At 35.2% G+C, this 144,179-nt stretch overlaps 6 protein-coding genes across 16 annotated transcripts in view; 3 read left to right on the plus strand and 3 right to left on the minus strand.

Annotated features, from left to right (window-relative positions):
• Positions 1-1,998: 1,998 nt before the first annotated feature.
• On the plus strand, positions 1,999-16,215 carry emilin2b (elastin microfibril interfacer 2b). Its single transcript, XM_019074351.2, has 9 exons — positions 1,999-2,577; positions 4,715-4,840; positions 6,065-6,255; positions 6,566-7,996; positions 12,269-12,436; positions 12,540-12,587; positions 14,217-14,252; positions 14,407-14,529; positions 15,783-16,215. The coding sequence occupies exons 1-9, from the start codon at positions 2,426-2,428 to the stop codon at positions 16,097-16,099; spliced, it is 2,592 nt and encodes an 863-aa protein (XP_018929896.2). The 5' UTR covers positions 1,999-2,425; the 3' UTR covers positions 16,100-16,215.
• Positions 16,216-19,880: 3,665 nt separating this feature from the next.
• Positions 19,881-22,813, minus strand: LOC122145698 (glycoprotein gp100-like). The gene is made up of 2 exons (XM_042761183.1): positions 20,286-22,813; positions 19,881-20,179 (listed from the first exon to the last, which is right to left on the minus strand). Exons 1-2 carry the CDS (start codon positions 20,662-20,664, stop codon positions 20,040-20,042), a joined length of 519 nt encoding a protein of 172 aa, XP_042617117.1. The 5' UTR covers positions 20,665-22,813; the 3' UTR covers positions 19,881-20,039.
• A 309-nt stretch (positions 22,814-23,122) lies between these two features.
• Positions 23,123-64,943, minus strand: LOC109048401 (M-protein, striated muscle-like). 7 transcript variants are annotated; one of them, XM_042761176.1, is made up of 39 exons: positions 64,754-64,943; positions 63,565-63,749; positions 59,933-60,067; positions 58,015-58,189; positions 54,878-55,035; positions 53,835-53,927; positions 53,660-53,748; positions 52,360-52,404; positions 52,189-52,212; positions 50,632-50,790; positions 49,259-49,420; positions 47,888-48,029; positions 46,245-46,441; positions 46,111-46,164; positions 44,786-44,910; positions 44,485-44,668; positions 42,337-42,511; positions 39,090-39,211; positions 37,515-37,532; positions 35,193-35,389; positions 34,975-35,101; positions 34,092-34,276; positions 33,130-33,244; positions 32,344-32,500; positions 31,938-32,044; positions 31,799-31,843; positions 30,497-30,633; positions 30,240-30,384; positions 30,094-30,153; positions 29,504-29,571; positions 29,318-29,431; positions 28,280-28,367; positions 27,349-27,387; positions 27,089-27,194; positions 25,822-25,985; positions 24,781-24,817; positions 24,655-24,677; positions 23,606-23,661; positions 23,123-23,517 (listed from the first exon to the last, which is right to left on the minus strand). In XM_042761176.1, the coding sequence occupies exons 2-39, from the start codon at positions 63,705-63,707 to the stop codon at positions 23,257-23,259; spliced, it is 4,431 nt and encodes a 1,476-aa protein (XP_042617110.1). In that variant the 5' UTR covers positions 63,708-63,749; positions 64,754-64,943; the 3' UTR covers positions 23,123-23,256. The 7 variants fall into 7 exon arrangements, with proteins under 7 accessions (XP_042617110.1, XP_042617109.1, XP_042617112.1 ...); XM_042761175.1 differs by having other exon boundaries at positions 63,565-63,775; XM_042761178.1 differs by lacking the exon at positions 52,189-52,212 and having other exon boundaries at positions 63,565-63,775; positions 64,754-64,942.
• Positions 64,944-69,134: 4,191 nt separating this feature from the next.
• myl12.1 (myosin, light chain 12, genome duplicate 1) lies at positions 69,135-72,848 on the plus strand. The gene is made up of 4 exons (XM_042761184.1): positions 69,135-69,293; positions 70,601-70,815; positions 71,283-71,444; positions 72,104-72,848. The coding sequence occupies exons 2-4, from the start codon at positions 70,629-70,631 to the stop codon at positions 72,274-72,276; spliced, it is 522 nt and encodes a 173-aa protein (XP_042617118.1). The 5' UTR covers positions 69,135-69,293; positions 70,601-70,628; the 3' UTR covers positions 72,277-72,848.
• Positions 72,849-77,535: 4,687 nt separating this feature from the next.
• Positions 77,536-112,283, minus strand: cacnb2a (calcium channel, voltage-dependent, beta 2a). Of its 3 annotated transcripts, none has more exons than XM_042761186.1 (13): positions 112,124-112,283; positions 96,481-96,600; positions 93,596-93,718; positions 93,053-93,189; positions 92,522-92,598; positions 91,641-91,774; positions 89,332-89,412; positions 88,246-88,304; positions 84,422-84,531; positions 82,670-82,821; positions 81,194-81,289; positions 80,895-81,089; positions 77,536-78,276 (listed from the first exon to the last, which is right to left on the minus strand). In XM_042761186.1, exons 1-13 carry the CDS (start codon positions 112,166-112,168, stop codon positions 77,782-77,784), a joined length of 1,824 nt encoding a protein of 607 aa, XP_042617120.1. In that variant the 5' UTR covers positions 112,169-112,283; the 3' UTR covers positions 77,536-77,781. The 3 variants fall into 3 exon arrangements, with proteins under 3 accessions (XP_042617120.1, XP_042617119.1, XP_042617121.1); XM_042761185.1 differs by lacking the exon at positions 112,124-112,283 and adding an exon at positions 98,935-99,847; XM_042761187.1 differs by lacking the exons at positions 91,641-91,774; positions 112,124-112,283 and adding exons at positions 91,409-91,428; positions 98,935-99,845.
• An 11,463-nt stretch (positions 112,284-123,746) lies between these two features.
• LOC109085877 (low-density lipoprotein receptor-related protein 4-like) overlaps positions 123,747-144,179 on the plus strand; it is a 93,001-nt gene continuing 72,568 nt past the window's right edge. For all 3 annotated transcript variants that reach the window (XM_042761188.1, XM_042761189.1, XM_042761190.1), the window contains exon 1: positions 123,747-124,316. In XM_042761188.1, coding sequence (XP_042617122.1) covers positions 124,259-124,316 — 58 coding nt within the window. In that variant the 5' untranslated portion in view covers positions 123,747-124,258. The remainder of the gene's footprint in view (positions 124,317-144,179) is intronic.

Genomic DNA, 144,179 nt, shown 5'->3' on the forward strand with positions numbered 1-144,179 from the left:
ATTATAGTTCTTATTTTGGTATTTTTAATGTATTCCTTATTTTGTATAAATAAAACTTGTTTATGTTGTGTGGTTATAGAAGTGTTAAGATGCTGTCGCTGGTTCTGGGTTTTGGTCTGCAAAAATACATCATCCCATTGTTTTGTCTGAAATCATCTTCTATAACTTAATGCAGTGCACTGTTTGAGGGAACTGACACCATAGTGCACATCACTGAGTGCTCTTTCACACACTCGCTGTCTGGATTAATTCAATATTTACTGTTTTAGTGGGAAATAATGTATGATGGTATCCAACTTATTTTTCAGTCTTAAGTCTCTGGGGTATATTTGTAGCAATAGCCAAAAATACATTGATTGGGTCAAAATTATCAATTTTTCTTTTATGCCAAAAATCATTAGGATATTAAGTAAAGATCATGTTCCATGAAGATATTTAGTACATTTCCTACCGTAAATATATCAAAACTTAATTTTTAACAGTAATATGCATTGCTAAGAACATAATTTGGACAACTTTAAAGGTGATTTTCTCAGTATTTTATTTTTTTTCCACCCTCAGATTCCAGATTTTTAAATAGTTGCATCTTAGATATTTATTGTTTTTTTTTAATAGTTGATTGATCAATGAAAAGATTATTTATTCAAAAATTGACACTTAAGACATGGTTTTGTGGTCCAGGGTCACATACAGTATGTCCTTTTGTGTTCATTCTTGCAGTTTTTCACTGTAATAAACTACTTTTTGTAGTTAAAAAAAAATGTTCCCACAGTTTTGGCATACAGAGTGCCATATGGAAAAATTGTAAAATGTATTTATTTTTTTGGTTCACTGAAGTCACAGGAAAGCTCAACTTTGGCATATTTTTGTACTTCTTAATGTGTTGTATTAGACTAGTTTCCTATGTGTCCTTATACCTTTTAAGGGTGTTGTTTGATATGCATTACTAATACGTAAAATTAAAAGTTAGCCTATATATTTATACATAGTTTTCTATTACTTTATGACGTAAATGTCCTGTGTTGTATATCAGATGATCTTTGAAGATTGAATCTTTCATGATTTGAAACCAGTCAAAATCTCTTTCTACTGTAATAGTGTCAAGTTTTTGTTTTTAATTGAAATGCTTCAAGAAAATCCCCATTTGGATCATTTAGGATTGGGGTCACACTTTAGTTTGGCGAAACTACTTAACTAACTCTTACCTATGACTTTTGCCTCAATAAACTGTTTATTAATAGTTAGTAAGGTAGATGTTAAGTTTGGATATGTATGGGGGATCTAAAATATGATCATGCAGATTGAGGCATTGCGTGTGCTTTATAAGTACTAATAAACAGCAGTATGCTATAGCAATAATATGCATTCTAATAAGCAGCTAGTTAACCCTCAGGGGTCTGAGGGGGTTTTGGGGCCCTGGAGAAGTTTTGACATGCCCTGATATTTGTGCTTTTTTCAGTAAAACATATTAATGGCTGATTGCACTGTATTCAGCACAAACTGCTACAGTGATAGCTATGTCAGCAACATGAATGTACATGTTTGTGTTTCTGAGAAAAAAAAAAAAACCGTTTGTGCGTGGTTGCTGAAAAAGGACACATTTTAAGTCACTGAAATAAGGCCATAAAACACACAGAATATTTGAAGGGGTCATTTGCAAAAACAGATAACTTGTTTTTTTAACAATTTTCAGAAATCATGTTTTTTTCATTGTGCATTCCAGTAAATCTCAGTTGGGTTATTTTAACTAGGTTAAAAAATAACTTAAAAAAACCCCCAGCTAACTAACACAATAAAACACAATAAAAACATGATAACATTATAAAAAAAAAGAACATGATTTTTGAAAATGTAAAAAAAGAAAGAAAATAAAAGAAAACGGATTTATCTGTTTTTGAAAATAAACTCTTCATTTGTCCGCAAGACGTTAGAGAACTGGATTTGGTAAAGTTTTTGCTAAAAAAAAGAAAGAAAAAAAAAAAAACTTATTCACAAAAAAATTCATAAAAGAAATATTGATTTAACTTTGAAAGACATGTTTTGTGTTAGAAAGGCCAAATGCGAGGGAGTAAGAGCATGCAATTAGTGAGAACTGAGTAGTTAGTGATAATTATTCCCTAAACTAAAGCGTTCCCAGGTCTGCTTCTTTAGACAGACACTGAGATCTTTGGATTTTCTGACCAGGAGTTCTTGACTGTAGTAGCTCGTCTAAAGCTGAGTTTGATCAGTGTTCTTTGGTAATTGGAGAGCACTAATGAAGTCAGGAACCTGATCCCAGCAGAGAGGAGGGGCGGGAGCTCGTGCAAACTCTCGACACTGTCCCATCTCACTGCCGTCACCACCACTCTGTCAAGAACCTGAAAAAAAAACACACTCTAATTGAGCTTTTTTATAAACGCTTGGATAAGGTGCGCGCTGATTGGAAATGAAGCGCGTCCTCGCAGGTTACGCGCACTTCTGTGCAGCGCTCGCGTGTGTTAGTCTCGTTACCTTTCCTCTGACTGATGGCACTCCGTCGAGCTACAGTCTGTTCCAGGGCAGTGCTTATTCCGGCTCTGCTTCGAGACAACGAAACAAGTAAGTAGCCTTCTGGCGTTAGGAAACCCGTGGGATATCAGCAGTCTCCGGGTAAAATGTGATTATATTATTAACAGTGTTGTGATTCAGACTGGACAGAGCTCATTGGTTGTAACAGTACAGCTAATTATTTTTCATGCCTCCTGGAGAGCTACTAAGTAACTCTTTAAAGTGTCCTTGTTACATGTACTTACTAGACTGGGCTAATAACAGTCAATAATGCATCATTACATGCAATAAACCTAACCATATAGTAAGAACATGCTGTTAATTAATGTTACTCAGCACTTTAGACACTGTAACAAGGCTGTTGTAAAATAAAGTGTAACCAAACCTGGTTACACTTTATTTGAAGGTGTCCTTGTTCCAGTGTAATTATAAATTTAAGTACTGAATAATATTAATTAACAGCATGTACTTACTATATGGTTAGGTTTAGGGTTACTTGCATGTAATTTTGCATAATTAATTGTTATTATAATAGTAAATACATGTAACGTGTAACAAGGACACCTTAAAATAAAGTGTTACTGAAGTTTTACTGTCTATATGAATAATTCTGAAGAAATTATTTTCTAGACCTATTATCCAGTATTGAACTTCACCCTTTTTTTTTGTTGGCCTATTCATTTTTTTTTTTTATTTTATTTATTTTTTTACGTTATTAGGTTATTAATTAAAGAGAAGACAGATTAGGACATTTTCTCACTTAATCACTATAGAGTCATGAAGACTACAGGAATATTAAGAGTACAAACCTCTCAGAAATATATGGTTTCTCAGTGTTTCTCTACACCATTATGAATGGTTAGAAGATTCGTACACTGTAGGATTATATCTTTTCATTTACTCTTGTAAGAATCATGATGGCAGCGCACTAGTAATGACACAAGTGTTAGTTACTACATCCTTCTAAAGGAACTGCTAGACATTTGGAACTGTATTCTACACTGTAAGAAAAGAAAACCGAACTGTAATTTTCTACCAGGACATTATCAGTTAAGTTTACAGACATTCCTTTAAACATAAAGCAACAATGCAATGTACAATTCAAAATGCAGATAAAACACCAGTAAAAAATCAAAATGAAAGTTTCATGTTAATATTCATATTGACATGGTATACAGTACATATTTGCCCAGTTTTACAAACTTCTCTTAAAGTGAAGAGCATAGTAACCAACTAATAACGACTCAAGTGCTACTAAATCTGTCAGGAATTACCACCCAAAACCTCAAAAGCTTTCAGTGACTTCAGCCTGACTTCAGCAAGTTAGCGTTCTCTTCACTTTGCTACCGATCCAAACAATTAGTCATATTAGTATATTGTCCAGCTAACAAAGAAAAAGAAAAAAAACTCTATAAGAACATTTTGCTAACGTTCAGCTGAAGTTTAGATGTTATTTCTGAACGTTCAAAATCTTTTTTTTTTTTTTTTTTAAGTTTTAAAAACATTTCTTCTTGTTTATACAAATGTTTTTAACGTATCATTATGCAAACATTTTGGGAATGTTACTTTTAAATGTTCTTTGAACATTCTGAAACAAGTATTAACCTTTAAAAAATGTTACATTAACAATGTTTAAATATTTTTTTTTTTCTGCATTATTAAACATTAGTAAAGACCAGATAACTCTGAACAAAGCTGCCAGAACGTTCTGAGAACATTTCATGTTAGCTGGGTTTTGGGTGTACAGTAATAAATCAATGTGTTTTTTCCATTACTTTAACAATTCAAACTAATTTAAACAATTTCAACTTCATTTTTTAAGTTATATGAGATTCAACTCATTTTGTCAGTTTAATATAATTTTTAATTGAAATTATGGTAACACTTTAGATTAGACAGCACACGTTCACTATTAAGAGTAAGTAAGGTAATTATTGTAGTAGTTACGTTTAGATAATGGTAGAGTTAAAGGGATGTAAAATATGGTCATGCATAAATACGTGCTTTATAAGTACTAATAAACAGCCAGTATACTAGTAATATGCATGCTAATTAGCAACTAGTTAATAGTGATTAGTGCTTACTAATTTAAAGTGTTACTGCAAATTATTTGTACAGCAAATTTCAGTTGCTGCCTTAAAGTAGATTTTATTTTCAGTGTTTTTCACTGTTCTTCACTCTTTTGCAGAAACTGGTGTGCTTTTGTAGTGCATAAGAACGTGACATGCGCTGTGCTGGCGGCGAACGAAAACGTCATGGAGCCGCAGCTCCTGCCCTGTCCTCCGCATCAGCCAGACTGCACACAGCGGCTGATGTAAGTGTCTCTGGAGAGCGCATGCAGTGGGCGGGGGTTGCATGGACATTTTTATTGGTGGAAGTGACCAGAGATCAGATTAGATGAGATCAGAACTGTATTGAAGTGGAATTGCTCCTAGAAGCATAAGCAGTGCAGTTAAATTGGACCCATTAAGTGGCGGGTCATTGCTTTATCAGACTCTAATTATTTATGACCTCTAAAGGGCCAGGGGCCACACTGAACAGTCTGTTTTAGCCTATGTAAATTGTCCAGAATCCATGAGAACTTTTCAGAAATGGTGCTATTAGAAAGTCACATGTTCATGCACATCGTCTGCTTTTAAAGCTGCACTCCAGATGTGTGTCACTGCTGGAGTAAATCCTAATAAATTGTGTATGCAATTCTGCACTTTGTTGTTTATGTTTGCGTGGCTCATTAAAACAGGAATGCATCCTTTTTTGGACATAGTGCAGATTAGTAGCATTTTTCAAATCTCGCAGGACTAATGCTGTCACTTTGCATCTTCTGAAACACACAGCAAACAACCGGGACATGTGCTGTTTAGTGGTCTGTCACTACAATGTGGTAGTTAAAGCTTAAGTGCTTTTTTTTTTTTATAAATTATCTCCTTTCCCAGTTTAATGTGCAGAGACAACTATAGAGAGACAAGACATATAGTTATAATAATATGAACTTTTTATGAACTAAGGCAAGGTTAGTTCTGGTTGAATGATGTTGTCTGAACTTTTGATGGGTTAGTTCTGGTTGAATGATGTTGTCCGAAAAAATAATGACAATTGTATTTTTGTATGTTTACACCATGTGCCATGAGTCATTAAATTTAAGCATTTCTATTCAAAACAATATGAAACCAAAATTACACTTGTGAAAAAGAAGCATACTTTAAAAATATGGAGCCCCCCACGTGACATGCAGAAAAAAAAAATCTAATTGTGCGCACAATTTACTAACAAATATCATGCATGGGCTAAAATAATATAAAAAGCAAAAGGTTCCCAGTTGGTATACTTTTAAAGTGTGTATCTGTGTATTTTTTTTTTTTATTTCTTGCTAATATTCCCCTCAACCCTTTGCACAGAGGGAGATTTGTGACAGTTTTCACAAGGAATCCAAAACAGCATATTGTATCACATTGTGCATACTTTTAGTTCCTAGTTCAAATTGAACTGGTTTATTGTTTATATCAGCTTTTGACATCATAATCCATAACTGTCTTTCTAGGTATCATTCTCACATGAGGCCCATGTACAAAATAGGCTACAAACAAGTGACTGAACTGGAATGGAGGTGCTGTCCAGGATATCAAGGCCATGACTGTACCGAGCTAAAAAATACCCCACAGAACATCAATGTTGTTGAGGAACCACGTCGAGATGTTATTTCAACCGTCAACCAACAACAGAGCATCTTGGGTAAGTGTTTTAATTACTTTGGATTTGGAAAGAGTGAAGTAAGCAATATTTGATTTAGATTAGTACACTCTAAAAATTAATTCTAAATATTAAATGAACATGTTTTTTTTTGTTTGTTTGTTTTTGAGTAATCAACTTAAACAATTGTCTTTATGCAACAAGTTCTGTTCCTCTAACTTAATGTAGTTCATTGGTTGAACATCATTTCATTAGAAGTTGTCATAAAATGAAAGAAGATTAATGCAAACTGTTATATGATTTTTTTATTTTGTTGAGCCAAAACAAGTACAAGTGATTTTGGTTGTTCTAGGACCAGAAGTGTTGTCCGAGACACATCCATGGTCTCAACCCGGGCAGAAAGGACATCATAGCCGTCAACTGGGAGATTATGAAGAGCGTCAGCGTGAGAGTCAACGAGTTCAGGCATTAGAAGAAGAAATGGAGCGTCTTTCTCAGACTGTACTCGGCCTGCAAGCCATGACTTCTGCCAATGCGAACCTACGGCTAGATTTACAGGAAGATATGACCAAATTCGTTCTAAACATGTTGGGGAATTTGCAACAGCCACAGGATGTCAAAGCGGGTGGAATCGAGAGCATTACGCTCCCATATGACATCCGTTCATCACCAGGCACTGATGAACTCCAGAACCACATTACCCAGCTCTCCAACACCATCAGTACCAATACTAATAGCATCCAAGATCTGCAGATGAGGATCCAGAACATTGATGGACAGATGCATCGATTAACAGAAGCAAGCAGCACTGAACCGCTTCAGCCTTCCTCAACAGCTGCAACCAGTGAGTGTTCATGTCAGGCATACATCGATGAGAAGCTTTCAGCCCTACGTGAGGAGCTTCTTCAAGGAATGGACATCAAAATAGCAGACATGAAGAATGCATGTGACTACAAAGTGCTGTCTGTTCAAGAACAGTGTGAGGAACAAGAAACCTCTTACTTGAGTCTAGCCGAGCTCCTTGACTCCAAAGAGACTGAACTCCGCAAAGAGATCCAAGACTTGCGCCTCCAGCTTCCCATTGGAAAAACCCAAGAGTTGGACAATGCTGAGGTCCAGAAGCTCAAGGACACCCAACAGATACTCCAAGGCGCCATTAGGGAGCACAATGCCACCCTTGCCCAGATAAGTGCACAAGGGCATGTTCTGGAGGCAAGGGTTAGTCTTGCGGAAAGGAGTGCAGAGGTACATTGCCTCTATCTTGAGGAGAAACTGAGAAGGGAAAGACTTAAGGAAGAGGAAGACCAAAGAATAGCGTTAGAAGAGAAGTTCAATGGTGTTCAACGTGATAACAGCACTATCCAGCTACTCTTGGGTCATGATCAGCGCCTGGAAGTCTTGGAGAAACATGCACAGCTCCTGGTTGGCTCTCTTAAGGAAGATCTCAATCAGACCATGAGTTTTGAAACCCTCCTGCAACGGGTGCAAAATCTAGAGGTGGATTCTGGGCGAAGCCAAGAGCAAGTGAGGACAATGAATGGCTTGCTTGATGGGCTTGATGGACGCGTGGCCAGCATTGAAGGCGTTTGTGGTCGATTTGATCCAATGTCAGAGAGTCTCAAACGAATTAAAGATGGACTGAACAAACACGTCAATGGCTTGTGGACTTGCGTCCGTCAGCTGAACAGTACAGTACTCGCACATACAAGAGACATTAACACGTTTAAAGCAAATTCACACCTCTCAAAAGACGGCCAGGATGGGATCACTGATGCACCTACAGGTACGCAATGCTCATCTTGGGCACAACAAAATTGTGGTTTTGCAGTCAGCTTTATTTAAAGCCTATTTCTTAGAAAATTGATGGGTGTTCATTTAAAATGACACAAAGACTTCTTCAGTAGGGAGCAATTTATCCCTAAACCCACAGGGCGGAAGTGAACAACTAGATTTCAATAAAATTTACTGAAAAGGGGGCAGGTGAAAGAAAGTTTTTAAGAAAGTTCTTAATATATCCGAAAAGGGCCAATACAGACGGCCACATAAAAGCACATTATTGCACATTATAGGACTCCCGACTAATGAAAGATAAAGATCCAGAAACAATCTAGGTTCTAGAATTGTCAGAAATCTCATTAGTTTCTCTCTCTGTCCAGTTTGACAATGTTACTATAAATATTGTGGAGTAATTGCGACGTTTTCATCAGATCTTTATGATTGGCCTGAAGCAGACTACTTACACCAACACATCCTGACTTTGTATGTGCTCACACCAGTAATTTTGTGTATGTGTTCATGAATGGCATCAAAACGGTCATATTTACCAGTGAGGTTGCCACTTCTCATCCCTGGAATTTGGCAGAACTAAATTAACTAGTATTTTTCAAAATGCCTTGTTGATACATGATCTCCAAACTGCAATTTTCAAAGAAAAGGTTGTGTACGTTAAAGTCCCAATAGACTCCCTAGTAATTTCTTGATCCTACTATCCAACAAAGAGGGGAAAAAAGTCTGAAAGTCTGATGTAAATCACTATCAAATATGTGTTTTTTTTTTTTTTTTTTTTTTTTTTAAAAAGGGCTCAAAACTGACTGAGGACCTCGACAAGATTTGTTCTCTGATTCTTGAGAGGAGAAAATCAGGGATAAATCAGACTAAAACTCCCGTAGTGTGAGCCCGGCCTTAGCTGGAAGAACATTTTACATTTCCAAAGAACTTTTACCACTCTAAAGAACCTTTTGCTCAAAGTTCCATGAATATTGAAGGATCTTAAAGATCGTTGTCAATGAAGAACCTATTTTTTTGTCATTGTTCGAGTTTTTTGTTTTTTTTGGTTTTTGTGGTCAAAATTGCAAATGTAGGCTATGGTGTGCATGAGGTTGTGTTTTTAGAGGGATTTCCTTTAAAAACACAAGAACTTTTATGTGTTGTAAGCAGGTATCTCCCAGGGTAAGTAGTATTTCCCCTTTACATACTAATTGTACACACATGTTACAACTGGACAGGCTCCAGAGTTGTGCAACGTTTGGACTTTTATGGGATTATAGTTTTTTTTTTTTTTTTTTTGTGTGTGTGTGTGTGTGTGTGTACATGTGGGCATCTGCTTCTCATTTGGTGATTTTGTGTTCGTAATTTACAAGATGTTCTGGACACACGAGTCAGCTTGGCGTTTCACCTAGCAGCATTCAGAATAATGCAGTTGATACTGTTGCAACACACTCAGGGACAAAATGTACAGTAAGTAAAATAGCAAAAGGATGTAGCCACAAAGTGATTTGTAATCACAGCTTTGTTTGCAGTAAGTCCAAAGGATATACTCAAGGACTCTTGAAGAATTTTGTGTACATGTGGTTGCAATTATTTTACAGTAAGTGCACTTACTTGTAATTACAATGTAAGTACTGGGTAATATAAGGCAACTAGGTTGAGATGGTTTAGGGGTAGGTTCAGGATTAGTACCCAGTAATTACCTAGTTGTTGCACTTATGTTAATAAATATTTGCAGTAGAATGTACATGCAGAACAGGACTACCAAGAAAGCCAGTGCATCATGAGCATGAATATAAGAAAACGGTAACTCTTTACCGTAAGGTCCCATTAGTTAATGTCAATGCATTAACTAACATTAATTAGCAACGATGGTCACATTTGTTACAGTATTTGTTAATATTTGTTAACATTAGTTAATAAAAAACATTGTTAATTCATTCCAGCTCAGGATCATTAAATATAAACAGATACAACTTTTGATTTAGTGTATTAGGAAATCTTGACATGAACATTAAGTAAGATAAAAAATGCTGAAGAAGATTTTTTTCTATTAACTATAACTAATGTTAACAAATGGAAACTTATTGTAAAGTGTTACTGAAAACGTATAGTACACTCTTGATAAATATCAAAATAAGAAATATTTTAAGTGGATCAAATTGATTTAGTTCATGCATAAAAAAAACAACACTTGTTGAACGATGTTCACTAACTGAGTGAAGTTTTTCGACTGCATTGATGTTTATTCTCTTTAGCATGCAGTGTGAAGTATTTTACTTGTTTTCCTGATCAGTCTGATTTCAGCGAGTAAAGAACAAATTTCTTCTCCCGTGCGCTATGTATTATGCACATTATCGTCTTTGACAGACAGCATGTTGAAGCCACCCAGTTCATCATTTTCTCCTTCTTCCTGGAAAGCGATGGCGTAGTCTAATCATCTGGTAGTGTACGTATTCCAGGAAATGCATTTATTCCCTGGACCTCAACTTATTGTGAATACTACTATGTATTGTGCTCTGTGATAGTAATGCACTCTTTCTTTTCAGTCACATTTGACCCATGAGATGATCTTTTTTTTTTTTTTTTAAGCGTGTCTCACTGTTCACATGTGTATTTTTATATATTTTATCTGGAGGTCTAATTGTGCGACTCCATTCTGGGAGAGTGGCCATTAGTTTATCAGAAAGACATTGATATCACCACTGCATAACCTAAATATTTCTAGACTTTGTTTTAATGGTTAAATTAAATTTCAGCAATCAAAAATCATGTCTAATTAACTGAAATCATGAAACTTATATATAATTATGCGGTCCACTAGTTTGGCCCATTCGGGGTGACTTGTGAGCATGACAAGAAGACATTATCACATAATCAGCCTAAAATAGTGATGTAGAGGTACCGCCTGTGTTTCATAGTTACATACTCACATTCACACCATGAATAAGGGCTTGTGCATCATTGTATTAATTGTATATGCACACTTGTCCTTGTAATTTAAAGGGGCGGTTTAGGGAACAGAAAATATCCTTAGCTCAGCTTAAAAAACATTACGGCTATGGAAAGTTTTCATAATAATAGGTGTGCCAGCATATGTGTGTGTTTTAGTAGATGAGATCATGTGAGCAACGGGTGTGACATGTAAAGCTGCGCCATCTCTCTTTCTCTCATTGTGTACTAATCACTGTTCATTGAGCATAAAGCATTTCGTGAGAAATATACAAGTATTCCTACAAGCACCTGGACTCGGGGCAGTTAAACCAATGTACCTTTAGGGCAGATCAGTTTACTTGGCAGCTATCTTAAATACTTAGTAAATACTTCAGAGCAGCTGTTTTCAGTGTAAGTAACAGACATATAAGGCATGCAGCACCTATATACTTGAATGGGGAAATAGATAAATCTCCAAAACTATTCGTCAGGATTACATTTTAATTGCATACAGTATTTACAACATCAAGCTTTTTTATATGAGTAGAAGCATTTTCTGATTTGCTGATTTGCTTTTGTGGCTTTTTTGAGATTTAGTGGTCTTTTAAAGCAATGAGACAACAGGACGGATTCTCTTGAATCAGTTTTATGTGGCAGTGCCACGTCTGGTAATTGTTATCCTGTCCTCCCATCAGCATTCTTCTACCTTTCTCCAGGTGTTCTTAAGAAGATTTTTTTTCAACCCCCCAAAGTCCAGAATTTTACCAAATTTGGTGTGCATCTTCAAGTTTTAAGTTTTTTAACTTTGAGTTAATTTAAGTTTTCGTCAAAGTCTATTGTTTTTTTAATAGATTGTGTATGTGTTTTTTTAGTTTCAAGTTTTTTTTGAATTTAGTGTTTCTCACTTTAAATCATTTTCATGCACAGCCAGAGAAAACAAGATGACTGCATAGTTACCCTGATGCAGCAATTCATTTGCACAGAAAAAATCCACAGAGTTGCCTCTGATACTAAATTATTATCGCTGCTTATTATTTTTCTGTTGGCTGAAATACACATTTAATTGTGACTTTTATGCAAAATCTTTACACAGATTTGTTTAAACAGTGCACCAACAGAGTTGCTACAAATTGAGATGCACCCAGAATTTTTGGGAATTGGATCATGACTCTCTGAATTAAAATGGAATTGAATGAGAATTCTAAAGATTTTCCAGCTTTACATAATGCTTTTAATCTTTCGAACCAGATTTATTGAACCTTTTGTATATAGCAATGCCACACCTGTTAACTGTCAGGCAGTCTTTATTTCTTCTTCTCTCAGTTTCAGCCATCACTCTTCTGCCTCTTTCCAGGTGTTCTTGAAGGTAAAGCAGCTGTAAAAGTTTCCATGGAGGGAGGTCAACCACTCCCATCGCTGGCGTCTGAGGAAGCAGCACCTCGAGTAACCAAAGTCTCGTCTCACACCCCTCAGGGGATCAATGGGAGCATGCCGTCCATTACAGGCTATGCAGGAGCACCAGGTGAGTGTATTCAGATACATGTGTGTGCATTTTCTGATTAAAAAAGGTGTTTTCACAGGAAATCAGGGTTACCTCACAGATTTTGTTGTGCTGTTCTTGACAGGTTACCCAGGGATTCCTGCTGCCGCTCTCAGTCCTGATTCCGTTTCTGGTATTGAACACTTTATTGTTGCTGAACAGTGTTGGGGAATTACTAAAGAAACTAAATAGCCACAATTATCAGGGTTCAAGCTTTTTTGATGTAGCTGATACAGGATGCAAAATAAATTTTGTGGAAATCAGACATATAGCCTTGGAGTTTGAAAGTAGTTTTTAAAAGCAATTGCAAAAAGATTTTCTTACAGAAATTGATACAGAAATAAATTAGCTTATTATAATGCCATTTTGTATCTAATTCTTACATAATTTGGTACACTGCCTAATGATAACACCCTGTTACTATTTATCAAATTTCATAGCAATCAGCCATTCACAATTTAACCAGGGTAAAAAACACTTTTCTCCATATTTTTAGGTATGGCCTGCAATCAGCAATAAAAGCTGGATTATCTAATTGATCTTGCTGGAATAAATGTAGTAAACATATATTTAGAAGACATTTATAAACTAATGTATCTTGACATCAATTCTGAAGAACATGAGTAGCCACAGGAGACAACAAAATGCGCACACAAAAATTAGCTTTTACATTTCACATACACACATACTGTAACACTCAGATAATTCACCTGTCATAGCAATTAAATTATACAATGATATAACTACAACATATTTAAAGTATGTTGTTCTATTGAATCTTACATGTCATCATGCATTTTCACACTGTCTTCACTGGACCAATCAGCTTTGAGCTCAAGACTTGAATAACTTTGCAGATCGGGACAGCCCTCCATTGTGTTGCATTTTGGTGCATTGGATGTTTCATGCAAAGAAAAATTCATGATTGATTGATGTATATAGAGATGCATTCAATACGCATACTGATGAAATGAACTATTATACTGATGAATTATGATAAAGGAAGAATTTATAAGTTAGCTAATAGAGGACCCAGGATTGAGCCTTGAGGGACACCACAAGATATCACATGACTTCTGAACATATGAGAATCCTGCACAACAAAGTTTTCCCTGTTGCTTAAGTAGGATATAAATCAGTCTAAGACTGGGCCTGAAAGACAGATAAACAGATGATCCAAATAATTGTCAGAGTCCATAATAACTTTTAAAAGCATGTCTCTCAGGTTCTTTTTAATTTTACAATGGCAGCAATGTTTATCCATGGGTCCTAGGGGGGCAACAAAGTTAAAAGCCCTGGACAGGAGAGATTAATGGACTGCGCCAGAGTGTCTAAGGAGGGAGATGTAAGAGGAGGAAGGAATGATATGAACTCCATGAAAGTCACTGTAGTATCAGCAGTAAGAAATATGTGACAGTCCTCTGTCCTCTGTTGAGTTATGTTGGTGTATACATACTGATTCTACCCAGGGTTGTACTGATAACAGTAGTGCTCAGAAATCAACAAAAAAGCTTTTTTGTTAACAACTTGCAGTGTAGCTCACTAGTAGTGAAGCTAGTTACATTTCAATAGCTTTTCAGTAGTTTGAATTTCAGTAGCTTGGCTATAGTTTAAACTGTAAGTTTAGACTGTAGATTGCCAGACTATCAGCTATAAATCATTTGAAGCTGCTCCCCCAACACTGGCAGGACATTACAAATATGTATTAAAAATGACAGTTTTATACAAGATATTTATATATGTCTCTTTCCCATATCCACAGCACAGATTCCACTACAGACAGTTCAAATGGCCACAGGTACAACTAAACCTCCTGTATATTTTACAGAGCTGAGTTGTCAATGAGTGACAGTAAAGTGAGTGTGTGTGTGTGTGTGTGTGTGTGTGTGTGTGTGTGTGTGTGTGTGTGTGTGTGTGTGTGTGTGTGTGTGTGTGTGTGTGTGTTTATACAGGAGTAATGACCTATGTGTCGTTTTCGGCTGGTCTGACACTTGTGCCATTCCCTGGAGAAATCGGTATCATACGATTTAACAGTGTTCTGTTAAATGATGGAAGACACTATGATCCACAAACAGGTACATTCATTTATGACAAGAGAAATCATACATTTTCCTTTTTCTATAGTGTTTGCAAAAGCTACTCTTGTGAAAAAGAAGTGCACTTAATTTTATTGAATGTGCAATTGTAGTGAATTTCAAATCTTAAAGGAATATAGAAAAATTTTCCTTGCAGATAATATAATGTGACCCTGGACCACAAAACCAGTCTTAAGTGTAATTTTTTCTTTAAATTGAGATTTATACAACATATGGAAGCTGAATAAATAAGCTTTCCACTGATGTATGGTCTGTTAGGATAGGACAATATTTGTTAGAGATACAACTATTTGAAAATCAGGAATCTGAGGGTGCAAAAAAATCTAAATACTGAGAAAATTGCTTTTAAAGTTTTCCAATGAAGTTCTTAGCCATGCATATTACTAATCAAAAAGTTTAAATATATTTACAGTAGGACATTTACAAAATATCTTCATGGAACATGATCTTTACTTCATATCCTAATGATTTTTGACAAAAGAAAAATCAATAATTTTGACCCATACAATGTATTTTTGGCTATTTCTACAAATATACCCCAGTGACTTAAGACTGCTTTTGTGCTCCAGAGTCACATATATATAATGTTATATAAATAAAATTAAATACAAGTGTTTTTTAAATAAATAAAAGGTCACTTAAGTGTACTTTGAGACACATTTATGACTATGTTTCTTAACACACTTAAGTACACTTTTAAAAACCAGACGTAATAATGTCAAATTAAAAGTTTTACTTGAAAGTACATTTTAAATCAGTATCTTTTAATCATTTGTCATGCTTTAAAGAAGTACATTTATTTTGATTTGTTGACAAACATATAAGAGCACATGTAAAAATTGTAATTTTAACTAGTGTGTTATTCTATTTTACATTTAAGGCTAATATAACTAAATTGCAACTTCATCATTACAAATGTGTATATTTCAGTTTAGTGTAAATGCTTGTCAGTACATTCAGCAATACTTTAACCATATTTTAAAGACATTAGAATTTTGAAATTACATATAAATATATATTTAAGTCCTTAAGCGGCTCATAAAAATTCAGCTAGCTGCATTTAATATAAATTTAAACTATAATACAGTTTAATTTAATTGCATTTGACAACCATTTAGAACAGAATATCATACACCTTTTCCATTTTGGCCAGTGAATTTTCTGTAGAAAAAAGTGCTACACAATAGCAATAGCATTCTACGTTAGTTGTAATCTTAATCTTTATTTTCTAGGTGTGTTCACTGTGCCCATTGACGGACGGTACCTGCTCAGTGCTGTATTAACCGCTCAAGCAGGAGAAACAATCGAGGCCTTTCTCTCAGTATCCAATCGCAACATCCAGAAGCTTTCTACTGCTGCAACGGGCGGCAGAGACACTCAGGACTGTGTCTGTGGAGGGACCGTCTCTGTAAGTCTTGCTCTTCATCTGAAGAGGGGCCAGAGGACGGGACTGGTGCTCACATCAGGGACACTGGCTATTTCAGCATCCAGTGAAATCCTGTCCTCATTCAGCGGAGTTCTGCTCTACCCAACAGTAGGCAAGCAATAACCCACAGTCAATGGCAAACATTACAGGGATAGTTTATCATAAAATGACAATTCTGTCATCATTTACTCACCCTCAAGTTGTTCCAAACCTGCATGAGTTTCTTTCTTCTGCTGAACACAAACTGCATGAGTTTCTTTCTTCTGCTGATTACATAGGGATTTTTGGTATTGTGGTTAGAGAGTTTGACTCCTAACCCTAAGGTTGTGGGTTCGAGTCTCGGGCCGGCAATACCACGACTGAGGTGCCCTTGAGCAAAGGCACCCAACCCCCAACTGCTCTCTTTTTGCTGCAGCATAAATGGCTGCCCACTGCTCCGGGTGTGTGTTCACAGCTGCTGTGTGTTCACTGCTGTGTGTGTGCACTTTGGATGAGTTAAATGCAGAGCACCAATTCTGAGTATGGGTCACCATACTTGTACAAAGCTGTTTTGTTTACCAATGAATTTTAAAAAAAAAAAAAAATAAAAAATATATATATATATATATATATATATATATATAGTATAGAAAAGAATTACTATGGAAATTATTATGGAAGCCAATGGCTACCGTCAGCTGTTTGGTTTGCAACATTCTTCAAAACAGCAATTCTTCAAAAACTCACACAGGTTTGGATGGAACAACCTGAGGATAAGTGATTTTCAAAATTTTCATTTTTGGATTAACTATCCCTTTAAAGTTACACTCTCCGAAAAAAGCTTTCACTGGAGTTTTGTACCTTATTTACCTGAGAAGGTGCATAATAGTACCTTAAAGGTACATATTATTACCTAAAGAGCACATATTAGTACCTTTTATAAGTGTACCATCCCACTGACAGATTATATACCTTTTTTTCCTGAGATTTTATTGACTTAGAACAAACTGCTCAAAGTGCTTTAAAGATAATTAACACTTTATTTGAAGCCTTTATGTATAATGCATCGTAATGCATTTTATCTTTTCATAAATAATCATAAACAAAGTTCAAATCCGTTGTATTTTGACCAAATATTGCACAAAAATGCTTAATATTTGCAGGTTCCTTGTTACACATGAAATTGGTGGTTTATCATGTTTTAATCCATTATTTTAACGCTGGTTGCAATTATTAATAAATGCATGCAGTGCATTGTAAAGTGCATTACAAGACAATCAATGCATTAAAGGGATACTCCATCCCAAAATGAAAATTCTGTCATTAATCACTTACCCCCATGTTGTTCCAAACCCGTAAAAGCTTTGTTCGTCTTCAGAACACAATTTAAGATATTTTGGATGAAAACCGGTAGGCTTGAGACTGTCCCATAGACTATATATATAGATGTATGTATGTATGTATGTATGTATGTATATATATATATATATATATATATATATATATATATATATATATATATATATATATATATATACACACACACACACACACAGGCTTCAAGTAGAGTGCTGACAATTGTTTGACACATGAATAAAAGCAGAGAAACATAATGAGAATCAATTTTTTTAAAAGCTGACTTGAGCATTTAGAAACTTTGCATTAATTGTGAATTGGAAAAACAAACATAATGATTTTGCAAATCCATCTGGTAGTATTCTAGAAAAGCTACTGATCTGATTGTATCACAAAGGTCACCAGTTAGTGAACAAGATTGCTTCCACCTGGACCGTGAGTCATTTCTTAGAAGTTAGTTCCACGCAGAGCAGTCACATTTATATGTGGGTAATATAATGATGAAGCTGTGAGTTTTATAAAATGATTCACACTCTGGGTGGAACCAATCTTGGATTCAAATGTGAACTCCGTCCATTTATTGGCAGAATTTTTTTTTCCAGAACATTAAATCTTTTTGCACATCTCAGGAAAACTGCACAAAGATGCACACAGATTTCAGTAAGTTGTTGCCACCTCAACCCTACAACAGATCTAAAGTTCAATTTACTGTTCAGAATTTTTCATGCAAATCACTAAAACCTTCAACAGTAACACTTTTCACCAATTTTCACTTCACTGAGCTTAAAATAGAGTTCATCTGACCCAATGACTGAATGAAAACTTCCTCATCACTCACTGTTGTTGGCTTTTGCCCAAACTCAGACATTATTACTCCCAGTTTTTGACAGTTAAATCAACATTTATTTGTGAGATTATATTTTAAATATATACATATTTTTAAAGATGCATATGGAACACTATGTTCGAACATGCTGGATATTGTCAACAGAACAATCATTTGATTGAAATTTGTGCAAAAAAACATATCAACAATCTCTGCTCCCAGAATGTTATTTTTATTTAGATCAACAGTAACTTCCTGAATCTGTGTATTTTTCTGAATAAAGAAGTTTTATCATCTTAAACATCACGTTCACTATTGTTACATCATTATTGCTACCATTGTCTTACTTTCATACAGAATTTCTAGAAAAACAGATAAAAAAGTAAAAATCAATCAAACTGCTTTGAAGGAGTGTGTCAGAACGATTAATGGATCTCATCTGCAAATAAATGTCCTGTTATAAATAATTGTATTTCATAGTCTTGTTTTTGTGTTTGAGTTTCCATCGGATGAGTGACTCGAATCTCTTCAGTAGCTTGACTTTCTGTATCTCTTATATTAACCAGGTTGCAAATGTGATTGTTCAGCTGAAGTATTCTGAACAAGGTATTTACATGACTCGGTATTCTGATTAATATAGAAAGTGTGCAACAAGTGGATAATATGATCATAATTCTTGGTTCTTGTAAGAACTACTGTAGCTGCTGCATTTTATGTGCATGTGAGCATTATGCATTATGCAATATATAAATAAAAGGCTAATTCATGCATTCATGTTCTACCAGCCCTGTTTTGAGAAGAGAAAATCTGGAACAGTATAAAAAGATGAAAAACATGGTGCAACAATAACTGAGGTGTTGCTGTATTGACGATTGCATTTAATAATTCACTTATTGCTCAAGTGTTCTGTTCTATATTTTATTTAATCAAACATATAAACATGCATACATATTCAAGGCATTTTCCTGTATTAAATTAGTTTTCTAGTACTCAGTGAAATGTTATGATAGCACTAGTATTAGATTGATGGATTTAATAAATTAATATATTTTCGATGAATAGATTCTGCTTGTATTGTTTTTTGCAAGCTACTTTACACACAGCAGAACATGTGCTAAGTGAATGAATGTCAGTGAATATATACTGCCAGCTAAAACTAAAAAATCTTTCCAAGATTTCCATTAACAGAGCTGATTGTGAAAAGTGGGTGTATTAAATTACATCCCAGAGAAAGCAAAAGCACTGCTGTATTATTCCTTCCACCTCATATTATTTCCAAAACAAATGTTTTGCAATCAAACACAAGTTTTCAGATTCAATACAAAGGCCTTGAAATATAATTTTACCTCCCATCTAATTTTCATAAAGCACAGATGAACAGGCATTTGAGACGACACTCATCGAATAAATCTCTAAAACCATAACTAGCATGTCCTATACCTAGTTCTAAAACATAATGACCCTGTAGCACAAAAGCAGTCTTAAGTCTCTGGGGTATATTTGTAGCAATAGCCAAAAAAACATTGTATGGGTCAAAATTATAGATTTTTCTTTTATGCCCAAAATCATTAGGATAATAAGTAAAGATCATGTTCCATGAAGATATTTAGTACTGTACATTTCCTACTGTAAATATATCAAAACTTGATTTTTGATTAGTTATATTCATTGCTAAGAATTAATTTGGACAACTTCAAAGGCGATTTTCTCTGTATGTTTTTTTTTTTTTTCAAATAGTTGTATCTCGGCCAAATGTTGTCTTATCATAACAAACCATACATCAATGGAAAGCTTATTTATTCAGCTTTCAGAAGATGTATAAATCTCAATTTCGAAAAAATTAACACTTAAGACTGGTTTTGTGGTCTATGGTCACAAATACAAACTGTGTCCGCAAGCATTTTAGTCATCTTTTTTTTCACACACATTTTCATGGTTTTCGCTTTTGAGAGCTGCTGTGCATTCGTCTGGTTCTGATGGAGATGTGGTCTCTGGTCCAGAAACATTTTCTGTGAGATGAATGACTTCAACCAGCTCTGTCCCTAAATCAGATAATCCCAGATTTACAGTCTGTATGAAACAAAACCTCTAACTCACATTCAGGGTCTGAACTTTGCAGGTTTATGTGTATTTTGCACCCTTTCTCACCTTTCAGCATAATCTGCTCATCATCCGTTGACATATTCATTGATTTCTCACCTGCGGTGGGAGTGGAGGGTTGAGGAGTGGATGTGTTTGAGAGGATCGGGGAACCTGGGGACTGATATTCGGGGATCTGAGCAGGTGGGGCTGAGGGGCGTGGTGTACCTGGGGTTTGATTTTGGTGGGTCGGGGTAGCTGTAGTTTTATTTTGAGGGTTTGTATTAGCCGGGGTTGATGTTGGAGTTGGGGTAACTGGGCTGGCTGGTGTGGGAATTGATCTGTTTGAAGGTGTTGTTGAACGACACGTGGGCACAGGAGCTGTAGGTCCAACAATCACGTTTCCGTCGGCATCGGCCAGATATGACACCACACCAAAATCACCCATGTTTTCGATCACATTCAACTGGTAAGAGCAAGAGGCACAAGTTACGTGGGCGTACAAATGCAGTTTTCATGTTAATCCTGATTTTCTTTGTTGAATACTATTTGACAGCCTTAAATTGTCAAATATAGCAAGATAGAGAAGACCTGTTATATTTAAAACTTTTGAGGTGATGTGAGTTGATCATGTATTCTTTTGTCTCTGACCAAAAGTGCATGCATGCAGTAAGTTGCTAAAATGTACTGCATAATGCAAATCTATTCTTACTTCTGTTTATTTTTAATTTTTTGACAGTTGTGTGAATAATATGCAGCTGCAGAAATAATTAACTATAGTGTTAGGTGCTAATGTTTTATATTTTTACACTAGTAAACTATAACTTTTTTATGACTTGAATTTAGGGATGCATATACATGAATGTTTTTCAATGTAGCACAAATGTATAATTTAATTTGATTCGTAAAAAAATGAAATGAAATCCCTCTTAGTTGTTTTTCAAGATAAGCAGCATTAAATAAATAAATAAATACATTTTTTGCTTTTCAACATGTTAGAATTTCTACAGTTTGTTAATGTACTAAAAGAGTTTGTTGCACTCCAATTGAGTAGAACTCAATCTGCTTCAGGTGTGCAAAGCCAAAAACAATAACAATAAAAATTCAAAGAAAGATTGCTGCTCACACACTGAATTAAATCCAGGGTGAAGAATGTCTAGCAAAAATATAATAAACTACATAGCACAATGCAAATGAATCGTTGTTGCAGTTTTAACTCACTGTGCACTTTTTGCACTATGTAGTTTAAATAAAATAATAAATATATAAATAAAATATATTTTTGCTAGATCTTCTCCAGTCTGGACCCAATTCAGTGTGCAGCCAGCAATCTCTTTCTTTGCACGTATTGTTAATGAAATATAATGTAACATTTTATTTTACAGTGTCCTTGTTACATGTTACTCGTACTTACTTTATTATTAACAGTAATTATGCACAATTGCATGCAACTATAAACCAAACCCTAACCATATAGAAAATACATGATAACTAATATTACTGAGTACTTATATAATCACACTGTAATAAGGACACCTTAAATAAAGCATGTTCCAATACTGTATTAAAATGGTGCATATTAACCCTTTATTCAGAACATTTTAAATAGGTTGTGAAAAAACAGTACTTCTGAACTCTTTCTGTGAGAGTGTGCAGGTTAAATCTGCAGTAGAGGGTGGAGTTAGTGACGGTGTTCAGACGACGGGACATCAGCCGTCTCAGGTGCTGAATTCAGATGGGATGGGATGTGCATGAGGAGGAACGGGTGGAGACGAAAACAAGGGACACACAGAGAGGGACTCAAGAGAATATGTGCTCCGTTTATTGGAAATAACAGAGGAAGTCATCATTATCTGTGAGGTCAAACAGGAAGTCATAACTGCTGTCATAATGGGATCATACATGCAGTGATTTATTAGAAATGTGAAACATTAAAGAGAATCCACAGAAACCTCACAGCAGGGGCATGGATTCATTCAAACAACGGTTAAAGATTCCATTACAGCACTGATATGGACTAACTGATGTTTTTTTGTGAATCTAAGCCCCTGCTTTTCAGACAGAATAATGATAAACTATACAGAAATGGAGTGTCCATTTGTCCCTCAGTTCAATTCTTTCAGGAAAACCACTCACAACACAACCTGGAGGCAAACTGCATTAATTCTCTTATCTGGGCTTTAAACTATTTTACTAACACCACGATGGAGAAAATGGTCAAGTAATGCAAGCTCTAAAACTAGATCTATACAGAAAAAGATTTGTTTTTAATTATAGCACTATTTTGACTTTGTGGGTAGCGATGAATTAAAAGTTGGACCAACACTTTTCAGTCTGCAACCAAGATATTAGCACCATGTTCTTACTCTCCACTGAGTATATGCACTGTTGGTCAAACTTTTGGAATAATTATGAATTTTTTATTTTTTATTTATGTTTTTGAAATGTTCTTGTGCTCACCAAGCCTGCATTTATTTTTATTTTTGTTTTTTATTTTATATTTAAAAAATTAAATTAATTAAATGTATGCATTTAGCAGACGCTTTTATCCAAAGCGATTTACAGTGCATTCAGACTATTAATTTTTACTTATCATGTGTTCCATGGGAATATATATATATACATATATATACATATACACACACACACACATGTATTTTTAAATACAGTAAAATTATTGTATTAGAATGATTTCTAATGGATCATTTCACACTGAAGACTGGAGTAATGCTGAAAATTCAGCTCTGCATCACAGGAATAAATTACATTTTAAAATGTATTTAAATAGAAAATAGTTATTTTAAATAGCAAAAATACTTAAATAAATGCAGCATTGGTGAGCATGAGATACTTCTATCAAATAAAAAATAAAAATCTTAATTATTCCAAATTTTTGAGCAGTGGTGTAGCTTCAAACTGTCAATGTAAATAGGGCATTACTGTCAACATGTCATCTAAAACTTTCTAAATCTTTTCAAATCTTTGAAATCTTTTAGCTTTGCATAATCATATTGTTTCTTTCTCTTTTTTTTGGTTTGTTTTATTTTTTCTTGCCGGGTTCCTCGTCTGGGAGGAAGACACTTACGGTGAAGTCGCCGCTCTCCGTACCGTACTTGTTCTTTACCAGGATGCTGTACTTGCCGGAGTCAGACGTATTGACGCAGGTGATGGTGAAACTGGCAAACTTGCCCGAGTCAAACTTCAGAATGTAGTGATCGTTGGAAACCATCTCACGCTCGTTCTTTAGCCAGGTGACCTCGGGTACGGGTTCGCCCCAGATATCGCAGGTCAGATTCAAAGACTACGAGAGACGAGACAAAAAGATACTGAAAATGTGAAGTTTTGTCATTCTTGTCTTTTCAAGCCATACTGAGAACCATATACACTACCTTGCCCTCTTGGATGGTCACAACATCAGGCAGACCACCTGCCACACGCGCACGATCTGTGAAAAACAAATTCCAATGAACTCATACCACTTACAAAAGATACAGTTTAAGTGAAGCCTTAAAGGGATACTCCACCCTAAAATGAAAATTTTGTCGTTCCAAACACGTAAAAGCTCCGTTCGTCTTCGGAACACAATTTAAGATATTTTGGATTAAAACCTGGAGGTTTGAGACTGTCCCATAGACTGCCAAATAAATAACAGCCACAAGGATGCGCTGTTTCTACGTGTATTTAGCTTTGATTTGAAATAAAGCGCATCCTTGTGGTGTGGATGACACAGAAGAGCATACACAGCATACGGTGATGTGGAGAGACACAGAGGAGACTGTTGACAAAGGAATTATTGAATAAAGTCATTATTTTTGTTTTCTTCGCTTACAAAAAGTGTTCCCATCGCTTCATATAACCCAGACTGCATGTTTGATGGCAGATGGAGTATTCTGACGACGACTTTCATACCTTTTATGGACCTTGACACTGTTTAAGATTCAAGAGATTCAAGATTTAAGATTTTTGTCACATACATGGTTATATGGAGAGCATATGACCAGCAGTGAAACATCAGTCAGGTCTGCTCCACGGACAGTGCAATTATTAAAGAACACAAACACAAGAAAATCATACAAAAAAATATGATATGGAAAAAGTAAGGTAAAAAAAGAATAAAATAAGATGCTTATTAAAAAAATGTGCAGGATAGTATACTGTAGACTTAATAAATATTAAGAAGAGGGTGGAGTGACGGTTATATGGAGAGCATATGACCAGCAGTGAAACATTAAGGTTGGTAGGTAGGTTATTTACTTGGCAGTCTATGGGACAGTCACAGGCCTCCCGGTTTTCATCCAAAATATCTTAAATTGTTTTCCGAAGACGAACGGAGCTTTTACAGGTTTGGAACGACATGGGTGTAAGTGAGTAATGACAACATTTTAATTTTGGGATGAAGTAACCCTTTAAGCATGGATTTCTGCCCTTATCTACTCACTTCTCTCTGCAATCGCTGCAGCCCTGAGGAAAAAATGAAGACAGGATGAGAAAATATCTTTAGTTATTCAACCCACTCAAGCTGAATAGTATCTGTTACAAATTGGAAATCATTTTTGACACTTACTTGAGTCTTTGAAATTCAGCAAATGCATCGTCAAATGCTAAAAAAAATAAAAATAATAATTATTATTTAAATGCATGATTACAATAAACACTCTGTTTCAAAGCCTCCTGAGCTTCCTAATTAAACCGCATTTAAAGATGCACTTAAAAAAATTTTATTTTAAATACATACAATTTATTTTAAATAAATACAAAAAGAAGTGCACTTTATCATACTTTTAAAAAAAAGAGTACTTATTATGAAAATAATAATTTAAAAGAATATACTTAAGTAATAACTGAATGTAATGTTTTCAGACACTTAACTGCATGTTAATGACAATTAAATGAAAATGTAGTTTAGTTTAATTTTATATTAAATGCAATTAGCTTTAGAGTGGGACTTAAGTAGGACAAGTACATCTTTATAATTAATTGTATTATCTTTGAAATTTGGTTAAAGTACTGCTGAATATACTGACAAGCATTTATAATAAACTAAGATATTCTTTAATGTAATTTCTATTGAAACTTGTATCTTATGAATTTAAATACATCAGTCAAGTATCAATCAATCAAGTGCTTTACATGTGCTTTAGTCACACATCAAAATAAGTGTACTAACTTTAAAACATTACAAACAATTATTAAAACATGATTTAAAATGTACTTTGAAATAAAACTTTTGTAATAATTTGACATTTTTACAAAGTGCACTTTTAAAAGTGGCCTTTTATTTAATTATTATTATATTATTTCCAAATACAGTTTAAAAAATATATATTCTTTTAAGATTTGAAGTACTCCACATGAACTTTCCATACAGATGTGCACACTTATTTTTCACAAACAGAGATCCCATCACAACTAAAGTGAACCACAGTGTGATTTTTGCCAGCTTTGGCCATGGACAGTGTTTTTTCATTTTGGTCCAAGTACTCTCATTTTCAGAGGAGACAGAATCTGACTGTTGCAATGTGATGCTTAGTCGCAGTCATAATATAATGAAGGCAGCAGACAGCAAGGTTTGGAGCATGGCGTATGTGATCATGTGTTTCCTCACCTTGTCCAGCCAGTTCCACAGTTCTGCGTAAGCCTCCTTTCCCGTCGAAGAACTCAATGGCGTATTTGCCTTTATCTTTCTCTGTGGGTTCAGAGATCTGCAGCCACAGCTGCTCTCCCACCACACCACTCTTAATGCGCTCGGTGAATGCAATCGCAGCGTCCCTTTAATGAAACACACACACTTTTTTACTTGTCATGAAATAAACTCAATAAAAAGGTGGATTACTCTGCATGGGAGCATTGAGAGTGGCTACTTTTCTAATAGTATATGCTTTATCAATATTGTGACCACATTTAATTTTTGTCACAAATACAGACATTTGAAATTGACATTTAATAATTAGAAAAAAAAATATTTAAAGCAAACCCGAAACTAGATAAACTTGGGCTCACGTACCTCTCTTATTCAGCACAAACACAAATGTGCACACTTTGCACATACTTTGTATGTTTGACGTTAACTATACTATAACTTAACTATAAAACATTAGTTAAACATTAACTATAAAAGTCGCTTTGAAATACAAGCTGCATATTTTTGATTTTTTTTTTTTTTGCTGTTGTTTTTTTGCATTGAACTTATTATTTATTTATTTTTGCTGTTGTTATTATTATTATTATTATTATTATTATTATTATTATTATTATTTTCATTCTCTATTTTGATCCTGGTCTGTAATGTGACTTGGCTGGTTGTTGAATAAAAAAAAAAAAAAAATTAAAAAGTGACAATACAGTAAACAACTAAAACAAAGGAACAAAAGAATAAAATGTGCATTTTCTTTTTTTTCCGCATGTCATGTGTGGGGAACCATAATTTAACCAAAATTTTCAAGGTTTACATAAAATCTTCTTCTGAGATTAAACTTTCAAACATGAACTAAATCCCACTTATGGCTGTACATTGAACTTCAAATTATTTTCATTTAAATCATTGTCAGAAAATTTCTTAATGCTAGAAAAAATGTCATGCATTCTTAAGTTTAAGAGAAACACTTCTTAAAAGGACAGTTCACCCAAAAACTACAATTAAATTCTGTCATCATTTACTCATCCTCAAGTTGTTCCAAACCTGTATGAGTTTCTTCCTTCTGTTGAACACAAAAGAAGAAGAAACCAGAGGGGAAACCGAAGGGTAGAAGGGAAACCGAACAGTTGACGGTAGCCATTGACTTCCACAGTGTTTTCTTTTGTACTATGGAAGTCAATGGCTACCGCCAACTGTTGGGTGAACTGTCCCTTTAAACACAGTCACATGTTCTTACTTGTGATGCCAGGTGACATGCAGCTCGTCGTTGTAGTAGCTGACGAAGGTGTAAAGCCTGATTCCCTCCTCTGTGCTCTGGATCTTCAGCGGAGTGGAGGAGTTCGCTGGACAGAAAGAACGTCAACATCGCTCATACACATCTAAAACTATATGGTTAAATGGAAATATGTGCTCTGAAGATTTTTATGAGGACATATGAATTTGTTTACTATGTCCTGATAAAACATTTACGTTTGAAAACAACGTTGTAAATCTTACCAATAACACTGAAAACCTGGTTCATCAGGTCTTTGAATCCTGGAAAACAGATGACAGAAAATCAGTTCTAAAAGCTCAATTGTGATAAGACAGATAATATCAGGAAGAATTTTTTTTTTTTTGCAGTGATTATTGGAGAAAATCTGCAGAACTGATTTAAATATTATCTAATGTACAAGTGTTAAAGGGATACTCCACCCCAAAATGAAAATTTTGTCATTAATCACTTACCCCCATGTCGTTCCAAACCCGTAAAAGCTCAGGTTGTCTTTGGAACACAATTTAAGATATTTTGGATGAAAACCGGGAGGCCTGTGACTGTCCCATAGACTGCCAAATAAATAACAGTGTCAAGGTCAATAAAAGGTATGAAAGTCGTCATCAGAATACTCCACCTACCATCAGACGTGCAATCTGGGTTATATGAAGCGAAGGGAACACTTTTCGTAAGCGAAGAAAACAAAAATAACGACTTTAATTCCTTTGTCAACAGTCCCCTCTGTGTCTCTCCATATCACCGTATGCTGTGTATGCTCTCTGTATCATCCGTGCCACAAGGATGCGCCGTTTTCTTTCGAATCAAAGCTAAATACACGTAGAAACAGTGCATCCTTGTGGGGTGGTTTTTTTTCATTTTTTTGTGGATTTTGACTGTTTTTTTTTTTTGGGTGTATGTGGGAGTGTCTAGAGTTTTTTTATAAAATATCTTAAATCGTGTTCCCAGGACGAACGGAGCTTTTACGGGTTTGGAATGACATGGGGGTAAGTGATTAATAACAAAATTTTGATTTTGGGATGGAGTATCCCTTTAAGGGACAATTTAGATGAAAAATATACACACAGCACAAATTAGTGCATGTTACAATAAGAAAGTAATTTTAGAGTGTTTTATAATAGTAGTAGTAGTTTTGAATCAGTTTTCTGCTGATACCTTGGTCTGTGAGGTTGAGGGTGGAGGTGTCTTTGCCTCGATCATCTTTCAGAACTACTTCATATATACCAGCATCCTTTTTGGAGATCTGCCATTGACATAAACAAACAGAAAATTCCTAGTTAAGTATGTTTGTGTGATCTCCAACCTCACACTACAAGATCGATTGTATGTAAGAAAGGCTTTTTTTTGTTGGGTGTGTTTGTTTTGAGTATTTTTTTTTAAAAAAAGAGGAGGGAGTTGTTGATGATGGTACCAATAAAGTAGAGAAAGACTGGAAACCCAAATGGATTGCTGAATTCAAGCAGCATAGCAAATGTCGAGACTGTAAGACTTGCTTATTTTTTTTTTTTACTGTATTAATTCACAATATTTTATATTTTAAACTGGTGTTTATATGTCATTGTATGTTATATTCTACTTTGCATAAAATAAGACTGATGGAATACTGACCACATTATTTAATTTTTGTCACCAATCCAAGCATTTGACATTTACATTTAATAATTAGAAACACTATGTATTTCAACAGGCTGCATCCTTTGTTGTTCATTTTCTGTCCTTTTTAAATACATTTATTCCTGAAGAAGAAAAAAACTGTGGCCAATTAAGAAATCATTGAGCACATTTTATTAATTAATTCCCATGATTTAACTAAAACAATACAATGATTTAAATACAACAAGAATGTAGGAATAAAATGTGCTTGTAACTCATGGGATTTACATCTTTATTTTTCACGTCATGTGTGGAGCTTTGTAGTTTTGACAGTTTCAAGGTTTACATGAAGTCTGGGGACCGTTATTGCAGGTTTGCATGTTCATTTTTGAGTTTGAAATGCCTGTACAATTTGATAAAAATTGAGGAATTATAGGAAAGTTGTTTATAATAGCAATACTAATTAGCTAGTTAGTTAATCATCAACTAAATATCTCTACTTAATATTTAAATGCTTGTGGAGGCCATATGTGTCACCTGACTATATTTTTAATATATGAGGAGTAATATCTGGGTAATAACGTGTGTAACGCTGCTCACCTGAGCGATCTCCAAAGTTAACACTCCTTCAGAGAAATCCAGTTTCTCATTGACCTTGATCTCTCGTCCATCCTTATACCACAGCGCCACAGAGTCTTTCTTCATATTAGCAACCTGCATCACAGGTTAATATGTCACTAATTAAGAAACAGGCAGCACTGCAGATTAATCAGAGAGACGGCTCACCTTACACTTCAGTCTCACACAGCACTCAGGCGTGACTTCATAACCGAGATACTCCACGAAGTGTGGACCTTACAGTGCGTGAACAGCATGATTAATGTACAAACAGGACGTGGAATAAAATACTACAGTACTACTTTATTTTACACCATAATATTCACACTATGCACAGTCTGTCTACCTTATTTTAAAATGCAGATGCAAGCTTTTTTGTGAATGTGCAAAACTTCTGAATCGTTAGTCGGTAGGTGAATAACTAGAAGAATAAGATGTGTTGCAGCAGCTGTATAAATTAAAACTAAGCTTAAGTCACAATTCACGCTAAATATATGACTGTTGCACCATTAAGTTTAGTATAATCTAAATATTTCAATGAGTGATGCCTCCAACCAGACAGCTGGAATAAAATGGCAGGTTTCCTGAATTGCATCATTCTAAAATGATCAATGGACATCGGAAGTTGCATTTAACATATAACTTAATGAAGTCATGTGATAAAGATGTATTGTATTGCTGTTTGAAACATTACTGCATACTTGTTTACATGCACTTTAAATAATACTGCAGCGCATTTACTGCGCATATAATTATACCTTGTTTCCTAATCCATTCCTTTTTCTGGAACTCCGATTCCTTCTGTAACTGCTTAAACACTGAAGGAAATGAGATGGCGTTATCGGTACACACTCCATACATGAGATGCATATATATGTATGTGTATATGGACTTTCAGATGTACCATCTCCGATCAGCACTAGACTGGACTGGTTGGTGGCTTTTCCGTCTTGAAGCTGGAAAGTGAATGTTCCCTCGTCCTCTTTGCCCAGAGACTCCATGAACATCTCAATGACGCCAGTATTTTTATCAAAGTTCATCTTGTATTTCTACAACACAGAGAAATTGTTAATGCAGAAGCAAGCCAAAGGACTATTTCCAGCCAATAGCATGTGTTTCAATGCTTCATCTGCTGCGTGTTTGTTTCTGTGCTCCTCTAACCTCTCCCTGGTGGATCATATTGTCATTGAACACATATTCAACTTTTCCATTGGCAGAGATTTTTTCAGCCTGCAACCAGAAGCGAACTCTGCCCTTCTCCAGCAGCTCCACGGCCAGCTCTGTCTTCAGTGGGATGACTGGAGAGGGGGGGTGAAAATGCATTGTTTTAATAGGTTTAACAGGACTTTAAGAACAATAGAACAAAACATGAATTCAGTCCTGAATGATGTTCATTGCACTGGAGACTTATGAAGGAATGGAAGTTGTACTTAACCTTGATACTTACGCTCTGTTTTTGTATTGAAACACAATGTCGTAACCAGGCATGATGCAATCGATAAACTGGCAAGCACTACATCTTTCATGCTAAACAAGTTTTTGTCTTAACCAAAGGACAAGTGTCATGTGACACAAGATTTTGCCACTCCATCGAGCTTGTTTGTAAAATCTTACTTTACAAAGCTGTATTTTAAACGTTAAAAATTAGTTCAGTTCACACGTTAATTTTTTTTTGTTTATAGGACAAAACAATAGCTGGTTAGTACATTATTTTAAATACATTTAATAGAACTACTCTTGTAAAGAAATAAGTGTTTAATTGTGCAAATAAATTAAGAAGTATAAACTGCACTTTCAGATTGCATAATTTTAAAGAAATAAAAGACCACTTAAGTGTACTTAAAGAGAGACACTTTCATGACCGTTACAAGTACACTTTTAAAAAGTGCACTTTGTAATAATTTCAAATTAACAATTTATTTTAAAGTATTATTAATACTTTAATGTAATAAAGGATTATTTTAAATCATTATGGCTTAATGGTCTTTTCTTGTGCTTTTAGAAGTACACTTATTTTGACGTGTTGACTAACATACTATAGCAGATATGAAATACTTGATTATTATTTTATCTGTAGTGTGGTACTTGATATTACATTTAAAGTTAATATTTTTTAAATATACTAAATTGCAACTTCATTATTACAAATGTGTAATTACATTAAAGTGTATTTCGTTTTACACAATGTAAATATATACTTTAATCCTACTTAAGTGGCTCTAAAACACTCAACGTTCAAGTCATTTCATTTAATATAAATTTAATCTATAATACATTTTTATTTAATTGCAATTAACATGCATTTAAGTGTCTGAAAAGATTACATTCAGTTTACACTTAAGTATATTATTTTGAAGTATTATTGGCAAAGTGAACAGGATAGAGCAAGTGCTCTCACATTCAGAATAAAAAGTTAAGAAGATGAAAGGTTTTGAGAGTGCATGTGATGTGATGTTTACTCACTGGGGAATTTGTGGTCATGGCTGACCTTCAGAAGTTCTTTTAGAGCTGTGAGGAACAGGACAGAGAAGCAGTCAGAATCAATAACCAGTGCTGACTTGGTAAATTCAAACATAAAAATGAAAAAGGTCAATTAACTCACTTTCCTCAGAAAGTGTGTAGCTGGCAGAGGCTCCATCAGTGTGTGTCACGAAACAAGAGTAGATGCCCAGATCTTCTTCTGAAGGTGTTTTAAAGATGGCTTTGGATCTACAGACACATATTGAAGAGTTAGAATATGATACCACTCTAATCTGTATTTTGTTTTTAGTAGTTATAGCTCAGGAAATGTGATGAAATTGTTTGCTACATTAATAAATAATATATATTTTTAAATGTTCTACCGAAGACTGATTGATCAGAAGGTACACAAGTTGGTTTGAAGGGACATTTGAGCCAAAAACAAAACGTTTTTGAAACAACATTTTCAACAGCTAAAACATTTGAGCCATGATTTTAGATTTGATAATTAGTAATTTAACAAAACTCATTAGCACATAGATACTTACTTGTTACCCTTAGTCTCCAAGGTCATGCGTTCAGGTTCTGTCATTTCCATGTAGTTCTTGGACCAGACGAATTTGGAGTCAGCGGTGAGGTTAGAGCACTCAAAATTCAGTGAAATGACACCATCATCGTCAACATCCACAACTATCTCAGCAGTACCTGTGAGAAAGAAACAAATGGCTTGTTGGATTTTGTTGAGAGTAGTTAAGTCTTGTTGATTTTGGTTTGTTTTAGTGTTAACCTGGATTTAAAAACAACTCTAAACAGATTCTTCATTTCCTAAAGCACCCACTGTAAAGATTATGTGTTTGTTTTGTTCTTTCCTGTTCACTCTGATATACTCGCATATAGTTTTGATCAACGTATACTCTGAATCAGGTTTAGCATGGTCTGCTTTAGCTTAAATGCAACAGTATTTACAATCCATTTCGCTACTGTAATAACCAATTTATCAGAATGCAACAGGATATTCAATGGATAAACTGCTTTTATCCATCAGGAATTGATTGGGTCATGAAAAGTAGTCTCTATACAATCTGTGTTTGGAGGATACGGGTTGAAAAATAAGAAGAAATGGTGCCGTCACACGAAAAACAAAAGTAATTTTTAAAGGTATATCAAGTTATTTAAAGAGAGATAAAATTCAAGACAAAGTATGAATTGTACACAAGACAAGGATCATTTTAATTTTACACTGATTTCAATTTAATCTGCAGTAGTTTTTTTTTTTTTTTTTGCAGTACAATGAAATGTTATTTGAGAAATTCTAGTTCAGTCTAGTTTAGTACCTGGTTTAGTAACTGCCTCAACTGGTTCTGTAGGATCTGATGCTTTTCCTACACCAGCCTTGTTCTGAGCGCGCACACGGAAAACATATGATTCCCCCTCCTTTAGATCCTTGATCTAGAATAAGAGAAACAACATTTACTACCATAAACCTACCCTTGAGAAAAAGAAGTGTGCTTAATTGTATTAAATGTGAACTTGTATTGTGCTTCAAATCTTAAAAAGTATATTTAAAAAGATGATATAATTGTATATAATTGCAGATGATATAATAGTTACGAAATAAAAGGCCACTTAAGTTACTAAAAGAGTGACACTTTCATGATTCTTAACACACTTTTGTACACTTTTACAGTTTATTTTTTGATGTAGTGTTTTTTTTAATGTCAAATTTTGAGTCATTTTTTTTTGATTATTTTTTTTTGTGTTTATTTTTTGATGTGTGATTTTGAGTCAGTATGTTTGAAGAATCTTATTTTGTGCTTGATTTGACATACTACAACACATGTAAAGTTTCTGGTTAATATATATTAAATGCACTAAATTGCAATTATCATTACAAATGAGTAATTACAAATATATTTAAATACATGACATTAAAGTGTATTTTAGTTTAACATAAATGCTTGTAAGTATCATATTTCAAAGACAACAGAAGTTATTATGAAATTACATATAAAGATGTACTTAAGTTCTACTTAAATGGGTCAAAAAAAAAAGTTCAGCTAAATGCATTTAATACAAATTTAAATATATATTTTCATTTTAATTGCAATTAACATGCAGTTAAGTGTCCAAAAACATTACATTAAGTTTTCACTTAAGTCTATCCTTTTAAATTATTTCCACAATAAATACTCATTTTAAAAGTATGCTACAAGAGTACTTAATTTTCTCAAACGTATACTAATATCACAACCCTTAAAAAACTCCACTGCCCTACGGCTTCCATATGCATACAAACCGTCATGAATGTCTTGTGAGTAGCTTTCTCATTGACTCCTCTCCACATCTCAAAGTCTGCGTCAGCCTCTTTGATATCAATGTAGTATCCATTGACAGCATCACGACCCTGGTAGACAGGTGGTTTCCAGAGCAAGACCAGAGAGTCCTTACGCACCTCCTGCACTTGGAGGTCATGGGGTGGTCCTAAAAACAGGTTTTTAGTGTAGAGCATTTCAGACAGAGCCGATGTGAGAAACAAGAGAATATGTTGTGTTCTTTGCTGTGAATGGAACATGGAACAAAACTAGATGAGTCTGGATGAGTCTTAAATATTTAGATTATTTTATGATTAGTTAGATTAGGTTAGATAGGTTAGATGAAATCTACTTACAGAATTCTGAAGGATGTGCTTTAAATCTGCAGTGTATATTCGAACTATAATATTGGGAACTTTGAAAAAGTTGGAAAAAACTTAAGTGTACATTGTAATGACATTAAAGTATATTTAAGTTTAGCATTAATGCTTGTTAGTACATTTAACAGTGCACTTATATATAAACTATATTTCAAAGACAATATTGATATTAGAGAATATTGAAAGTAATTATGAATTTAGATATACTTAAGTCACACTTAAGTGGGTCAAAAACTCACACTAAAGTTCAGCTCATTGCATTTAAAATAAATTTTAACTATATTTAATTGCAATTGTAGTTGCATGCAATTAAGTGTCCAAAACATTACATTGACACTTAAGTATACACACTTAAAAAGCATGCTTTTTTAAAAGAGTAATTAAGTGTATTTTTTCTTTTTTTTTTTTCTTTTTTACAAGGGTCACATTTATTGTCAGCTTTGCAGTTCTGGAAAGTAAAACATTTTTCAAATTAGTTTGTGCCTACCCGGTACAGCAATAGTCCACTCCTCACACTTGAATGTCTCACTGGGAAGAGATGGGATGCCCACACCAGCCATGTTGGCAGCACGTACCTGGAACTGGTACAGCATGTTTTCCTTAAGCTCTGAAACCTAGGCAGAAAGACAAGGTTGGAGATCACAAATTGGCCACATCATAATCTAATATTTTGCTTGTTATTACACGCACAAATGTCCTACTTACTCTATAAGCTCTCTCACTGACAGCCTTAATATTTGCCTCATGCCATTTTCCCGGTACTCCACCGATGACCTCACGGTAATCAACAAAGTAACCAGTGATGTCAGCACCGCCGATGAAAGTGGGCTGTTTCCAGGCTAGTACCATTGAGTCCCGCACACACTCCAGCACAGTGATGCCGTAGGGTGGGGTGGGTGAAGCTGGCATAACAGAACACCACAGTTAGCAGTGAAGCACATTTGCAGTATAAAGGAAACTTATGACAGACTGAGCATGTACCAGCATATGTGAAATATCCAAACCAAACACAGTACTGTTAAAATACAGACTGGCACTATAACATTGCAAGGAGGGTGTTGTATAGGTGTCCAGCATATTGCCAGTTGTGGCTGGTGGCAAAAAAGAAGCCAAAAGATGTATCCGTGTAAATAGTGATGTTATTTGAGGGTTTAAAAAGTCTGTAGCTGAGAAGATTTACCATATATTAAAATTAGTAGATATCCCACTGGAAAAACCAGGTCAGTGTAAGATGCTTACAGTGTAAGTTTCTAGAACATGATAGATGTTGGGTTTCTGGTTAAATGTGCTTTACCATGTATAACCAGCTTGGTCAGCAAGATCAAAACCAGGTTTAGCTGATTAACAACTGTATGTAGACCAGCTTGGACCAGCAAGAAACCATTAGAAACTGGTTTTAGCTGGCTTTTCCAATAGACTTGACTGACCAATCAGTGTCAATATACTTTATAACCACAGCATGACTACAAGGTCAATAAAACAACTGCAATATGCTAATATGCTACAATAAGGTCTTGTGTCCACCCTTGTATAAAGAAGTGCACTTAATTGTACTGAATGTGAATTTGTTGTGTATTTAAAGTTTTAAAAGTATATTGCAGATAATACAATATTAATGAAAAAAGGCCATGTAAGAGAGAAACTCTTTCATGACTGTTTCTTTACATACTTAAGTACACTTTGAAAAAGTGCACTTTGTAATAATGTAAAAGTTTTACTTCAAAGTACATTTTACACCATTTTAAATAACTTAATGTTTTAATAATAATTTGGTGTGTTTTAAAAGCACACTTAAGAACAATATATAAATAACAAACACACTTATTTTGATGTGTTGACTAACATACTAATGTAAAGTACTTGAGTAAAATTTTAACTGTAGTGTGTTATTCATTATTATGTTTAAAATTAATATATTTTACATGTACTCAATTACAAATTTGTAATTACAAATATATTTAAACACATGAGATACAAGTTTCAGTAGAAATTACATTAGAATATATTTTAATTTACCGTAAATGTTTGTCAATACATTTAGCAATACTTTAACCATATTTCAAAGACAAGAGAAGTAGGTAATTATAAAGATGTACTTAAGACCTACTTAAATGAACATTAAAGTGTTTTTTTGACTCACTTAAGTGTATCAAGTGTATTAAATGTATTATAGTTTAAATTAGCATTTATATACATTTTAAATATAATACACTTTTGTTTCATTGCATTTAACAAGCAAATAAATGCCCCAAAACGTTACATTTAGTTTGCACTTAAATATATTGTTTTTAATTATATTATTTTTGTAATTAGTGCTCTATTAAAAAATATGTTAAAGTGTACTTCTTTTCCACAAGGGTCAGTTTAACAGTAATGACCAATAAATGATTAATGACTGAACTGGATAAATTGCAATACACTAAATGTGTTTTTTTTTTTTTTTTTTTTTTTTTTTTTTTTTTTTTAAAGATGCAAAAAAAACTCAACATGCAAAAAATGAACAGAAATGAATTAAGAATGAATGGAAAAAACAGGAAAGGAGAAAATGAAGACAGGTCAACTCTGAGGAGGGATGCTGATGGGTGATGTTCCAGAGAGTTGGTTTTCTCTCTCTCTTCTCACCTGAGCCTCTCCGTCCTCTCTCTCGCTCTCCTGCTTTCTCTTGTTCCGGAGAGGAGTTTACTGAGGACTTACGACTGTCCGGCAATTCTTTTGCCGACTCCTTTTGGATAAAGTTGGGCTCTAACAATTCAGTGCTAGAGTTTGCAACCTGTTTAGCAGTTTCCTGCTCACAAGCAGGTTCTGGTTCTCTCTGACTGGCTCTCTTGCCCTGTTTGCCTTCATTTAATGCAGTTGGATGGCCTGTGTGGTCAGTGTTTTGACCACCTCCCTCAACCCTCTCACTAGAATTAGCTATGTGTGTTAGATGCGTGTCAGCAGGGGAGTGAGGCGCAGCATGCCTGCCCACTCCGCAAGAGCTGTGCTGGGTTAGTCCGACCCCATTACCCCCTGACTCCAGACACACACCATGAAGAATACCGCCCCCTACAGGAGTTAGCAGAGAAAACAGCAAAAGAGATCAGACATGAATTCTATTAAAACAATCACATTCAGAATGCTTCACATTTTATTCCTTTAGTCTAACTATTCAAGTTCATCTCAGTAGAAAACGTAAGCAGAAGTCTGTATGCAAGCAAGAGACAGTCAAATTTGTTTTTGCAATATTCTATTCAAATTATGAAGGCAATGAAAACAAGCAATGCAAAGTTATTTTCAGGAGAAATGAGCAAAGGGAAATGAAAAGAAACTTCAGAAAGATCATTTGGCAGATGATAGAGTTATTTAGTGTAGTTTATGCATTTTAAAAGTCACAAAGGTTATTTGTTCTGAATCTTTATGAAAAAGGACATCACAACATAGCGTAACATCAAGGCACATAAAACTCAATGAAAGCCACATAATCCAACTAACTACAACATGTTTGTTAGTTGACCAGCAGCCGCAATAACAACAACTAGTTAGTGTCTATCATCTTGATTTTTATTTTTAGCATTAATATTAAATATAAATTATTAATTGATCATCATACGACAGCTTAAAATCATTCTATACTGTATGTTTCTATATCTACATAAAAAAAAAACTGCAAGACAAATTAACTTATTGCCTCAAAAGGCCTATTTATTGATAGCCATGTAAAATAATGACTATTACTGATTAAAAATAAATTCATTTTGTGCTTGAAAATAAACTAAACAAAACAATGTCACAGCAGGCATGTGATCAACTTAGGACCAAAAAAATAGAACTACATGTATACTTATATATATATATATATATAAACACAACAACAGTACAACTAACATTCTAATATTTATGGTTTATGTCTAGTTTTTATGTATTATTATATATTTATATATCAAAAAATGTTTTTAGATCTTGCATTACAGCTTTGCAGCCATTAAAACAAGCAAACAGAGACAATAATAATAATAATAATAATAATAATAATAATAATAATAATAATAATAATAATAAATAATAATAATAATAAACTATCCTAAACTACCCTCTTTGCGTCGTGTTATGAAATCTAATTCCCTGTGGAAATTAAATTAAATAAAATTAAAACTCAAACTCCATTGAGTTTTTGTGCCAGAGAGTAGTGCTTCGATTAGAGAAAGGTGTGCACTTTAAAAGTGTGTTTCATAAAGGAGAAGTGAGCTTGACGCTCAACAGAAAGTCTCATGGCTGTTAAAGGGCATGACAGAAAGTGTGAAAGACATGCAGAAGGGACAGGTTTGAAAAGATTGAGGGAGTGGGAAGGAGTGTACGTGGGAGAGCGGGTGAGCTGGTTTTGTAGTCACCACTATGTTGGATCCGTTGTGACCCAAACTAGAGGAGGTCTACAAGTCCTGACCCCTGGGAGGAATGCAGGGAGTGGAGCTAGAGTTTGGTGGCCTTGACACTAACGTGTCATATAGGATGTGTGGAATGTGTAAGTCAAGTACAGTGGTCAGAATTAAAAAGTGAAAGCTGAAAAAAGTGAAATCACATTCTAACCATCTTAATGATATCAATAGGTGTTGATAAATGACTTACCAATAGCAGCTTTAACTTTAATGGCTTCTGATTCCTGTGAGAATTCACTGATTCCCGCAGCATTGACTGCTCTTACCCGGAAAACGTAACTCTCGCCTGTTGTCAAGCCATGACAGATAAATCTGCATAAACACATATAGACAGCAATTCATATATTACAACATAAAATGAAAGTCTCACACAAACAGTTCTAGCATTTATTAGCGCAGCTGGCTTAGACAAACATATACAGTTGCTTATACTCTTGTTCATTTAATAAACCCTTAAATCCCCAAAAGCGTGTTTACACCAACATAAATGATTGTCACAAAAATTCGGTCCGATTTTTGCGATTTGTCTGTTTAGCCGAGGACTGGGCAACTTCGGTACTGGGGACCCACTGTCCTGCAGAGTTTAGCTCTAACCATAATCAAACACACCTGCCTGTATAGTTTCTAGTGACCTTGAAGACATTGTTTGATTTGGAGCTAAATCTCCTAAAAACAAAATATTTGCATAGCATTCACTTAATATGAAATTTATATTGATGACGGGCCGCTGATCTATTAGAAAAATAATGCACACTCGAGGTGGTATGTTACTGTATGTGTGAATTTGTTCAGTAAAAAACGGGAGAAAGAAAGCATGCTTTCCATTGGTGTCATGGTCAATCAGGCTGGAAGGGACGAGGAGACGCTGGAGAATACGTTGAAGGAGTTTTCAGGAAACAAGGAGACAACAAACACTGGCACATCGGGGATGACATTTAACAGCAGACAAAGAAACTTGGGTTGGGAACACTATTTAAACACATGACTTGATGAGGGGAAGACGAGGAACACCTGGGATCAATGGAAACACATGGGATCAAATTAACTAATAACTCAAACAATCAGGGAGCAGGACCACACGACACGGGACAGAGTCTGACATGACGCCCCCCTCCGGAAGGCGTGACCTCACACCACATGTCCTCTGGAGGCACCTAGGACACACCAGGGACAGTGGGCCTCCAGAACGGCACCTGCACAGGACGCCATGGCAGATCAGGAGACTTGGGGGGCCATGGCGGAGCTGGAGACTCAGGGGGCCATGGCGGAGCAGCCTCTGAGGCCGCGGCCCCAGCCCCCGCACAGCCTCTATGGCTGGATGCATACTGACCCCCCCCCCCCCAAAAAAATACTTGGGGAAACTTACAGGTCTGAACTCAGGCCTTGGAGCCCTCCCTGGGTTGAACGAGGGATCAGGAGCCCTCCCTGGGCTCAACGGGGGGTCAGGAGCCCTCCCTGGGCTCAACGGGGGGATCAGGAGCCCTCCCTGGGCTTGACTCGGGAACAGAAGCCCTCCCTGGGCTGAACGGGGGATCAGGAGACCTCCGTGGGGTTAACTCGGGAACAGGGGCCCCTCCTGGGCTTAACTCGGGAACAGGAGCCCCTACTGGGCTTAACAGGGAATCAGGAGCCCATCCTGGGCTTGACTCGGGAACAGGAGCCCTCCGTGGGCTTAACGGGGAATCAGGAGCCCATCCTGGGCTTGACTCGGGAACAGGAGCCCTCCGTGGGCTTAAGGGGGGGATCAGGAGACCTCCGAGGACTTAACAGGAGATCAGGAGCCCCACCTGGGCTTACTTCAGGAACAGGAGCCCCTCCTGGGCTTAACTGGGGATCGGGTATGTGCTTACATGGTGCTGGCACCGGCTGGTGCTCTTGGGGAGCAGGCACATCAAAGCGTTTTTTTTTCGAGGAGCTGTTACTGGAGTGAGTTTAGGAGCTGGAGCCGACACTAGAGCGAGCTCTGGGGCTGGAGCCGACACTGGAGAGAGCTCTGGGGCTGGAGCTGACACTGGAGAGAGCTCTGGGGCTGGAGCCGACACTGGAGAGAGCTCTGGGGCTGGAGCTGACACTGGAGAGAGCTCTGGGGCTGGAGCTGACACTGGAGAGAGCTCTGGGGTGGGAGCCGACACTGGAGAGAGCTCTGGGGCTGGAGCTGACACTGGAGAGAGCTCTGGGGTTGGAGCTGACACTGGAGAGAGCTCTGGGGCTGGAGCTGACACTGGAGAGAGCTCTGGGGCTGGAGCTGACACTGGAGAGAGCTCTGGGGCTGGAGCCGACACTGGAGAGAGCTCTGGGGCTGGAGCTGACACTGGAGAGAGCTCTGGGGCTGGATTACCATTTGGCGGGCTTGTCATATTAATGTTCAATGGACTTGCCATATTAATGTTCAATGGACTTGCCACATGAGCCGGCGGGCTTGGGTGAGCCGCAAAGGTGGCGGGCTTGACCTCGGCGTGGCCGGCTGATTGGGCTCGGGAACTGCCGGATGAGGGGTTCCGGATCGGGAAAGGAGGATTTCCAGACACCGGATGACTGCCTTCTTCCAGTCAAGGTTGGTTGTGTCTGGGAGCTCCGTGGGATGATGGTATGTTATCCAGTTCCGGAACAGTGTCACAAGTGTTTCCCCCTCGAGGGAGCTGGCGAGAGCAAGCGGCACGAATGCCCTCGCATAACTGACTGGGTCGGGGCTTACCTGAGCCACGTTGATAAACAGGGCTCGTTCCTCCATTAGGGGACATGGAGGAACGCACGGAAAACTAAAAAAAACCACTAATCAAAAATAGAAAAATAAATGCGGGGAGAGGGAATGCCGCTTACTGTTCGGTCTGCTGTTCTGTCATGGTCACTCAGGCTGGAAGGGACGATGAGACGCTGAAGAATACTTCAAAGGAGTTTTATTCAGGAAACAAGGAGACAACAACCACTGGAACATCGGGGATGACATTTAACAGCAGACAAAGAAACTTGGGTTGGGAACACTATTTAAACACATGACTTGATGAGGGGAAGACGAGGAACACCTGGGATCAATGGAAACACATGGGATCAAATTAACTAATAACTCAAACAATCAGGGAGCAGGTACACACACAAAACACGGGACAGAGTGTATCTGTGGGTTTTGGATATTTTGCTCTAAGGAGATTCGAAACAACTGAAATTATTAGGCGAAGTGATATGGAACTGTAATGCGGTCAAGCGTGGAACTACCTTAGCCGTATGTTTGTATGTACGCTCGCCAACCAATCAGAATCAAGCATTAGAATGTTTATCTCAGGTGCAATATCACTTTTGGAATCATGCTGTTTAACGGATTATTAGTCTGTGATTACTCAGCCTTGTGCCTATGGCAACGTTACAGAGATATTATGTACACTAGCACACTTGCTCGTGTGATTTGGTTAATTATCATTACACTGTATGTATCTTTCTACCTTGTGCCTTTAACTGGTTTGTTGTTGCATGGCTCCCAAGCATTGCTCCCTGCAATGCTGCTCTCAATGTAGTAGCCCACCAGCTCTTTAGCGTCACGTGACGCTTCCCATGAAACCACCACAGATGTGTCTGTATTGCGGGTGGGAACCACACGGCCTGGGGCTGATGGGATATCTGCAGGCAGGTGAAAAAAAGTTTTGTTATTATAGAATTTATATTATATTCAAACAATATTTATCTGCATGCTGTAATTACGTTGGTAAAATGAGGAGTAAATGGAATATCCACATATGAAGTAAGGGCTACTTATTAGAGCTTAGATTCTCTGCCCGAGCCCGAACTACCCGCGGGCCGGGTCGGGCCCTATTTTTCCCGCAATGATAAAGCACATCACGTGTATGCGCATCGTCTCGTCCACTCGCATTCGCAGTCTCGCACGCGTGACGCATCACACCTGCTGTGCGTGCTGTACTATTCATAGCTTAAGTGCCACATGGAGCTTGAAAGAATCAAAGAAAAAAAATGAGAAATTACTTTGAGCAAGTTTGGAGGAAAATCGAGGTATATTTTAAACTAGTCGTGGGAGTGACAAATATGTGTTGGCTTTGTCTCGTGCATAAAATGCGGCACGCTGCTTGCCTATGACAGCAAAAAAAAAAAAAAAAAAAAAAAAAAAAAAAAAAAAAAAAACCGGTCTTAGGCCATCTTTTTTCTGTGTTCATCATTGTTCACTGTTTAGTTTTTATTAGTTTTACGTTTCTTCATTCGGAAATTTCAGATCCATTTACGATCCATTGTTATATCTGAATAAACAAACACGCAGTTTACATGCTTCTTCCTTGTCGTATTATTCATTAAGTGCACGCACAATTATAAAACTATGCCAAACAAATGCCTTTCAACTTACATGTGCAAAATTTCAGTAAATAATGTGCTGCAATTTGTACAAAAAGAGTCTGTAGTAGCTAATACGTTTTTGCCATTAAATAAGCACTTAGTTTCAAGTTTAAGTTTTGTTTTGAAGAAAGATTTTCTTTAAGGTGAATTTCGTTTAGTAATAAATTGTATCTTAATTTTTAATACAATTTTTCATCAACCAATTGCCTGGATTTAATACATAAAAAGCATATAGCAGACAATATAATAATGACATGGAGGCGCCGGCGCGCCACGGTCACACTATACACATTTAAAACTCACCTGAATTTACAAATGCACATCTTGCTTTTTGCTCACACACATATTATGTTTGAAATAACAATATTTTGAAGTACATTATTAATAATAATTAATCTTTAAGAATATTAATTGAATGCTGAATGTTGTGCTTGTTCAATTTAATAAAATTAAAACTTTAATTATGATCATTAAAATAATTTTAATTAATATTGAGTGGCCAATATTGCAGCAGCACCTGCGTTAAAAAACATGGCAGCCGCCCCTGGTTATACGGCCCACAAAATGGTCGGGTTTATATCGGCTCGGGCTCATAATTACAGTGAAACGGTCGGCCGGGCCGGGCTCGGACACAACGTGCTCGGGCTCGGGTAGGGTCGGCCTTGATTTGTTGGGCCCGATCTAAGCTCTACTACTTATACATAATTGGATGCAAAGAGTTGAAATATTTTATTAGCTCACTTGTAATAAACTCAAGACTTCTGCAAACAGTACATGAACAATGAACAAAACAAGATAAACATGCAGCCTGCTTTTTATGTGACTACTTACCATATAAATAATTACATGGACATGAGTAGAAATTGTTTTAAAATCGCACATATTCTAAAAGATTTCCACAATAATAATAATAGTTCAATTTTAATTTTTTAGTTTTCAGTCTGGCAACAAGACAAACACAACAACATTACAGTAATATTAATACTTAAGTCCTCTAATTTCATTTTAATAAAAACAGTCATTAAGATGCAAGATGGCACTAGTTGCATTTGTGTGAAACAAGAAACGAAGGACATGAAAGTAGTGCTGGCTTCAGTTTCCCGGATTGGCGATACACCAATCAGTATTACCGTAAGTATTCCAGAGAGCCGAACACAACAGTATGATATATCTAAAGCCATACTCATAAAAATATCTAATTTTCCTTGATCTTTTGCTTTGTAAAGAGGCTGTTATTGAATATATCATACCCAGCTTGTCCCCAACCGTGGTGGCTTCGGTCGGTTCTGATGGTTCGCCAACACCGGCTGAGTTGCAGCAGCGAACGCGGAAGCGGTAAGACTTGCCCTCGGCCAGATCAAAAAGAGCAAAACGTGGAGATCTGACGGGGATTTCAGTGTTGACTCGCTGCCAGCTGTCTGTGCCAGACACACACTGCACACACACACACACATTATTACTAAACAGTCTTCAACATACATTAAAGCTTTATTAAATATATAAATGCCACTGGCAGTGGTTATGAAGTTAAATTCAGTTTTGCACTCTGACCTTCTCCACGTAATACATAACCCCCTCATGGCCCTTGTCCCCTGGAGGCTTCCAGCTCAACACCACATAGTTTTTAGTGGCCTCAATGACTGAGAGATCACGAGGTCTGCCAGGAACCACTCCCTCTACATGAAGTCAAGATAAAATACAAAATGTAGCATGTGATATTAGTACTGTAGGTTAATTGATCAGTTTCATGTAATAAACTGTGGGATTTCGATAGAGAATACAATGGACATGGCACGGGAATGTCAAAAATACAGATATGTGACCCTGGAGCACAAAACCTGTCTTAAGTCACTGGGGTATATTTGCAGCAATAGCCAAAAATACACTGTATGGGTCAAAATTGTAGATTTTTCTTTTATGCCAAAAATCATTAGGATATTAGGACATGAAGTAGACATCATGTTCCATGAAGATATTTTGTAAATTCCCTACCGTAAATATATCAAAACAAAATTTTTAATTAGTGATATGCATTGCTAAGAACTTCATTTGGACAACTTTAAAGGCGATTTTCTCAATATTTAGATTTTTTTGCACCCTCAGATTCCAGATTTTCAAATAGTTGTATCTCGGCCAACTATTGTCCTATAATAACAAACCATACATCAATGGAAAACCTATTTATTCAGCTTTCAGATGTTGTATATGAGATTTATTTTCTATTTAACATAATTATCATAAAATGTCTCATTATTAAGTTTCACAGTATTATGAGATACTAAGTCATTATTATAAGAAAGTTTCTTATTATTTCAAGAAGTCATTAGAGAAAGTTTCTTAGAATGAGATGTTAAGTCATAATATGATTTTTTTCACTATAATACAATGTTAAATCATAATAATGAGCTTTATTTTCTAAATATCATCACATGAACTCATAGTTCTCATTATAATGAGATGTTAAGTCATAATAAAGAGATTTTTTTCCTTCTAAATATTATAACATAGTAACTCGTAAATATAAGAAGGTTTATCATTATTATGAGAGTCATAATTAGGGGGAAAGTTTCTCATTATGATACATGAAGTCATTATTACGAGAAATTTTCTCTACAATGAGATTGCAAGTCCTTATTATGAGAAAGTTTCTCATTATTATGAGATACTAAGCCGTTATGAATGGAAAGTGTCTTATTATTACGATACAGGAAGTTAATATGAGAAATTCTATCAATAAAATAAGAATAATAAGCCATAATTGTTAACTTTCTCTCGATTATGACTTAAATAATCATGTTCAGCCAAACTATGGTGGCTTCTATAGGATTCCCTATATTTAAAGGTTTTTAATGGCAAAAAGAGATCATTTTTCTCACCCACAGGCTCCTCCTCGGTCACAATGATTTGTCCAGTCCAAGGAGCAGAGGTACCTACAGAACAACAGTATATTTTACTGCTTGCTTGGTTTTCGTTTTGTTTTTGTGTATTTGCTTTGTTGATCTGGTTGTACCTTTTCTTGTGCGGTCTGCAGGGTCCATAGCAGCTACTGGTTCAGACACACGGGATGGATGGCTCATGCCTACCTTGTTCACCGCACGCACTCGAAACACATAGCTTCGTCCCTCCACGAGACCAGTTACAGGGAAGCGTGCAAACTTCACCGGAGTGTCATTGCATTGCACCCAGTGTGTCACGCCAACTTCACACCTGCAGAGGAGAAAAAAGAGGGAAATACAATTTAATGCACCAAGATATACAGTCTGATGTTCTACAGGGTTTCTGCGGGTTTTAAAAGGTCATTAAAAAAGTGTTAATTCTCCCTTACACAAATTATTACCTAAAGGTCTTCAATTGCAGCAGAAATTATTTCATTTATTGGAATAATTGTTGCATGCATTGCAAAAAAAAAAAAAAAAAAAGTATGTCTAAACAATGATGATACTATGGAGCCCCGCACATGACATGCAGGAAAAAATAGTAGGCTAAATCGTGTGCACGATTTATTAATTCATTCCCTCAATGTACTAAAACGTGCACATGATTACTATTGCATTCCCTCGATTTACTATTTCGTTCATGCGCACGATTTAGCAAATCGAGGTAACGCAATAGTAATCGTGTGCACGTTTTAGTACATTGAGGGAACAAAATAGTAAATCTTGCGCACAATTTATTTATTTTTTCTTGCACGTCATGTGTGGGGCTCCGTATGATACATTTACTTTAGATGCAAAATGAAGATAAGAAGTCTTGCTTTCTGAGAAACTGATCAAAATTAAGTAAGTTTATGCTTAAAACAAGAACAAATATCTGTCAATGTGATAGGAAAACTTGTTTTCCCTTATAATTAAGTTGATTTTTCTGAGCCCACTGGCAGATGTTCTTTTTGAAACATAAACTCAATTTATTTTGATCAATATCTCAGAAAATAATGAATATCATTTGTATCTTGATTTATGAATCTTTAGACATTTACACTGGAAAACAAAACAAAAAACCTTGGAAGCCCATTTCCGCCACTGAATAAAAAATGTGTAATTGTGACTTTTTATCTCACAATTCTGAGTTCATATCTTGCAATTCTGACTTTATAACAAGCAATTGTGAGTTATAAAGTCAAAATTGCGAAATATAAAGTCAAAATTGCGCGTTTTAAAGTCAAAATTGCAAGTTATACAGTCAGAATTGCGAGATATAAAGTCGGAATTCAGAGTTTTTTTCTTGTCATTGTGAGTTTATATCTTGCAATTCTGACTTTCTGTTTTTTTCACATTTGAAGTTTATATTGTGAGTTTTAAAGTCAAAATTGAAAGTTTTACATTGTTTTTTTTGTTATTTAGTGGTGGGATTGGGTTTTTTTATTTTTTTGTTGTTTGATCAAAAGGTACAGTAAAAATGTCCATATTCTAATTAAGCTATTTTCAATATCCTTCCACATCTAGATTCCAACGAAAAGCAGCTGATGTTATATAAACTACATTAAGATGGTTTCAGCTGGATTTTCCAGTGAAATGAGATTTAGTGTTTGGTTCTGGCCTATATGATGTTTATTTTAACTATACTTGAGAAATTTATATGGCTAACATCTTCATTCTGTCTACTTTGGAGGTTTTTATTTGATTGTGTTTGATGTTTATATACAGATGCAGTGACCTGTCAACAAAGTAGCCCAGAATGGGACTTCCTCCATCCACAGCAGGCTGTTTCCAGCTAACGATCACATAATCTTTATTAGCATCCAGACTATGAACATCTAAAGGAGCACCTGGAGCGCCTGCAATCTCCGCATCAGCATCTAACAAACACAAATAAAATAAAGTCTGAACGAAGCATTTAAACAATTGCGATTAGTTTACATAAAGAAACAGCATGCTATACCTTGTGAAAAAGAAGTGCACTTAATTTTTATTGAATGTGCACTTGTAGTGTACTTCAAATCTTAAAAGTAGCTTTATTTTAAAAAACTGCATATGCGGATAATAAAATATTAATTAAATAAAAGCCATTCTCAGTGGACTTAAAGAAAGACACTTTTATGACTGTTTCTAAAAACACACTTAAGTACACTTTTGAAAAAGGGCACTTTAATATCAAATTAAAAATTTCACGTCAAAATACAGTAAATTTTTAATCATGTTTTAATTTAATCTTGTCGTGCTTTAAAGAAGTAAACTTTTTTGATGTGTGACTAACATACTAAAGCACATGTAAAATACTTATAATATATTAATATATTTTAAATGTACTAACTTGCAACTTCATCATTACAAATGTGTAATTACAAATATATGATATAAGTTTCCATAAATGTTTGTCAGTACATTCAGCAGTACTTTAAGCATACTTCAAAGACATGAAAAATTACATATAAAGATGTACTTAAGTCCTACTTAAGTTAGTCATAAAAGCACTTTAGAGTTCAGCAAATTGCATTTACTATAAATTTTCATTAACTTCTGCAATTAAGTGTCTAAAAACATTACATTCATTCTGCATTTAAATTATATTTATATACTGTGAGAATTATTTTTCAAAGTTGTGAAAAAACATCAACAACAACAACAAAAAACAGTTTTCTACTTCCAAATTTCATTTAATTAAATGTGTTAATTTCTGTTCCTTTGTAATTGTTTTACACCGTTTACTTACATAGGAAGTATATTCTTTTAAAGTATATAATTTCCATAATAAGAACTCTTATACAAAGTATGCAAATGTGTGCTTCTTTTTCACAAAGTTGTTGATTAAAACCTAAATGCAGTGTATTGCAGTGCTTTAACTAAGCGAGTGTTGAGAACTTCATTCGTCGAGGCAGTTTCACAGGTCCTTCATCTGAATGTCATGACGGCACAGACACAGCATGACACGGATAAATTTAGAAAGAAACATGAGCTGGGAAGGGAGGCTTACAGAGATACACAAATCTCAGTACAGGCCAATATATTAATATTACCAGCATGAATAATTTGGCCTGTAATAATGCAGCAGGCTGAACTGGAAAGAGTTGACTGTATTGGTCTTCACCTCTGACAAAGACATACGCTGAATGAGTCTCAAAGCCAGATTTGGTGATGACGCGAAGTGTGTAGAGTCCTTCATCCTCCTTGTTGAGGTGTGAGAGAGTGAGTGTCGCTCTGTCGCCGCTCCAGTGCATCTGAACCCATTTAGATGGCACCAGCAGTTTATCTGAAACACACACAAACACATCCATACAGTACAGTATGTGTCACTCGGAGTTTTTTTTTTATGTTTTTGAAATAAATATTTTATTCGCACCAAGACTGCATTTATTTGACCAAAAATACAGTAATATTGAGAAATACTATTACAAGTTAAAATAACGGTTTACTATGTGAATATATTACAAAATATAATTTATTTCTGTGATGTGCAGCTGAATTTTCAGCATCATTACTCCAGTCTTCAGTGTCACATGATCCTTCAGAAATCATTCTAATATGCTGATTTGCTGCTCAAGAAACATTTCTAATTATTATCAATGTTGAAAACACTTCAGTTTTGTGGAAACTGTGATAAACTACCATTCAAGTTAAAAAAAAAAAAAAAAAAAAAATATATATATATATATATATATATATATACTTTTATTCATCAAAGATGTATTAAATTGCTTAAAAGTGACAGTAAAGACATTTATAATGTTACAAAAGATTCTATTTCAAATAAATGATGTTCTTTTGAACTTTCTATTCATCAAAGAATCCTGAATGATTTCCACATAAATTTTAAACAGCAAAAACTGTTTTCAACATTGATAATGATCAGAAACATTATAAATAATGAGTAACAATAGTAATTGATAATAATTATATGCAGCAAATCAGCATATTAGAATGATTTCTGAAGGATCATGTGACACTGAAGACTGGAGTAATGATGATGAAAATTCAGCTTTGATCACAGAAATAAATTACATTTCAAAATATATTCAAAAAGAAAAGATATTTTACATTGCAATAATATTTCTCAATATCACTGTTTTTGCTATATTCTTTGTCATTGGACGTTTGAGCAAAACGTTGTATACATTTATTTTTGATATACTGTATTTGCAAGTGAGGATAGTGCGCGGGATTTATTTTTCTTCTTTTACTATACTCTTTATCAAATAAAACGTAGCTTTGGTGACCATAAGAGCCTTCTTTCGAAAAACAATAAAAAAATCGTAATTATTCCAATTGATTGGTAGTCTATACACCACTTTGCAAGAAGTAAAGATTAAATATGCATGATAAATTGATTTCAGGATTGGCCAATATTAGCAGTGTTATCTGATGACATCAATTTTGCAAGAGATTACAATAATAGTAATCTCTTGCAAAACTGATGTTATTAGATATTATTATTATACTATTATTGTTATTACTGGCTCTTACCATCTCTGTACCACTCTATCTCAGGCTGGAAGCGCTGCAGTGAAGGGTAGATGATAACAGAGCAGCCGAAACTCAGCGTCTCACCCTCACGACCAAAAGAAACACCAAACTTCTCCACAATGTTCGTCTCGAATTTCACTCCGTACTCCAGACAAGGTGCTGCAGTACACACACATATTAAATTCAGTTTTATTTTATGAAAATGCAATATCGATGGCAATGACTCCAGGATTCACCTTGTGGAAAATGATGCACACATAAACACATATTTATGACGAAACTCATACAATACACATTGTACAATGCCATAGTGCATTGAACTTTTCACAGGAATATCATCAAGAATTGAAAGGAGACTGACAGTAGGCATCATTTAGGTGGACAACAAATTCATAAAATACACAATGAGACAACAAAAGTGCGATGAATGTTAGTGAGTATAGGAAAAAATTTGCATTAACAATGCTGAGACACACAAAGAATAGAAAAGAGTGGCACTTCCATGAAGATGAACACAAATATACACACACACAGAGAAAATGGAAATGGAAAGAATAAACAAAACATTTTATGCAAGAAATCTTTTGTCCTCAGTATGGAAGCTTGTGTCCACCATGTTTCACACAACTTTTACAATTCTGAGATAAAAAGATGGAATTGCGAGAAATAGAACTGTAAGATGTAAAATCGGAATTCTGAGAAAAAAAAGTAAAAATTGCGAGATTTGAAATCATGATTCAGAGAAAAAAGTCAAAATTGTGAGAAAAAATATCTTGCTTGTTTGTAACTCGCTATTTTGACATCTTTTCTCAGAATTGCGAGAAAAAGTGAATTAAAAGACGTAAAAATAACAATTCAGAGCAAAATCAAAAATTGCGAGACATAAAAATAAGAATTTTGAGTAAAAAGTCAGAATTGCAAGATTTAAAATCGTGATTTAGAGAAAAAAGTTCTAAATCAGCAAAAATTCTAAAAAGCAAAAATTTATTCTAAATTCTGAGTTTTTATATTGCAAAGTTCTGAAAATTTTACCAATTCTCAATGTCACAATTCTTTTTTTTCTTTATCCTGTGGTGGAAACCATAATACCTTTTTTTTCTTTTTCTTTTTCTGTATTGCCAATATGCATCGAAGGAATAAGAAACAAAAACAATCGGGTACAATTGTGTTGAGATTTGCATTGCGAGTGCATTACAGTGAACATGATTTTGTTTGTTTTTTCTGTTATGATAAGTGATGGAATTATTTTCTGTGATAATCATTAGAAAGTTGCATTTAATATTTCTTTGATAGTTCTTTTTTGTTGTCCAAACGGAGTCTATCATGTAATGTCATTTTAGCCTTGTTGTATAATTAATGTTGAATGTTTGAATGTTTGAATGTTTCCCTTTTCAAGAATGGAAAAAGCAAGTAATATAATATTCAAATTCATCAAATAAACAAAGATAGACAAGTAAAACAATGAGAAGAGATGATCATGCATATAAGATGATCAGGAAAACCAGACGAGACTAAAACATTTAAAGAACATTATAGAAAATCCTCCACAAAGGTTACCTTCAAAGCCGAACCTTCTGCTTTCTGTACCAGCGAATCGGAAACAAAATAGCCATTAGCCAGCTTACATGAAACACTTTAGCGTCATGCTCACAGCTTCACACACTTCAGCAAAACACATATACAGAAATTGTGAAAGAAGAGCATCAGGTTTTATTCTGAAATACTTACGGAGTCTGGGAGATGGCAGAGACTCATCAACTTCTCCTTTGAATCCTATCACACAAAATGACAAGACCTTCTGTTTTTCTGTTTTATCAAAGAATTGGAAAATGTTCTTTTTATGATCCTTTTGAAACCACAACAACCCATTTTACAATTTGCTTGAACTATTCCTTGTGATGAAACTGTCAGCAATATTCAAATTACTATTGGTACTTTTCAGTCACATGACTTTTTCATATATATCGCATATTTAGCGGCTCAAAGTAATGGTGTTGAATACAAAACCACATGAATGTAGATGCCAAGAAAAAGTTTCTATCACTGGATTTAATCCATACATTTTACAAATTTCAAGTTACAAAAAAATAAATATATAAATACACCCTTAAAATTACTAAAATAGATGACTAGGACAGTAACTAAGTCTTGAAATCCTGCGTATTAATTAGATGCTGTATTGACAGACTACGATTCAAGACTTTTTGTGAAATTTTACGCAATCACTGGATGCACATTGTCAGTCAAAAGTTTGGCATAATTAAGATTTTTTAAATATTTTTGAAATAAGCCTCTTATATTCACTGCATTTATTAAATCAAAATTACAGTAAAAACAGTAATATTATGAAAAATATTATTACAATTTAAAATAACGTTTTTCTATTGTAATATATTGTAAAATGTAATTGATTTCTGTGATCAAAGCTGAATTTTCAACATCATTACTCCAGAAATCATTCTAATATGCTGATTTGCTGCTCAGTTAGTATTAATATTTGCACTTTAATAATATTTAATATTATTTGATATAGTGGTTCTTATTAATATTAATGTTGAAAATTAATATTTTACATTATAAATGTCTTTACTGTCACTTTTAATCAATTTAATTTACTGAATTAAAGTATTCATTTCTTTGTTTTAAAAATAACGTTACTTTTCATGGTTTCCACAAATATATGAAGCAACACAGCTTGTTTCAACATTGATAATAATCAGAAATGTTTCTTGAGCAGCAAATCAGAATATTAAAATGATTTCTGAGTAACTGAAGACTGGAGTAATGATGCTGAAAATACAGCTTTGGATCACAGGAATACATTACCTTTTACAATATATTCACATAGAAAATTTACAATATTACGGTTTTTACTGTATTTGGGGGCAAATAAATGCAGCCTTTTTGAACAGAAGAAACTTCTTTCAAAAACATTTAGGAATACCAGACGTTTTGACCGGTAGTGATGGTGCTATGACGTTTAATGTTCTCATTAGGAAGAGTTTAGGATGATTCATTTCAAACCTACTTTTGACGACAACAGAAGCAAAAGCAGAGGTCTCGCCCTTGCTGTTCATGGCTGACACACGGTACTGTGCAGTGTCATCGAAGTCACACCTGGAATTACAGACAGACATATTACACACACGACCACTGCATATCACTGTTATTGCTTCAAGAGGAAGAAATCCATGTGCGCTCACTTATTGATCTCCAGGGAGTGGACGCTGTAGCTGCTCACCACTTTGTACTTCCCCGGCTTAGCCATTGGATCAATGCTAACATTGTTCTTGTACCTAAGAGAGAAGAACAGATTAAAATACTATGGGGTAATGTAGTGCATCAGAGCTTTTTGACTGAAAAGTATAGGCTGAAGGCCAAGTTCATCCTCCAGAGCACCTCAATCCAAATCCAAATGCAAAAAAAAAAAAAAAAAAAAAAAAAAAAAAAAAAATGCTACTGAAACCATTTTTACTCAGAAATTACTAGTGCATTTCACAAATATTACAAATAAATGGCAAGTAAAAACAACTAGAAATGCTGCATTATGCATGCTAGGCCAGTAGTTGGCGATGTTACTTCGTAAAGAACATGTAATATGTATGCGCTTGATGTCACTGTTTCACAAATTTGCACTTTTGCAGTTTACATGGAGAGGATAATGGTTTTATTTTCAAAAACATACACTTTGAAACCAGTTTTCAAAGGTTTTCAGGCCCCTAAAATGTCATGTAAATCAATGGCCAAAACACATAAAAAGTTTTCTGTTTTTAGTTGAAAACGCCCCCTGAATGGAGTCAGTTTTGATTTCATGTTGACTTAAAGGTCACAAAAGGAGCAGTAAATGAAGTACAAAAGGAGAAGACGGGGGAGTTGTCACATGTTATTATAGTTAACTAAAACTAAAACTAAAACAATTTCATTACTTGAAATAAAATAAACTTTAACTTGAATAAAATATATAAAACTGAAATTCATTTTATTTCATTTTTTTTAATTCAGTTTAATTTTATGTACTAAAATGACTTAAACTGAAATAAAATGTATAACAACTTTACAGACATAAAAATTTATACAAAGTACAAAACCTTATGTAAAAATAAAACAGAAAATATTCATATATATCAATAATAACTATAATAGTGTCTCAATCATAATAAAATAACACTGCTTATTACATTATAATCTTGATGTAATGCAACCATCATACTTCTGTAAGCAGGTGTGTTTGTGCGTGTGAACTCACCACACGACGCGTGGTTCAGGCCATCCTGAGATGGTACAGTGCAGCCGCACACACTGTTTCTCCCAAACAGTGTGGGATCGTGGCTTAATCACAAACTCGGGCGTGTGCATCAGGCTGTCCTCGTTCAGACGCTTATGGTACTCTTCGTTCTCATGGATCTGTGGGCATGCAGCCATTCACATAGTGTTTATAAAGTGGCAATGTTTTTGGTCATAAATGCATTATGAGCATGCTTTAAAAAATTAAATGCACTTATGAACAAATGCATTACTATGTCAAGATGCAAGCTTCCTAAAGGAATGTTCTGCATTCTAGTTAAGCTGAGAAGATTTCGACCAAACCCTTGATTTGTAAAAACAACAACAAAAAACTGCATACAGTAATTTGTTTACAATAGAAATCTAAAATGCAAGACACTGCAATGGAATAAACATTAAAATACACTTTTCTGAAAATATAACTACAAGAATCAATCATTATACATGTTACGTGAGATTAGACAGAATAATTTCTACCCTTGTTTGTGCAAATTAAATATTTCTACTTCTGTCATAATTATCCCTTGTGAAAAAGAAGTGCACTTTATCATACTTTTAAAAAGAGCATATATTATGGAAATTATATACTTTAAAAGAATATACTTAAGTGTGAAGTGATTGTAATTTTTTAGACACTTAAAAGCATGTTAATTGCATTTTAAAGGAAAATGTATTATAGGTTAAATTTATATTAAATGCAGTTAGCTGAACTACAGAGTGCTTTTCATGTCCCACTTAAGTGGGACTTAAGTACATCTTTATATGTAATTTCTTAATTTCTTTTATTGCTTTCAAGTATGGTTAAAAAACTGCTGAATGTACTGTCAAGCATTTATGGTAAACTAAAATATACTTTAATGTATTTTCTATTGGAACTATTGTAATTATACATTTGTAATGATGTAGTTGCAATATAGTACATTTAAAATATATTTTTAGATTTTAAATATAAGTTTAACAATTTAAAATTTTAACAAATTAAAATTAGAATCAAATACTCATCAAAATAAGTGTAGATCTTTAAAACATGACAAAAAGATTTTTAAAGTAAATTGTTTAATTTTACCTTATTACAGTAAGCACGTTTTAAAAGTGTACTTAAGTGTGGTAAGACAGAGTTTTGAAAGTGTCTCTTATGAAACAGGTAATATTATCTGTGATTACAGTTTTAAAAAAATATACTTTAAAGACTACAAGTGCACATTTAATACAGTTAAGTGAACTTCTTTTTGACAAGGGATTTTAAGGTGATTTGCCAAAAGATGATTTACAAAGAGAAAATCCACCAATCCAATTACAGTAATGCATGGTAAACATGAATGTGACTTCTTCCATTATAACAGATTCACAAAATATCTGCACAAAATGTGTTGAGCATTCATAATGTGTTCATTAAGACTCAATCTGTTCACCAGAACGTTCATCAGGATCAAGTGCCTCCTTACAAGTCATTGGTTTTATTAGTCCAGTCATGTCAGTGTAAATATAATCTCCTTGAGGATTCCCTCAGCGATCAGCACATCACTTGTCGACAACAGTGGTTTCATAGTCAATTAACACACACCACAGATTAACACACACCACACAACCACATAAAACATTACAACCCTTGAAATCTGGCACCACGGTGGCACGATTTGTTGGCATCAGGATCAGAACTAAATAAAGTTTGTGTCGTGATACTTTCTTGCTCTTTTTCTATCTAAAAATAGGGAACATACAGTATGCTTGAGTTTAATAGTGTTCTTCAAACCCTGCAATCAAAGCAAACCCAAATGCATCTCCTGTTGCACAATTAGTTCAAAACAATAAAATTCTCATCTTCAAACAATAAATTAGTTCAAACAATAAAATTCTCATCTTCGAACAATTAATTACTTCAAACAATAAAATGCACACCTACAGTATTCATTGAGTGTGTAAATTTACCTTTGTGTTTAGTAACATGGGCAAAATCAGTTTGCAAATGTATGAGTTTGTAGTTGTAAAAGGTTAAATCATAAAATGTTGCAGCACTACTAAAAAAAATCTCCATTTTCTTAATAGATTGAGTTCCTATTTACATCAAAATGGGATGTTTTTGACTGTTTTGTCAGATTTGGACTGTTTTGTCCATCAGATGTACAATCTGAGTTACCATTGAAGTCCATTGAGTTATATGCTTAAGTTTAGTCCATAAGGTTAGGAGATTGTTCAAACAGTGATATTTTTCTACACTTATGGAAAGGGGCACTTAATTGTACTGAATGTACACTTGTAGTATACTTCAAATGTTAAAATCATATCTATTTTTTTTTTAAATGTATTTACAGATATGATCATTTTAATGAAATAAAATGCCGCTTAAGAGGCTTAAAGAGAGATACTTGTATGAATGTTTCTAAGCACACTTAAGTACACTTTTAAAAAGTGCACTTTGTAATAATGTCAAATTGAAAGTTTTACTTTAAATCATCGTTTTAATCTTTTGTCTTGCTTTAAAGTTAGTACACTTATTTTGATGTGTTGACTAACATACTATGTAAAGTGCTTGGTTATAATTTTAACTGTAGTTTGTTATTCAGTATTGCATTTAAAGTTAATATTTGTATGCACTACATTGCAACTTACAAATGTGTAATTACAAATATATTTATACAAATACATGGCATACAAGTTTCAATAGAAATTACATTAAAGTATCATTTATTTACCATAAATGCTTGTTTATATAAAGATGTAGTTAAGTCCTATGTGAGTGGGTCAAAAAAAGTACTCTAAAATTTCCATTTAATTTGCATTTCAAGTACAAAAATTCCATTTAATTGCTAATAAAATGCAGGTGATTGTAGTAAAGTATTTCATTCAGTTTGCACTTAAGTACATATTTTTAAAGTATATTATTTCCATACTAAGTATTCATTTAAAGTATGCTTCTTTTCACAAGGGTAATAAAGCAATTGACCTGTTGGAGCTGTGTTGTAGCTCAGTCCAACAGTTTGTAGTTGTTATAATGTATATTTAAGTGAGAAGTGTTGAAGAGAAATGTATAATTAATCTCTAACCACAACAGCAGTAGTGAGTTATGTGTTTAGGAACAGGACTAGGATCTCCACTGACCCTCTTGCTAAGCGAGATGCGCTCTGCGGACTCCCTCATGACGGTTCTGCGGGACTTGTGTTCGATGCGCTCCGACTCCAAGCCACTAGCAAAGAGGTCACGGCGAGCCAGATACCCGGCGCTCTCTTTAGCGCGAGCTTCCTCAGTGTCTGATAGGCCGCTTTCAAACTCATGACTGAGGGGGGAATTATGTAGCATCACATTCACACACCACTGGACTTAAACAAAACATATATTGCGTCACATACAATATACATACACAAGAGTTACAAACAAAAGATGGAATCACATCTTTCTTCTTTGAGAAAACTTCCAGCACCTTGCTATAGCAACCTCACATCCACCCTTAAAGGGACAGTTCACTCAAAAATGTAAATTCTGTCATCATTTACTCACCCTCAAACACAAAAGAAGATATTTTGAAGAATTTTGGTAACCAAACAGTTGCTGGTAAAAAAGTAAATAAAAAAGAAGTCAATTACTACCATCAAATATTTGGTTACCAACATTCTTCAAAATATCTTCTCTTGCATTCAACAGAAGAATGAAAGTCATACAGGTTTGGAACAACATGAGGGTGAGTAAATGATGACAGAATTTTAATTTTTGGGTGAACTATCCCTTTAATATAAAGGTTCATTGCAGCAAAATGTCTTACCAAGAGCCATTCTGGCTACATTCATTCCTGAGAGGGCTGAATGTTTCTTCTTAATGTTAAATTATAGCTTCCGTTAAAGGCTATCCCTTGTAAAGAAGAAGTACACTTAATTGTATTGAATGTGTACTTGTAGTGTACTTCAAATCTTAAAAGTATATATATATATTTAATTATAGAGATATATATACTTTAGTAGTTGCAGATAATATAATGTTGATGAAATGAAAGGCCTCTTAAGTGACTTACAGAGATACTTTCGTGACTGTTTCTTAACACACTTAAGTACTCTTTTAATAAAGAAATGATGTCAAAATTAAGTTTTATCTTAATGTGCATTTTACATCATGTTTTAGTAATGTTTGCTGTTTTTAACAGTACACATTTTGATGTGTTGACAAACATACTAAAGCACGTCAGAATTTATATTTCTTAACATACTTAAGTATTCTTTTAAAAAGTGCACTCTGTAATAATGTCAAATGAAAAACTTTAATTGAAAGGATATTTTTAATGTTTAATAATCTGTTTTAAAGAAGTGCACTTATTTGAAGTGTTGACAAATATATTAAAGAACATATAAAGTACTTGATTATAATTTTAACAGTACTCTGTTATTCAATATTACATTTAAAGTTAATATATTGTACTAAATTGCAGCTTCATCATTGCAGATGTGTAATTACAAATATATTTAAATACATGGCATACAGGTTTCAACAGAAATGACATTAAAGTATGCTTTAGTTTCTATAAATGCTTGTCAGTACATTCAGCAGCACTTTAACTATATTTTAAATACAATAGAAGTAATTATTAAATTACATATAAAGATCTACTTAAGTGGGATAAAGAGACACTTTAAAGTGCATCTAATTGCATTTAATATAAATGTAAAATATAATTCATTTTCATTTAATTGCAGCTAACATGCACTTAAGTGTCTGAAAACATTACATTCAGTTTGCACTTAAGTATGTTCTTTTACAGAATATTATTTCAATACTTTTTAAAAGTATGCTAAAGTGTACTTCTTTTTCACAACAGTTAAAGAACAATGCTAAAACATTTCTTCAATGCGATCTGACTGTAAAATGATACAGTATGTGGAGACTTTTTTTCCATTGTAGGTGTAGGGCTATGAATAGGATATTATTGAAGTGCTTGATAATACCAAACACATGCTAACAACAGAAAACATGACGTATGGAACAGCTGCATGTGTTTGTTCCAACACTAACAAAACCCAGATTGTTTCTTTACCTGCCCCTGAAGATGGGCACCACATAACCGATGATCTGGTTCTCCTTGTCCATGGCCAGATAGGTTGGTTTAGCTCTCTTGGGCAGAGGGCTCACCCCACCCTCACCTAGAGCCGTGTATGTGGCAGCTCTGATGCTGCAATGGTGCAGAAATTGCAACAAACACACATGTGTGTGAGTATCCAGCACTTCGTTCACAAGCTATTATGAGTTTTAGAAGGGATGTGAAGTCATGAAGAAAAGATGTTAGGTTGAAAAACGTCTAAGATTGCAGATAGTTAAGGGAGTCAGTGGTCCTGAATTACAACAAATGACCAATAAAATCTTCCTCAGTGCTCAAGAGTATGGAGTAGAACCTTGCGTTAGGTTCAGTGCACTGGATCTACAACCTCCTATATACACACTCTTACATCTATCTATGAACTTAAACATTCACTCTCTTTCAATAGGATGCTTTTTAGTGGCCCAATCCTCAAAAAAAAAAAAAAAAAAAAAAAAAATTAATAATTCTCCTGCTTTTCTACTCCTTACTAAAAAAAATCAACACAAAACAGCATATTTCAGGAAATAGTTACAGGATATTCAATCCTTGTGAAAAAAAGTGCACTTAATTGCTTTATTGTTTTAAATTTGCACTTATAGTGTACGTCCAATTAAAAACTCTACTTGCAGATAATATAATATAATATAATATAATATAATATAATATAATATAATAAAAGGCCACTTAAGTGACTTAAAGAGAGACAGTTTCATGACTTTAATGTTTCTTAAGTACACTTTTAAAAAGGGCCTTTGTAATGTTGTCAAATAAAAATTTACTTTAAGTACATTTAATCATTACATTTAATAAACATCATGTTTTTATAATTTCTAGACTACATTAAGAAATGCATATTTTGACATGTTGACTAACATAAAGCACAAATAATTGATTATTAATATTACATTTAAAGTTTATACATATTGAATGTACTAAATTACAATCATTACAAATGTGTAATTACAAATATATTTAAATAAATGGCATACCAGTTTCAATAGAAATTGCATTAAAATATATTTTAATTTACCATAAATGCTTATCAGTATTTTTGGCAGTGCACTTTTAACCATATTTTAAAGACAATAGAAGTAATTATGAAATTATATATAAACATGTTATTAAGTCCTACTTAAGTGGGTCAAAAAAGCACTCTAAAGTTCAGCTAACTGCATTTAAAAAAATTTTTTTTAACTGTAATATATTTTAATGTCATTTAATAAACATGCAGCTAAGTCTCCAAAAGCATTACATTCAGTTCACACTTAACAAGTACAGTACTTCTTTCTTTAAAAGATATTAGCGTTAACATAGAGTTAATAGATATTCAGCATGATATTCACTGTGAAAATAAATTTAGGGCAGAACTTGATTTTACTAGTAAAAAAATATGAAAAGCATAATATTAAATAGGTTGAATTTGTTGTGTTATAATATCCATCATTTGTAAGTTGCAATGGGTAAAGGTATCCACTTAACGAAACTGAAAGCATCATTTCTGATCTGTGTGTATTCTTTCCTGAGTAATAGCAAACACAAATCAGTGTTCATAAGTGAAAAATCCTTTTAAACACTGTGTTATCCTCAGCTGTCCGTCAAGTCTTGTTTTCCATAAGACTGTAAATCTGAGCCCTGTTTCCTTGCTCCTTTGTGTGTATTACCATCCCACTTGCTCTTTGGATTATACTGCTTGGGTTTACATAGTGTATGTGTGTGTGTGTGTGTGTGTGTGTGTGTGTTTGCATTGTGTGTTTACATCCTGATTCCTCTGCTTCTGGTCTGTCATCACACTCATGCCTTTAGATGACATATACCCTTCATATATCTTCACATATCACTATCTTCTCCAGGCCTCTCAGAAGTGTGTGTATAAATAGACATTCAAGTTCAAGACTGGGATTGGACAAAAACTGTATTCCTCTAGCATGGAAAAGCTTTCAGTTTGCTACATTTAGCAAAGACAACTGGGAGCGCATGTATCATTGGATAACATGATTACTGGGACAGAAACTGAAGCCTGTGAGCCAACCTGCCATCTTGTGACACTTCATATCCTGCTTTAATCCTGTACAGCACATCAGCTCATAAAAGAGGGATCTGTTCAGGCTAAAAACAAATGTTCCAACAAGGTCTGTATTTAGCATTTGGAGCATTTGTCCAAATTTGATCACAAAATGATAACAGCTGAGCAACAGATCTGTCTGTGCACTCTTAAAAATAATAAGGTTCTTTATTTGCATTTATGGTTCCATGAAGAATCTTAAACATCCATGGAATCTTTCCATTCCACAAAAGGCTCTTTATGGTGAAAAAAGATTCTTTGGATTTTTCAAATGTTCTTTAGAACCAAGAAAAATGGTTCATCACTAATAGGTTCTTTGGGGAACCAAAAATGGTTTACATGTCTCATTCTATTCCTGCTTTGCAAGTGGAGGAGCTAAATTGTAGGCTAACTGAACAATATGGATATCTGACTGCAGAACTATAGGAAGAGAAGATAATGGACACCTATGCAACTCTGAAAGGGAGACAGTTTCATTTGCATCAGGTAAGCTATTATTTCTTATCCTTTGAATAGAAGTAATTGACAGTTTTTTGATACAATATAATGGAAAACATTCATGTACTTAAATAAAAATTGTGCAATGACAGACTCTATTGTTATTAACTGTTATTAACTCTAAATCCCACACACATACATACAGTGGCTCAGAAATGTAAATGCGTAATGCATATGACACACATAACAACATCTACTTCTTTAGCCTCTATAAATACACCATGACATCAAGAACACCAAATGAAGTGGCAAGTTATGTTATGAATGCTATTTATATTATGACATGATAACAAGTGTTGAAGAAACTAATTAAATCATGACTGAGCCTTGCGAGATTTCAATTTGTGCAAGTTGTTATAAGATTCATGAGGCTGCAGTTACATTAGTCCTATTACGAGACACACAAGATAACCTTACACTCTGACATTCAGAGTGACCCAGTAATCAACAGCCTAGACCAAAACGAGCCAACAGTCACGTGACCAGAGGGAGTAAATCAAACAAAACACAGGCACAAATCCAAACCACAGAAAGGCCTAAAAAGATTCACAGCAAGTTCTGAATCAAGAAGACCTCTAGGAACCAAACTTAAGTGGTAAATACTGTAAATGTCTGACTGTCAGTCATTAAAACTAAAGCAAAAGTCCTCTAGATTGCGATTTTTTTTTACAGCACAACCAACTCCAATGACAATATTCTGTAAAAAAGCAAAACAAAACACCAATGTACCAAAGGTAAAGCCAATATACAAAACCCATGTATCATGAAGTGAGGGTGATCTGTCAACCGAAGAAATTATAAGTGTCAACAACAAGCACATTGCATGCAGAAAACAGCTATAAACTGCATGTTTTAGGGATGTTTTTGGTTGAAATACAAATTAGACAAAACAAGAGGGACAACAGTAGTGGGTCATTTTTGTGTTCGGGTGAAGGATAAGTGTATTATAAGGCATAAGGAGGAGCTGGCTGCTGGAATAAGTTAAGGGTATGGGACTGTTGATGTGATGGACCTCACCATGCTCTCTTACCCCTTGGTGCTTTTGCTGTTATGTGAAGAGTAAGTGCTAGAGCTCTGCTGGTATTGGCTGATAGCAGACTCCGCCTCTCGGCTACGGTAGCCGCGATCATAATGGCGGTGGTGTTTCTGGTAGAACGGTATCAATCCCGACATTGTGTCCTCTTGAGCTCAGATACTGTCTTCAGTTCTCAAGCTCTTTTAGTCAGAAGATTCAAAACTTTCTATCAACACATTAAATATGCGTATTACACCCAGTGATTTGTCAGGAATCATTTCACAGGCGAGACTGATCAGTGCTTTAACATCACAGTCCATTTTCAAATTCGCCTGTGGAAATATTTGGTGCATTTTTATTTTGAAATGCCATTAACTTTGTTTACTGAAGAAGAAAAAAAACCTCTTTGTTTGTTTGTTTTTGTTGATTTTTTTTTTTACGGCAATACAATCTTACTTTGATATCTAGATGAACTTAAATATATACAGTATACAAAGTTCAGACTTTTCAGATTTTTAATCATCAGCTTTACCATGCATATAAGAATAATTTTACATATATACTGTATATATACAGTATTATATGTATGCATGTATATATGTAACCTTGCGGTCACTATTTAATTAAAAAGTTCACTGTTCACAGTCATAATACAACAGTGAACTTTTTAATGAAATAGTGACTGCAAGGTTACACTTCTCAGGACAATATTTTTTTTATGTCAGGTTGTCACTCATTTATATTAGAATTTAAAATAGTTGATTAATTATATCAATTTCTATTGGCCAAAATTAAGGTCGATGTTATGTTTGCATGTTGTCATGTACAGTTTTGCTGTTTCATAATTGTTTTGATGTTTAAATGTCGTGGAAATAGTCTGTACCTCATTCTAAACACGCCTATGTTGTGCAGAAGGCTTTTTAAATATGATTTAATATTTTTAAAAATCTCAAATCAGTATCAAGAAAGCATCCTGTTCCTATTGCCACCCCATGCAACATGTGACAACACACCCCACAAAAGGTCAGCGTGTGTTAAGTAAATCTATTTTCAATTCTTTTTTTTTTTCTTCTTCTTCTTTTTCAGCGCTAACCTCAGTCTTCCCTACACGGGTTTAGAATGAATTGTGTAATCCACAAGATTCGCAAAGCATGCTCTATTTCACCTGACAAGCTTCGTGCGTTCATGCAGCGGATCCTCTCACCTTGCCAAAGGTCTGCAAACAGCTCAGAGCCGAACCAGAGAGCGGCGCGTCAGGAGCCCAACCAAGATCCAAATCCAAGCAAAGACGCAAACTGGCGCGGCGCGGTGACCGGGATCGGAGCTGCTGTCCACACAACAAAAATAATATTGGCGATGGTAGGAATGTCCAAGTGACTCTCACGACCTTTTATGGCGACAGGGGCCGTTAAATATAGCCGTAGTGCACAGGAGCATCGGCGCATTTACATTGCACGCCCTGTACCTCATAACGAGTTAAATATGTCATTTACAGTGTATAAAAAAGTATGTTTTTGGTTATTACATAACAAATAGCCTAACCAAGTGGCGTTTATTTAATGAATGAAATAGTTTATACAACACCTTTTTTCAAATAAAATAAAATCACAGCAAGTTTTTAATTATTTTCACATTTGGTACATCCCAACAATTATCCCTGCATAAAATGACTACGATTTAACTCAAGTCAACCAATTACTAGAACATCATTAATAATAAATGCCAAACTTTATATAAATGTCAATAAAGTCTGGTTTTGTCATAAGATTTGAAGTGGGACTGTCATGAGCTGCCTAATGGAATTAATGTTGGAAAAGGTTTTAAAGCCACCTATTCATAATTAGAATGTTCTTCTACTTCTTCTTTTTGTAGAACTAGAATCGTTTTTGTAAAAAAGATTTTAAAGAAATAGAGGAGGGCTGGAGCTCCAGTCTGAGGTTGGTCTTCCTAACCCTCTAGCGCCACCAATGGGTCAAATATGTTTACGCTATCAGTTTTAGAACTGCTTTGTAAAAAGTTGTGAAAATTGCCACAGAGATAAAAGAGAGTTTGAGCTTCAATCTGACCATTTTTGAGGTTGGTCTTCCAAACCTTCTAGCGCCACCAATGGGTCAAAGTGTCACTGATGTTTATGCTATAACTTTTGAACTGTTTAATAAATAGTTGTGAAAATTGGCACAGTGATAGAGGAGGTTTGCAGCTTCAATCTGACCAATTTTGGGGGCGTTCTTTCAAGCACCAACAATGGGGAAGATTTGCAAATTTTGTGAAAATTGGTACAGAGCTTCAGTCTAACCAATTTTGTGGTTCTGTCTTTCAGACTCTCTATCACCACCAATGCGTATTTGCACTGATGTTTCGCTAATCACTTTCTAACCATAAACGTTTTAAAATTGGCACAGAGATAGAGGAGGCTTGGAGCTTCAGTCTGACCAATTTTGTGGTCCGTCTTAATCTTTTATTGCCACCAATGAGTCAAAATTGCACTGATTTTATGTTAAGACTTTTGAACCAAATCTCTTGAACAAAGCCAAAAGCAAAGTCACTTCAAGCGATAAAACCTTATCAGATACAGATAATAAGGGCTTGAGAGCACCTCTAACATCACTGACAGATCCCAGACAGGAATGTGATTCAGGCGAAAATGCCAAAGTAACACACAAGAGACAAAAGAGTGTTACCAGAGTCTTATCATCTACTCACTCACCCTCATGTTGTTCCAAACCAATAAGACTTTTGTTCATCTTCGAAACACAAATGTGGATATTTTTCAATTTCAAAATTTCTGTCTGTCCACTGAAAGTCTATTCATCCAAAACTCTGGTGCTGCAAAAAGTCCATAAAGATATTGTAGAAGTAATCCACATCAATCATCGCAGTCTTCTGAAGAGACATAATTGACACAATTAACACGCACTTGCTTGACATGTGAGAAGCAATGAGGATTCTTCTTGTGTGTCAAGAAGGTAGAGTTTGGGTTCATTTGATGCCAGAGACCAGCAGGCAAAGGTGGAAGGGAGCCAGATACTTATGGAACAACTGTATGTATTTATATTATACAAGCAAACTAGACTTTTTCCGGTTTGTCCATGGAGAAATGGTTACCTTTATAAGCTTCTGACCTTCTTTTCCAAGGCCTTCATCTCAGCTGTGGTCTGCACTAACAATAGCCATGTTATTGTTATCCCCCCTCACATACAACACATACCAGCAACAATGAATGTGTGTGTGAGAGATAGAGAGAGAATTATTTCTATGTTGTTGTTTTTCTTCTTCTGCAGGCAGTCTGGAACCATTTATGCATATCTGTTAGACCTGTGTAACACATTACAACATGCCTTCCACTCGCAAGTTTGGAATAATTAAGATTTTTTTTTATGTTTAGGAATTAATCTCTTATGCAAACAGAGGCTGTATGTACTGTATTTGAGCAAAACTACAGTAAAACAGTAACATTGTGAAATATGAATTTATTCATGCAACTATTTTCTATTTTATTAAATTTATCAAATACTGCTTCAGAATCATTGTAAAGTGCTACCCATAATAACTGAATTACATCATTCTTAATAAAATGAACATTGTAAACATTGACCATTTTGTCCACTCTGTGCCAAGTGTAATGAGTTCGTGGTTTAATATGTTCTGTTTTAGCGAGCATGGCTTTTACATAATTATTACAAATGATGGGGATCGTTCATTTTTATCTATTCAAACTGCATATGTTTTGTTTTTATCCTTTTAAAACTCTTTTTGTAAATCATGATGTTAACTGAATGGTACAAAAGCAAAATGGTAATTTCCAATTAATTAATATGTGTAGCCTACATAAGGTAGACCTCACTAGATTGAGCAAATGCTTTGTAGTTTAGAATCAGAATCAGAAAGAGCTTTATTGACAGGTTTACACATACAAGAAATTTGTTTACAGTCATACTACGGCTCATCTTAAACAGAATGCAACTCTCCTAAACACCCGGGTTGTTTCAACCCATCTTTGGGTCAAATATCGACTAACCCAAATTTTGGGTTAAAAATGTAATTTAAAAATGTAACCCAACAGTTGGGTTGAAACAACCCAGCATTTTTTAGAGTGGAGATTAAACAGTAATGCATAAAGTTCCAGTTATGTTGATGCCAATCAAACCAAAAGAGAACAGGCCTACTTTTCCTGGAAAAGCGTGTGTTTGTGTGTGTGTGTGTGTGTGTGTGTGTGTGTGTGTGTGTGTGTGTGTGTGTGTGTGTGTTCAGACCAGCTGCCTGTTTATGAGGCTGTTGTTGTCATGAATATACCTGTGTATTTTCGTCTTTGTAAACGTTTGGCTGACCCTGGGATTAATACAGCTGCTGTATGGCATCTTCTGCAGAATATATGAAACTACAAGCCTTTCACTTTGCTTTTGTCATAAAATATATTGCATTATACAAAAATTAATTCATAGGGATATTTATTTTTTAACATGTCATAAATCTGAATGCCTCCTCACATGTAATATAGAGTTATGTGCAACTACCGGAAAAATACAGTTCGGGCCTAAAATACGAATAATGATTTAAATTCTATCTTTTAAAACTCAAAAATATTTTACACACGCTTACAGCACAAGTACTCTCTCTTGTGGCCCTACAGTATTAATCAATGCTGCATACACTCCTGAATACGAATGTATAAGTGTCACGCCCTCGAGGGAGCTCTGGCCCACTCAGATTTTGAGACTGAATTTTGGATGCAGCTTCCAAAAAGGATATTTATATCATTGAAGTTGCATGGATTTGGTGGCGTTAAAACACTGTATCAGAAATTAAGTTAACTCAGTCCAGCTAAATCTTGTCTTCTCCAAAATCAACTTTTTTTCTGTGGGACAAATTTTTTTTTTATTATTAAAATAAGGTTTTGTCAATATAGTTGCAATCAACCAGTCAATCAATCAATCAACAAACAAACAAACAAACAATCAAATGAATACATGCATACACCATGCACCTGATTCTTTGGACATGTATGATGCATGCTTATAGATTTACAGTTCAAAATGTACACTTTTTAATGTACTTTCACTGTAAAAAATAAAAAATAACAGGCTGCATCCCAAATTTTGTACAACACAGTATTAGGTTCACTGGACTTTAAATGATCTATTTGAAGTGATTCAGAGAGTTAAGTTTTAACTCCATAAAAGCATGTAGGAGTAGACGCAATTGGACAGAAATTTAGTTATGTTACTTTTATGTAAATAAAGATGTTGTTATAATGATAGACACTTTGACTGATTCATTTGAATTCAATTTTAACAGCCTAATAAATTATTAAAAATAATAAGTCACCTTTGCTTTGTAAAAGTAAACAGTATAAACAAATAAAATTTACAGTAACAATGCAATAAATGTTACGTCGCCTCACGCTGAACGGGAAAAACAGATTTAAGCCCATATATGGTCACGTTTAAGAACGATTACGTAGTGTTTGTTTGGGGGCGTGTCTGGAGAAACTAAAGCGGAGGATAAAGGGGTAGCATATTCACAATATTTCATTAACGAGTCTGTTCACATGAAAAACGTATATGTATTGTATAGAGCGTTTTAAAGGAATTCTCTTGCGGTTCTCACATGTCACGGCACATTTTGTGAATCTTTATTTCTCATCCGGGACATTGTTCCCGTTTCACGGTGGTCCGGTCGAGGCGGAAGCCGGAAGTTCGGGCGGTGGTTGAACGCGGCTGGAAACCGTCGAGCTCAGTTCTTCGGTGAGACGCTTGTTTTCTTTAATTATTTGATACGTATAGACTGTTTGTAAGATTTAGTTATGGAATTCTATTAACCTCTTTTCATCTGTGACTTTGTAAATATGTAAGCTTTTGCGAAAAAGTGTCGTCGTACTTGCTTCCGGTCTGATTTTATGTTTTGTTTAACCTTGCCTTCGAAAATCCGCTAGCTAGCGTTACTACACAGCGTCTGAAATGCGCGATAAATGAATCAGATGGCTCACTTGTGAGACAGAGGCACATCAGTTTCTCTTTGTCCTTTAAAAAATCTAATTAAGCACCTCTTATACCTGTTTGTACTCCGTTTATGGCTGATGTAATGCAGGACTCGCCGCAGCTGTTTTCAGCTGATGTTACTGTATTGTTATTAAAAGTCATTGGTTCACATGTTTTAACTCCTGTTACCCAGGATTAAAAGATTTAACATTCTCACTGAGACGTGTTTGCTTTGACATGGAGTACATAAGGCCTTTTCTGCCCCCTTCCACAAAATAAGGCCTTTAAAAAAATCTTAAATCGGAGCAGAAGGTCATAAACTCAGTCGGTGCATGTTTTCCACTACAGATATCTGAACATCCTTACACTAGATGCAGAATGGAGATGCAAGAGTCTTGTTTTGAGATATTGAACAAAATGAGGGGAGTTTATGCCTGACACAGGAGCACATGTCTGTCCTACTGGCAGATATTTGTTATTTTTAAATACTAACTCATTTCATGTTGATCAGTTTCACAGAAAACAAGGCTTCTTATCAAAATCAGTATGCTTCTCACATAAATGTGTCTTGATTCAAGAATCTTTAGATGTTTGAACATCTAAAAATAAGAAAATAAGTCAAAAATACCAAGCAAGAACAGCACTTTTTTGTTGTCTTTGCATTTTTTGATCAGAATCTGCAGTAAAGGTTTTTTCCACATTCTAGTTTTTTTTTTTTTTTTTTTTGTAAAATGAATTAAAAGTAATGTAGATGGTTGGTAAGTTGTATTTTGTAAGTGCCGATGCAACTAATTTTCTGCTCCCCAGACATTTACATTTAGAGAATATAGTGACATATTGTGTTCCCTTCGACTTATTATTTTCTTTGCATGCTCTTAAAAAAATGCACCTTCGTAAACCTTCAGATGCTTAGCTTTGAACAACCACAAAGACATCGGAGATGTTTATTATCATTTTGGTTGGTGCTTGTTTTTTTTTCTTTTTATGCACAATGTAATCATTTTCTAATTAGTTTTTGAGCTGAAGAGTAAACTATTTTTGGGATTGTTTGTAATGTCTTTTTTTTTTTTTAGCTTGTAGGTAAAACCAAACAGAGCCGAAATGTCGAGCAAATGTCGCACCAAGGGAAAGATCACCAAGAAACGCCCTCAGCGGGCGACCTCCAATGTCTTCGCTATGTTCGATCAGTCGCAGATTCAGGAGTTTAAGGAAGCGTTCAACATGATCGACCAGAACCGCGACGGCTTCATCGATAAGGAGGATCTCCACGACATGCTTGCCTCTCTTGGTAACGATCCGTTTTCATTAAAGTCCCCTGATGGATTAAAATGCTCGCTTTCATTTTGCATTTCATTGTTTTCAATGTAATCATACTTTCTCCCGAGTACATAATGCAGACGGAGAGGAACTGGTTACATTTGGAAGATTGCAGTTCCGCCTCTTACTTTTAAAATATGTTATAGCTCTTGTTGTTAGATTGATTCAGGTTAGAAAACATCTAATGCATGTTTGTATAGGAGGCGTTAATATGTTCATATTATATGTTCGTGTGTGAATCTACGTATCACATAATAAAAAAGCAAAAAAAAAGATTTGTGATAGCTTTGCAAATTAGTTTTTTTTTTGAGGATCTTGCATCATACAAAAAATAAATAACCTAAATATATACACACACACACAGAAGTAAATGAGATTATGAGCACCCTGTCATTTTACAGAATAACAGACTGGATGTGTTTTTCTTCTGTCTTTCAGGGAAGAACCCAACAGATGATTATTTGGAGGCAATGATGACAGAAGCTCCCGGGCCCATAAACTTCACAATGTTTCTGACGATGTTTGGAGAGAAGCTCAACGGCACAGACCCAGAGGAAGTCATTCGTAATGCGTTTGCCTGCTTCGACGAGGAAGGAACAGGTGAACAGATTCTCTGATCATATCCATGAACACAATTCATTACACACAAGTGTGCACCAATTAAATACAAGATTTATATATTTGAAGTGTTTGTCAGTCATGCATAAATGAAATGGATAAGATTTCTGCCAAAAACAAAACAAAAACATAGTTTATTATTAACTTATTTATTCTGTTAAATCATAAAATTATATTTTCCAAATGCATTTATTGGAATCAGCGAAAAATGTGAAATCAGTTACATTCATTCAGCTAAAAAGTATGAACATGGTTAAGCAATATTAAATTAGTGTATAAGATTGAAACTAATTGGATCTATTGATGATAAATATGTAAACCTGGTTATTGTGTATTTAAAACACATTCAGTTTATTAGAATTATTACAAAATTTGACCCATTTCTTACCCGTTGTTTTTATGACTGACAAATATAAAAATATGCATCAAGTTAGGTTTATTAGATGGTTAAAACTTCCTAATGCAGTTTAAATACATAAATCTTTTTAAGTGTGAAGAGTTATGCAGCTGTGGACAGACAGAACGGAGTATAACTAAAATATTGAGGAAAAAATAATCACGTTTATAGACTTTCCTCTTAACGAAGCAGCAGACTGTCTCTGGACTAAAGATGAAGCTGTGATTGTTTTTGTTCCTCACAGGCTTCGTTCCGGAGGACTATCTGAGGGAGCTGCTGACCACTATGGGTGACCGATTCACAGACGAAGAGGTCGACGAGCTCTTCAGAGAAGCGCCGATCGATAAAAAGAGCAACTTCAACTATGTGGAGTTCACCCGTATTCTTAAACACGGAGCCAAAGACAAAGACGATTAGACAAATGTCCTTTAAAAAAAAAAAAAAAAAACCTTTAGGCGAGAGAAATCAGTGCTGTCCGTTCACCTGGATCCCCATGAGAATGCAACTTTAGCTTTAATATACTGTATGTGCGTATGAAATTACGTGTTTACTTTAACTTCACTGGAATAAGACATCATGTTTTGAATGGGTTATGATACAGAATCAGAAAGTCACTCGTGGTAAGAGCTGTTAAAATGCAAGATTGAACCATGCACTTTTTTTTTTTTTGAGGTGTGTGTGCCAGTGTTTTACTGGAACAAACTCCTCTAGATTTCATAACACCTCACTGTTAACTGGTAAAAGTGTTTTATTAGTACAGGGCTCATGGATCATGTTTTCATATTCTGAGCATGTCTGAGGTTTTTATAATAGATAGTCGTAAGTAGTTTCAGACCTCAAAGACGAATCTCATTTCTTTGTTGACTCAGACGGTAAAAAATGTGAACGTGTTGATATATTTAGATGCATTTGATCTCATTTGATTTCGTTGCCTAATTTTTACATTATATAATATTAAATATTTTAAATAAATCTCTCTTGTTAAAACATTTTTATGTGCAGTTTAATGTTGTAGTTTTTTTTTTTTGGATGTCTATGTCAATGTTTTTGGACTCAAATGTAATTGTGAATACAGTCATAATTGTTGTTTTTTGTTTATTACAGTGCTGCTGATACTTTATAACTCTGGTTTGACTGAGCAATTTATTTTCTAAAGAAACAGTGAAAATATTTTATGTTCAACAGACTTAAGACTTCAGCTAGCAACTATTTATTACTTGATTAAGAATAAACTATTAGTTAATAGTAACTAGATAAATGTTTATAAACTTTGATAAGTGTGTGTGTGTGTATATATATGTATATATATATATATATATATATATATATATATACACACACACACACACATTCAAAATATGAAGTATATATGAACACACACAGCCTAACAAAAGTTTGGGATCAGTAAAATTTGTATTACTTTTGAAAGAAGTCTCTTATGCTCAACAAAGCTGCATTTATTTGATCAAAAATACAGAAAAAAAAGCAATGTTGTGAAATATTACAATTTAAAACTGTTCGATTTTAATATACTTTACAATATAATTTATTTCTGTGATCAAAGCTGATTTTTCAGCACCATTACTGAAAATTAATGAAATTAAAATTCAGCTTTGATCACAGAAATAAATAACGTTTTACAATATATTCAAATAGAAAACAGTTATTTTAAATTGCAATAATATTTCAGAATTGTACTTATTTTTTTCTGTATTTTATAAATTTCATAAATGCAGCCTTGATGAGCATAAGAAACTTCTTTAAAAAACGTGTACATTCTTAATTACACACACACACTATATATATATACACTTTCTTTATAAAAGTAATGTTCTTTGATTCTGTAACATGGGGATACTTATTACAATTCACAAGAATATTACTTTAATCTAGGCTATTAAACTATTATATTACTTTATTTATTCTGTCGAAATCTTAGAATAACGAGGCATAAAAAGAGAGCAGGTATTCAGACATGTTAAGGTTGTTCTGCATAATTTTTCACTCGAGCGCTAGGTGGCGCTGTGAGCTGCGACCGCCGCGCATACGACAATATGTTTAATAAATAGCACTTTTTGCACAGAAACGCTGTGAAAGACTGATAAGCTTATAGTTGTATTTACAGCTAACACTAATGTATTGTGTTGTGATGTCTCTGATTAGACACGGAAATGAAAGCGGAGTATGGGAAAGTAAATATGTGCATTTCCAGACTTTTGCCTCTAATTATTTTTCTATAATAGAAAATGATGAATTTAATGAAAATAAATGTATCATACAAGAAGTGTGTTTTAATGGCAGCTGTTTAGTGATTCTGTAGTGATGGTCAAACACGACTGAATAAGTCTTTTTTCCTATCAGGACTGTTTATCGATGATTCATTTCGCTTTTTCACATCGCCTCTGGTGCGAAATTCCCTTTTAAACATTATTATTATTATGATATGACCAAGTCCTGTGTGAATAAACCATTTTTGGTCCCACCCACAGAAATTCAGTAATCCATAACCAGAAATTCATATGCAAGACTATAAGATTAGAAGTCTGGCTGCTAAAAAGACCATTACTGCTTGTCAGCTCAAATAACACATTTTTATTTTTATTTTTTAATGGGAAAATTAATAAAAGTTTATTTTTACGAGAACATAAATTGCACATTTCTGCCTTTAAAGGCGCTTAGTGCAGTTCCTTTGTAAACCCTGCTGAAAAAAAAACAGCATATGCTGGTTAAGTATGTTTTGACGCTGGGGTGCTGGTTTATGCTGGTCATGTGCTGGTTTATGCTGGTCCTTTGCTGGTTTATGCTGGTCATGTGCTGGTTTATGCTGGTCATGTGCTGGTTTATGCTGGTCCTTTGCTGGTTTATGCATGTGCTGGTTTCATGTGTCCTTTGCTGGTTTATGCTGGTCCTTTGCTGGTTTATGCTGGTTCTTTTGCTGGTTTATGTTGGTCATGTGCTGGTTTATGCTGGTCCATTGCTGGTTTATGCTGGTCATGTGCTGGTCCGTTATGGTATGCTGTTTATGCTGGTCTGGTTTTGCTGGTTTATGCTGTCCTTTGCTGGTTTATGCTGCTCATGTGCTGGTTTATGCTGGTCGTTTTGCTGGTTTATGTTGGTCATGTGCTGATTTTATGCTGGTTTATGCTGGTTTAATGCTGGTCCTTTTGCTGGTTTATGTTGGGTCATTTGCTGGTTTATGCTGGTCATGTGCTGATTTATGCTGGTTATGTGCTGGTTTATGCTGTTTTTTGCTTGGTCATGTGCTGGTTTATGCTGGTTCATGTGCTGATTTATGCTGGTCATACTGGTTATGTGCTGGTGGTTTATGTTGTCATGTGCTGGTTTATGCTGGTCCTTTGCTTTTGCTGGTTTATGTGCTGGTCATGCTGTTCTTTTGCTGGTTTATGTTGGTCATGTGCTGGTTTATGCTGGATTCATGTGCTGTCTTTATGCTGGTCCTTTTGCTGGTTTATGTTGGTCATGTGCTGGTTTATGCTGGTCATGTACTGATTTATGCTGGTCCTTTGCTGGTTTATGCTGGTCATGTGCTGGTTTATGTTGGTCATTTGCTGGTTTATGCTGGTCATGTGCTGATTTATGTTGGTCCTTTGCTGGTTAATGCTGGTTCTTTGCTGGTTTATGCTGGTGGTTTGTTTATGCTGGTCCTTTTGCTGGTTTTTTATGTTTGGGTCATGTGCTGATTTATGTTGGTCATGTGCTGGTTTATGCTGGTTCTTTTGCTGGATTTATGTTGGTCATGTGCTGTTTATGCTGGTTTTATACTGTCATGTGCTGGTTTATGCTGGTTTGTGCTGATTTATGATGTGGTCCTTTACTGGTCATTGTGCTGGTTTTTATGCTGGTTTTTTGCTGGTTTATCTTTGGTCATGTGCTGGTTTATGCTGGTTATGCTTGGTCCTTTACTGGTCATGTGCTGGTTTATGCTGGTCCTTTTTGCTGGTTTATGTTGTGTGTCTGTGCTGATTTATGCTGGTCCTTTGCTGGTTTATGCTGGTTCTTTTCAGGTTTATGCTGGTCGTTTTGCTGGTTTATGTTGGTCATGTGCTGATTTATGTTGGTCATGTGCTGTTTATGCTGGTTCTTTTGCTGGTTTATGTTGGTCATGTGCTGGTTTATGCTGGTTCTTTACTGGTCATGTGCTGGTTTATGCTGGTTAATGCTGGTCCTTTTGCTGGTTTATGTTGGTCATGTGCTGGTTTATGCTGGTCATGTGCTGATTTATGCTGGTCCTTTGCTGGTTTATGCTGGTCATGTGCTGGTTTATGCTGGTCATGTGCTGATTTATGTTGGTCCTTTGCTGGTTTATGCTGGTTCTTTGCTGGTTTATGCTGGTCATGTGCTGGTTTATGCTGGTCCTTTGCTGGTTTATGTTGGTCATGTGCTGGCAAAGGACCAGCATAAACCAGCAAATGACCAGCATAAACCAGCAAAGGACAAGCATAAACCAGCAAAAGACCATCATAAACCAGCGTCAAAACATACCTAACCAGCATATGCTGTTTTTTTTTTTTCTGCAGGGAATGCATCTCTGTTCATAAGTAACAGTAACAAAAGCCTAAAATACTCTGAGTATCTGTCATATCTCTAGCAGTTCAAAGACTATAAAGATGGAAACAAACCTCAAATAGTCTTCTTCTAATTTAACAAATTTCCTGTGGCATTTTTTAAAATCTTGTTCAGTTTGTCAGGATGGTAGTTTAAAACGTCCCAGGACTGCTGGAGAAGTAAACCAACACTATCATGTCGTTTTTGTAACATCTTTATCCTATATGCAAGGCAATACACACTTTTATAACATTAACACACAAGTAATTAACATTAAATAACAATTTGAAATGACATCCACACAACATAAAATAAATATCCTATTTTGTTTTAAAACTAAACACAGACAGCAGTGAAGATGCAATTGAGAATTCTAACCTTTTTTTAGCATAATATGATGTCTTTGTGTGTGAACAGAATATTCAAAAACAACAAAATAATAATAATTATGGAAGAATGTTGCAGCCATGGAATAAAAAAATAAGGGTAATTGCAATTTATCTCACAAATCTGAATTTTTTCTTGCAATATCTCGCAATTCGTTTTTTCTTTTTTCTTTTTTTTTTTTTTCATAATATATTTTTTTTGGTAAGGGTGATTGTAAATTTTTTCTGACCTTTTTTTTCTTGTGATTTTTTTTCTTTTCTTTTTCAAAATTGAAAGAAATTCAGAACTGTGAGATAAAAAGTAGCTTTTACTTTTTTTAATCCTATGGCAAAAACAAGCCTCTATAAATAATAATAATAATAATTAATAATAATAATCTGAGTAATTAACATGACCTAAAGTAGAATTTAAAGAAATATATAAGATAAAATAAACAGCAGATTTCTATAATATTCACACTTTGCCATTTTCTTTGTCACTTTCTGTGACATTTTTGCCCCGAACAACAGCTGAAAACCAAGATTTTTTTCAAAGTCAGAGCAAGCTATAAGATTCAGATTCAGATATATATATATATATATATTATATATACATATAAAATACAATATATATATATATATATATATATATATATATATATACATATATATATATATATATATATATATATATATATATATATATATATATATATACAATATATATATATTATATATAATATATATTAACACGCATCTATCATTTGTTCATTAAGACCAGGAAAGAAAATCAGATAAAAAATAATTTTAAAAAAAGAAAAAGAAAGGAATTAAAAATAAATAAAGAGAATAAAAGAGAATTTCATCATTCATGCCATATTAAATTATACATAATTATACACATTTAATTTGTCCACACTTGGAAAAGTCATTTACACGAGTCATATACATTACACATAAGATTGAGGTCGGTGTGTTTGTGGCACGTGTGTCACTGCTCTATGTAATGCTCTCTCGCCCATTCCTCCTCTCCTCGTTTCCTGTCCCGCTCATGATGAGGTTCTCGTTGTGACCTCTGCTTTCCTCTTTGACGGTTGTTCCTCTCATTGTGGTCGTATTCCTTCTCTTTGTCGCCCCGGTGGTGATGATGATGGTGATGATGGTTTGGCTGTTCCTCTTCCTGTGTTTGTCCAGCGAGAGGCTCGGGATACATGGACTCTGACGTCTCTTGTTTGGAAAGCGTCCTCGTGGTGCGACTGTGATTGTGGCGGTGATGGTGATGATGATGGCTGTGGTGTTTGTGACCGCTTCTCCATTCACTCAGTTGTTGGTCGTTGTTAGCTTTAGCGTCTCGCTCCTCAGTGTTGTCGTCTTCCAAATGTCCTTGCTTCTGAGTTTGGTAGTGATGATGATGATGATGGTAGTCTTCATAAAAGCCCGTCTTGATCTCCGTTGATCTCTCTGCTGTCTGCTCACGTGCTCTGCCCTGTTTTAGCAACGCACACATGGAATAATGGAGTTATATGGATAGCAAACCCAAACTAAATGTAATTAACAAATGTTAATTAACTACAACTAATGTATTTAACTAATGTTAACAAATGCAACCTTACTGTGAAGTGTTACCGAAAAGATTATTGTTTAACACACACACACACACACACACACACACACACACACACACACACACACACACACACACACACACACACACACACACACACACACACACACTGAAATCTCTGCAAATCACTACAAACCACATCAGATCTATATGGAAGCTTATATGAAAACTTATAAAACTTATATGGAAGTTTTCTGCCACTGAATAAATCTAAAAAGGTAACTGACTTTTTTTCTCCCAATTCTGATTTTTTTCTCTCACAATTTTGACTTTTTTTCCTCACAATTCTGACTTTTTTTCCTGCATTTCTGACTTTTTTCTCAGAATTGTGGGATATAAATAAATATGATTTTTTCCCCCATACAATTCAGACCTTTTCCTCGCAATTCTGACTTTTTTTTTCGGAATTGTGGGATATAAACATGCAATTCTGACTTTTTACTCGCAATTCTAACTTTTTACTCAGAATTGTGCTATATATACACGCAATTCTGACTTTTTTCTCTGAATTGTGGGATATAAACTCGTAATGTAATTCTGACCTTTTTTTCTCAGAATTGTGTGATATAACCTCGCAATTCTGAACTTTTTTTCACGCAGTTCTGACTTTCTCCTCACAATTCTGACCCTTTTCTTGCAATTCTGACCTTTTTCTTGCAATTCTGACTTTTATTTTTCTCGGAATTGTGAGATATAAACTTGCAATTATGAGTTACAAAGTTTATATCTCACAGTCTGGCTTTATAACTCGCAATTCTAAGAAATAATTGAATTGTGAGAAAAAGTTGCAATTACCTTTTTTATTTTTATTCAGTGTTACAAAAAAAAGAAAGAAAAAAACATAAAAAACACTCTATATTTAAAAGTCTAAAAGTCAACACAAAGAGTATATATATATTTTTTAAAAAGTTCACCCAAAACCGACCCCATTTACTCATCCTCATGGAATTTCAAAACTATTTTCTTTCTTCCGTGGAAAAATGAATGTTGATGCTGCTCTTTTACAAAAGCACATAATAAACATGAAGTGTCAAGATAAAAAAGCACAAATACCTCTGGAGTACCATAACAGTGGCCCATATAAACAATTTCCATTTCTCTGGAAAACAGCTTGAGAAAATTCTTCTTTTGTGATTCATAAAGAGTTTAGAGTGACATGAGGGTGAGTTAATGATGACAGTGTTTTCATTTTGGGTGAGTTATTCCTTCAAGCTAAATTCTAAAAAAAAATTTGTTTACTATTCTGATCTTGGTCAAATGAAAGCATGACTAAACGTCAGTCTTACACACACACACACTCACCGTGACTGAGGCTACTCATCTGAAATAGGAGTGACCTCCTCAGTCTGAGAAGCAGCAGTGTTTGTCAACAGAACAATAAGGACATTCACAAAAAACATGGATTTTATAACATGTAGTGTTATAATTTAGTTTAGTAAGTTTAATTTGCCTAGGAATTTAGAGATCTGACTTATTGGAAAAAGCACACTTTAGCATACAAAGGGTACTTATTATTGAAATAACACACTTTGATATACCTAAATGAATATATCTAAGTGCAAACTTATAATATATATAATATAATGTATTTTCAGACACTTAATTGCTTGTTTATTGCAATTAAATGAAAAAGTGCTTTTTCGGCCCACTTAAGTAGGACTTAAGTAGATCTTTATACGTATTTTCAGAATTCTATTATTTTTCAAATATAGTTAAAGTACTGACAAACATTTATGATAAACTAAAATATACTTTTAATGTCATTTTTATTTAAACTTGTATGCCATTTATTTAAATGTCTAATTACACATTTGCAATAAAGCTGCAATTTAGTATATTTAAAATATATTAACTCTAAATGTATTATTTAATAACACTACAGTTCAAATTACAATCAAGTGCTTTACATGGGCTTTAGTATATTTGTCAACATCAAAAGAAGAGTAATTCTTTAAAGCACAACAAAAAATTATTAAAATATAATGATGTAAAGTGTACTTAATAATAAACCTTTGAATTTGACAAATTTCAAATTTTACTTTTTTTCTCAAATGCATTTTTTTAACATAAAAGTGTCTTTAAGTACACTTAAATGGCCTTTCATGAATAATATATTATCTGCATTTATAGTTTTTTTTTAAAATACTTTTAAGATTTGAAGCACACTATATAAGCACACAAATACTTTTAAGATTTGAAGCACATTCAATACAATTAAAGCTCATTTCTTATTAATCAGTAAACTTTAATTGAATACCCTTCATTAGGAAACCCTGTAGTGATGTGACTAGATTCCTATGCTTTCTGAATGAAAACTACAGAATAAGTCTTAGCAAACAAGCAACAATAATTACAGCTGCTTGACACAGGACTCTGTTATGTAAAGTGTGCCTTTTAGGCTGTAGCATTTGCTTTTTTCTCTCGACTGAAAACTGATGGTTTCTTTCCGGCACTCCTTCTCTCTCTTTTTGTTTGCTAACCTTTGTTTGTTGGTTAGTCAGTGAGTCCTTGCAGGCGACTGCGGCTGCAGCCATTGTGGTGAGTTTCTCCAGCAGAGTGTTTGTCTGAGGGATGCTGGGAGGATGCGTGGATTTCCAGTAGGCCTCCAGATAATCAGCCATGTGCTCACAGGCGTCTTCCAGCTGATTCTCATCAAGAATGATGTCGAAAAGCTCCTGGATAGAGAACATATGAGCGCGTGAAGCATGAAATGAACTGTTAGAGAGCAAAGAAAGGGTGATAGTGAGGTTTATCTCAAGTAATTATTCAGCTAACTCACTGAAGGGCACTGGGCAAGTTTGTCTGCTGCCACCATCTGCACATTGAGATGTTTTGCCTGAGACTTTCCTCTAGACTTTATTAACCGCTGCAAAACCTAAAGGACGGCCACACAAGAAACAATATCCCAGCAAAATATCAGTGTAGAAGAAAGACAATCTAATAGACAATCAGAGGGAGCATTGTGAAAAAAATGTGCTTAAAGGGATACTCGACCCCAAAATGAAAATTTAGTCATTAATCACTTACCCCCACGTCGTTCCAAACCCGTAAAAGCTCCGTTCGTCTTTGGAACATTCCGGTTTTCATCCAAAATATCTTAAATTGTGTTATGAAGACGAACGGAGCTTTTACGGGTTTGTGTCTCTCCATAGCACAACATGGGGGTAAGTGATTCATGACAACATATTCTACGTGTTTGGGCTTTGGAGTACAGCGCCCTTTAATTGATGAATTGAAAATTGTGTGTATATATATATATATATATATATATAAGCTTGCAGATAACAATGTTAATGAAATAAAGGGCCACATAAGTGTACTTTAAGAGAGATGTGTATATTAGGTTGCAGATAACAATGTTAATGAAATAAAGGGCCGGTTGTTTTCCAAAATACTGTGTCTTAACAGACTTTTTTTTTTTTTTTTTACTTTTTTTTTTAATTATTTTATAAAGTTTTAAAATTTGTAATTTGTAATTTAAAGTTTTTTTTTTTTTTTTACTTAAATACACTTTTAAAACGTGCACTTTGTAAAGACTTTTAAAAAAATGACAAAATAAAATGTTACGTTTTATACATAAAGAGATGTACTTAAGTATATTTTAAAGACAAAATAATAATAAAATGTTATAGATTTAGTTTAATTGCCCTTAACATGCAGGGGGTGTAAAATAGAATTGTAATTGGGCCTTAAAGTATAATTTTTTCCATAAAAGTACACTTTTTAAAAGTATGCTAGTGTACTTCTTTTCACAAGGGATCGGAAGCCCAAGTAGACTGATTTAGCAGAAGTGCACTTTGTTAAAAGCTTTACTTTAAATTGCATTTAAATAATTGTTTTAATAATCTTTTGTCATGTTTTAAAGAAGTACACTTATTTTGATGTGTTGACTAACATAATAAAGCACATGTAAAGTACTTGATTATCATTTGATCTATAGTGTTTTATTTGATGATTTAAAGTTAAATGCATTTTTTGTGTAAATTATTATGGTTGTTTTATTGCATTTATGTTTTAATTGTTGTTATATTGAAGTTTCATTTTTAATTTTGTTGAAGTATATTTTGTTGTTCTATGGATTCTTGTCAGCTCATTCATCAGCACTTTAACCCTATTTCATAGACAATAAAATAAAATAAATAAATAAAAATAAAACTGTACTTAAGTGTGCTTTTTTGACCCTTTTAGGTAGGACTTAATTTTAGGACTGAAGTATATGACTAAGTATATTATTTTAAAGTATATTTGTGTGTACCTGTGGAGAGGTGATCTTGATGTAGACAATAATTGGAGCAAGAGATGTTTTTCCCAGTTGAGCCGGGTGGTTTATCGTGTCAGCGTCAAGAACCACCAGCTGCAGCGTGCGAGCCAGTTCAAAGATCCTCTCGATCTCGCTCTGAACCTCCGCTATAAACACACACACATACACTCAGAGAGTATGCGGAGAATAATAGAGAACCAAACCACTGGAAGCAATTAAGCTATGATTACAATTCAGAAAGAATAATGGGGTGAAGCAACGTGCAATGTAATGAATTCAACAAAAAAGAAACCACATTTAAAGCCATATAGTTAGGGGGCAGCTGTGGCCTAATGGTTAGAGAGTTGGACTTGTAACCCAAAGGTCACAGGTTCAAGTCTCGGTGCTGGCAGCCACCCTCAATACCCATGGCTGAAGTGCCCTTGAGCAAGGCACTGAACCCCCAGTTGCTCCCCGGGTGCTGGATATAAAGCTGTCCACTGCTCCGGGTGTGTGTTCACGGTGTGTTCACTTCTCACTGCTGTGTGTGTGCACTTGGATGGGTTAAATGAAGAGCACCAATTCCAAGTATGGGTTACCATACTTGGCAAATGTCACAACTTTCACTTTTATGGAAGGAAATCATAAGGAATCAAAACAACTCTGGTTCGCTTTCTGATTCCATTTAAAAATTCCAATTATAAAACGGATAGTTCTGGTCCTTGATTCTGATTGGCTGAGCTGTGTTCGAAGCTTTTGTAAATAACTCTACAAACATACATCTTTGTTTACTTCTGTGTGTTGCTCGGCAACCACTTTGTTGCATCTACAACTGTTTCTGAGGAACTACTTTGTTTGGTGGAAGAATACTGTTTTTATTTATATCATTACACTTTATTTGCTCTGTTTTATTTTGTGAAACCTTACTACGTATATGGAATAACCATTTAAAAAAAAAGCAATAAGCCCCAGGAAGCAGTGGTTTGCATTGAATTTATAACAGCTAAGGGGGTTTAAGGCACTCTGCTTCGTGCAGTGTCTAACAACACCCTAGCTGTTATGAATTCACTGTAAACCGATGCTTCTTGGGGCTTATGGCTTCATTTTAATAATTCAACAATTACAATTTCCTTACATTTTTATGATTTTATTAATAATCATTGTAGTACGTTTGTTGAAACGCGACATTTCAGTAATCATTCCTAACAAAAACAATAAGGTGAGGAATTTTAATGTTATTTTTTTTTTTTTATCTTAAAGCACAATCATCGGAACAGCACTTTCTTGTGAATCTTTGTTTCATTGTCAGTAATTTCAAACCACTAATTCGAGATAAATTTACTAGTCACTTTAACCAATTTACCAACTCGTAATAAGAATTTGATTGATACAAAGTATGTAGTAATCTGGAATAAGCAAAAAATATATAAATTGTATTTATTACTTGAAAACAACAACAACAACAACAAAAAAGATATTGTTGGAATGCTGATATTTGTGATATTTATAAGATCAGAATGACAGAAAATTGAACTGTTTAAACCGTTTAAAATCATTTCCAGATTTGAGAACATACTATAACAAATATCTTCTCATGTGTGAGAGTGTGCATATGTCATGCTCTGGCCACTGTAGAAATGAAAATTCAACAATAAAGACTGTATAAGAGAATAAAATTAATGTAAGCACGAATGCAAACAAAAAAAAAATTAGAAAATATTTCCTTTTTTAGTCATTCACACTAAACCATCAAACACTCTCTCTCACCTAAATTGGAGCGTGTGTTCGAGCGCTCGATGATGGCGTGTTTACTGGGGTTGTTGAGCACAGAGCGCTTGGCCAGAGAAATATCAGCAGCCACCCTCGTGATCGAGATCCTGAATTATACAAAACAAGTGCAACTGCAAATGTTAATTCATTAAATGCAAGTGCTTTAAATGTAACTGCAATGCACCAACATGTTTGTTCAGAAGTATCTTGTACTAAATGGTTAAAGGTAAGATTTAAAATATATATATATATATTTTTTTTTCTGTTTTATTATCGATGTTGAAAACAGTTGTGTAGCTTCATATTTTTTTGTGGAAACTATGATGCACTACCATTCAAGTAAATAATAATAAATAAAAAAAACTTTTATTCATCAAAGATGCATTAAATTGATCAAAAGTGACAGTAAAGACATTCATAATGGTCCGTGTACCTTCGTATAATTCGTTTTTTGATTTAATATTGAAATCTGAAAAATGAAAAAACTGCACATTTTTCGTTTTTCATTTGTTCAAACAAAACGAAAAATCAAGAATTCGGCTTAATTTTTTTCGTTTTTACATTCAGGGACAGAAAACGAATAAACAACTTGAATATTCGATCTCTACATGTGGGCGGGAATGAAACTCCCCTCTCCGCTGATTGGTCAACCAAACATTACAACATAATAATAGCCCTAAAAACATAATAAGAGTCCTACCCTTCTACGGATTCTTAACGTGTTTATTTATACTACATTTTATCTCTTTCACTTCATCAAACAGGGCCGGGTTTCCCGTTAATGATTCATCTTAGACCATAAGAGCGTTTTCTACGAGTCATTTTACTATCGTTTTGCTATTGTTTCACGTGCGTTTTCCCGACAATGCACTTAACACAGTCGCACGTCTGTCCATGCTACTTAAGTGCTATAGGAGTCGCTATCCGTCTGTCAAGTGCTGAAATGTCATTTTATAGAATGGCTCTAATTGTAGTATACGCTCGTATTATTGTATAGTGTAAATGTTAACTTTACATAATAATTCTGCGTTCCAGACAATGAGAGAGAGACCTGAGAGAGATTGAGAGAGAGAGGAGGAGATAGATGGAGAGAGAGAGAGAGCGAGACGAGAGATTATAGGTATATTGCGGCACGTCAGCAAGCCATGACAGATTTTTTTATTATATACACTACTTATTTTATTATATTTTTGTTCAATATTAAATTTAGATTATTTCTATTTTTTCTGCCCTTTTATAATTATTTAGTATATATAATAATCTTTTACTTTGATGCACTTTTATTATTAAAATAAAAATATATATATACGTTGCATTTGAGAAACAGATGGTATAATATAGTATACAGTCGTTTTTATGAGAGATCCCCTAGAGAGAGAGAATTAGTATAGAGAGGCGTTAAGAAGTAGAGAGAGGAGAGGGCTATTATTAGAGTTGACCAATCAGAGAGAGCGAGAGCCCACATGAGAATATTCAAGTTGTTATTTCGTTTTCTGTCCCTGAATAAAAACATGGCTGATTTTTCGTTTTGTTTTGAAAAACGAAAATTGTGCAGTTTTTTCCTTTTTCGTGCACGTCAGCAAGCCTTTTTCGTTTTTTTAATTTTTGCAAAAAAACGAAAAACAAGATTCGGCTTAATTTTTAGTTTTTTCGTTTTTTTAAACCTTGAATATTCCCAGTCTTTGAAGCATCAGTCCTTCCAGTTATAATGCTTTACTTATTTTAGCTGGGTAGATTTTACAACTTGTAAATGTAAACCCATTGGTTTTGTTCAATCACTGTGTAAATTTAGACTTTCTGAGTGTAGACCTATTTTAGAAAGAAAAATTTAAAAAAAAAAAAAGAGGAATTAGAGAGAATCAATAAACGATGAATCATTTATTTCTATTGTGTGAATAATATGTAATTTTAACTGTAGTCTGATTTTCTGCCCTGTAACACAAGATTTTAATTGTATTATTGCCATTTGGTTTGTTTTCACCTTACTTATATATATATGACCGCGAGATGCAATATTATCAGATTTTCTTATGATGAAAGCACTTTCTGCCATTATTAAAAGTGCGAAAACTTCGGAAAAAAGAAGGTGATGCCTTTTTACGAGTTACTAGTTGCGATTTCAAGCACAGACCAGTATTGAAGTGCACAGGAAAACAGATGGTAATAAATTTAATTTTAAGATCATTGTAGAAACATGAGAAACGGCTCCTTTTTCGTTTTTAAATTTTTTGCAAAAAACGAAAAACAGAATTCGTTTTTATGAGCTTTCAGGGGGAAACGCTTGAATATTCGATCCCTGGCTGGGTTTGCTGAAGTGACAAAAAAAAAAAAGAGAAAAAAAAGAAAATGTAGTTATAAATAAACACGATTTAAGCCTAATATTTTAGAAGGGTAGGACTCTTATTATGTGGATTTTTTTTAGGGCTATAATGTAGACTTTTACTAGGCGACTCAAGCAGCCTACTAGCTGTTTTATGTTGTAATGTTTGGTTGACCAATCAGACAGAGAGGGGAGTTTCATTCAGGAAACAAATCCGCCCACTCATGTATAGATCGAATATTCAAGTCGCGTTTTTCTGTTTTTTTAACTTAACTTCGTTTTCTGTCCTTCTGAACGTACCATTTAAAAACGAAAAAAATGAAGCCAAATTCTGGAGGTTTGGTGAGAAACCAAACCAATGGCAATTTTCGTTTTGTTTGAACAGTTACTTTTTATAATTACATATTAAAACGAAATAAAAATTGTGCATTCCTCTTTTTTTTTTTTTTTTCCTTCTAAAATTTACCGCTTATAGATTTCAATATTAAATCAGCATTTAACCAAAAAACGAATTATACGAAGGTATTCTGCCACGGACCCATAATATTGCAAAAGATTTCTCTTTCAAATAAATGTTGTTCTTTTGAACTTCATCAAAGAATCCTGAAAGGTAAAATGTTTGAATGTTTCCACAAAAATATAATACAAGCAGCATAACTGTTTTCAGCATTGATAATAACCAGAAATTCTGCAAATCAGCATATTAGAATGATTTCTGAAGGATCATGTGACACTGAAGACTGGAGTAATGATGCTGAAAATTTATTTTTTATTACAAAAATAAATTACACTTTTCACATAGAAAGCAGTTATTTACAATTATGGTAATATTTCAGAATTTCCACAGTATTTTCGATCAAATAAATGCAGCCTTTTTGAGCAGAAGAGACTGTCAAAAACATTTAAAAAATCTTACTGATCCCACACTTTTGACCTGCAGTGTACATAGTAGTAAGGCTATGTGACAGTGTTTTCTGACTGTTTTCTGATGGTTTCTTAGTTTCAGATCAGTTGACTAGACGGTTACCAATGCACACATCCCTTCTCATTATCCAGTCCATTCTTTTTTCTTTTATATGCATAGGATATATTATAAGAAAACTGAAATTACCATCTCCACATCCATTGTACACAACGTAACATACATGGAAAAAACATCAAACTGAAATGCATTTTGATTGGATTTCAAACCACATATGAATTTGGCCAGGACTAAGTTTGTAAAAAAAAATAAATCTGACTTCATTCAGATTCACTGAAAATATATATATAGTTTTAACTGTCATACTGTAAATCCTGCGCAGTTGTATTCAGGAAACTGCAGTGAAGGGAAGCTGCAGGCATGAGACCCGGCTGTGTGCTTATGGACCAGCATGGCCAATTAAGGCAATGAGATGTGACTATTTAAAGAAACATCATATGCTCACGTGACACACACACACAAATATATAAACTATCCCAACAGAGGCTCGAGGAGGAAGAGAACCGCTTAAAGACTCACCTCCCCTCAAAACGGTGCTTCAGAAAGTCAAACAGCGCTTTCTGCATCATATCTGTTACCTGTTTACACACATAAAAGCATCATGTCAGGTTTTTTCCCTTTTTTACATTAGCCTTGTGTTTTTTTGCTTAACATTCATAGAGTCGACATAGAGTCTAAATGCTTTACAGTTAAGTGTAAATGTAAAATAAGGATTCGTGTACTGGGAAAATGTTTAGTCAGAATATAAACACTCAAATACTTTGCATGTCTAAAAATGTATAATTTATGACATTTAAAGAGATTGTTTATGCAAAAATGAGAATTCAGTCTCTACCAACTCAACTTTTTGTCACTGGACGCCCGTATAATTTTTGTAAGTTGAAATTAGTAAAATGTCCCGGTTAAAAAAAAGTCACAGAATGAAAATATTATATTATTAATATTATTAATCTGTGCATTTACCACATTTATCACATTTACCTACTGTATCTACAAAGATCTGTTTTCTAAGATGAATGTGTCTAAGTATATTTAAATGCATTTCTTATTTTTAATGTTTTTGAGTCGTGTTGAATGTGTAGGCTCTATGTAAAACATACAGTTATATTTATATTATTATGTTTTTGTACCTTAATTTACAGATGTTTTAACATTTTAAAAAAAATTGCACATCCCACTTTTTTGTGCATTAACGTTGTTTTTTCATATTAAAATTAAGTGATTTTTTAAAATTTTTGGGTTGATTTTTATTTCAAGTTTTTTAATGTCAGCTTAAAACCATTTTAACACTATTCTCCTGTAACAAGAATATTATCCATGCAATACTGCTAAAAAGGTGATTAAATATGGTGAAAGGCTTCAAACGAATGGTGACGTAGCATCTAAAATATACCCTTTTTTCCTTATACTTCGTACTAACATACAACAAAAGTCTGTGGACATGTTATTCGTTAACTACACTGTAAAAAGTTATTTTTCAAAGTTGTGAATAAAACAAAGATTATTTAGATATATAGAGTAGATAATTCCACTTTAATTTTTTTGGGTGAATTAACCCTTTAATATCTTCTCTATGAAGTCACAAAGGGTTCTGCAGCAGCTGACCTCGTAGCCCTTGAGCGACGGTCCCACCAGCACCACGGGTCTCATAGACGGCACCACATCATACGGAGGAACATGCTCTGTCTGTATAGCAGCACAAAACACACACCATTAACCTCTTCAGTGTGCGCACAGAACACAAACACTGAACACACACTTCACAATCACAGCTAGGAGAGAGAAAAGAAGGGAAACAACAGTAGATCTGATTGAAAATACTATAATCCATAATAAGATCTAGATTGCAAGTGTCAAATTTAATGAGAATGTCCAGTTCTTACATTGCTCTATTGTTAATTATTTCATATAAATAATTATATCATATAAAAAAACGTCCTTTGCATTTAGTTAGACTGCAGGTTAAGCACAATGTTGAATGCATCTCAATAGTTAACTAATGTATTAGTTTTGCCTGAGCTCAAATTAAGTTTGACACCAAAAAAATAAAATAAAATAAAAATAAAATTTTCTTACATATATTGGGAGGTTTGCTAAAATGGTTTGTTAATATCAGGCTTTTACAACAAGCAAATTAGAAAATTATTATTTATACTATTTTGTATGCAATTGTACAAACAGTAACCTTATTGGTTAAACATGCACACACAAACAGGCAAATCTGAAGCTGATAACAGAGAAATGTCAGAAGGAAGAACCACACAGTGAAGTGTTTACTAAGTAGTGGCCATGCGATCATTCCTACTATGTTGTACATTTTCGAGTCTCATCATGTCAAGGATAAAATATGAAATGAACCATTTTTAAAAGACCAGGAGCATCCAGTCCTGCTCCTGGAGGGCCATACAGAACTAATTAAATATCTCAACCAGCTAATTGAGGTCTTCAGGATTAAGATCAACAGGCAGGTAAACTGGAGCTAAGATCCAGAATGTGGCCCTACAGGAGCAGGAATGGATCCTCCTGTTAAAGATCATAAAGAAGGAATCATAGTAGTTACTGCTCTTATTTAAATACAAGGTGTGAAATTAAAATTAAATTTTGGAAAAAAGTCTTCTGCTCCCCAAGGCTGCATATTATAAACAATAATATTGTGAATTATTACAATAATAACAACAACAAAAAAAATGTTTTCTATGTGAATATATTGTAAAAGGTAATTTATTGCTCTAATTTTCAGCATCATTACTCCAGTCTTCAGTGTCCTTCAGAAATCATTCTAATATGGCGATTTGCTGCTCAGATATTATTGGTGCTTAATTATTAATAATGGTTCTTATTGTTATCAATGCTAAAACCAGTTTTTGCTGCTTCATTTTTATTATTATTATTATATTTTAGATGAATAGAAAGTTCAAAAGAACAGCACATATATATATATATATATATATATATATATATATATATATATATATATATATATATATATATATATATATATATATATATATATATATAGTTACGTTATAAATGTCTTTACATTCACTTTTGATCAAGTTAACGCATCCTTGCTGAATAAAAGTATCTCTATCACAGTTTCCACAAAAAAAAATATTAAGCAGACCAACTGTTTTCAGCACTGATAATAATCAGAAATGTTTCTTGAGCAGCATATTAGAATGATTGACATTTACATTTTATGCAATTTATGCTTTTATCCAAAGCGACTTACAGTGCATTCAGGCTAACATTTTTTTTTTTACATTTTTTTCTGAAGGATCATATGACATTCTGAAAATTAATCTTTGATCACAGAAATAAATTACATTTTACAATGTATTCAAATAGAAAACAGTTATTTGAAACTACAATAATATTTCATAATATTACTGTTTTTACAGAGTCTTTGGTCAAATAAATGCAGCTTTGGTTAGCAGAAGTGAGTTTTTATTACTCCAAACTTTTCTAGTGTATATATCAAAAATTATCTTCAGATTGAAACCATCATGTAAATCCCTCACTGAGGAGTTTCCGTCCTCATAGAGACCCTGTTCATTTTCTTGCCATTGTGTAAATAACACTAAGCTATAATTAATCAACTGTAAGTACTGCATAACAGGAATGAGCCGCTGCAGGCCTCAGCTTCCACTGACCACACGGCTCTCTGTGAGGCCTGACTTACCGACTTATGCCTCTGCTTAGCTGAGGATAGGAGGAAGGGGAACAGACAAAAAGAAAAGACCATGGGAGTGTGAAAGATTGGGATACAGAGGGACAAAGACAAGACAGGGAGAGAGAAGGGAAAGAGTGAGTGGAATAAGCTGGCATTCGGACGGTGACAAGCGACACAGGCTCTGCGTGATGCTGCTGTGAGACAGATTCAGAGCGAGGGAGCGTCCATCGGCATGCTTTACCTTCTTAAAGAAAGGCATTCGTTTCTCACGGGCTAAAGGGGATATTACTGTGTTTGGGCTGGCTTTGGGTGAACGCTGATGGGGAGGAGGGTCACTCTCCTCTGGATCTAACCCTGCAGCATCTATGTCCACAGCTACACACACATATATAAATGCACACACGTACATATGAGCCTCAGCAAAACACATGGGGAATTCATACACAACGTGAATATAGACAATGCACATCAGTCATTTATCAGACAATAAATTACAGTTATGCACTGAAGCACACAGAATTTGAGTAAAAACATGGCCTTGTGAAAAAGAAGTACACTTTAGCATACTTAAAAGAGTACTTAAGTGCTAATATACTTAAGCATGGACTGAATGTAATGTTTTTGGACACTAAATTGCATGTTAGTTGCAATTAAATGAAATTGTATTACAGTTTGAATTAATAATTGATTCAGCTAGATAAACTTTAGAGCTTTTTGACACACTTAAGTAAGGCTTAAGTACATCTTTACATGTAATTTAAATTTAATTTTATTTTTTTTTTATTTTGGTTATGGTTATGGTGATTGTGATTGTGATGAACTGAAATGTACATTTTATTTGTCATTTCCGTTGAAATTTTTATGTCATGTATTTAAATATTTGTTGTACAATATATTAACTTTAAATGTAACGTTGAATAACACAGTTAATATTATCATCAAGTGCTTTTCATGTGCTTTAGTATGTTAGTCAACACAAAATAAGTGTACTTCTTTAAACTATGACAAAGGATTATTAAAACATTTAAAATATATTTTAAAGTAAAACTTTTAATTTGACATTATTGCAAAGTGCACTTTTTGAAAGTGTACTTAAGTGTGTTAAGAATGACACTTACGTACCTGAGGATGGAGGGGTTGATTTACGTGAGTTTGAAACCACGTCTCCTAAACTAGATAAAGAGTTTGCCCCTAATTTACTGTGAAAAAAAGAACAACATATAATGCGGGTTCAGTGGGTGACAAGTTTAAATGACCAGATTAAACCATTACAAGGTGTTTTTTTTTTTTTTTTTTTTTTTTTTTTTTTTTTTCAGCAAGCCATAGCAAAAGTTAAAATTAAAAGCATTGTAAGCCTGAGTGAGTACATTGTAGAAACCACTGGCACCACTCATCTCTACAATCTACTTAGGCTTCAGATCCCTTGTGAAAACAGTACAGTAGCATATCTATATTTTTTTAAATACACTTAAGATTTGAAGTACACTACAAGTGCACATTCAATACAATTAAGTGCACTTCTTTTTCACAAGGGATGCTTTTAGGAAATGCAATCTAAGTCTAGTTTTGTTGAAAGGGGTCATATCAAAGCTATATTTTCTGTATTTTCTATATTTTGTTTAGTGAAGAACCTTGTTGTGCATCTGTGGATACCTTGAGTAAAATTTTCCTTGTTTTGTACGTTGCTCCTGGTGGATGCGAATGCTTTCAAGCTTCACTGGACTTGGGATGAAGCCGATTTCACACCCTTCTTTCACCAAGCGACCGATCCACCAGTCATTATTAAATTTCTGTCATTAAACAAACAAAAGTCACTCACAGTGGATTTTTTTCAGGTTAGAATACCTTACAAAGTAAAACAAAACCTTACAAACTACCATACAATCTTAAAATATTAAGTACAATAAAAATATCTTAGCATTTTCAAGTGAAAAACTTATCTTGGGTATTTTAAATTTGCAGATACACTTCATTTGCAAAAAACTGCATTACAAGGCCTTGTTATACATGTGTGAAAGACTGTTTTAGTTAAAGAATCTGTGATGCAGGCTGTATTTTGAGTATTGTGTGTTGTGTTTATTGTGATATGGACATACAGTGTTCCTTTAGTTCAGGTCTTTAAAAACACTACAGCTGATTTTAACTATAATAAACATTTTTTTTTCTGTATATATGGATACATGTGTAAATACACACTTCTTTAACATGAAGGAAATCTTTTGACTCAAATGAGATTCCCATTCCAGGCACAGGGACATCGTCTTCAAGAGAAGCACTGTAGCCAACATTAGTACGTACTGCAAACGCCACTGGTTTAGACTGTGTAGAAGAACAAAGAGTGAGTACAGTATGAAGGATTAATCTATAGTAGAACAAAAAGATTTCAACAACAAACCTGTGCAACACAAATGAAGATATTTTGAAAAATGCATCAGTGTCCACAGTAGGGTTCAATAAATATGCATACAGATTTGGAATGACATGAGGATAGTTAAACTATTGTGACAGAATTGTAAAAAATATACATGTGACATGAGGATAGTTAAACTATTGTGACAGAATTGTAAAATATATATATATATATATATAATATATTTATCACAGAATTATCCAGGGAAAAACAAGCTAAATTTCAATTTTTCCCCAGACAAAACTATCATTTGGGTTTGGCAGATTTACAAGCTGCACATGTAACTTTTATGTTGCTTTTTTTTTAAAGCAAGACACTACAGGCACAACATTGCTTTTTCATGCTTAGTCACAGATTAGTGAAAGAAAACATCCAAAATACACTTTTAATATTACACTTTATCTATTTGTGTCTGTAGATTTTATTTACTATACATTTTTTTCCATTGTTTGTTGTTTTTTATATAATAAAATCATAAATAATAATAATATGATAATGAAGATTTTGAGTTTTTTAAATGTGTTTTTTTTGTGTATTGTTTTTGTTTTGTGAGTGTATGCAAATTAGTGCATATTTAATTAGATAATGCCTTATTTGCATACTTAAACATAGCATCCCAGAAAACTATTTGCAATTCTTAATGTTATCAATCAGCTGGGGAAATATGGTGATACGGTTCATTTTCTACCTTGTTCCAATGGGTACACAACCTTGACAGACCCATTTCAACCACTTTCGTTATATGGAGAGAGAAAAAAAAAAAAACTGCCAAGGTATTTGTTTAAAAATTCAGTGGAAAAGCAGTCATAAGCAGTACAGTATGTTTTCAGAAACACACACAAAAAAGCAGGAACGTGAGTGTTTGATACACAAGGGCAAAATCAGTACGGACTCAATGTAATTTGCATCCACATGACGGTCTGCACACGCAATGAATTATGGGTGTGCCAAACAGAGGACACAATGTCCTCTAAAGGTAATGGGGATGGTGGGTTGATCACTTGCAAACCTGACTCTCCATGATTTGTCAAGGCGATGCTGCTTTATCTTCCCTTTCTACCTTTATTTTCTAGTGAAATAAAAAGATATACAAAACTATGCAATTCATTTAAATAAATTAAAGCTTTAAATAATATATATTTTTATTTTATATTGTACAGTTTATACCCTTGTTTTGTTTTCGCAGCCACTGTCAGTCTCTTATATAACAGGACTTTCCATTAACCATGCAGTATTGATCGGACAAAGTTATTGTAACCTTTTATGTAAATGCCTGTTCAGACTAATCAGCATCTACAGTTTCATTCACATTCACTAAAAACACACGCACGCACATCTGACAGCTTGTTTGTTTCATTTAACAGTGTTTATGCTAAAACTTTGACTAACACAGATTCAGATTGTTTTTGGTTGAGTGAAATGATGTAATTCCTATAGTCTTAGGAAAGAAAAACTGAATATTGAAAGAAAATGTGAAAGAAAATAGGGACTCCTGATTCTGTCTATTCCTTTGAGGCACTTTCAAGAGTGGTCAGATTGTGAAATTGCACTGCAAAAAGTGGTAAGCTAAAAATTAGTGTGAACTGAATGTAATGTTTTTAGACACTAAATGAACCTTAGAGTGCTTTTTGACGCACTTATGTACGACTTGAGTACATCTTTATGTAATTTTATTATTTTGAAACATATGCTATGAAATGTAAAATAAACTTTGGATTTGACGTTACCAAGTGCACTTTTTAAAAGTGTACTTAAGTGTGTTAAGATATAGTCATGAAAGTGTCTTGCTTAAATTACACTTAAGTGGTCTTTTATTTCATTAATATTATATTATCTGCAAGTAATTTTTTTTAAAAATACACTTTTAAGATTTAAGCTTAAAATGGTTAATTAACTGGTTGTAATTAAATCAAAAATATGATTTAATGCCACTGAACCAACCTTTATACATTAATTTATACCAATAGATTTAAGATTTTAAATCAAGTAGAAATAACTTTTTAAGGTAACAATTGCAGATTACCAGTTTTTATATGTGTGTGAGAGAGAATGATATTTCTAGAAACCTGGTCAGTGAAGAATATTTGACGTATGTCTGCTCACTGCAGACCATCTGGCTTTCTTATCAATATTTATGTGTGCATTCAGTAAATAAATTATAAAATCTGATTGATGTCAAACACTAAAAATAGCTATCACCCCAGGCGAGGCGAAGGAGAGTGTGACAAAAACAAGATTGAATAAAAGAATAAAAATACATGGGAAAGACTAATAGGGTGAGATTTCATATATCATCTCCAAACAGCATTGATTTGCCTCAAACAAAGTGTCTAAAAAAGCATCCAGCTACATATTAAACCTTAAAATAAGATGACAGTTTGTGTATATTAAGTTTTAATCTTTTATTGCATGATTTATAAAGAAAAAACAACAGTTATGAAGTTTAATAGTAAGATTTATAAAGAAAAATTTATAGTAATATCGGCCGATATATCGGCCTTGGTGATATATCGGTTTGCCACTACTGCATACTAAAGAGATGTACATGACTAGTATGGTAGTATGCTATTTTGAAAAGACCCACACTATTAGACAGAAAAACAGACATTTGAACAAACCCTTGTCAAACTGCCAATTATTCAGTTATAGTGAGTAAAACATGCAGAAATACCTTGGCCTTTTCGAGCTGAGCCTGAGCCTGTCTCTCAGCTTCCCTGCGTAAGGCCTCTTTATCTTCCTCCAGAGACACATCCGAGTCAGACGGCCGACTAGTGTATGAGTCCGCTGAACCCTGTGGAAAAAGCAGAGAGATTTTTTTCTTTTTCATATTTATATGTGCATTTACTTCATTCCTTTCATGGATTATGACACATGGTTACTATTTGATTGTTTACCGTGACATTTTCTCATTTGGTCAAGATAAATATTCAGCTACTCTATTTGTGCGTAATTTATGCACAACAGAATAGTATCTCCTGTTTCAATAAACAGAGACAGAGTAAGCCATTTACAGCTTGATTCCCAACAAATGGTAACACTTTAGGGATCAGTTCTCACTATTAACTAGTTGCTTAATAGCATGCATGTCACAGCATATTGGCTGTTTATTTGTACTTATCAAGCACATATTAATGCATTATTCTGCATGACCATATTTTAGATCCCTTAAGCCTACCCCATACCTAAACTTAACAACTACCTTACTAAATATTAATAAGCAGCAAATTAGGAGTTAATTGAGTCATAGTTATTAGTTAGTGGATAGTGAGAATTGGTCCCCAAACTAAAACATTTCTCAAAACATCTTCTTTTAAGATATTTAAAGAAGAAAGAAAGTCATAAAGATTTGGAAAGATATGATGAGGGTAAGGAAAAGATGATAATTTTTATTTTTAGGTGAACCCTTTAAATGAACTTGGCATTACATTTCAGAAAACTAGTGTGTTTCTCTGCAAATGTTAAATCTTTCTAATCAATCTCTCAACATTTTTCCTCTTCTGGAAATCATAGAAATGCTATTTTGGATTTTTCTTGTGCTATTGGAGTGAATGGGAACTGTCCCTACAGACAATCCTCTCGTTTCTACACTGAGGACTCAGTTATACCGCAGAGTACAGAATGCTCCCTACTTAGCAACGGCCCTAAGACACAGCTAATTTTAAAGTATTTTTAAATTGAAATGGATAATAGTAAAACAGAACCGGAGTAACGCAAATGTGCCTCATTTCAAACCATAACTGACTTTAGGAAACTGACTGACTAAAACTAACTTACTAAAGAAAAGGTAGTATTTAATCAAAAATGACTAAACACCAGTAGCACAGAAAATCTTTGAGACTGAATCTAGGAATCTTCATCATCGATGTGTATAGTGTAAGACAAAGAAAAATATGGACGAAAAGAAACAAAACATAAACAAGTCCAAAACCACTGATACTTTCTGAGATGGAAAATGATGGATTGTCCAAAATAAATCACCTTCTAGCACCTGATCAATTACAGCACACACACATACAAGACATTCAATTTAAACGGATTGATAAAAAAAATACAATTATTTGTTGTAATTATTTTATTTGTTGTAACCATATTTTTGCATATATAAAAAACGTACTTTTTAACATACTTCTAAAAAGGTTCTTATTACAAAAATATAATACTTAAAAAATAAATATACTTGCGTGCAAACTAAACGTAATGTTTTCGAGACACTTGAATTTCTAGTGAAATGTGTGTCATATATTTAAATATATTTGTGATTTGCAATGATTGTTGCAGTTTAGTACATTTAAAATATATTCACTAAATATATTAAATAACAAACTACAGTTAAAATCATAATTGAGCACTTTACTTTAGTATGTCACATCAAAATAAGAGCAAAACTTGGTAACACTTTATTTTAAGGTGTCCTTGTTTCACGTTACATGTACTTACTATTAAAATAACAATTAATTATGCATAATTACATGCAAGTAACCCTGAACCAAACCCTAATCCTAACCCTTACCTTATAATAAGTACCAGTAGTTAATTAATATTACTCAGTACTTAAATGCATAGTTACACTTTAACAAGAACACCTTAAAATAAAGTGTAACCCAAACTTTTAATTTGACATTATTTCCAAGTACACTTTTTTAAAGTGTACTTAAGTGTGTCATGAAAGTGTCTCTCTTTTAGTACCCTGAAGTGGCCTTTTATTTTAATATTTTGTATATTGTTAAAAAATATACAAAAGATTTAAGATTTGAAGTACACTACAAGTGCACAATCAATAGAATTAAGTGCACTTCTTTTTAGTAATAATAACACATAAATACATTAAAATGTGTGCATCTTGTATGTAATTTCCTGCACATGAAAGGCTGTAGAGAGAATCAAGAAAATATTTAGAAATGAAACCTTAACATACTTGATAGATACTATGTTTACATGAAATCACGGTCACCTAATGTCAAGCAAGGTCACAAGTGAAATGTGGGTTTAATATCCATCATTCAAGAATATATAAAGATTAAATCACAAGAAAAATACTCAGCAACATACTAGCATATCCTTTTGCTCTCAATTTCCACTCGCTCGCACACGCAAATAGTGTATATTAAGATGTATAGTTTCTTACACCGATGTTGTTCTTGACTTGGTTCCCTGTTGCTCGTTTCAGCAGTCGTATCCAGGAGGCCTTCATCAGCCAATCCAGTTAGAGCATTTGCTCTCCTCACCATACCAACCACAAACTTCAGTAAACTCTAACAACAACTACAATATACACCACCCACCATCTACCAACTTATATGCAAACATTATACTTAAAACCTGAAAGCTGCAGGTATCAAAAATTAAAATGAGTTCAAAGAAAACACAGTTTTTCCTGTAGCTGTCACTAAAACTGCAATTTGTAAAGTGCTACCTAATATCTTGGCTGTTGCCCGGGCTAATGTAATCAATGCTGTTGCTGTGGGAACATAGAGTTCTGCTGTGTTGTTGACGATGGCATGCAATTCCATGTGCTTGCTCTCCATCCCTGTGCATAGTGGATGATGAGAGCTGCAGTGGCTTGTGTAGACAGTGGCGGTGTGTTTTCTTCTAGAACAATAAATGAGACTCAGTCCATCCCGCCGCAGCAATACCAGCAAACCAAGCTGCCATGCTCCTCTATGAAGAGCCCTTCCCCGCTCCCTAGAGCCTGCTGCACCGATGCGAAAGATGCTGGCACCTCTGCTGCAGTGATTTGCCCCTCTAAATGCCGGGTTTTCTTTTACACGTTGTCCTTGCTGTCTTCGGCATAACCGTAGTGTTCCTCAGGCATCCAGGCTTCTGTATGCTCTACAGTCTTCCTGTCTCTCCAGTATGTCCTCTGTTTTGCATCCACTTCATCTCCCTCCCCATCCTCCTCGCTCTCTGCCTCTGCGTTGCTCTTCACAGTCACTCCATCTGTGTCGTCTTCTGTGATTAATCCCCCTGCACGTTTACTTGTGTGTGTGTGTGTGTGTGTGTGTGCGGGAGTGTGTGTGCATATCTGTTTCTGCAAGATGTGCACGTGCCCTTGTGAAAAAGAAGTGTGCTTAATTGTTTTAAATGTGCACTGCTTGAAAGTATATTTTTTAAAAAAGCTGTACTTGCAGATAATAGTATTAATATAATAAAATAAAAATATCTCAAGAAAGCAATAAGGTAGGAGAAAAATTATTTTTGGTGTTCCCCAACACGTGAGCTGTGTGTGAATTACATTTTGTGGTGATTTCATGAGGTAATCAAAAGTTACAGCATTTGGAATGAGGGTAACCTTTCTCTTAGCCTTCAACAGTTTTGAAGTAGTTGTTCCTGAGTGACATACACATAAGTTTAGTCAAAGCCCCAAACAGTAATGCTTGTTTTATTTTACTCTGTGAGACCTTTCAATTGACATATGTGACCCTGGACCACAAAACCAGTCTTAAGTTGCTGGGGTATATTAGTAGCAACAGCCAAAAAAAAAAAAAAAAAAAACATTCTATGGGTCATAATGATTGATTTTTCTTTTATGCCAAAAATCAACAGGATATTAAGTAAAGATCATGTTCCATGAAAATAGTTTGTACATTTCCTACCATAAAAATATCAAAACTTCATTTTTGATTAGTAATATGCATTGCTAAGAACTTCATTGGGATTTCACTTTGATAGACCAATCTACTTTGAGCATAAACTAAATGAGCCAATGCACATTGACATGCAATTATTGCATCTAGCTGCCGCTGATCACAGCGTGAGTATAAGAAGGCAGCAGGTGTGATGCATAACAACTTTTCACTTCGGACCCAAGCGATAATATCGTTTTGTTCAACTGTGTCTGCTGTAAACTACGAGTTCAGCACACTCTGGGAAGGTTCCTGTGTTAGCGAGATGGCGCTTCAGCGGCGGTCATTCCAGTGTCGAGTTGATTGTGCACTTCAGGCTGCACTACCCCCTGTCGTGTTGCAAGCGGCCATCTCCCCTGTGCATCTCAGCACTAAAAGAGCATTTCCTAAAGAGCAATTTTCTTTAAAAGAGCTCCGCGGGTGCGTCTTTATAAAGACAACGGATCGTCCTTATAAGGATGCCATTGATGACCATCTCGGATCTGCGAACCAGGCTCTGTTACCTTAAGGGGGGGGAGTCCTGTTGCCTCTGCCATGATCTGGGGCTCGTTCTGGTGGACAGACGGTAGACAGGCAGTAGCCTGGGCAGTTTGAGGGTTACAGTGGTGGCAAACCCCGAAGGGAACCAACCCTCTGGGGACCATCACTTCTCTTGCTCCTCCGATCCAGTGGAGCAACCCACGGAACGCGCTGGGCCCTCTTCAAAGAGCGTACCAGAGGTATCCAGTGGATCTCCTCCCGACCAGATGTCGATCTCAGCATCGGAGGGAGAGCTGTCCGATGAAGATTCGGCCACGCTGCTGCTCTCCAGGATGGTGGCAAAGCCTGAATCGGATCCAGAGATGGCAACTATGCTTTCCCGGGCCACCGAGAGGGTAGGGCTCGAGTGGAAACCTCCACTGCGTCCCGAGTCCTCAAGGCTGGATGATTGGTTTCTCGGGTGGCTCGTGTTGATTCTCAGAGCCCCACCTCAGTGCCTTTCTTCCCGGAAGTGCATGACGAGCTCACCAGGTCGTGGACAGCACCTTCAGCACCGGTCAGTGAGCTCCTGATCCCTCACCACCCTCGATAGCGGTGCAGCGAAGGGGTATTTGGCAATCCCGCCAGTGGAGGCATTCATCCCTCCGACATTCAGGATTTCAGGATCCGACACATCCTGCCCTGGTGGGCAGATGCTTCCTCCACCCATCCACTTGCTGCTGCGCACCAGCTTGCTTGTCACCGAGGGCAGGCCCCCGCGTCCGCCCCTGCTCCCGCGCTGCATCCGCAGCAGCCTACAGCAAAGCAGCGTCATGGAGCCGGGTGTGGGCGGGCCGCCCCGCCTGTCCAGGCCCCCGCTAAACCTGGCAGCAAACGGAAGAGCAAGCAGCCCTGAGACAGGCTACCCAGAGATGGAGGGATCTGCTCTTCGGGAGATGGCGAATGCACCACTCCCTCCCCCTGAGGAGGGCCAGGTGGAGAATCTTTTGTTTTCACAGCCAATAGTACCCAAATTCTCGACAAAAGAGTGGTTTCCTTTATCTCTGGGTCCCAGGAGGGCTCGGAGAGTTGTGGACAGCCAAGCACCGGACCTCACTCATCCTCCTCCTTCGCCAGATGGCAGCAGCGGGTGGTTCAAGAGCATCAACAAAGGCCCTACTCACGCACCCTCTGCCAACTTGTGGAACCACAAGCCACCCAAGTTGGGTCCCTGTTCCGCCTCGCTGCCCCACTGCGGGTACGGCTGTGGATCCGCTGGTCCCGCTTGTACGGTTTCTAAGTGTCTGGTTAGCACTACCCAGCAAGTCTCGCTGGCTTCTGTGGACCATCAGCCTCGGTTATGCGATTCAGTTCGCCTGGTGTCCCCCCAAGTTCAGCGGTATCCACTTCACTACAGTAAAAGTGGCCGATGCCCCTGTTCTGTGGGCAGAGATCGCAATCCTACTGACGTAGGAAGCGATAGAACCGGCCCCTCCAGCCGATATGAGGTCAGGGTTTTACAGCCCTTACTTCATTGTACCCAAGAAAGGCGGTGGGTTATGGCCAATCTTGGATCTGCGAGTTTTGAACCGGGCCCTTCATCAGCTTCTGTTCAAGATGTTGACACAGAAGCGCATCTTCGGGTGCGTCCGTCCCCGAGATTGGTTTGCAGCGATCGACCTGAAGGACGCGTACTTTCATGTGTTGATCCTTCCACGACACAGACCATTTCTGCGGTTTGCGTTCAAAGGACGGGCATTTCAGTACACGGTCCTGCCTTTCGGGCTGTCCCTGTCTACTCGTGTCTTCATGAAAGTCGTGGAGACGGCTCTTGTTCCCCACAGAAAGCAGGGTGTTCACATCCTCAACTATCTAGATGATTGGCTTATACTAGCACAGTCTCGGGATCAGTTGTGCGAGCTCGCCCGCCACCTCCTCCTTTGGAGTCGGAAGGTTCTGAGGTCACTTTGTGCTGTTCACATTCCGGGCCTGCTCAACCATGCAGCCGACGAGCTGTCTCGAGCAATGCTCCTGGGAGAATGGCGACTCCAGCTGATTTGGAGACGTTTTGGAGCCACTCAGGTAGACCTGTTTGCTTCTCCAGAGACCTCTCACTGCCAGTTGTTCTACTCCCTGACCGAGGGAACACTCGGCACAGACGCACTAGCACACAGCTGGCCGCGGGGCCTACACAAATATGCATTTCCCCCAGTGAGCTTCTCGCACAGACACTGTGCAAAGTCCTCACGACAGCCCCTCCTTAGCCAATTCCTCTGAGGAAGGATCTACTGACTCACAGACAGGGCACCATTTGTCACCCGCGTCCAGACCTTTGGAAACTCCATATCTGGTCCCTGGATGGGACACGGAGGTTCTAGGTAAACTACCCCAGGAGGTAGTGAACACCATCACTTCGGCAAGAGCACCATCTACGAGACACACTTACGCCTTGAAGTGGAACCTGTTCGTCGAGTAGTGTTCTTCTCGCCGAGAAGACCCCCAAAGATGCCCAATTGCGGTCGTGCTTTTCTTTCTGCAGCAAGGGCTGGAGCGAAAGCTGTCTCCCTCCATCCTGCTAAAATCACTACAGCAGGGCCCATTCAAGCCTTTGCATTCAGTTGAGATAAAGTTTCTTTTGTTGAAAACTCTGCTCCTGCTTGCACTGGCCTCCATCAAGAGGGTTAGTGGACCTGCACGCTTTTTTGGTCGACGATTCGTGCCTAGGATCTGGGCCGGCTGACTATAAGGTAATCCTGAGGCCCTGGCCCGGCTACATGCCCAAGGTTCCCACTACACCCTTCAAATACTAAGCGGTGATCAGCCCTGGCTTTGCTCTGTCCCATCCGAGCATTGAGATGCTACGTAGAACGGACACAAAGCTTCAGGACCTCAGACCAGCTCTTTGTCTGTTACAGAGGCCAGCAGAAGGGGAATGTCGTTTCTAAGCAGAAGATGGCCCACTGGATTGTGGATGCCATCACCCTGGCTTATCAGGCACAGGGTGTGCCCTGCCCGCTTCAGATTGCGAGCTCACTCAACTAGAAGTGATGCATCCTCCTGGATGCTGGCTTGTGGCACCTGACTGACAGATATTTGTAGAGCTGAGGGCTGGGCGACCCCAAACACGTTTGCTACATTCTATAGCCTTCGTGTAGAGCCGGTATCCTCCTGTGTTCTCACCTCAAACAAGTAGTGGCACTGAGAGGCTCCAGTTAGTGTCGACTTGCTAAAACTGCTCCAGACTGTCTGTACTGTAGAGCCTGTTGATATCCTTCATCACCCTCAGCAGCTGGATGCGGCGGAACGTCCGGCGCCAGGCCTTCATGATGAATCTATGAGAACCGTGGAAGGCTGGGTTCCATATTGAGACCTAAGCGTTACTCGTATGTGTATAGTCCACGGTATAGCCTTAGAGCCCGTGTTTCCCCAGCAGACTTCTGCCTTCCCAAGAGGGTTTCAATCACGTCCAATTTCTCTATATACACCTAAACTAGGGATGTCAACGATTAATCGATGATCGATTAATTGTCGATAAGAGATGCAATCGATTAAAGCTGTCGATGGTCGGTTCACCGATTTAATGTTGGGTTGCGTGTGGCTTGTGCGCACTCAACATGTGCAAGCGGCTGTGAGTGACAGTGACGTGCATCATCATTCATTCACAATGTACAAAATAAGCTTTTAATGTGATTTACACTTTAAAAGTACATTAAAATAAAAACAACACAAAAGTTCTTCAACATGGAAAGCAATAGAAATGTAGTAACTAAGTCATTTGCCCATATAATAGTTTCATATTGCGTGCTTTGCAGGGCTGCAGGACACAGGACAGAAAGGCTATCAATTTGTTAATTCGTTCCTATGACTTATTAATTTGTGGCAACTGTCCATGTTTTCATTAATTTTGTTCCCCAAATAACCCATGATTTAACTGAAATGAAGAAACAAATGAATAAATCGAACGAATTCTTAATTCATAAAACCTTTAATTTGCCTTTGCATGTTTACCACAGTAAGAGATGCGAAAACAGTGATTAAAAGAGAAATATAATAAAATAAACCTGCGAAATTACAGGGTTAGACTGTGATGATTTAGGAAAAGAAACAATGCCCAAATGTTATGTTATTGAATTTGTGGAAATTCGTGACCAACCGGCAAACCAGAACAAAGCCACATAAATATGGTCAAACGGCATCCAGAGGCATCTAACATTTTCCAGTTAACCTATTACTCCTCTAATAAACAAAGCGTTTATACCACACTTGTCATAATCAGAGCTTATCATTTGTAAATAAATAATTGCTGGATTCAAAACAGCGATTAACAGACGCTGTGACTGACACTGACGATACGTTTTCCCGGAGCATTCAGTGATGTCACTAAACGGTGACGCTACAACTAGCATCGTTCACAAGTTTCTGCTTGGACCTAACTAGTGCACAGGTTCCTAAGCCCTGGGACAAAATGGGATGCTTTAAGGAAAATGTATAGCATATATAAGTAATAGGCCTAACATAAAAATAACAATTTGTTTTCTTTTTTTTTTTTTTTTATATGTGAGATATATATGTTTTTTATATTTTTGATATAGGGTTTTTAACAGAAGTGTGGCGGCGCTCCATAAGTTCACGGAAAGAAAAGGATGACAATGCGCATTCTTTTTGTTTGCTTTATTTTACAAGAGCACAAATCTTCAGTTTTTATTGTGAGTGTGCGCAAATTAAAGTAAACACTTTTGCGGAAAAGGTTTTTTTATTTACATTTTTTTAAGTCTCAGCTGTTTCGATCGCGCACACGTATTCCAGCAATTCAAACTTACATCGCAGTTTGTTCATTATCAAAATAAAATAGTCAACTAAACATTTAAAAGGTTACACTAGTCAGTTTAAGACAGTAGTATACCGGTTCACTCTGCTGTTATGCCAAGGACGTTTTTGCTCATGTGAAGAGGAAGATCTTTTCCGTCTATATGCAAATGCGTGTAAAGTACAAGCCTAGTTTACATTATAAATAATAGTTTAAAATTGATACATTGCGAATATGGCAAAAATTCAAAATCTGACATTTTCCAGAACAGAATCCAGCAGGATCAAATTAAGTACTGGACATAATAATCACATAAAAAGATTTAATGTGAGCAACAGTGTGTTTTGCTGCAGCGCCGATGGAAGCGGTTCACTTACTGCGCAGCACACGCACCACACTTACGTTTGGGATCATTTTATTTTAAATGCCATAATTTCAGTTGAAAACAATATAATTGTACTTTAAAATACAACAACAAGCACCACAAAACCATTTAAAGAGGCTCGTTCAGTGGTCTCCGTGCGGGATAGGAAACAGACAACAAAGTAAAATGACCTCAAACGTGGCGCTCTCTCTTTATTTTATCAAATGATCATTATCACATCTATTTACTTTATAATCCTGCTACCAGCATTTTATTCAGACTAAAACCACTTTAATTCAAGTGAGAAAGCGTGTGTGTGTGTGTGTGTTTTGGAGTTTTTTTTTTGCTGTTTTGTGCGTGTTTTCATTATGGTGATTTTGTGGCATTAAGGTTAACGATTAATCGATTAATTGATCGTTAATTTAAATGACGATCGATCATAGAAATGATCGAAAATTGACATCCCTAAACTAAACAGATGCTATATGTGTATTTGCTCCCGAAAACTCCTTCGGGAAGGATGGGGCTTCTGCAGAGTCCCTGTTCCTAATGTGTTCTTATACTCACGTTGTGATCAGCGGCAGCTGGATGCAATAATTCGTTTAGTTTACACTCGAAGTGGAATGGTCTATCAAAGCGATATCCCAATTCGTCGGTCACTGACATGATGTCTCTGTTCCCTCCTTCAGGGAACGAAGGTTACCATATGTAACTGAGATGTTATGAACGAAAATGCCACGTGAAAGGTACAGTTGTTTTATTTTTATTTATTTAAAAAAAATTTTTTTTTGCTGCATCTCACTTGCACCTGTCTGGTTTGATGTGTTACAGCTCTATGAGGAATATCTTCTAAATGATGGATTATAGTGAGTTTGGGTTCTTTTTAATCAGGAGAGTCTATATAACAATATTTTAATTAATCAAATGATGACATTGCATATAAAGATGTACTTAAGTAAAACTGGACTCTTTCTTTTCTAGCATTTTAAATACAGTTGCTCCTTTACGCTTAAGGAACATTAAGGAAAACAGTCTGACACCGTGGTATAATGAGCACACTCGCACCCTAAAGAGAGCAGCCCGGAAAATGGAGCGCAGCTGGAGCAAAATAAAAACTAGAGGTATTTCGTATTGCTTGGCAGGAAAGTAACCTATCCTACAAAAAAGCATTAAAAACTGCTAGATCTGATTTCTTTTCATCTCTTTTATAAGAAAACAAACATAACCTCAGTTATTTATTTAATACAGTGGCTAAATTAATGAAAAATAAAGCATCAACAAGAGTTGACATTTCCCAACATCACAGCAGTAATGACTTTATGAACTACTTTACTTCTAGGATCGATACTATTAGAGATAAAATTGTAACCATGCAGCCGTCAACTACAGTATCGCATCAGACAGTGTAGATCCCCTGAGGAACAGTTCCAATCATTCTCTACTATAGGAGAGGAAGAATTGTATAAACTTGTTAAATCATCTAAACCAACAACATGTATGTTAGACCCTATTCCATCTAAGCTCCTAAAAGAGGTGCTTTCAGAAGTCATAGATCCTCTTCTGACTATTAATAATTCATCATTGTCATTAGGATATGTCCCCAAAACCTTCAAACTGGCTGTTATTAAGCCTCTCATCAAAAAAAAACACAACTTGACCCCAAAGAACTAATTAATCATAGACCGATCTCGAATCTCCCTTTTCTGTCCAAGATACTAGAAAAGGTACCATCCTAACAATTATATTTCTTCTTAGAGAAAAATGATATCTGTGAGGATTTCCAGTCAGGATTAAGACCGTATCATAGTACTGAGACTGCTCTCCTTAGAGTTACAAATGACCTGCTCTTATCATCTGATTGTGGTTGTATCTCTCTATTAGTGCTATTGGATCTTAGCGCTGCGTTTGACACTATTGACCACAACTTTCTTTTGAATAGACTAGAAAACTTTGTTGGCATTAATGGAAGTGCATTAGCATGGTTTAAATCGTACTTATATGACAGCCATCAATTCGTAGCAGTAAATGAAGAGGTATCATATCGATCACAAGTGCAGTGTGGAGTACCTCAAGGCTCAGTACTAGAGCCGTTACTCTTCACGCTTTACATGTTACCCTTGGGAGATATCATCAGGAAACACGGTGTTAGCTTTCACTGTTATGCTGATGATACTCAGCTGTATATTTCTTTGCGGCCCGGCGAAACATACCAATTTGAAAAACTAACGAAATGCATAGTTGATATAAAAAACTGGATGATGAATAATTTCTTACTGCTAAATTCTGAAAAAAACAGAGGTGTTAATTATAGGACCTAAAAACTCTGCATTTAATAACCTGTCTAAGACGTGATGGCTGCTCTGTCAATTCTTCATCAGTTAGGAACCTAGGTGTGCTATTTGATAGCAATCTTTCTTTAGAAAGCCACATTTCTAGCATTTGTAAAACTGCATTTTTCCATCTCAAAAATATATCTAAATTACGGCCTATGCTCTCAATGTCTAATGCAGAAATGTTAATCCATGCGTTTATGACCTCAAGGTTAGATTATTGTAATGCTTTATTGGGTGGTTGTTCTGCACGCTTAATAAACAAACTCCAGCTAGTCCAAAATGCAGCAGCTGGAGTTCTTACTAAAACCAATAAGTATGACCATATTAGCCCGGTTCTGTCAACACTGCACTGGCTCCCTATCAAACATCATATAGATTTTAAAATCTTGCTTATTACTTATAAAGCCCTGAATGGTTTAGCACCTCAGTATTTGAACGAGCTCTTGTTACATTATAGTCCTCCACGTCCGCTGCATTCTCAAAACTCTGGCAATTTGTTAATACCTAGAAAATCAAAATCAACTGTGGGCGGTAGATCCTTTTCCTAATTGGCGCCTAAACTCTGGAATAACCTACCTAACATTGTTCAGGAGGCAGACACACTCTTGCAGTTTAAATCTAGATTAAAGACCTCTTTAACCTGGCTTACACATAACACACTAATACGCTTCTAATATCCAAATCCGTTAAAGGATTTTTAGGCTGCATTAATTAGGTAAACTAGAACCGGGAACACTTCCCATAACACCCAATGTACTTGCTACATCGTTAGAAGAATGGCATCTTTGCTAATATTAGTCTATTTCTCTCTTATTCTGAGGTCACCGTAGCCACCAGATCCAGTCTGTATCCAGATCAGATGGTCACTGCAGTCACCCGGATCCAGTACGTATCCAGCCCAGATGGTGGATCAGCACTTAGAAAGGACCTCTACAGCCCTAAAAGACAGTAGAGACCAGGAGAACTAGATGAGCCCCAGATCCCCTGTAAAGACCTTGTCTCAGATGATCACCGGGACAAGACCACAGGAAACAGATGATTCTTCTGCACAATGTGACTTTGCTGCAGCCTGGAATTGAACTGCTGGTTTTGTCTGGCCAGAGGAGAACTGCCCCCCGACCCGACTGAGCCTGGTTTCTCCCAAGGTTTTTTCTCCATTCTGTCACTGATGGAGTTTTGGTTCCTTGCTGCTGTCACCTATGGCTTGCTTAGTTGGGGTAACTTCATTTACAGCGATATCGTTGACTTGATTGCAAATGATTGCACAGATACTATTTAAACTGAACTGAGCTGAATGATGACATTACTGAATTCAATGATGAACTGCTTTAACTGTCATTTTGCATTATTGACACACTGTTTTCCTAATTAATGTTGTTCAGTTGCTTTGACACAATCTGTTTTGTATAAAGCACTATATAAATAAAGGTGACTTGACTTGACTTGACTTAATTCTTACTTAAGTGGGTCAAAACCACTCTAAAGTTAAGCTAATTGCATTTAATATACATTTAAACTATAATACATTTTCATTAAAATGCAATTAACATTCAGTTAAGAGCCCAAACATTTCATTCAGGTCACACTTAATTATATTCTATTAATGTATATTATTTCCATAATAGGTACTCTTAACCTGTACTTCTTTTTCACAAGGGTTGATTGTCTGCCCAAGAACCTTTAAACATGAACTGTAAACAACACACAAATTCTCTCTCTCTCTCTCTCTCTCTCTCTCTCTATCTCTCTCTCTCTATCACTTTCAAAGTAAAAGGTCTAGTAAGTTGCACTAAAAACATGTTTAAAAAAAGATTAACGAGATAAATGATTTATTGTGTTTGTTGTACGTATTGTGGCAGGTCAGAAATGAAATTATCTGGTAAATGGTGCGAAAAGATTAAAGCCCTATCATGTTTGAAAATAATGTACCACCTGCACTAAACCTGACTGAACATTACCAATACTGATAACAAAAGCAAAAGTAAGATAAAAATGCATTTGCAGGAGTAACCGTGCCATTTCAGCTTGCGTCTACAAGTCTTTGAGCTCTTTTATGTCACTTGTGTTTCACAGAACTTGCACCAGAGCGTTTCGCATCTCAAGTGCATTGTTGTACCGGGTGTGCTACAAAGCAAGTTTACTATATTTGAAAAGGCAAAAATATGTCCCTGGATTATGTGATGCAAAGCTCAAAATGTGTTAGTTTACAAATTATACACTGTGGCAAAAGGCATTTTAAGGTTATAACATAATATTGTACAAGGAACCATGCAAAAATAAGTCTTTTAATTGGTAATCTGCCCAAGTGATCATAAGGTGTGAGATGGAATTAAAATTGGCGTTTTATTGCCACAAGTGTTTATTTCAGCTGGAAACTGCAATGAACTGTTGGTACATTTTTGGAGTTTTGCACAATGTATGTAGAGGCATAATATTCCAGTGATCCTATGTTGGTATTTCTCTCTCTCTCTCTCTCTCTCTCTCTCTCTCTCTCTCTCTCTCTCTCTCTCTCGCGCACACACACACACACACACACACACACACACAAAATCACATAGAGTCAACATGTCACAGCTGTGCTCCTTAGGCTATTTAGCACAGATTTTCTTTCTGAGAGGTCAAAGAGAGCATAAAAACACACTCACACAAACACACAAATTCACTCTGATGCATTCAATCAAGGACTACCCTGTCAAATAGAACACCTGACATCAGTATGGATAATTACACATATTGACTAAATCACACAGATTTAAATGCACAACACACACACACACACACACACACACACACACACACACACACACACACACACACACACACACGCACACACACACACACACACTGGGACAATGTCACTATGTACCCTCACTCTTTTAGGCATTTATTTAGGGGATTTGCTTGTTTAAAGAATGTAATTAGTAGTGTAAGTTAACTGTCTATCTCTCTTTCTCATTTATTGTTAATTTCGTTTTCATTTGTTGTGTATAGAATTATTTGTGCTGGAGATGACCTCTGGAAAAATATTTACCCAGAATTTTCTGGGTCTATCCATCTAGAAAAACAAATGCACAAAAAAAAAAAAACTACAACAACAACAACAACCATGTGATGGATGCATCACCTTTTCATTAAAGTACTTTGCTAATCAAGCAAATAATAATTTTTATTTTGTTTATAGAAAAATCTGTAAATAATACAACTTCTAAAATCTTATACAGTTAATAATTTTATTTTCAAATATATATCAATTGTAAACTTGAAAACTAAAAGTTTTAGTACAGTATTTGTATATATATAGCCTCATGATGAACACATGAGGAAACACATTTGAATGTTACGTATGTTGCATATGAAACTACTCTTAACAAAGAAAAAAAAAGTACAAAAGTGATCCAGACATTACAGAAACCTTATAGGATTTTCCATTAATTATTATGATGCCAAAAACTTGCAGACAGTAGTTTACAAACCTAAAGTTCAGTATGTCTAAAAGCACAAAGTAAAGACAAACACTGACACTTTTACAGTCTCTAAAACACTCACACATCAATGCAAAACTGTGGGGGAAAAAAGTTCAGGAAACTTTCAGGAAATGTGTTTTTCCCACCCACAAAATCCTAGCCTAGAAACTTCCAGAAAAGAGCCAAGAATTGTTTACAATAGCAGAAAATGGATGTCGAACATCACAAACGAATGGCAAAAAAAGTAAGATATTTGGGACTCACCAAATCAGACTCCTCGCTGGTTGAGAGGTACATGTCTATGAACATCTGTGAGTGTGTGTGCGTGCAGTATGAGTGTGTGAGAGAGCTCTACTCCACCCAGCTGCTCTACAAACAGTCCCAGTAAGAGAAGGGGGAGCGGGAAAAGTGGTTTCCTCTCACTCCTGTGGGCTGAGTTTGAAGCAGCTCAAATATGTGCTTGTAAAATGAATGGTGTGTTCGTCTACGACGTTCTCTCTCCTCCCAAAACTACGTCAAGTTACTCTGCTATACCCAGAAATCTCTCTCTCTTTCCCACGCTTAGAAAAAAAACATGACAGTCCATCCCACAAACAACCCATGCTCTCAGACATGTACATTACCACATGTACACTCACACACATACCAAAAAAAAATCACTTGAAGTTTAGAGGGCTAAATTAACATGTTAAAGTGACAGCCGTATAATTCATGAATGTTTAGTTCACATGACTGAGATGTCTGACGTATACAGAATCCAGCCTCTTTTTGGATACTTCTCTGGTTTTGACCATAACATAAGACAGATGTGAGCGGAAAGAAGTCTCCTCGCAATCAAGTGCGAAATGCTACACATTTGTCCTCTTGCTTTCCTTCCCTAAAGCAGCATTGCCAAACTCCTCCCCTTAAAAACTCAACAGCTGATTTCTGAACAGTTTTTTTTACAAAAAGTCACCAAATATGGAAATGCAAGACTTTTGCACAGTAGTCAAGATAGAGAGATAATAAGATAGAAAGGTTTAGTTGTTAGATAATATTTAGTTTAGTACCATCTTTATGCTGTCGTAATAATAGTATGTCATTTTGAACGTATAGCAGCTTTTTCTGTACTGTACATGTCCTGAGTTTGCAAACGTGAGGTCGTGGTAGAGCGTCCCTTGCAAAACGTATTCTTCAGTTTTATTTTATTTAGTAAACTTAAGTAACTTTCAAGTAGACTTTATGTATATATCACATCACTGTATTTCACGAGTGCACACTTACATAAAATTAGCTGAAGTATTATAATGCATATTTGGCGTGCTGTCCAGGGAAGGGCTCTGAGCTCGGGAATGGCCCGAACCTAGAGTACCCCCCCCCAGGGATCTGACATAAAAGTGTAAAATGAACTCTAAGTGGAGGAGATGGGATGGAGGGGGGATGCTGATAAACCATCAATGGATGGGGGTAAGTCAGCTGTAGTTATACCCTAGTGTTGATTATCTTAAGTGAGCTCCACCTGTGCTAATTAGGCTAAGTGTCTGACGTGCTCCTCCCGAGCCTTGTTAATAAAACATCATTACTAGTAGACCTGTTAGTGTACTATTTCTGTACTTCTTGGGCCCACTTTTACGGTGGGGGGGGGGGGGGGGGGGGGGGGGGTTGCAGACAGAGATTTATTCTAGTACTAGACTAAAATGGCCCTTTAAACCAGATGAACAGAATTCTGCTTTCTCTGTCTTGGTTTTAAATAGTCTTAGATTAAGTCTAGTCCAGTATTTAATAGGCTGATTTCCTACTGAGCTACTTCAGAACTAAACTGAGGCATAAATTAAACCTACCAGGAGGCAGGTTAACCTTCAGATTAAGGTTGTGTTTCCAGTTTTTATATATCAAGATTATTGGAACCCTTGGTAGATATAAACAAAGAAGCCTGTGAAAATAAATCTGCACTTTTAATCAATTTGATCTTTTATTCAAATAAATAAATAAACAAAACCCTAACCTTTCATTGAAGTATAATAGAAGGGAAGGGAAATCTCATTATGATAGAAATGTTTTTCTCTAGTTCACATTGGCCATAATTATTGGCACCCTTTTATTCAATACTTTTTGCAACCTCCCTTTGCCTACAGCGAGTTTCTTCTATAATGCCTGATGAGTTTGGAGAACACCTAACAAGAGTTTAGAGACCATTCCTTCATACAGAATCTCTCCAGATCCTTCAGATTCCCAGCTCCATGTTGATACTCTCTTCTCTTCAGTTTTCAATAGGGTTCAGGTCAGGAAACAGAGACGGCGATGACAAAACCTTCGTTTTGCCCAGTGGCCCATTTTCTGTTGATTTTGATGGTCCTTTTGGATCACTGTTCTGTTGGAAGATCCAACCACAGCCCATTATAAGTCTGTCTGATGCCAAGACTCTGCAATTATCTAGCTGTGTTCCTTGGAGAGTCTTCAGCTTCTCAAACTATCTTCCTCACATTGCATTAAGATAATATAGACACAGACAATATACTGTTGGCAGATGTGTAACATTTCCTTTTGCTTGGAACTCCTTAATTATTGTCCTAAAGGTGGACATGTTCAATGCTCTTTTCTTACTTTTTTTTTTTTTTTACTTTCTATTTTGTGTTATTTCCTTGACTTCATATTTTGAGAAGCTCAACAATCTGTTGCTGCACATCATATTCTTTGTTTTTTTCTCATAGTGATGGATGATAAATAATGGATGACGAATTTGGCATTTGTGTTCCCTCATATCTATATTGCTGTGAAACAGGAAGTCATGGCTGGATAATTTCATGTTCCTAGTCACCGTGGTGTGCTGAAAAACATAAATATGATGGAATATAGATCTTCAGAGATAATTATTTATAGGACTATAAATAATTGTGGCCAATGTGTATTAGAGAAACTGAAGATCTAAAGGATAAACAATACAGATTTATTTTCACAACCTTCTTTGATCATGTTTTCTTAAATCAATATAATTCTGACCATTACTCTCTCTCTCTCTCTCTCTCTCTCTCTCTCTCTAAAACAGCTGCTTTATGTATAACATAATAAATAATAGTAATAACAAAAATGTTGCAAAACTGACAAGAATAAACCGATTGCAAGAATTTATGCAAGAATTCATTACAAAGAGATTATATTGATAACAAACATGTATGAATAGATTGAATGAATTTATGCAAGAATTCATTACCTGAGTATTTTTTTCCTTGGATCTATTGATTTCTTTCAGTTCCATACAATTTTATGCTTGTCTTGGTTCATTTCATGTTTTATAGGCAATCTCTGTGATGCTAATTCAGATTAGCACAGCTGGTTTTAAAGAAATCTAGTTTATTATAGTTCAGTACTCCATAGACCAGTGTTTCAGAAAAGCCATTTTTTAAAGCCATGATTAGATGTTCTAGATTAAGCCTACTCCAGACTTATTATAAACCCTGTCTGGGAAACCGCCCCTAAGTGTTTTTGGCCTATACTTGTTCCTAATCATTTAACCAAGATTCACTGAAGTACACTTGGCTTGTATTTGTGTTTAGTCTTTTGATAGAGTGACCTTTTTTTTTTTTTTTTTTTTTTTTTTTATACACATATTGGCTTCTTTTAGGTAGTACAACTTGCCTTAAGTAAGGCAAGGCAATTTATTTGTAAAGCACAATTAAAAACAACAGTTAGTTGACCAATGTGCTGTACACCTTTTAAACATGTAACAGCAAAAACATACATTACACACCAATATTATAAAGCACAGAGACATCTGACCACACAAAATTAAATGACAAAATATCACTAAATAAAAACCTACAAAAAAGCCAGAGGAAAAAAAAAGATGAGTTTTCAAAAGATATTTGAAAAGACCCCAGTGTGGAAGCTGTTCTAATATTTAACGTCAAACTGTTCCAAAGTCTCAGGGCCATCATTGAAAAAGCACAAACGCCCCATAATTTACGTTTTGCCCTAGAGACAGTCAAAAGTTTCTGTTCAGTGGACCTAAGTGATCTGGATGGTGAGTATGGTTGTAATAAATCTGAAAGATATGGTGGTCCAAGGCCATTTAAAGATTTAAAAACAAACAACAAAATCTTAATATCAATCCTATAACGGACTGGCAGCCTATAACGGACTGGCAGACAATAGGGGTAATATGGTACCATTTCCGAGAGCCGGTCAGCAATCTTGGACAATTCAGGACAATTTGCATTCGAGACAAAGTGGACTGACTAATCCCCACATACAGGGAATTACAATAGTCCAGACGTGAAGACACAAATGCATGCATCACTCTCTCGAAATCATAAAATGACCAAAAATGGCTTGACCTTTGTCAGTGTTCTTTATTGAAAAAAGCCTGATCTGACAATAACATTGATATGTTTGTCTAATTTTAATGACTCATCAATAAGTAGGCTACCCCTAATTAATAATTCCCCCCCCCCCCCCTTTTTTTTTACCATGGATTTGCCATGAATAGATAAAGGGCCTAAATCAAACTTAGGGGACCGTATGTATTTGGGGGTGCAAACACAATAATCTCTGTTTTAGATTCATTCGTATGCAAAAATTCTCATCCACCCAAGTTTCAGGTCATTCAGTCAAGCAAGAAGAGGCCCTAGTGAGCTACTTTCCTTCTTTACTGGCATATTTATTTGTGTGTCATCAGTGTGACAGTGAAATGATATGCTGTGTTTTTTAAAAATAGACCCAGTTGGAAGCATATATAATGAAAACAAAATAGGACCCAAGATGGATCCTTGGGGAATCCCCCATGTAAGAGGAGCCGTAGATGATGTAAATTCACCCAAGGCAACTGAAAAACTTCTATAGGACATTTTAAAACAGTCCCTTGAAACCCTATCAATCACTGAAGCCATGTAATAATAATTCTATGGTCTATGGTGTCAAATGCTGTACTATGGTCAAGTAATAACAGGACTGCAGCATTACCAGAGTATCTAAGTAATTAAACCAACCTGAAATATACTTTTTTTTGTACCACAGTAGACATTATACATTAAAAATAACTAAATACACAAATCAGCAAATGGCTCCTTTAAGTGGCAGTAACTTTTTGCCACCACTTGTTTGTGTGACTTAATATCTGATTTAACCGAAGTCAAAATAGAGCTAATACAGGGATGCTTTGTTTCTCACTTTACCGAGTGTACAAGCTCATATAATCCAGACACGACTCCAACATTCTTTTATAATCATGCATTATTTCATGTATGCTGTTTATAGCATCAAAGGAAGCCTTATTCAGTAGATGAAGACTAATGCTGTACTCCTAACACAAGGAGTATTCATTTGAGTGGATGCCACATATGTACTGCACACACCTTTCTCACCCCAGCCCTAACAATAACTGCATAGCAAATTAATATAATGAAACCAAGAGCATTTCCTTACCTTAACTTTCTTAGACATGTTCACTGTCTAACAGTCGTGAAAAAAGGATGGTTACTACCTGCCTACCTTCCGATCAATAATTCAGGCTTGAATTCAGAATGACTACATGTAGTTTCCAATTACAGTTATCAGGTTAGTGACAGATGCTCTGTTAACAAACAGCCATCACAAAAAGTTTGGATCAGATGTTTGTACATTTTTGTAATGTTGGAATGTAAAGTAATTAAAAATTAATTTGCATAACTGCTTGCATGAGTTGTTTTTAACTAAAGATACCACAAATATAACTGAAAAAGATGTGCACTCAATTGTATTGGAAGTGCACTTGTAGGGTTGTTTTTTTTTTTAATGTACTTGCAGAAACTATGATATTAATAAAATAAAAGCCCACTTAAGTGTTCTTAAAGAGAGCATTTTCATGACTGTTTCTTAACTTTACACCAATTAAAACGGTTGACTAACAAATGAAAGCACATGTAAACTACTTGATTAATATTTTAACTGTAGTGTTTTATTCAATATTACATTAAAAGTTAATGTATTTTAAATGTACTAAATTGCAACTTCATTACAAATGTGTAATTGCAAATATATTTAAAACACGAGATATAAGTTTCAATAGAAATGAAATATTTTAGGTTACCATAAATGCTTGTCAGCACATTCGCACACTTTAACCATATTTCAAAGACCAATTTGAAATTACTTATAAATATGTACTTAAGTCCTACTTAAGTGGGTCCTTCAATAAAGCACTCTCAAGTTCCGGAAATTGTATTTGAACTCTTGTCTTTTATTTTGTTTGGCTTTTTCTAGTTGTTTACTTTTAGTTTTGTTAACTTTTGTTAATTTTCATTTTTGGGTGAACTATCCCTTTAAGTATATTACTTCTCTACATACTCTTTTTAAAAGTATGCTGAAGTATACCTCTTTTTCACAAGGTGGTACTTGATTTAAAAAAAATATATTTGTGAACCCCTAATTTAAAAGATTTAAGTCACATAATGTACTTCAACCTTGTAATCAATATTTATCAAAATTGCATCATATTCTGACATTTAACATGATTCTCAAAATGTGAGAACCTAATTATAGATTGTAAAAAAAGGAGGCCCAGTGGGTTAGGATACCAATAAAATGTATGATTTTCATAATTTTATCATGTAGATAACAGATAAGAGTTGATGTGGAATGGATCTATGAGTTCAAATCAGACCTGTCTGTTGCAAAAAAAACAAATCAATCCAGTTCCTGGGGAGGAGTTTCTTTGAAATGCATCTCCCTCTCCAGCCCACTAGAGAGAGCCCTCGCCTGATTATTAGCACCTCCATCAGTTTGTTTCACAGCACTTGGTTGTTATATTTCCAGGAGTTATTCCAGAGAGTTTATGTGATATAAACGAGTAAGGTAACGGATATCCTCCGTTTTTTTCGGCTCCAAAACCTGAGGTTACATTCAGGGTATGAAGTAGCAATAGTAACTTATTCTCTGAACAAAACTGGAGGTTATAGTGTCTATTTGCTTTAAGACAGCATATATTCATGAATAATTCCTTCTAAATTATTCCAAATGATTATAATAATAAAATAATGCTTGTTTTAGTCAAGAGATGTCTAAACCAAGTGATCAAGGTCTTCAGACTCACTGGAAACTTCCACGCAGGTGTGTTTGAGCTGGTTTGTGCAGAGGATTCTGTCATGCCCCGAATGGATCAGTTCATCATGAATAATGTGAAAATGTCCTTCTGCGTCCTTTTTTCTTACTTTTCCATTAAACCTACATATGTATAACATTGTTTTAATAAGTGACGCATGCATATCTGCTGTCTAAAAATACGTATTTATGTGATGCTTGTGACATTAGAGCTTTTCTTTGACTGTGTAGTTAATTTTACCACCCTTATGAGAAAGCAGTCAACTTTAAATCAGTTTGCAACTATTCATTTACACTGGAGTTCTAGCTACTTGTAGTTGTTGTTTTATTCAGTCAATTAAGTTTCATTACATAAAGATATAGAGTGTTATATCAAGTAAGTTTGCACTTTTATTTTAAAGCATTTAAAAGTACTTACACAAGAAAGTACTGTGTAACATAAAGTGCACTTAAAGGTACAGTTCACCGAAAAATGCTTGTATTATTTACTTTCCGAACTTGTTCCAAACCTTTACAAGTTTCTGCTGAACACAAAAGATAGTTAGAAGAATGTCAGCAACCCAACAGTTGTTGTTGGTCCCCACAGACCAAAAAATACTATTTAGGTCAATGTCTACTGGCAACTGTTTGGTTATTCTCACAATATCCTCTTTTGTGTTCATCAGAAGAAAGAAACTCATACAGGATTGGTACAGCATGAGGGTGATTAAATGATGATAATTTTATTTTTTTTGGTGAACTATACCTTTAAAATGAGTTAAGGTTGGGGGTTGTTACTAGTTGTTATAGTAAATACATACATACATGTTGAACCGAAATGCTACAGAATTATTTTAAACATTGTGTCAACACTCCTTCATCGAGAAACAGATGGTGCTGCAGAAGTGTTTAATATTCATCCTGTGAATGTTATTCAAGTCTTTGCAAAGTAGTGGCGTGTCCTTGATAAAAACAGTTTAACAGATGGCCTCTGAATATATGCAGTTCCTTCAAAAGGCCTTGCAGACATCACACGACAGACTGTGTTCAATTTTAACCGAGCAAAACTTCTGATTAACATCAGTCCAGGAATGGAGTGAAACTTTGAAAAAATTAGAAACCGTTTGCTCAACATAAGAGGAGTGTTTTGTTGTGGGTTTTTTTTGTTTTTTTTTTTTAAACTTGCATGTGAACCAGCGAACCAAACATCTATCTGTTTAAAGGAATAGTTCACCCAAAATTGAAAATGGACTCGCCCTCTCGCCATCCAATGTACATGTAGATGAGTTTGTTTATTCATGAGAACAGATTTGGAGACATGTAGCATTACATCACTGTCTCTGCAGTGAATGGGTGCCATCAGAATAAGAGTCTAAACAGCTGAAAAAAATCACAATAATCCACAAGTAATCCACACCACTCCAGTCCATCAGTTAATGTCTTGTGAAGTGAGAAGCTGCGTGTTTGTAAGAAACAAATCCATCATTAAGACGTTTTTAACTTCAAACCCATTGTTTCCAGCTAAAATACAAGTCTATTATCCATAATAATGCTTCCTCTAGAGAAAATCATGTCTCATCTGAATCAGGAGAAAAATATGCACAAATCAAGCACCGTTTACAAGCAAAAACAGTCCAAAACAGCTCTAGAAGTTTAAATGGCTTAATGATGAAACAGTTTATTACAAACACTATTTTCTTCTTTTTTTTTTCCTCAAGACATTAACTGATGGACTGGAGTGGTGTGGATTACTCGTGGATTATTGTGATGTTTTTATCAGCTGTTTGGACTCTCACTCTGACGGCACCCATTCACTGCAGAGCATCCATTGGTGAGCAAGTGATGCAATGCTTTATTCTCCAAATCTGATGAAGAAACAAACTCATCTACATCTTGCATGAGCTGAGGGTGAGTGCAATTTCATCCAATTTAAATTTTTCAAATTGTCAACTATTCCTTTTCATTCAAATAGTCAATTACTTAAATAACACAGTGAAACAGGCTCAAATGCAGTAAACAGCAAATGCTAGAACTCTTGGTGGTACACAGGTTGATGTTACAACGTACTACCCAAAAGTAAAGTGCAAAGAAAATTGAAAGGAGATAAATTATGAAAAAAGGCAATATGTGCATGAAATAAACTCTCACTACACTCTTTATTGCTAAGAGCTGAAGGCAAGAAATAGTATATTTGCAGATTAAATAAACAGAAGATAAAAAGTCAGAATTTAGCAGAGAAGCCATTTGCAGACAATATGGCCATCTGAATTTCTATTGAGTTTGTAATGAGAGGAACCTCCTCTGGATGGGGTTGACATGAAGGGAAGAGACATTTTGCATAAACACGGGGGAAAAATGTTGTTATTGACTTTATGAAATATTCATTGTTTGTTACCACAGCATGTGTTTCGCACAACCTTCTTCAGACCAAACAAAGTTGTTTTAGTTTTGTGAATAATGGACATTGTCCTCAGATAACACAGGCCAAAAAGTTGCCTCAACATTTATGTTATACGAGGTAGTTTAATAACTAATGAAGATCATAAGCAGTAAGCATATAGCAGGGTTATGATAATTAACTAAAACTAAAACCACATACACACAAAACATTTCTGTTACGTGAAATTAAATCTGATTATGAACAATAATGACACATGGCATACAGTATATAATAGTGGTATGACACATGGCATACAGTATATAATAGTGGTGATGTAATAAAATAATAAAATAAAAAAAAAAAAAAAAAAATTTCAGTCCCTCCATTGAAAGTCCATGCAACCAAAAATTAGATGTGAACCGAATGGTTTAAACTGTGTCTTTTGAAAAGATGTGGTCACTTGTTTATTTTAATTCAATACAAGTCAAATCAATGAATCTGCTGAGCAACAACAGCAAGCTCAGCAATATGATTAGCAATGTAAAGGCACTCACTTGTCCCGTGGCTACCATGTATAAGACCAAAAAAAGTAAAATGCAATATTAAGTAGATCTAATGCACGTATGCAATGAAACTTGTAATGACAAATGAGCAGGGGGAAAACCATACATCAATTAATTAATGGCAACACAGAAAACTTTGAAGAGTTTGAAAAATTTGACTGGAAATTTTAAAAATAAGGTAAGACACTACAGTTAAAAAAGAAAAAAATGACAATATTTTCAAATATTTTTTAACTCTACCCCTTTTTATGTTAAAATTTGTATGCATCAGTGTTATTTTAGTATCTATAGTTTTAATAGTTTGAATTATAGTTTTTATCTTAATATTTTCTGTTTTCATTTTATTGCTATTTTGTCATTTTAATAGTTTGTTTTTTTTTATATTTATATTTTCTGTTTTTTTTTTTTAGCGTTTTTATTTTATTATTTTTTTTCATTTTAATTAGGTAAATTGTGAACAAGAAATGTTTCCTTGGCAAACTAGTTAATGTTTATATATGATATTATATTGTAAATCAATATATAATATAATATATACTATATATTATAATATATATATATATATATATATTCAGATACATTTTGTGTAGCAGAACAACAAATTTTCATACAGGTTTTGGAACAATGTGAAAATCAATAAACCAAAACACTGTTAAAACCAGATACATGAGGGTGAGTAAATATTGACAGTATTGTCATTTTTTTCTTTTTTAACTGTAGTGTGTTATTTGTTAATTATTTATCATTAAAAATGTGTAAATACAAATATATTCAACTATACAACACAAGTTTCAATAGAAATTACATTATGTTTTAGTTTACCATAAATGCTTGTCAGTACATTCAGCAGTACACTTTAAAAAAAAAAAAAACAACAATATAGAAGTAATTATGAAATTGCATATAAAGATGTACTTCTGCTTAAATTGGTTTAAAAAACACTCTAAAATTCAGCTAATTGCAGTTAATATACACTTAAGCTATAATATGTTTTCTTTTAATTGCAGTTAACATCCAGTTAAGTGTCTGAAAACATTATATTCAGTTTGCATGTATATTTTACATTTACATTTAGTCCTTAAGCAGACACTTTTATCCAAAGCGACTTAAAAATGAGGAAAATAGAAGCAATCAACAAAAGGGCAATAATATGTATGTGCTGTGACAAGTCTTGGTTACCCCAATGCAGTACACATAGTAACTGTTTTTTTTTTTTTTTATAATAAATAAAAAGAAAACAAGAAGATAGCATTTAAAAAGAATAGAGAATGCTAGTGTTAGAGGTTTTTTTTTTTTTTTTTTTTACAAAGAAAATAGAAAGTGCAACTGTTACAGGGTCTTTAAATAAAAAAAGTCAAAAGAATAGAAAATTCTAGTGCTGGACATTTTTATAATAAAAAAATCTATTTTTTTAAAGACGACAAGTAGTAAGAAAAGAAGTAGAATAGAGTGCGCAAGTGTTAGAGGGTGAAGTGTTTTTTCTTTATTTCTTAGAATTAGAATAGAGAGTGCTAGATTTTAGATATTACATCAGTAATAAGTACTGTATTTAAAAGTATGCTTAATTGATTGCAATAACATTAGGGAAAACTAATATCTTAAGAAAATAATGTATGATACAAAGCAGGATAGTTAACACAACAAGGTTAAATCTGAACATTAGAACTATTAGGTCCATACAGAGCGACCAAATATATTGATATTGTTACATACTGTATATTAACCATTTATATAGCATTATATGAAAAATTTGCGATTATTATATATTTATTTTGTATTTTAGTGTAGATCCAGTAGCCTAAACACTCTGGGCAGGCACAAGAATTGAAGCCAAACGTTAAAGGCGTCAGTAAGTTCAGTCAACTTGCCTATTGACGTCTCCTTATTTGACTTGGATTGCCTCACTTTGTGTTTAGAAGGACCGCTGTAAAGTCTCCCGTTTGGAAAGGGTTCAGAGAACTTCAAAGTTTTGGTGGCGAGGCACGAACTGCGCGTTTTCCCAAAACAGTCCTTTGGACTTCCAGAGCGGCAGGAACCTCGAGTGCGAAGTTAGAAAAGTTTCTTAATAGTGAACGGCGATTTGTGATTTGTCCACCCAGTTTCCTTCTAGACATCCTACACTGGAATAGGAACTACCCCCGAAACACACATGGTACAGCCCAATGCACCTTTTGATCATTCCAGCAGAAGCAGCAGCGACTGACTGACTGAAGAACAACATTTCGAGCTCTCTGCTGGAGTTGCGCTGTCCTGATTTGAGCGTTATCTGTAGTTCAACTCAGCCTGTGTCCTAACGGGGTCGCAGACGCCTCATACAATGGTTTTTAAAGAGTTATAAATCTAATTCAGTTCATCCGAAGGGTGCTGATACTTCAAAGAGAAACATTTGCTAAATAAAGCGCGAGCGCGAGAGGATTCTTCACGATGAGGCTCACCGCGGTGCTTTGTGGCAGTCTTTTAACTTTCATGCTTCTCGCCGAAGGTAAGTGTTTTGGAGTTCTCTGCTTCGGCTTTGAGAAACAAACACATCGGTGCTTGTAAATCCAGTTTGAAAACAGCCTACAAAACAGTTTTGGCGAGCGGAATCGAAGCGTGTGATCTTTGAAGAGTTACAGCAGACACTTACACGAACACTGAACAAACCAAAACAGCGAGTCGTGATGGATCCAAAGCGCGAGAGATGAAACTGATACTGCTATCTAGTTTTTGGTGCATTTAAATAGTATTTGATCCACCGCGCAGAGAAATAACCTCGATTATTATTCTCTGGTGGAAACCAACTTGATGCATTTGGTTCGCGTACGCGTGCACGTTTCTCCAATATAACGCGTCAAGTGGGTTATCTTTTGAAAAGCACTCTGTCTTTTATAAAAGACAAAATCGCCACTTGGTTGTAAGTCAACAGTCGCCGCTCACTGTATTCGCAACATGTTGGAACAGCCGCTGCTGCACGCGGCAGGAATGTAGCGACTTCAAAGCGCAGCTTCGGCCTCAATAAAGAAATGCACAGACGCCGCTTTGACACAATTACACGCACAAACTGAGTGTTGCATCGGTGGAAATGTCGTGTACTAGATGCTTAGGCCTGTAAATGTCAACTAGATGTCTACCCTTGTATATCAGGAAACAAAAGACCCTTGGAGCGATTGCAAGAAGCGTGCGTAAATGCAGCTCTGTGAGTTTCATGACTCACTGTATGTTTTCCAAAAGACGTTTGCGGTTATTTCATAGCTATTTTTATGTGTATATGTGTGAGACGAGTTTTGTGTGTGGTATCATACTGACAGATCGTTCGAAATGTAATGTTTCGCTACAGCTCGATGTCATGTTCTATCTATAATGTAGGAATATCTAAACTTTCTGACACTGTTATCCAGTGATTATAAGTGACATTTAAACTACACCTCATTTAGGTGATTCTGCACGTAATTCACGTTCTGTCACATGGACATTATTTGGTTGCTTTTTGGAAGTTTTTCTTTCTTTGCAAATCATTGCATAGGAATTGACCATTCGTACATATGCACTAGTACTATTTAACTGAGTTTTGTATGGAAAGAGATTGCAAAGTGTAGCTCGTGATTCATTATATGCTTTACCTAATTTCAGTGCTTACATAACACTAATTATATGCATCTATGTTAGTCATGCCTTATGTGTTATATTCACATCATACTGACAAATCGTTTGTATTCAAATATAATCTTTCGCTGTAGCTTGATGTTTTCTTTTCAATTATATAAGAATATCTAAACTTTGTCTCTCATGACGCACTGCGATTTCCAGGGTTTGGCAGTGACATTTAATTCAACTACGCCTAATTTAGGTGCTTCTTCTGTTAAATGAAACTGCATTGAGGTTCACACACTATTCATAATGTAGATCATGTTTTATCTGGAGGTAAAACTTGACTTTTTTTAAAGGTTTAGTTGGACATTTCAGCTACAGTTTTGTTAGGGTTTAATCACATGGACATTATTTGGTTTTTCTTTGGAGGTTTTTCTTTCTTTGCAAGACGTTTCACAAGAATTGACTGGTGCTACTTGATTGAGTTTTGTATTGAGAGCGACTCATTTCTGACCAGTTAGGAAACAAAAATCATGATTAATGTTCCACAAATCCACATTCTGCATGACTTTTGAACTGTACGGTATTGGTTTTATAGGATTTAATCATTAATGTTAAAGATGAATGATTTATAAAGTTCTGTATCATCCATTGATCTAGTTGTTCTGAGATGTTGAAACCCATAACAGGATGATTCGTTGGTGTTTTCTTAAGTTGACGCTTCCTAAATGCTGGATGCTTTTATAGTCACTGGCATCCATATAGCTCTATCAATGTCCTGCTTACAAGTGTCTTTTTATAAAGTGTGTGAAAATGTGTGGCAATGTCTTAAGTTTCTCACAACCTCTCTGGGCATTAGATCTAATGTCATGATCCCATTCAGCTACTCATAAGATACACATATATGCTCCTAATTGCCATAGGAGTTTTGCCATCAAACAGCCAAAGTAGAGCCAAATATCATTTTCAGTGATGCAGTGAAAAGATTTTGAATACCTGCAATAATTCATTCAACTGAAGATATTGTTCTTAGATGCATGATGAGTACATTTTGTTTTCGGTTTCTTTTTGGTTTGTGAACCCCTGGTATATCCCATATTTGTATTTACCAGATAATCTTTATTTATTAGCCAGATCTACTTCAGATAGTGTTGTATGTTGAGTCCATCTCTGTTCCGCTCTGTGGCACTGTTAAACTCTGTATTTAATATCAAATAAAACACATCACATTAAAGAAATAACAAGTGATTCAGAAGAGTTAACATTTGAAGAAAATGTTTTAGATTTGAGCTTTTAGTTTAATAGATGAAGGCTTTTTAGAGCATGGTCTTTCCTTAAGGAACATGGTGTCTGCATGTTAGTACATGTTTGATAGTTGTATCAGTAATTAACATAATCCTGTGCCTAGAAGTGGGTGATATGACATTTTATTTCACAATAATAAAATCACAGTATGGTTGTTTTTGTTGTTTTATTTTATCTTTATTTAAATTGCACACATAAATAGCATTCAAGAAAGAAGTTCGACAGCACCTGAGTAATCAGATATAAAAATAAAACTGCATAAATTTTACTGCATGAATTAAATGTAAATTGATCCTTGTTTAAGTTATTCAGTCAAACACAATGAGCAAATTTCTTTTTCTCGTTTAACATTAAGCACACAATAGCAGGTATATTAGGCTGCTGTCACTTTAAGACCTCAAGAACGGATCCAATATATTGACACATAGTAGATCCTGTTTTTCCCTAACCATTTACATTCCTTTAGACACTTAAATCTCTATCAATAGGCACTTAATATCATTGTACACCTGGCAGTAATGTGTCTCGTATGAACACTTATAATCAAATTTAGAAGGATCATTCATCCAGCAGCAAATGACATATCTAGCAGGGTTATCAGTTATTTTAGACTACCTGTGTTATCTGAACTCTGAATGTGTGTGCTGTACATGATCTGTTATATTAGGCTTACCGAAGAAGATCTAGCTTGAATATGTATATATGCTTTCCAATTTTTCAACAAGATGATTATTTAAAGAAATCCCTGTTTTAGTGCAGTGGTTGGTTTTACAAGTGTAGGAAGTTCGAGTGCATGAGTGTTTGCACTGCAGGTTTTTAACTACCTGTGAATGTGGGTTAAAGTGGACAAAAAAGTTAATTTCAGTTCACACTCACACCTGGTCTCTGCCGCTTAGCCCAATTCTGTTTTAGAAAGAGGATGTGCTGTTGTGCTGATATTTTCACCCTGTGAAAAAGCATTTTTATTTTGTTGTGTATAACTGCATTTAGGAGGATTTTCAATCTGCACATCATCACTACAAGTACATGTAACCATGGTAAAGAAGAGCCATGCATGATTTTACTCCACACAGGCTCAGTGGAAACAAACATGTCTGGCGTGATATTTCTGCAAAATTATATTTCTGCAAAATGGCGCGTTCAAAGTGAAATATCCAGTTAGTGGTGCTAAAAGCATGTTCAGCTTTATCTGAAACAGATGCAGAAACATTTTATCGTGTTGGTTGTTGAACGTATCGTGGCATTGGGACATTAAATGTCCAGTGAGTGGCGCCAAAAGGTTAATGCTCTGTTGCGTTTGAAAATAATGTTCCACCCACATTAAAACCTTACCGGTAGTGTTAACAAAAGCAAGCGTTTTTGCTGAAGCAACCGTGCCATTTTTGCTTCCTTATAGAAGTCTTCGATCTAATTTATATAGTGTCGTGACTTGTGTTTCTCGGTACTTGTATCTGAGCGCTTCACATCACAATTGCACTGTTGTACTGGGTGCGCAACTGAGCAAGTTTACTTCATCAGAAAAGCCACACATATGGAGCTGGTTATGTGGTGCAAACATCAATAAGTCTTTATTAATTGACATTTAGTGACATCTGTATGGTCAGGAAAAAATAAAGGTAAAAAGATAACTAAAATGTGAAAGTATGCAACATTAGTATGTGCATCGGGAAAGTGTTTAGTGTCTGTAAAGGCAAATTACCCTTATAATCACTATCTATTGTATTCATTAGTGTGTTCACAATGGCTGGCATTCCTAGAAACCATTCTGCATCTAGAACAGCTGTAGAATGAAGCAGTAAGTAATTTTATTTACTGGGTGCATTGTGTCTAAGTAACTCTCACTACTCTTTTTCCCAGGCTGTTGCTGTCTTTCTTTCTTTCTCTCTGTCAAAAGGCTTTCTGTGTCCTTGGCCTAGAAATCTTTCACTCATCCATGTCACGTTCTGTGGTCCCTCGTTTTCTAAACCCCCAACACACACACAGATAAATAGATTCACACCACTATGTCTGCATACCCTCAACCATCCAAGAGGCCTCAGGAACAGGCTCTATTAAACAGACAATATGGGTTTCTAATAGTAAAAGTTCTACAACACAAGGCTTTAAGTAGCAGTATGCAAGTTAAAAGCTCCACTCACTAATGAAGTCAGAGAACTTAAGTGGTCCTTTAGTGTTGGGACAAAATGTCCAAACAAGCCAGCCTCTCTGGCTAGAAGTATAGGATGTATGCAAACAATAGCTTTTGACTTGGTGTAGTGTCCCTGTTTGTTTTTTTTCTGCAGTCAACAAGGAGGCAGTTGGAAAAGGGTTGTAAGACAAAAAAAAGAAAAAAAAAAGTGGCATAGGTTTTACTTTAAAACTGTGAGTGAAAAAAAAATGCACTCTGAAATTGTAAATACTTGTGAACTTTACTAGCAAAGAAATGGCAAGTAACACATTGAATTAAACATAAAATATTACTACTAATGCATTTCTTGTCAGCATTAAATAATGCATTAAACATTTATTAGTTTTGGTTTGCATTAACTGTAAATATATAAACTAGCATAAACCAAGATGAATAAATTAAGATTTAATGCATTAACAAATTTAAGCTATTAGTGTTAAGTAATCCATTTGTATATGTAAGTTAGTAACAAAGATTAACTAATGCTGAATAGGAGTGGAACGGTTCAACTTTTTCACGGTTTGGTTTGTATCACGGTTTTAGAGTCACGGATTTCGGTATGGTTCGGTATGTGCTATTTTTATGGAAAAACTATACTTTCAAATAAAAATAAAGAACATAAGAATTTATCTAACTACAATCAACAACACAAATAAATGCAATAGAGTAAAGATACAAATAAAATAAACAGTGATTTTCAGTTTTTTTTTAGGTAGGTCTAGCATTAGTTTTTAGGTACAGAAACTGAATGAAGTAATCAAGTAATGTAAAATGTAACAACAGAAAAATGTAATACAGCATTGCATATTTGACTATAAATTAAAGATGAATCTTTAATAAAGTTACAAAAGCTATTCAATCAAGAGCAGTGAGTGATTTCTTTGTTGTTGCTGTTCGATTAATATTAAGACTGTCACTTTAAGAGAATGCACTGATACAGTATGTTCAGCTGGCTATCTCTGCTATAGGATACTTGACAAGACAGGCATTTTGACATAATGTTTGTGGGAATTTGTCCATTCAAACACAATACTTCAGAGAGCTTAATATTTGTGTGCGTTCTGATGCGCGGGTTTGCACCTTTTTACAGTCAATGGTTTGCGCGCACAAATCTTCTCACTGCTCACACAAGCTCGTGTCCTCTGGCTCTTAAATGTTTAAACTGGCAAAGCTTACATGAGTTTAGTTTAAACACCGATATCAATGTGTGCTGTTCAGCTCTCACCTGTGTGCACGCAATGAATTTTTTCCGCGAACCGTCCCACCCCTAATTCTGAATACAGATCTTGCTCATTATGTTAACTGATACACAAACTAATCTTAACAGACACAACATTATTGTTACCATGTTACCCATCTGTTTTTGTGCATTTTATTTTCAAACAACTGCATTAAATTGCTTTCACCCAAGTTTTTGACGTTTGAAGTTGTTTTTTTTCTTGGTTCGTGCAGGTGGAATGGAATTTTTTTTTGAAGAATGATGGAATGTGTGGGTTTTGAAAAAAATGTAATGAAAGTATTTGGGGAAGATAGAAATTCTTATGATTCTCATATGAATATTTTTTTTTTTTTTTTTTCTTGAACACCTGGCATCCCCTGTGATTGAAACAGCCTAATAATAATTTGTCTATATTAAAAGTATTGCTCTTAACAGACCTGTGTGTTTTGTATCACTAGTGCAAGGTGTCTGTTCTTGGAGCAAATAAGCCTAAGCTTATTAAGACGGCCTCTTTCGGCTCACACTGTTCTGTAGTTTATTAAAAGTTTATTAAAAGTTTATTAATTCTGAATGTATCACGTGTCCATATTGCACCAAAATGAGACACTGCACTCCTTTGGGACTGTAGCGTGAAGTCGATTGGATGAATGGTTCTCTACATAATAAAAATGAAAACAGACAGACACAGAGATTCCGGCCTTTATTACACCGTGTCTACACCGGAAGCGACAGTTGTCGTGTTGTGCCGTGCTGCAACAGCTAAAGTTTGTCTACACTGGACGTGACAAAGCGACCTTAGAAAACCATTTGAAATTTGTGTCAGCATGTCATAAATAGAACACAGCAGCAGTTTACTGTCTGGAATTTGTCGCGCCACATCGCATCCAGTGTAGACAGCATAAAATATGTTCTATTGTATTTCATCACATCGCGCCGCTCGCGTCCGGTGTAGACACAGTGTCTGAGAGAAGAATATGTTCAACCCCCTCCCTCCTAAGCTTTGAATATTCAGTGTTGATTACTACCGAAGCTTCGAAGCTCAATAAATAGTATTCAGACCAGCCCTAATAATGGCTAATTCCTGCCTTTTGATTTAAAAATTAGCTTGAGTTGCAACCTGAAAGGTTCTAAGAAGTTCAAGAGGTACTTTTAGAACAGGGAACAAGAGTATGTGTTATGTTTTCAATGGCCGTACATTGGATGATTTGGACATCCATCATCGAATAATTTAGAGAAATTATGTTTTTAAAAGTCTAAGACAGGGTTATCCTACATGTCAGCCTTTATGAGAGATTTTTATTTATTTTTATTTATCTTTCATTTTACCAGGATAGTCAATATTTTTTTCAGGAGCAAATAAAGAGAAGGCAGTTTTGCCTACCTCTAAATATACTCTAAATATAACATTTAAAAGTAGTTTAGCAGAAGATCTAGTGTTCTGCAGTGTGTTTCATCCATGTTATGGACCCAGTTTACATGTACAAGAACTTTTTTTATGGTTCTTTCACACTTTTTCAACTTTAAATATGCTGCAGGTGAAGAAAGTGGAACTAAGAACCTATATTTTGTGTTTTCATGACTTCTGTGATGCTTTTTAATGGGTTTTCTTCTGGAGCTAGAGGGATTTGTCATAATATCCAATTCTTAACTTCCACGACCAGTCTCTCCACATCTACGTTTGATGTGTAACATGCATGTCTCCAAACCTAATTGATAGTGTTAGCAGAAGCAAATGTGAGATAAAAACACATTTACTGAAGCAAACATGCCATTTAGCTTGTTTCTACATGTGTTTGAGCTGTCGTGACTTTAACCCAAGCGCTTCGCATCTCAAGTTTAATGCATTACCGGGTGTGCTGCAGAGAAAGTTTGCTATGCCACAAAAGCCAAACATATGGTGATGTTATGTGATGTAAACCTCAAAATGTTTTTAGTTTTTAAATCATGCACTATGGTAAAAGTGTTTAATTAAATCATGCACTATGGTAAAAGTGTTTTGAGGTCATAACATAGTATTGTGCGAGAAACCATGAGAAAATAAGTCTTTATTAATCAACAGTCTGCCATTTTAATTGTGATTTGTGTGAAAAGAAGTAAAATTTGGTTTGTGTTTTTTACGCCTCTAGTGTTCATTTCAGCTGGAAACTGCTGTATTGAATGTATAGGTGAGTTTTGTGGAAAGTAAGTAGAGGCATATTTTTTCCCAATGTTGATATTTTGGGTTAAAAAATTCTGGTCATGAGTGTTACTCAAAAGGTCAGCATATCATTTCATCAAGTGTCTTTAATATGCCTTGAATTTAATGACCTCCTTTACAGCTGGTATTAAGATATGTCTCGAGTCACCCAATCATAAGCAGACAACTCTAAATACAGGCCCAGAATGTGATCCAGTTACTCAAACCACATTTAGAGGTAGTCAGAAACACACGCATATGTGGTGTAACTGCTCTGATGCGCCCTGACAACTCTGAAGAACCGCCTACTCACTTGTCAATCAACCGCCGAGCAAAAACAAGAGCTTTTAACTGTGACTGTCATGTTTCTCTTTGATCTCATTTGCCTCTGAAGGGCCAGATGTTGTTTCTGTTTGATCTGAAGAAAAACGGACTCTCTTTGATCTCATTTGCCTCTGAAGGGCCAGATGCTACCTTTTGATGAGTTTGGAAATTACAGTTACCACGCAAAGTTCAAGTGATTTTGGCTGAAATAAAATGGAGAAGTTGCCCGATCTCATGTTTCTTTCTCTTTCTTTTACTTCCCAACAAGGACAGGATGATTTTTTTAAGAACTAGCAAATGATGAACATTAGTGATGTTGTTGATGTTTAACGGATGTTTTAGTACTTGTGCTGCCAGAAAATGATGGAAAATTCAGTTTTGTTGTTCAAGCCTATCAGCTCAGTTTAAAGGGGTCATATGATGCGATTTCAAATTTTCCTTTCTCTTTGGAGTGTTACAAGCTCTTGGTGAATAAAGAAGATCTGTGAAGTTGCAAAGACTAAAGTCTGAAATTCAAAGAGATATTCTTTATAAAAAAGTTAACACTCGTCCACGCCCCCCTGAAACAGCTCGTTCTAACACACCCCCACATCTCTACGTCACTGTGTGGTCTTCATAGCTGTACAAGTCACTGTGTGGGAAGATTTGCATAACGCCCCCCAGATGTTCATGCAAAGAAAGAAGGCATACCTTTTATTCTCGTTGTAGTATTGTTGCTGCCGCTGCCATGTCGTATAGACGCTGTGTGTTTCACTGTGTATTTTGTTTGGACTTCCAAAAGAGGACGATATCTGCTTCATCATGCCTGGAGCTGATCCGTGCTGGTCGCTGAGGAAATGCATCAACTTTGCACTGTGGATCGCCGAATCGACTTTCACCGTCGACGAAGCAGCGTCCACCCCCCCGGGGTCGTCACATGTGGTTACTGCAAGACCAAGTTACGCTCCTTCGTAGAATCCGTCTGCCGCACCGTTCTCAAGCTGCCTGCCTCTGCTCACTCAAGACCACGACTCACTCTAGGCCTCCGGCCTCTGCTCACTCAAGGCCGCGGTGTGTGACGCTGTTTCGTTGGGAAAGCGAAACTACTTTGTTTGTGCCTTCCAAAAGAAAACACGACTAGAAATCATGTTTATAATGGGTTTTATGTTTATGTCTCGTTGCTCCTGCTGGACAAGGCTTCACAATATGTTAAGAGGCGTAATATTTCTGTCACACGCTTGAGACATTCGGCCAATCACAATGCGCTGGATAGCTGGCCAATCACAGCACACCTCGCTTTTCAGAGAGATGAGCCTTGTGAAAATCGACGCGTTTCAGAAGGTGAGGCATAGAGGAGGAATAATAATATACAGTATGTGGAAAATAATGTGTTTTTTAACCTTAAACCGCATAAACACCTTTCATTATATCAAATACACAAAATAGTGTTCTTTTTAGCAGCATCATATGACCCCTTTAAAAATTATGTAAATAATTTATTACTGGAGAATTATTGGAATATTAGGGTATGTTTTATGCGAAAGTGCTATTTCAGACTTTCTACTTCAAAATTACACCTTTAATCATGTTTAATGTGTCACGATTTCTATGTTATGCCATTTATATGTAATTAGGCTGGCTTGACAAAGCTGCAAATACTGAAATCCTATTTCTTCTTCTTCTTCAACTAAATTTAGTCATCTAAAGTTTTCAAGCTACAACCACCAAACTCTGCTCAGGCCTTCAGACTTGTCTGACTCTGGTATTGTTTCTAACTGATCGGACTTGTGGTTTTCGTACACTGGACTATCATAACTTGAAAAATCCCATTAGCTTTCATTAAGGGGGGTCAAAACTTACATTTACATTTAGTCATTTAGCAGACACTTTTATCCAAAGCGACTTACAAATGAGGATTGTACAATCAAAAACAACAAAAGAGCAATGATATATAAGTGCTATAACAAGTCTCAGTTAGCCTAAATACAGTATACGTAGCAAGGGCTTTTAAATAATATAATAAATAAAAAGAAAATAGATAGAATAGAAAAAGAATAGAGCAAGCTAGTGTTAGAGGTCTTTTTTTATAATTGTATAATAAATGAAAAGAAAATAGTGTACAAAACTTGTGTACAATAAGACTTGTGTGTGTTTAAGCTGTCTCTCACCAGCAAAGTTTAAAGACTTTCCTAGTACAACATGCTAAATCATGCTAGCACGGTGTTAAAACATGCTAGAATCATGCTAGCAATATGCAGTTTGGCAGCATGTACAATTAGGCTATGTTAGCAACTTGCTTGTTAATAAACATTTTAACATTTTATTGACTGAGTACAGTCTTCAAATTTCAAGTTTTTAAAAGTTGCTTCAAACTTTCAAACAAGGCTTTGTCAAGCCAACGTCAAAGTTTGTTTACAAACTTCCCTTATGAAAATTAACCATGGTTTTATTATAGTTAAAGTGTAGTAACCAGGTTTTTATTTTTATTTTTTATTTTTGGTGCATTGATTACCACTTATATAACCGCAGTTTTACTACAAATACTGTGGTTAAACTATGGTAAGATCAGCAAAGCCATGGTTAATTTGTGGTTGCCATGTGTTTTTTTTTTTTGTAAAACCATGGTCAATTTTTGTAAGGGTTTACTTGTTTCGGTTATTGATGAAATTTCTGAGTGATATTTATTTCAAGTTTTATTGCTATTCTTCAGCAGTACACAAAAGAGCTGCTTTACAACTAAATCGCATCTTGCAACATCAAAGCTGGTATTAAACTCAACTGAATCAATATTGAACTGACTCGAGCTGAACAATGACATTGATGCCTTTTGTAGATGGATTAACTTCACACTGTAACTGATCTGAACTAAACCAACACTGAACTGACTTGAGCTAAATTTGACACTATTGTCTTTTAGAGCTGCTTTACAGCAGGATCTGAATCTCCATAGCTGAGTTTCCATAATTGATTGTGCTATTTTACTGTTTATCTCCGTGAATCTGCTTTGGCACTAAAGCACTATAAAAATAAAGATTTTGATTTTGACTGTGCATCACAAGCAAAGGTTAATGGGATGACTAAAAACGATGTCTGTTTGATTAGTCAGATCACTGTAAATCTATAATTCATTTCCCACTCTTTAATTTGTGTCGTTTTGTTACTTTTTCAGTCTTGTTCCAGCTCTGTAGCGTTCCTTCCAGGTAGCAGAGCCTAAAGACCATGAAAACCATGGCAACAGTCTATTCTATGCCATTTTGCAGCAGGATTTCCAGTCTGCTCAATAGTTTCTTCACTGGCACCGACTGCACAAAAAAAAAAAAAGAAGTGTCAGAAGCACAATGTATTTATTAAAATGTATTAAAGCAGAGTCTTCATGCTTTTTGTGGCTTCATCTACTACTCATGAGCCATTTGTTAAGCTTTGTCACCATGTAAATGTAATAATCTAAGTTATGGGATGATTATTGCTGTGGTTGCTTAGCAACGGGCATATGAGATTTAGAAATATGAAATCTCATACTACAAACCCATTTGAGCTGCAGCCTGAAATTTCACACACATGTTCTTGAGAAGAGCAAATCTGCATTTGGGATTCATGATTTTTAACCAATTTCCCACATCAAGTCAAATCAAATCACATCAAAGGCTTTGTAGTCAGTAACATCAGTAAAATTCACCAGTCACTGTGAGTGATCAACAAAATATTATTGTGCTCAAAGTCATTTCTCTCTCTGTACTTATTTGTAGTTGACTCGTATTTTGATTTCTGAAGGATCATGTGACTCTGGAGCAGTGTTGGGTATAATGCATTACTAAGTAATTAATTACTGTAATGTAATTTTTTTTCTCCATGAAGAAGTAAGGGATTACTCTTAATTTTTCCGTAATTTAATTACTTTTGATGTAATTATAGACTATAGAACAATTCTATTAAAAAACAATAGTGGATTAAACATCAAAATTTAAATGTAAAAATGTTAAAATGGTTGTTTTAAATATAACCTTCTTCCTTTTAAATACTTCAGTCAGTTTAAGAATAATTTATGCAATTTTATATTATTTATTTGAAAAAATTAAGAGTAGTTTCAAGTATTGTAGTATTGTTTAACTGGCCGAAGTTGATGTAGGATTGAGAAAGTAATTAGTAATAATTAATGCAATACTTTTTAGAGAGAGTAATTAGTACAATAATCTTATTATACTGTTGAAAATTTAGTCAACTAGTAATTATTACAATTTTAGGGTAACTTACCCAACACTGCACTGTAGTAATGATGCTAAAAAAAAATCTGATTTGCATCATAGGAATAAATTACATTTTTAAATATATTCATGTTGAAAATTTAGTTAATAGTTGTTTTCAATTTGTAATTATTTTTTTCAATTTTTATTTTTTTTTTGTAATATTTATGTTTTTACTGTACATTTAATTAGATAAATGAAGCCTTGGTGAGCAGAATAGACTTCTTTAAAAGCTTTGAAAAAAAACAATGTTTCCAAACTTTTGATTCATGTTGTCCCTTGAATCCTCTTGATCCTTTGTCGCTAGATTGTTGTCTTTCATTTATAGTGTGAAATGTTTCCTGTATTAAATTCCTTCAAATTAGTTTCCCTTTCCCTATGTAATGTAAATTAAATAAAATGATTTGAATGCTCGTGCACCTTTATATTTGTCTTGAATCGCACATCTTCGCCTAAACGTTTAACTCTCTAATGAAGCATGTGTTGCTTTGGGTTTATATCTATAGTTTATATCTATTAGCATTAACTGAGAACATTGAATGATTAGTCGCTGGGGCTGTTTGTTTGCAGAAGATTTCAACTGACTGATTCTGTGTTGCATGGTATACTGGTTCTTTGGTAGTTTTGTGGTAAATTGCTGATAAGATGAAGATGAAAATAAAAAATGTCCTAAAAAAAACTTTTTGGCCTATTTCTAATTGCTAGGCCTATTACTGTTTTGCCTTTTTTTTTTTATCAAGAAATCCTTTTGGAGATAAATTGTGCTGAAAAAAATAAAATGCAAAAAATGTAGATGCATTTTCAACAAATTTCTAATGAAAGTAACATTTGTATTTATGAGGTTTTTTCAATGTGGTTTTTGCCACAACTCAACTGCAGCACAAATTGCACAAAATTATATAGTATACAGTAAACAACCGCTCCCTTTTAAGTGTTCAAGTTTATGATAGTTTCCACTAAATAAATGTGATTTTTTTCCATTTAATTTTTCTCACTTATAGTAATATACACAGACGAGACAAAAAATACAAGACTATGGTTCAATTCTGTGAGAACGAGATGATGCATAACACGAGATTTTTTTTTTTAATATGGGGTGTTTTTTTTTTTTTTTTTTTCCTAAAGGAATCCTCGATGAATATATATTTCATCATTTAAATTTTGTCTTAAAATTTCAACTGAAAAACGGGATTTAAATTAAAACAAAAAAATGTAGGTTCATATTTGTAATCAGATTGTACGGGTACTTCTATTATGTTAAATTAAACATCTATTTTGACGGGTTGCCGTGAATACCTTTCCATGCAGTATGTGACATGACGTAACTCAAACAAACTGCAAAATGTTGTTTTGCCACAAACTCACACTGAAACACTGCAAGTAATTGCACAAAACCGCGCATCGCTGCGCAATATATAGTATACAGATAAAAATAAAATAATACACAACATATTTAAATTGAATATCCCTTTAAAGTAGCAGTCATGTCAGGATTTTTTATTTAGTACCTAATTCAAAATTTGAAATTTGACATTCCACGTTAAAAAAAAATACTTTTTTTTTGACACATAAAGAATTTTTCTCAACATCCTTTTTAGTAGTAATATATACATTTACATTACACCACTGGTCAGTGTAATGCAAATTATTAAAAGGTTATAATGCAAATATATCTGAAGGGTTTGCAGAGGTATTTCTTCCATATCTGATATTTGCATATCTTGTGATTCAGGTGATTTTTAGGTTTCTTTTGGTTATTGCGAGTTTTTGTGAAAGGCCTAACCTGTCTGACCAAATTTAGTGATGGTTGGGTAATTTTTAGCATGTCTGCCCTAATGCATTTTCCACAAGGCTCTATTTTAGCTCCCTCTATATTTTCTCATTACATGCTACCTCTGGGCTCTGTTCTACGAAAACATGATGTGTCTTTTCATTTCTACGCAGATGACACTCAAATCTATCTACCAATCAAGAAAAACAACTCCACTGTGATCACTTCTCTTCTCCAGTGTTTAGAGGAGGTTAAATTATTATGGCTAGCCCAAAATTTACTCTTCCTAAATGAGGACAAGACCGAGGTGATTGTTTTCACTCCAAATGAGAACTCTCAGTGTATAAGCCCTGAGCTAGAAAGTTTATCCGTTTTTAGTTCCTCACGGGTGCAGAACCTAGGTATTATTGTTGACCAGCATTTAAAATTTGATAGACGTATCTCTTCTGTTATTGGGTCCAGTTTCTATCAGCTTCGTTCACTTTCTAAAATGAAAAACTTTCTCACTCCTAAAACTCTAGAAATGGCTGTTCATGCATTTGCTACGTCTCGTCTAGATTACTGCAATTCTTTATATTGCGGTATATCTAAATCTCAAAATGCGCGACTTCAGCTTGTCCAAAACGCTGCAGCCAGACTTCTTTTAAAGTGCCGTAAACATGAACACATCACTCCAATTCTTAGATCTCTACACTGGTTGCGATTTGTCAGAGAATATAAAAATCCCTACATAAATCCCTGAATAACAAAGCTCCTGTCTATCTATCTGAACTTCTTCATCTTTATACTCCATCTAGAAGCCTGTGATCCTGTGGCTTTGTTGGTGGTCCCTCGCGTTAGGCTAAAGCGTAGAGGGGAGCGTGCATTTGCGGTGGCAGGGCCACGACTCTGGAATACCCTGCCTTTAGAGATTAGAATGGCCCCTTCCTTGTCTATTTTTAAGTCCTTGCTTAAAACCTATTTGTTTTCCTTAGTGTATTGACTACTGTGATATGTTAAATTTTTAAATGGGTGGTTTTAAATTTTTCTCTGGTCTGTTTTTTGTGTATGTGTAAAAATCTTGCTCTTGTGTAAAGCACTTTGGTCAGCCTGGTGGCTGTTATAAATGCGCTATACAAAAAAAAATTGAAATTGAAAAACTGAAATTGAATTGAAAATATCTAGTGGAAAATAAGAATGTTATGTTTTTAATTATATTATATAATAATTGTTTTCAGTGTTTCGGAAGATGGCCATCAAGCGAATGTTCAACATATCCCTCATCCCCAGAAGTCATCGTCCATTGCAATGTTTCGCTGTACTCATCATCTGATGCCAATTTGGTAGACATGGCCCAACCCTATTTTATGGTATCCAGACCTCAAAATACTGGCTGTGTCACGGTATTTTGAAGTCAGTCATGAGACTTAAGGCTCAGGCCGAAATGAATGGCAAAGCGGCATTCTTGAGATGCTTTTTCAAAGATGAATTCCTTTGACCTGACAGTATCTTAAAATATAGAAGACGTTACAAGACACTGAAAAAAAAACTGTCCCTTAATGTGCATTATTCACTGCATTATTCAGAGTTTTTGTCCTAACCAGCTGTGATGGTGATAAGCGACGAGCGACAGTTGATTTCTATTCCTGGAATGGTTTCTATTTCTGGGCAGCTGACAACTGAAGTGCTGATTGGGTTTTATATAATATTAAAAGGGTTTAATTTGATTTTGAATGTTATTGTTAATGACTTTAATACTCATATTAAAAGTGACTATGGATAATTTACCTCGGATGTTGAAATGACTTGAATACAAGAATGTTCAAACTGTGAACTTCATGTAAACAGATGTGTATTACATGACAAAGATTGTATCAGTCATAGAGTATGTGTTTTGAGTAATGTGTATATATATACAACTAATTAAAATGATTTGTTAAATAACAAATGAGTTAAATAACTAACAAAAATTAAAATAAAAAAAGAAAATATAAAAGTCATTAAAAATATTCATTGTAAAAATACGCTGTATTTAAAAAAAAAATCTATTTTGTAAGATTACTGGAGAATGTTTTACAAGAAAATACTATTTCAGTCTTTCTGTTTAAAGACTTCACATTTAATTCAGTGTGTTACTTGTCATGTCTTTGTAATCATTTATGAAAATACTCACAATTTCTTAGTGATTTTTTTTTCCCCTTGTACAGTAGTAACAAACTTTGTGCAAACTGTAATGAATTAAATAGAACAGACCCTGACTCTTGCCAACAAACGTTATGGGTGGTATTACGATAATGCTTGGCATGGTGATCCTTCAGCTGCTGTGTTACTGTGAGACTAAATGAAGGTGTCGTGGCACCTCTAGTCTCCAGTGTCGGGATACTGTATGTCTCCTGCAGGTTTCACAGTGAATCATGGGGATTTGGGCTGGAATGCTGTGAATGTGCCAGTGTTCCTCAGCCAGTCTCATGCGTAAGCCTTCAGTTACAGTCTTGACAGGTGCTCTGGCTTTAGAGCAGTGTGTGCACACTTTTATCTCTGCGGGTGTGTGTTTGTCAGGCTCCGCTTTGTGTGCTTGCCGTTTGACATGCACAATCCTTACTGCATATGCGTCCGCAGACTCTGTCCTGTGTGTGTGAGACAGGTGCATGGCGCGGTCCAGTTGCTGGGCAGTCGTGGCAGCGAGTAGAAAAAAAATGGCTCATTTGGTGCCTGGCTTCATAGTCAATGGTCAGATATTTTCCATTGGCAGCTTGCCCTTACTTCCACCCACCCTCGCTTTTTATGTGGTATTCTTTGAACTCTTCCCACACAGTCTGACATACAAAAAGAGGGTTACACTTTTATTTCTAATTATTCTAAAACTCTAAAATTAGCGTTTCTGCTCGGTTGCCATGGTATTTAAATGCTTTATCAAATCTATCTACCAGGCATAGTTTTCTAGATTGTATCTCAATACAATGCAATTTTTGGAATTCATATTGTGCTGTACTTCCTCATTGGTTTTGGTGATAATGATTACTGGGTAAGCTACATGATCTTTAAAGCTTCAGTGTGAACTCCGTACAATGTTTTCAGGCATTGACAGTAATTCCATGTTAATTGCATTAAATGAAAATGTATTATAGTTTACATTTATATTAAATGCAGTTAGTTGAAATTAGGAGTGTATCTTCAGTGTGAACTCCGTGTATCTATCTATATAGACACACACACACACACACACGTACTACATACATATACATGCACTTAAAATTTGAAGTACACTAGAAGTGCACTCTCAAAACAGCATGTTAAATGATTTTAAAGCTGCCAGCTAAATGTAATGTTTTTCATACATATAATTGCATGTTAAATGCTTTTAATGGAAATTAATTGTAGTTTACGTTTATGTAATTAGGAGTGTATTTTAAGTTTAGTTTACATTTAGAAATTAAGTTTAGTTTACATTTAGTGTTCACTTAAGTTGTTTTATTGATTATTTTATTTTATTATTTTTTGTATTATATACACTGTTTTAAAGTGTCCTTGTTACAGTCTAATGTAGTCTAATGCTGAATCTGCCATTGGTTTATATATTGAAGTCTTTCCGCGGTTGAAACCAGAGAGCTTCTGATGTTCATTCATGTTTAATTTGTGCTATAACTAGTAAAGGGGAAGAGATGACTGGTTCACGTGCTGCTTGAAGTAACGACACGACACATTAATAAGCCACAAATCAGTATTTATTGTTTGAATTTCTTACCGAAAGACATACCGAAAGTACTCTGTCTTGTCTATCATCATGTTGTCAGTTTCCTCTTTGTTCCACTGTGTATTTTTCACTGTTTGAGAACATGATGTGTGGCATGAGAGTGGCATGACTTGTGGGGCATAGCAACAGTAACTAAGGGGGGCGGGTCTTGGTGAAGGGTCAGTTAAGAACTGAGTAATAATAATTAACAATGTGTACTTTAGAGATTAGGATTTGGGTTTGGTTTGAGCAATGTTCGTGCCCTCGCATCTCTCCTTCACGCGCTCCACTATTCCCCGCCTGGATTGCTCGCCCGCTCCGTTCGTCTCACTGACACATTTTTTGAGCAGCTGATGTGTGATCTCTCCTCAGGACTCGTGGCCAGTAATGCTAAAGTGAAGTAGTTTTACTTTTCTGTAGTTTTTCAATGGCTCTCAGCATCTTACCGACGACGTTATCTGAGCAGTCAAAAGAAATACTTATTGCATGGGCAGAGCAGAAATGTTAGTGTCTAAGCATATACGCACAGTTCCATTGAATGATAAATGTGTTTTAACAATGTTGTTGAACCAAATGTATGAAGGAAAACTGTTAAAATTACCACAGCATTAACAACAACCTTGAAATAAGAGTGCAAGGTTTATCTGATAATCAGATGCATGAAAGTAGCATTCGTTGCTTTAGCAAACAGACATCGGACATGTTTTCTTTCAGAATCATTATTCGCAGATGAAGTTGTTGATTTAGGTATTGTTTTTTATTTTACTTTTTTTTTTTTGAGTTTTAGATGTGGAGTTGAAGTGATCTCGTTTTTATGGAGCTTGACTGGATTTATATGAGGATGAACTGATGCAACGTTAAGATAAAAAACACAATAAATAAATAAAATTTATGATGATGCAGTACTAATTGACATATCATTAATTACTGTACAGAATCTATAAAGTATTACCTTATTCTGTGCTGAAAATTGAAATAATTGTTTGTAGTACATAAAACAATCATAGAATTGCTATAAGGAAAAAATTATAGATTACAAATGATTGTTTATTGTCCAGCAGTGTATTTGATTTCTTATGTCAAATTCAAAGTAATAGTAAAAAAAGTGACATGACATACCGCCAATTATGGTGACCCATGCTCAGAATTAGTGCTCTGCATTTAACCCATCCAAAGTCTACACACACATACCGTGAACACACACATACCATGAACACACACCTGGAGCAGTGGGCAGGGGTAGTTGATGTGGATTATGGTGAGGAGTTGGGGGTTATTTGGGTTTCTGTGGGTTGCTTAAGTGGTGGTCGGTAGTGGTAGAGACTAGCCTAGGGTTAGGAGTTAAACTCTCTAACCACTAGGCCATGGCTATGCATAATACTATAAAAGCTCTTTTTTTTTTTTTTTTTTTTTTTTTTTATATACAATCTTGGCTTACATAAATTTTTACATGTGCCATGTCATGCCATAGCATCATTAAATTAGCATTTAAGAATGGGCAAAAGTGTTTTTTTTCTCTAATCTATGGTTCTCTAACCATAAAGGCTGTTGTGTAATTTGCCCCCGACTAAGCATTTAAAGAATTTAAGAGAAGCATTTAAATAATCCTGTGAATGCAGTTAAAGAATGCAGAACCGAATCATTATAATCGAATCAAATCTAAATTAATTGTGAATCGAATTGAATTGAATCGTTCTAAATTTGCAAAAATCGTTCTTGAATCGAATCGAAAACCTGTGAATCGAATCGAATCGCTGTCTACCCAAAGATTCACAGCCCTAGGTGTAATAGAATACTGTTAATTTACTGTTATTATAAGTGCATGTAATTTGTAACAAGGATGCTAGAATAGTATTCCCAAATACACTTAAGATTTGAAGATCT

This window comes from Cyprinus carpio, chromosome A7 (genome assembly GCF_018340385.1).
Source record: "Cyprinus carpio isolate SPL01 chromosome A7, ASM1834038v1, whole genome shotgun sequence".
In the NCBI taxonomy this organism is placed as follows: Eukaryota; Metazoa; Chordata; class Actinopteri; order Cypriniformes; family Cyprinidae; genus Cyprinus; species Cyprinus carpio.

Bases quoted from the DNA above. Each gene is read 5' to 3' on its own strand.
- emilin2b (XM_019074351.2), top strand. From the start codon at position 2,426: ATGAAGCGCGTCCTCGCAGGTTACGCGCACTTCTGTGCAGCGCTCGCG. The intron at 12,437-12,539 runs GTGAGTGTATTC...TGTTCTTGACAG, and splicing joins AGGCTATGCAGGAGCACCAG to GTTACCCAGGGATTCCTGCT. The intron at 14,253-14,406 runs GTACAACTAAAC...GTGTTTATACAG, and splicing joins GACAGTTCAAATGGCCACAG to GAGTAATGACCTATGTGTCG.
- LOC122145698 (XM_042761183.1), bottom strand. From the start codon at position 20,664: ATGGGTGATTTTGGTGTGGTGTCATATCTGGCCGATGCCGACGGAAAC. The intron at 20,180-20,285 runs GTGAGAAAGGGT...TATCTGATTTAG, and splicing joins TGAGCAGATTATGCTGAAAG to GGACAGAGCTGGTTGAAGTC.
- LOC109048401 (XM_042761176.1), bottom strand. From the start codon at position 63,707: ATGTCGGGATTGATACCGTTCTACCAGAAACACCACCGCCATTATGAT. The intron at 52,405-53,659 runs GTAGGTTTGAAA...TTTGTGTGATAG, and splicing joins TGCTTCTGTTGTCGTCAAAA to GATTCAAAGGAGAAGTTGAT. The intron at 33,245-34,091 runs GTTTGTATGCAT...CTCTTATTCTAG, and splicing joins CTCACAAGACATTCATGACG to ATCAAGGATCTAAAGGAGGG.
- myl12.1 (XM_042761184.1), top strand. From the start codon at position 70,629: ATGTCGAGCAAATGTCGCACCAAGGGAAAGATCACCAAGAAACGCCCT. The intron at 70,816-71,282 runs GTAACGATCCGT...TCTGTCTTTCAG, and splicing joins CGACATGCTTGCCTCTCTTG to GGAAGAACCCAACAGATGAT. The intron at 71,445-72,103 runs GTGAACAGATTC...TGTTCCTCACAG, and splicing joins CTTCGACGAGGAAGGAACAG to GCTTCGTTCCGGAGGACTAT.
- cacnb2a (XM_042761185.1), bottom strand. From the start codon at position 99,000: ATGAAGGCCTCCTGGATACGACTGCTGAAACGAGCAACAGGGAACCAA. The intron at 92,599-93,052 runs GTATCCACAGAT...TTTTTTTCACAG, and splicing joins CAAGGAAAATTTTACTCAAG to TAAATTAGGGGCAAACTCTT. The intron at 89,413-91,640 runs GTAAAGCATGCC...GCTGCTATACAG, and splicing joins GAATGCCTTTCTTTAAGAAG to ACAGAGCATGTTCCTCCGTA.